The sequence below is a fragment of the Pagrus pagrus genome, assembly GCF_965226575.1.
Source record: "Pagrus pagrus genome assembly, chromosome: 9".
NCBI classification, from domain to species: domain Eukaryota; kingdom Metazoa; phylum Chordata; class Actinopteri; order Spariformes; family Sparidae; genus Pagrus; species Pagrus pagrus.
In genome coordinates this window covers 21,158,381-21,302,559 of record NC_140193.1, presented here as the reverse complement: position 1 = coordinate 21,302,559, position 144,179 = coordinate 21,158,381, and the positions used below count along the sequence as shown (strand labels likewise).

Sequence of the window (144,179 nt, the reverse complement as noted above, 5' to 3'; positions counted from 1 at the left end):
GTACAAGAGGACACAATCCTATTATATTCTTAAACAAAAGTTAAATATTTTCTAACAGAGATAGTTTGATTAATCAAACAATAATTAACATACCATCTTGTAAAAAAAAAGCATGAGACTGCCTGCAGGTTGTAGACATCTGGTTATATACCAGTGTATTTGATTTGGATCCTGACTTGTAATCATTGTGTTTGGTACTGTGTGTTACTTGTTAGTTTTGGTGGATTTTTGGGGATCTTAGCGCTCCAGAAAAACAAACATCACACCTTATTGTCATTCATCCACACACTGCTAACATGACTGCTTTCTCTCCTATTGACACACCCTACCAGTTAGGTTGTTTATTAGTTTAACTTAAATTAATGAGTTTTTGACCTATCTGTCTGTGAGGTGAAAAGCAGAATCCAAGGAGGACTCTGCCTATGGCATTGTGAAAATTTGTAGTGAAATAGTGAAAAAATGATTAATTTGTAGGCCTACACCGAATAGAGCTGATGATAAATGACAAAGTCTGATAATGGGGCGTTCGATATTGTTGATCCATATATTTCTTTAAATGTGTCCTGTTTCTCTGCAGTAAACTTAATAACTTAACTGGCTTGTCATTCAGTTTACTACTTTATTACTTTATGGGTTAAAGCTGCTGTAAGTTTCTTTTTAAAATAAGTGTTAAATATCTCTGTATTCCAACAGTAATCACTGTTGGTCAGTGGCCCATGTCTCTGTTCTGGTATCCCTGCCAACTTTATCCAGTCAGGACAGAACTCCTGTTCTGGTACCTACACCGGTAATGGAGGAACAGGGAAAGCTAACAGTTCCAGCGCTCCCAGTGACGGGTTATACTACCAAACAGGCCGAGTGATGAAGAACGCTTGAAGAGAAGAAGGAGGCAAAGAGAGTGGAGGGAGGGGAAACAGATTAAAGCAGCTTTAAGGAGGTGCCCAAACGTTTATTTTTTAACTGACTGTCCTCCTGTGCAAAGTGTCACTCTTCTCTTCATGATCATCGTATTTATAATTCTTTGAAATAATTTTTCATAATATATAATATATATATATATTACGTCTTGCTATAACAACCGGTGGGAGATATCGAACCTGATGACGGGCAGACTTCTGCCTGTGGGCCCCACTTTTGGGCACCCCTGGTCTGGACTAGAGCAAAAGCTTATTTTGGATATAATCTAAATATCATTATTATTATTATTATTGTGTGTGTGTGTGTGTGTGTGTGTGTGTGTGTGTGTGTAAAATGTAATAATAGGTCAATGCAACAAGATGTCTATGTTTGCTTGTTTTAGTCAACATGCTGTAAATATATGCGTTTTTTAAAACATCTGTATATGCAATCTTCACTAAAACCATGGCCAATCTGAAACTGGGTGATCTATAGATGGAAAAAATATATATGTATTTATTTATGTATTTACATTTATATTTTGACATCTTGGTACAAAGACCATGACATGAATAATCATTTAATGTTCCGTGTGTAATATTAAATCACTGGGAGGACAGCAGCTTGTAAATGAATGTATTTGGCGCATTGCTCCTTTAAATCAGCGACCACCTGCTCCTCTGGCGTCACCATCCTCCGCAGGCGGCACGATGGCGATCGATACGGCAGCAAAATGTTCAAAGTGGGATGTTTTGCGAAAATCTCGACATGCTCGGGAAGAAAAACGCGATCTGCGGGGCTGACTGACTCGACGGCAGACGGACATTAACACTGACATCAAGTGTGCCGTGAAGGTAGGGTTATTTCTGCTCCAACGTGTGTGGCTTTATTGGTTTAATCCCACACTCGTTGCTCAGAGGAAGAAAAAAAAAACAGTTACTCGGTCTTTGACGAGGCAGCCGAGATTTTTGCATCGACTTGTGCTGCTGTAGTGATGCAGACAGGTCGGCAGAGAGGAGCTGAGGCTGAGACAAACACAGGTGTGAGGCAGAAACACGCTCAGATGGAGACAGGGGGCTCACTGTGCAGGCTCAGCAGTGGCGGTATGTAAAAAAAAACAAAAAAACTCCTTGATATCACTGGATGTCAGCCATGGATCATCAGCAGAGGTAAACACAGCTTGTGGTGCTACATTGTAAAACACATCAGCACAGTCTGCTGAAATGAAACACATCTGGATGATGTTTCCAACCAAATCTAACACGAAGACAGAGACATGAACAAAGGACGATGATGACTGATCTGTGTCATTAGATCTGTTTTTCTGTACATGATCTCTGGCTGGAGCGTTTCTCTCTGTTTGTATCGACACACCAGCCTCTTATCACCCATTGAATCAGTGATCCAGCAGCTGGGTAAAAGCACAGAGCACAAGCAGCTGGGAGCCCCCTGCAGGAAGAGTCAGCTCACCATCCTCCTCAAGTTACCTGCACCTCATCATGTCGAATTTATTCACAAAATGTATTAAAGTTAGAAATGTAAATGTTATTTTTTGCCTTGTTTAATTTTATCCCATTATTTCTTATTTGCCACCTCATTCCTTTTGTTCTCATTTTTAATTTTTCTCCTACTAGCTGATTTATTTCTGACATTTGACTGAATAAATGCCCAACTACCTATGTGTAATTTCAGAAATAATACAAATTTGAATGTTGGTTATATGTTATAGGTGTTTAAATCATGAAAAAAAATCCTGAAAAGATGTAAACAAAACTATTGTTACAGAAAAAATGGATAGTGAAGGCTGTAGGTGTGACCTATAAGGGGATTTGTGACATAATTTAGGCTATAGGCTAATCACCAGATGTTATCAGTGGTGTGTATGTTTAGATTTTGACTGTTAAAGCAGCAATTTGTAAGATGTAGCCAGAATGTTTAACATTATCAACAGAGTGTGAAGAAACAACAGTGTTGACATCATGTATGTACTGTGTTGCAGAGATGTCTACTGAAGTTAGCATGCTAACCAGCTAGCCCCGGCTCATCCTGTCTAATGATAACACTTTGTACCACGAGAGGCAATAGTCTAGTCACTGGCTCCACAGCTAGCTGAGCCATAAGCTAATTAAGCTAGCTACGGCCAAGGATAGCTAGCAAATAGCAGCAGCTGTCTGTTGCTCTGCTGGTATGCTGCCCCCTGTGTTTTTGGAGCTGCCTTTGAATTCTGGCCATATTTTACATGTTACGCCTTAAACATTAGACATCATACAGTGACAAAGACTATCAAAGAGCAGTCATTGTGTCCACAGGCCCTTTTCACAGAAGACATTTTGACATGTCACAGAGGAAAAGCCCCGACGTAAATACATTAAAAATGGCTGAATTCCATTTAGCTGCGTCAGTATTGTTCTTGACTTACTGGGACACTTAAATAGAGCAAATCCATTGATAATGTGATGAGTAACACCTACTCCTCTGACAAGTCAAAATGTCCGCTGCACCAAAAGCCTTTTCCATCCAGGTGGTAGTTCACAGGGCATTAAACAAGCAGGTCATGACCCCTAACTGGTCTTCTTGTCTCCCAGCTCTTCGGTGCCAGTCCACCTGGGAGGACCACATCTGAGACCTGACCTCAACACATCGTTAACGCTTGCACTGTCCCACCACCTGGAGCAGGAGGTGGAAACCATAGCAACAGACGTGTCTTGTATGTGTGTGTGTGTGTGTGTGTGTCCTGAGGATGCCTCTCTGTTTTATCAAGGTTGCATCAGAGTCTGAGGCGTCAGCCGAGATTCAGCTTCTGCTAAGTCGACCGAAGACAGCAGCGGCTGTACCACGGGTAGGTACTAATACTTGTGTCAGTGTGTGTGCTTCTGTTCATGTGTGAAACATTACACATACTGTGTGTGTTGGTGGGAAGGTGGTGTGAATGTTTGTGTATGCGCCCATGTGAATCTGTGCAGCTCAGCTGTTAATCATCAACCTCATTGGAGCCGGTGAGCAGCACGTCTCTGCCCTGTTTGACAATATCTTGTAATATGGCGTGTCTGTGGGTTGATCCCACGGTTTATATAACTCTGTCAGCATCACAGGGACGTCACCTCCTCTCACTGCTTCAAATGTGAAATTATCACTGAGTAATAGATCAGGGGGCTGCTCAACTTCTCTGATTATCTAATGAGACAGTCAGCGTTTTCTGTGGGTTGCCATGTTATGAGACAAACGGCACAATAATGTATGAGCCCAATTTCCCAAAAATTAGGACACTTTATAAAACAAATAAAAACTGAATGAAATCATTTGCAAACTGTTGAGCGAGATCAGTTTAAAGAAGTGTTCCTGAGCCCAGGTAGTAATGTCCTTTATACAGGTGTTTCACAAAGTGGGGCACTTCATCTCATCCTTGCTTATGAACGACTGAGCCTTTTCGAAGACGCTCCTTTCATACTACTGATAATATCATCTGTTACAAATTCACCTATTCACCTGTGGAATGTTACAAACAGGTGTTTTTGGAGCATTACATAACTTTTTCTTTTGTTTCAGCTTGTTTGAAACATGTTGCTGCCATCAAATTCATAATGAGCAAAAGCAAAATAAGCACATTGTCTTTTTAGACTCTTGATCGCTGATGAAACACAGATACGTGATACCAAAGGCGTTATACTATTGGCTTACAGACCTTGTTTGAAGCTCGAACCAACTGTCAGACTTCTTAGACAAACATAAATTAAACAATAATTTTGGACCCAACAACAAACATTTTAAAATTGCTGCAATTGTGGATGTTCTTGTCTTTCCATCTCAGATAATGCCATGGAAGAACAACTGCTGGAAGACGACCTAAGGCGAACACCACCACAACAATCAAACTTGTACCTTCTTATGGGCTGATCTCCCCTGATAGTAGCTGCCATGGCTTTCTGTAATGAAAGCCGGCTGGAGGACTGTGACTTCATGGAGCCGGACAAAGCAGAGGAAACTTTCCCGTCGGAAGCTGCGACTCCCGTCATATCGGTAACTCTGCGCGTGACCCTGGCGGCCATAATGATCTTCATGATCACTATAGGTTTCCTCGGCAACGCTATAGTGTGTCTGATAGTTTACCAGAAACCTGCCATGCGCTCTGCTATCAATCTCCTCCTCGCCACGTTGGCCTTTTCGGACATCATGCTCTCCCTGCTCTGCATGCCCTTCACTGCCGTCACCGTGGCCACCGCTGACTGGAGCTTTGGGAGCGGCTTCTGCCGAGCATCCATCATGCTGTACTGGCTGTTCGTCCTGGAGGGGGTGTCCATACTCCTTATTATCAGCGTGGACCGGTTCCTCATCATCGTGCAGCGGCAGGACAAGTTGACCCCGCACAGAGCTAAACTGTTGATCGCAGGCTCATGGGTGCTGAGCCTGTGTGTGTCTCTGCCGTCTGTGGTCGGGTGGAGGACTGGTGCGGCAGGTATGGGAGGCGCCTGGGCGCCGCAGTGTGTGCTGGGGTACAGTGACTCTCTGGCAGACCGTGGCTACACAGTGCTGTTGGCAGTAGCAGTATTCTTTGTGCCCTTTGCTGTCATGCTGTACTCTTACATGTGCATCCTCAACACAGTGCGCCGCAACACCCTGCGCATCCACAACCACACCAGTGAGCATTCCTGCCTGCCGGCCCTCAACCAGGTCAGCAAAATGAGACTCACCGGGCTGCAGCGCCCCCCTCAGATCAAGGTGGACATGAGCTTCAAGACCAGAGCCTTCACCACCATCCTCATCCTCTTTGTCGGCTTCTCCGTGTGCTGGCTGCCGCACACGGTGGTCAGCCTGCTGGCCGTGTTCAGCCGGCAGTTCTACTACAGCTCCGTCTTCTATCCAATCAGCATAGGCGCCCTGTGGCTCAGCTACCTGAAGACGGTGTTCAACCCCGTCATCTACTGCTGGAGGATCAGGAAGTTCAGGGAAGCCTGTCAGGAGTTCATCCCCAAGAGCTGCAGGCTGTGTCCCAGAGTGCCGGGCAGGAGCCGCAGGAGAGTGAGGCCCAGCAACATCTACGTGTGCAGCGAAACTCAGTCAGCTGTGTGAAGGCGAGGACGACCGGCTTGTCAACGCACAAACGTGCAATGTTTTTAACTTGACCTTTCCTCATTTTAAGCAATCGGAGGCTACTAAGGCTAAGAATCTACAGGGTGTTGACAAAATAATCGCCACTAGGATGAACTTTTAATCTAAACTTTTATGCCAACATGGCAGAGAAGTCCTTTAAAGTGCTCAGAGAAATGGAGATATGCTGAGGAAGGGTGTGTCATACAATCAAAAGCTCCAGCGTAGCTACTGAATGGATCTTGTGGTGAGATTATTTTGTTTGCTGATTCCCAGATCAACGATGAACTTTGCAGTCTATATTGCAAGATATTTTGGTTAATTTAAAGGTCCAGTGTATAGGATGAGGGCCAGAAATGGAATTTAATATTCATAATTATGTTTTCACTAATGTATAATCACCTAAAATTAAGAATCGTTGTGTTTTAAATTAGAATGAGCCTTTTTGTATCTACAGAGGGAGCGGGTCCTCCCCATGGACCCATGTTCATGAATGTATTAAAGACATGGATATGGCCACCAAAGTCCTTATAGGCAAGTCTTGGCACTCAGCCATCTCTGCAACACCCCTGGCCAGTTGATCCAGGCTATCAAGACTAGGCTCCTATCTAAATGAATGGGCAGAGAGTCATAACTTCACTTTCAGTGGTAACCTGGACATACAAACCACATATATCACATCACTAGTCAAATATGATTAAAAAATAAATACATTTAAAAAAAGTCTTAAATACCCAAAATAAGGTTTCAAATGGCTATTTCCCAAAGGTTGTACTTCTGCTACACATGCGCACGGTTTCACGTCACCAGCTCGAGCTCATCTTACCAGAGCAATTCAACAAATGCAAGTTTAAAGTGATAGTTGGGGTCTTTTGATGTGGGGTTGTATGAGGTAATTATCCCTAGTCAGTGTATAACCTGCAGTAGATGACCGTCAGCTCTCCCCCTGTGTGAAGACATATGTTAGCCACCTTGAAGAAGGCCCACCTAAAAAAAAAAAAAATATGTTTAAATCTACGCTGTACTTTGAACATTTTTGGCACTTTACATTGCCCTCAGACGGCCCTTTCCTTTGGCACTACATCTCCTCAACCGTACATTGCTGTATTCCTACGCACAAGCACAACTGTGTCTGCCGCACACTGTATTATGCCGCAGATCAGCTGTTTGGGTCGGACTTTCAGCGGCTGGAAGTACAATGCTCTGATTCCCTGTCGGTGCTACAGACTTCTTCTCCACACAGGGGGAGAGCTGACGGTCATCTACTGCAGGTAATACACTGACTAGGGATAAGTACCTCATACAAACCAATACAACATACACATCAAAAGACCCAAACTATCCCTCTGATGTGAAATATTTGAATAACCTCACCGTTCTTGATAATCCTGTGGATTAGCGTGATATCATCCCCTGCCTCCCACGATTATTAGAAGTCTGTCCATTACAAGAGAGACATCTATAAAGCAGTTGACTGGTCACCTCAAGCTGCAAAGTAGGTCAATTATGACTCTTTCTATAAAGATTTTTGATCCATGGAGGTTTTATATGAGCAATTCTGATTGGAGTGAATAGACCCCATCTTTGCATTCGATATCTAGTTCTTATAAATCATTGGCCTTGTTGCAATGCCAAGTTTCTTCAGAAGCCCAGACCGGACAGACCAAACACGACTCTCGAGAAGACCTTTCACTTTTTTAGCAGCCACCCCAGGGGAGGCTGAGATGAGGAGCATTCAGATGGTTGTAATCTGCAACATCACCGCCAGAAGCCACCAGATCCCACACACTGGACCTTTAACTTCATGGCCATTACGATTTACAAAACTTACTGCCATTTAAACAATACCCTCCATCGTCAGTTTACATCTCTGTTTCATCATTTGTTCCTGGTGTGTTTCTTCAGTGTCATTCAGTTTTGTTCAGACTGTGGACTTTCTTTAAGTAGTAGTGGTGATAATAATTCTACTGTCAGTTATGTGAAGAGTTTCACAAAAAAAGCATTCATGGTGTTAGTGTCCAGTGGTGTTCTCAGAGGAGAGTCTGTAAGCTTTCAACTTACAAACTGACTTTAACGAACTGTTGTGCTGAAACCAGCCTTATGTGAGATGAAGCTGTTATTTCAAACCTTGACTGTGTTTACAAAGAAGCGTCTGTTATTGAGCTGTGAATGTTGGATGTACTGTTGTGTCATGAATGACCAGGTAAATAAACACTGTTTTTAAAAGAGGTTGCATCGACGGACTCGAGTGCTCGGACGAAAAGACACGTCAGCTGCTTTTATAATGTACATAAACCACGTCGGTACATAATGGGAATAGATTGCTGAGTTGCTGGGATACTAGAGACATCTATTCACTGTGAGCTGATATACATCTGCTTCACTGAGGACGACATAGACAGAGGTTTGTATTTTGAATCCAATCAGGTTACGCAATCCCACTGGAAGAGTGAGGCCCGCACAACAACTGTAACTCATTTTTCCCCAAGGAATTCTTGGAAATGCACTGGGGACCATTTGACATGTTTGGCATTTCAATATAGATAAATTATGAGGGTTGGAAGGATACAGATAGAAGTCGTATTGCTGTACAGCACAAAACAGGAAGATGGTGCTGTTCTTTCATTGCAAATTAAGTTAGCTCCATTTCGTACTGAATACTGAGCTTCATCGTCAGACTGAATTGCCATTTTGTTTTGCCTAATTCATTCATTTATTCATCAGCGATTTTGGCGAGGATCTAGTGGTCTGAAAGTAGGTTAATAAACTGTAGGGAGGATTGGAAATTTGGTCTTAATTTATGTTTGTAATGACGTCCTGTGCTAGGGATTTTTTGGATAATCAGTTTTATTTTCCCAATCAATTGTTTAAAGATGGTTTAAAAATTCCCCTCAAATTTAAAAAACAAAAGCCTAGATTGTCAGACAGACTGTCAAGACTTGAGATTTACTATTACTTAGGAAAAGTAGGTAATTCTAGAGCAATCTTGTTTTATTTTTAAAGCACTGTGGTCAGTATTGTTTCATGGTTTAGACCTGAAACTCACATGATTCAGAGAAGAGATAAATCCCTAAATCTGATTATTTTTTGTTTATAACTTCTGAACCACAGGAAGAAAACAAGTATTTGTTTATTGTCAACTATCAAAGCTGCTGTAATTCACTTTCTTACTTTCCTTTCTTCTCAATACATGTTTATTCTTTAAAGTGGAAAGGGAAAGACAAACCAGGACTGTTTTGGTGAGTTTTATTAAGCTTATGTCCAGTTTGAATGAAGTGTGTTTTATGCTGAGTTAACAAGGCAATCAAGCGAGAGAAACTTGAATTCAGGAGGTGTGTGTGACCACAAAATAGGAAGAGATTCCCTCAAGGCATTCCTGAGATATCCTAATCAAGAGAATGGGACGGACGGATTGATGGAGGGACAAACGACATAAAATGTAGAGGCCCTTCAATGTATAAACTACAGGCTTGTCTCAATCAGTCATATATCATTATTTCTCAATGATGTCCTGTTAAGTATTGAAAACAGGAACAACCCGTTCTCGTTCAGACTAGATCGGATTTCAACTGAAAAATGTCATCAATCAGGACTCCAGTCCAGTGATTAGGATTTAACTTCCTGCAGACAAGACGACTCCAAACTTTGTGTCAACCGGGGGCCCCAAAACATGGAGGCGTTGTATTGAACTGGCCCTGGCTAATAGACAGACAGAGAGGTCCCTCTTCTGCATGAGCATGCTGCTAAACAAGCTGGATCCACTTCCATCTCATTGGATGGAACTGAAAACATACTGTATTGTTTATTGAATTATTAATATCAACACGTGTTTACACCAGCAAGTTTCCAAATTCATCATTCTTTTTTCAATAACACACCCATGTTCGTGAGCTTCCTGTGGCGGCTTCAGGTCAGAACAAAAATGTTCCTTCTCCTGACGTCTTTGTGGTGTCTGGAAATGACTCGTTAGATCCAGCTCCAAGAGGTGATTAAGTTAGGACTGTAATGTGATGTTGGAGCAACCATGAGATCTAAATTAAGATAGAAAGACCCGTGCAGTGGTTGTCATGTGTTGGAACATTATTAGATGCATAGGCCTCCTTGTTTAGAAATTGAGGTGCAAAACAGTGTTGGAAAGAGGGATTGCTCTTCTATACACCTGAAGTACATTGTAAATATGTTTTGCTGATAACTTGCATCATACTGACATTAATTTGATTTGGAAATAAATCCAAACTTTCACAGAGTAAGATGTGAAAATATTCCAGCTATACATGTCGTCTTCACCCGCTGCTGTTGTCCAACTCTTTTTCACTTCTCTCCTACTGCTGTGTCTTGTCATAGTCTTGGTCAGAGCTGCTGTATCACCTCCGATGGTCCCAGTCCAGGCAGATTTAGGCCACTGATTGAGCCCTGAGCTAATCAGCTGATTAGCTCAGGGCTCAATCGGAAGATAGCTTCAGCAAAGAATAGCTAGCAAAGAGCAGCAGTTATTTGTTATTTTGGTGATATTATGCACCCAATGCTTTGGGAGCTATCTTTGAATTCTCACCATATTCTAAAAAAATATCCCATTAAGCATAAGTTTGCTGTAAGTATGACAACATTTCACACAAATGCTTAATAGGATAAAACAATGAAGTGATGATATTTTATATCCAAAAGGTCAAAGGTCAACATCACTGTTACACCATAATGTTCTGCAAAAACACATTTCTGGCCATAATTCAACACCATAACTCATAACACTAATCTTGAAACGGTGCTGATTGTATTGTGTCTTCTGTTCTGTCTGGTTGAAGAAGTGTGTGAATCAGCCACATTTCACAATTTGTAGCTTCTCTGCAGCAACATCCATAATTGAATCATTTTCTGTTGCCATGACTACAACTTTGTGTTCTATCAGAATCAGCTGACTGTTTAGTGTTACTCTCAATGAAAGACACACAGCTCTAGTCAATCACAAGCTCTGCGGTTTCGCTGCTATTGAGCTTCAGGTGATCGTCAGGCACCATGTGAAGAAGCTCCGTTTTAAAACTACACTAAGTGGAGGCGGGGTGTTTCTCATTAGACATTATTTGCTAGATTGTTGAAACATGTCAATATTGTCATAACTTCAATTTCGCCATAAATTACACTTGATTATATAATACGTTTTCCTTCCAAGCCTTCCAAAAAAAAAAAAAAAGAATAGCATGGGACTGGACAGAAATGGCTGTAAACTCCAACTTTTGCCGGCTGGCAGAGATACACAATCACGAGGCTGTAATTCTAGTTTTGGCTTGTCTAAAATCATTCGGTGCAGTTTGCTATTATAACATGGAACACAACATTTCAGAAAAAAGTGCAGAAGCATGGATCCAATAAAGACACATAAGACTTCTGTTTGTCACAATTGCAAAACATCAACCTGGAATGATATCAAAGGATAATTCTATTTTCATAGTTGTGGCTGTAATTTTTATCTGACATAAATAACAGTACTCACCAAGTATGTTGCTGAGATCTGGGAACAAGGCGCCATCTGACAGGGTGAGACACATGACCAGGCTCTCCATTTATTTTCATTTTCAGTAGCTGCATAACAGACATTTGTTTATTTTATGTTGATAGAACAATACTAACATTTTCTTATAAGCATGTTTTAACATATAGGGGGTTAAACTACACAAAGGGGATTACGTTTTCCACTGGGAACTATTGCAAAGGCTATGCTGTCTTTATATCTACACATAGTGAGCTTGTACTGTACAAACACAATGGACTGTGCAACATCACATTTACGCAAACAAAACACATTTGGCTAAACAATTATTATCTATGGACTGATTGAATAAATAAGTTTTAATTTTCTTAATGTTTAAATATAAGCTATTTAAACGTCCCTTCTTAAGGAATACCTTTAATGGACAGCTGTTCTTCAAACTGCATTATGTCCTACAGATGTGCCCAAGGAGAAGTATCCTAACCTTAGACTACAGGACCATGCTACATGTGCCCTGTGTTGATGGTAAATCTGCAGTCAGTGTAGTTACTGGAGTAATTTGAGCATTTATAAGGCTATTGTCTAATGTTTTGTGAAGTCTGCAGTTAGCTCTTTTATTCTTGATAAAAATAAAATACAATAAGAGGCTGGATGTTACTGAATGGGCATTGAAAACAAAGATTTATATTAAGATCTGTGTCCACCCTGGTTTCTGCTGTCGGCACGCCGGGTTGTTGTGACGCGGTGCATTCTGGGAGTAGGTGAGCATCAAATATGGCGACCTCCACGGGAAAAGATGGAAAGGCTGACGGTGCCTCTAATGTGGATCTTTTACTGCACCCTGAGCTGTTGTCTCAAGACTTTATGCAGCTACTCTTAAGTGAGGTAAGTTAATGTTTCTAGAGGAACGCGGAAAGTCCCATTTAATGCGGATGTTAAGGAGGGAAGCGGCCGTAATGTTAGCAGCATACCGGCTAACGTTCAGCATAGCTGTGTGTTTATATTAGCTGTTGCGTCAGCTTCATATCAGACGTTGCAAAGTGAGCTAACAGGTCTTTCTGTCTGAATCAGAAACATGTTAGTACCAAAGACTGTGAGAGTCGGGACCAGCTCACAGAGCTGTACCTCAGGCATGTCATCCCGCTGCCGCAGAGGACCCTGCCCAACAACCGCTGGGGCAAGAGGATGGAGAAGAGCCGAGGGAGACAGACACCGGCCGGTCACAGGACAGACAGGTAGCTCTACTGGAGGACATTACCTTGTTTTCATGGGCAGTAAGTTTGCCCCATTGTGCTGTCATCACTTAGTACATCACTCTGTGTTTTGGTCAGCCAGTGTACCATAACTGATGGGGAAAATACAAACTGAAGCCCAGTTCTATCTTTGTATTGCAATGTGGTCACCCCAGTCTCTCATAGGCTAGTTTAATATAACAGTGCCGTTTTAAGATTGGCAGTCCAGCAGGTTAGACCCGTCTGGTTAACAGTGGTGGTGTCTATTTTCAGACAAACCAGACACCTTCATAGTGTTTGTCCAGCCACACCCGATAATTACCTAAAGTGATAGTTGGGGTCTTTTGATGTGGGGATGTACAAGGTACTTATCCCCGGTCAGTACAGTGCTCTGCTTCCTGTCGGTGCTAGGCGCCGTGTCTCCACACAGGCGTAGAGCTGACGGTCATCTACTGCAGGTAATACACTGATAAGTAATACACTAGCGATAAGTTTCTCATACAGTCCCACATCAAAAGACCCAACTATCACTTTAAATTGAATTTCAACAGCTCACAATAATGCATTGTTTATCAGTGTATAATTATATAGTTATAGTAGATGCAAAATATTTTTTTGTCAATCAACTAATTGTTTTAGTTCTATTTGTCTTGGGTAGTTAAATTTGTAAGAAAACCTGATATTTTATAAGGTCTTCACATATTTTGAATTCACATACTTAATATGTGAAGTCAGTACTAAAACTGTCTATATATATTTGCAGAAAAGTACCATATTTCCCCCTGAAATGTGAGGGAGTAGAACTATAAAGTGGAATGAAAATACAAAAATGTAATGTGTTGATATACCAACTGGGGAAATATTGGATTCTCTATCACATCATTTTGTTCAGTGTTAACAACTGATTATTGTTGTCGTTGTTGTTTGATCATTTCCAGCTCCAGTAACGACCACCATAGGAAAAGGCCTCTGATTGTGTTTGATGGCAGTTCCTCTCACTCTGCCCCGCTAAAAGTAAAGAAACCAGAGGGATCCAACGTGCCGACAGGAATCACTGACAGGTTAAAACCTCCCCCTGTTGCAAACCTGTCCAACCCCATTCGCAAGTTGTCTGCAAACACATCTTCCACCTCTTCATCCATTAATCGCAGCAACGACACAGACACAAACCTGAAACGGGGAGCAAACAGCTCGGTAGGAACTCTTAGTTATGTCAACTCAATAATACACAAATTTACTGTGTGATTCAAGGAAAATGTGCACAATTATCAACTTTGTTCTGTGTTTCTTGTATTTAATTGTATCGTTTGCATAGTGATCGGGAGGGAAATCATGTAAGACAAACACTGAAACAGTACTTTCACAATACAGGTGATTATTTGATATCTAATATATTGAAAGAGAACCACAATCACTGTGTAAATGAAGATGAAAACAAACCCCTAAGATATCAAAGAAAAGGTGTTTTTGTGAATCAAACCAGTATTTGCAAACAAACACTTACAAATGCCAATGGATCAGCAAAAACATTGTTAAGACATCATATGTTACATTGACCACTTTTGTAATACTTGTAAATGTTCTTGTTTTCCATCTCTTCAGGAGTCAGTGAGTTCTCCAGAGGTAAAGAAAAAGATCCAGCATGTGACATGGCCCTGACCTCTGACCCCTGACAGGAACTGACGGGAGCTCAGGCTCTGAAGGACAGACCACTCCCCTCCCACAACATGTTGTTGCCCACTGCCTGTGTTCTCCCCATCATACTACATCACAAGAGGGAACAGAAAACCCTTTAACCTGTGTGTCGAGGCCACCTCACAGCTCTTGACAAGAAGGTGTGGTGCTGTGGAGGTCATCCTGCTTTTCAAGTCACAAGCTTCCATGTTGCTTCCCACAACCTCAAGTGGCCTTACCATCAGTAATCAGCAACTCCTCCGCTCCCATGGAGACCTTCTACAGGACATAACAACACAACATTTTTTTTTTTCCTGAAATACCCTCCGATCTAATTAGGGTTGTTGGTATACCTTGTCTGTGCATGAGTTGGTTTTGGTAAGATGGCCTCCAGTGCTGTGAGAGCCTGTGGACTGGATTTTGTTTAAAAGGCATCTATTTTTTTTGTTGTGGTTTTGAAGTCCTTTAACTTCCCAGTAGTGTTCCTTATCTATTCAAATCTGAACCTTCAAATTTTGGCCATAATATGTATATTTTAAAGTAGAGCTGCCTGACACGCAGTTTTTCCTACAGAATGGCTGTGTGCTTCTGGCGGGCCATCGGTATTTGACGACCTGAGAATGAGTCAATTGTTGTTCACCAGACGAGCTTTACTAGTTTGCCCACATTACATAGTGTTGCTTTAATTGTCACTGGCTTTCTCTCTCCTCTCTGTATCTCTTGTTTCTGTTTTCTCTCTACCAGCAATGTTATCTGCTTTTTTCATCAGCAGTAAATTTGTTATGAAGTCGCCCAAAAATCACACCTCGCGTTAGAATTTTTTTCACCCTTCACTCCGTTGTCATAACGGCAGGTTAGCTGCGTGTGGAGGGAGCTTGTTAATTATGTAGCTGATCAAAACCACCAAACGAAATCTCAACAACCAGGTACACTTACAAGTTTGTACAAAACAACAGCCCGACCAAGTAAAACGTGTGGGAAACACTGATATGGACACCCATAACCGATAATTACCTGCTTCTCATGGCCAATACCAATACGATAACTGAATTTCTAACCTGTAATTTATGCGGACCTGAGGGTTAGAAAGACTGAGATGTGATGAGCAAAGATGGATGATTTCATATTTCATAGCTCGAATAAGAAGTGTTGTGTTGAAGACCTGTAGACTTTTTCCCTCATTTGAACATGACCGAGGGAACTACTCACAACAGACAGGATAAAATGTGCACTTCGGCTGAATTTGCACAAAATGAGGCAATGCGGCACCTTCCCACAAGATTGTTTTTGTGCTTTGGAATGTATTGACCATGACGCAATCAGAAATTAACATTTTATTTCTCTGATTCACTGCTTTGTTCTCATTAATGTCGCTCCTTCTCTTCATTCATTCATGCTGCTCTGTGTAGTGTTTTAGTACTCGAGATTGGTCTTGGTCTCGAGACCGGTCTCAAGACCATTTTTTGAGGTTCTTGGTCTTGTCTTGGAATCGAGGGCATTTTTACTCGGCCCTGTCTCAGTCTCAGACAGGGCGGACTCTGGTGTTTTGAATGAGACCGGTCAAGACCACCGCTGATGGGCTTTTTGTCCATGCCTTACTGATAAGAGTGAAAAAGGACCCTCTCAAAAACAGCTAATAACTTCAAATCATTGGTAGTGTAAAGATTTCCCCCAGCTGCAGCTGCTACCTGCCCGGTGTCAGTGTGAGAGTGACTGACACGTCCCCCTGCACACGTAAATAAAAAGAAAACTCACATTTTGATGTTTTGTTATGATTTTCCTTTGATATATATGGTCTTGGTCTTGTCTCGGTCTCGACCTCCAAATGTCTTGGCCTTGTCTCAGTCTCGGTAATGTCTTGGTCTCGGTCGGTGCGGTCTTGACTACAACACTAGCTCTGTGTCACTCAAGCCTAGTTTATGCTTCTGCGTCGTGGTGACGGCGTAGTTACGTCGTCGACCCTACGCCGTCATTGAGCATTCGAAGTTCTGCGTCGAGGGAACGCGTTGTTCTGCAATTCACCGCCAACTGGTGTTGTTATACTGTTGACCGGAAAAGCAACTGCCGGAAATGACGTTCTGAGCGGACCAATCACTGTCCTTGCCGTTCGCGTCTCGACACGTCGACGCGTAGTCAGGATTTTTTGGAGGCGCACGTCAGGCTACGGCGCAGGGTCAGCGTAGGGGTCTGCGTCGACGACGTAGCTACGCCGCGACGCAGAAGCATAAATCAGGCTTCAGTCTCTCTCAATAAGCCAACTTTGAATACTGTTTCTACAAACGGCTACCGACAAATCCTGCATAGTATGCCTCTAAATGAAGGTTTAATAATAGTAAAATTGCATCATCTTGTACCTCTGAGCTCAAATCTTCGAACACTTTCGCCACTATATGCTTTGACTGTCAGCAAATCTCTATGTGTGGGGGTTGAGGGAGTGGAGGGCATCAGCGCTGTAACATACATTGCTTTGTTTACTAACAGCTAAGTGGGAGTGTCCATTTTAAAAACCTGGGAGCACAGATGGAGTCGCTCTTTAAGAGTTTGTAATTGGTGGTTCTGTGACTTGACTGGACAGACTGATTTTCTAGAAAGTGCCATAGACTCTCATTGAGACTGTGATTGTCAAAATGACGGACATATCTAAGAGGTATTGCAAACACGTTATGAGGCAAATAATAGTGAATATTTGATAAAATATTCAGTTTTTCTCTGGTATACCTTAAAAAAAAACAAAAAAAAACACAGATCATGTTGAACTTAATGCGGAAATTTTGAAACAGTAGTAGGTGTCGATTTGTTCTCCACTGAGTAAACCTCAGCACTGTTTTCAGATTGTTCAGGGTTTTTTAAATATTAATGTAAAATTACATGGAAATGGCCATTATACTGCTTAATAGCCATTTTGACACACAGGAAGCAAATATTTGAATATCAGCTAGACCAAGAAAAATGTCTTTTTGAAAGTATATTTATTTTGAATTGTGGCCAGTTGACTTTGCAGTTAGTTTGAAGTGGATGTAATCAGAGTTCATCAAAAACACACAGAAACAAGATTTACCAAGCATTTTGAATCCATTGTCATTTTTGTACCAACAGTTTTTAAATAAATTATGTCAATACAATGAATCAGTTTTGTCGATTTAATTACAGTAGAGAAGTCAGAAGCTTTGTGATCCATGTCTGATATCCTGGTATTGTAACATAAACGGTACCAAACACATTCTTAAACTAATATTGTTGTAAGAAATGAGGGAAATCTAAAGTCCTCTTCAGGAAACAATCTTCAGTAACTTTAATATCAAGATTGTGTGCATTTTCTCCTCCAAATTTGGCAATGGAAACATTTTTTTAGATGAAGTTCAAGTAAAGTTATCCATTATAAGAGTAAAGACGCAGTTTCAGTAAACTAATTGAATAGATTAAACTTTATTGTCCAGCTGAGGCAGGAAAATGGCCTTTGGTAAGAGCAGATCTCGTTGACAAAACCTCTACTAAAACCGCTACTCACTTCATCAAGCTAATCCATGCACACAGCAGTGATTATTATTACACTTCACGTCTATATTAATACTGTAAATTTATTTCACAATGCTTCATACAGTGTCTGTCTGAAAACATGTTGCTGTTTCATAAGCAAATCTCTTTACATTCATGCCAAAAGTTATTTTATTAGTAATTACTCTTTTCTCAGAGTGAACATTTAACTTAAATAAACTTTCTAAATTCAAATAACACTGTTATTAGTCTCTGTTTCATGGCATACAACAATGTACATTCATAGCAATGCTAGTTGTAAAGATGCTGTGCTCTGGTAGTATTTATTTATTTATTTATTTATTTCATTCCTCTGTCATTACATGGTTATCAGATCAGATGTATCTGACGCCCTCAGACGAATCAGATGTCCTTGCCGCACTCCGGGCACAGGATGTCATCACGTTCAGTCAGGAAGCCACGACCGACCAGGGACACGGAGCACTTCTTACAGTTGAAGCAGTCGTTGTGCCACTGGCGCTCCTCAAAGGAAATGTACTTGCTTCCTCCAAGACCTGGAAGAGAAGAAGAAGTACGATTCAAAATAACTATAAACAATCCTGTCGACTCATAGGAAGAATGATAATTTGATTAGTTATGATTACCACTGATGGGGGTGGTGCAGGAAGCACACTTCTTGGCATAAAGGTTGCAGAAGCAGTTGAGACAATAGGCAAAGTCATCTCTAGAGGTAAACCTCTGGCCAGTCAGCTGCTGCTTGCAGCTGGTGCACAGGAAGCAGTCCTTGTGCCAGGGCTGGTCATGATAGGTCACCCCGCCTGTGGTGATGGGCTGATAGCAGGGAGCAAGACAGCAATGACATATTGTCACACATCTTTCTTGCACATACAGGACGTGTAATCATGCTTCTCTGAGTTAAGATGGAGAAAAATACAGTTATACTTTAAAAACCAGCTACTTTTGAGAGTCGCGTCTTACCTTCTTACAGTGCACACACTGCATGGCAAACTGCTTCTCATAGCAGGGCACACAGAAGTTGTGGTTGTCCTTAGGGATGAAGCTCTTGGTGCCAATAGGCTGCTGGCATCTCTGGCAGGTGAAACAGGTCTCATGCCAGCTGTTCCCCTTGTGCTCCATCTTCCTGGAGCCTTCAGAGAAACATAAATGAAGGGAGTGAATGGAGAAAAAGTCGTGAAATATTCACGTCAAGAACTTTTGGTCCAATTTATGGAAAAACTTGAGCTTAACTTCATTGTTCCTTAATAACAGCTACAGAAATAAAAGGCTTGTCCTGGATGTTAGGACTGTTAGGCGTGTGGCTCTATGCTTCTCTGTGCACTGATGTTCTACTTTCAAAATACACATGAGCAAAGAGTACATACCCAGTACCTTCTGTGATACCTCCAGGTGAGCTGCGTTATTCTAATTACAGTATGAGGAGTTTCTAGCTTGCTCTTCATCTCCCCTTGATATTTGCTGTTACTGGTGGTAAGGCTGTTCCAAATTTAGAGGTCATGTATCTTGTGCTTTTTCCACCTGAACAATATTGTTTTAAAGAAATCACCATTAAAGGAAACTCATTATTTAATGTCAATCAGGAGATTGCATATTTACATGATGCTATAGGAGCAGATGACAAACAATCACCATTGGTCCCCTGGTTGCTGGCTGCAGGACAGGTCATTAACACCGCCTCTCACTTATAAGCAGATGGGCCAATTTGAAAAATCAACATGCATGTCAAATGAATTTGAGTTAACTTTTCTGATGAGTTTGGTTTTAATGAGTTATTTGATGCTATCTGATCACCACTGGTTTACTGTGCATACAATATATGATATATTTGCCAGCATCTAAATGTAAGATAGTTTGTGTGTTTGACTCTCACGTACTGCAATATCTTGGTTGGTGAAGCGTGGACATTTTTGTGAACAGTTGTATTAATATACATGATAATAACAGTCTAGCTCAGGGTGACGAGGATAAGGTTGAGCAGCAAGTGAGCACTTTTAAGTGTTATCGACTTTAATGTCCAACATGTAGGATCATCATAATGAAATATATTCATGACTATGTTTTCAGTATTGTATTATCAACGTAAGTAGGAATGAATGTTATTCTTAACTTCAGAATGAGCCATGTTTCTACAGCAGCCCAGAGTCAACAAACCAGACACTAGCTCCAGAGAGAGCTAGTTTTAGCAGCTATTGCTAGATGCCACTTAATCCTACACACTGGACCTTTAACTTAGACACGTCGCCCTCTACCTACCTGGCATGATGGTTTTCTTGCAGTCATGGCACTTGGAGGAGTACTCATTGGAGTAGCACTCAGTGCAGAGCAGCTGTTCATCCTTGGTGGAGAAGGGCTTGTCCACCAGTGAGCGCTTGCACTGGAAGCACTTGAAACAGTCCTCGTGCCAGTGACGGTCCTTGTAGGACAGATCCTTGAGAAGAAGAACAGCAGATTGAAAGTGATACACCGCAAATACTACAAGGCTTACCTGAGTATTGGCTTACATTTTAGTGAAAAATATCTAATTACACTTGATGTTTCACACATGTTTCACATGTTGTTGGCAGATTTTAACTTTATTATCAGCAAGAAGCAATTCTCTTTTTAAAAATGAAGTATGTCATGGATCATTTGTACATTTGTTTGTGACATCACTTACCCTGGAGTTGCAGCCAATGGGCTTCTTGCACTCCTCACAGGTGTTGGAGTACAGGCTCTCGTAGCATTTCACACAGTAGGGATTCTCCTCTCTCAGGACATACTTCTTCCCAAACAGGGACTCCTTGCAGTAGTGGCAGTCGTAGCGCTCGGTCATCTTGACCTGGAGTCACTCAGCTGAGAGAGCGAAGAGGACAAAGAGACACAGAAAGAAAGAGGAGGTGAGGTAGAATTTCACATGAATAACAGCATTCACTGGAAGATGAAAGACTATTTTCCATATTCTATCGCCTTAATGACATTAGGTTTGTTAGACAGTTAGGTCTCTTTGCTGCAGCATGTAGACATTTCTTAGAGATTGTAAATTCCCAGAAATGAATGCCTTCTAGGAAGAGTTCGATATCAAGACCCTTCACATTACAGCCTTTTTCCATGTTGCATTTCTCCACCTTCATCTCTCCCTCCCATCTCTCGGCAGTCCTTCATTTTGTTCTCGGCGTAGGAGAAGGTGACAGATGAGGAGGTTATAAATAACCCCTATCAGTCCTGCTTAGAGACAGTCAACTTTTGCCCCGGTGCATACCAACGCTCGTCATGCACACTGTACAACGACCCATCCATCACCTCACGTCCAGCTGTCAGCACCCGAGCACAGTATCCCTTGTCATCCTGTGTGTGTGTGTGCGTGTGTGTGTGTAAATGAGCGAATGTGTGTCTCAGTGTGTAAGTGGGTTTGAATGGCACTTGTAATAATGGCTGCTCACAATCTGCAGCTGTTTGTGGTGCGTCTGTTAAGCCCTCTGGTTATCCCACCTGTGCTTAAATACTCTTACTCTCTGTTGACGGAGGATAGTGTAGGCTGTATGTTTCAGTGTATGTGTGTGTCTTTGTTAGCCTTATAGAGAAGATAAGATGGTCACTCACACGCATACTCTTTTATTCTTCTTACTATATGTCCCTTTATTCCTCAGCGAAGCTTTAACCATATTAAATACTTTTCCCCTATAAATTCCCCTCTGACACTGCTTAAGTCTTTTCTGCATTTCTTAATTTCTTGCCTTCCTGTTTTTAGTTTATCCTCAATAATTCCTGTTATTTTGCTGTTTTATCAGACTGTCAGAACTTTATCTATGTATGATCACTATGTAAGCCCACCTCAGTGTTCAAACATAATCTCTGTGAGTGATTTGTGATGTTCCCCACACTCAAAAGGTTATCGTCTTTTATTTGGCTGAATGAAACTGAGACGTTTAATCTGCCTGTCCTTTCTGCTCCGAGTTATTGTCAGCCCCCTCCCACATTCCCTCATTGTCTGTCTCCCGCCATGACTCACCTAGCTTATGTAAGGATTTATCTGACTCCTAAAAATAAAAAAAGGATAATCTGAACTGCCACAAATAAAACCTTGAGCTATCCAGACATGTCAGGCAGCTGTTTCCCAGCTTCTGGGGGTCCCTTTGATGCGGCCCCATCTGGGAGTCTCACGGTGCAAATCGCTTGATGCCAAACTGAGCTACAGCCCGGTCTATCCCGAGAAAGTTCCAGTAGGTGTCACCCAGACCATCAGATATCTGGATTAAAAGTGGAGCCAGATTCTTACTCGATTTTTGGGCTGATGGCGATGCCACATTTTTTGCAATAATCCCTCAAATGTGGTTATGAAACACATGTGACCAAGACATTTAACAGAGGTATTTTACAGTTTAACAAAAGATTTTATTGTCTAAAATGACAGAAATGCACTAAAACAGTAAACTTCACGAGGAATTTAATAATTATAAATCATCCCAAGCTTATTTTTTTCATTATTATCTGAATTTAATATCAGCGTATCAAGCAACATATATGCTGAAACTGATTTATCTGTGACATGTAACATTTGGGCTTTTATTTGCTTAAATTTGCAGTTATTTCACTATTCTTCGCAAGTAAGTCTAGTTTTTTAGTCAGGCTGAACACCTAACATCTGCAACTCTTTAACGGCACTTCCAGAAAGGTTAAAAATGTTATCCTACCATCTAAACTGCAACCGCAAGCCATAAACAACTACTCTCTGACAGTGAGACCTCTACACAGCTTTTTTACATCCGTTTTCTACTCTTCCAAATCAGCTGTTTTCCGGAAATTCTTGGTCAATTCAATAAGTAAAACACAAGCAATAGCCTTGTAAGTGGATAATGGACTTAAATGTTGAATCAAATTAAGCTCTCAGTTGAGAATGCTCCTGTCAGACCCCGTCCAAACTCAAACTAAATGCAAAATTAAACGTTTTCAGTAACCCCTTTCACCAACTGTTGAATCACAAGCTACTGTACATACAGTAGATAATACTGATCTACTATTGAGAGATCTAGCAGGGACTTTTCTGCACTTTGAAAGTGTGACTACAAGATTTATACTAAACCATACTATACTGTGAAGTGGGTCAGATGCTGTAAAACCACAAAAAAAGCAAAAGAACAGACCACTTTGCCAAGTCACTACTGTGTAATAAAAAGCGAGGAGCAGACATCTCTATCAACACACACAGTTTTTTCTGGAGTGTGAGATGAGAAGTGGGGGGAAAAGAAGGGTGGAAATGAGCTCTGAGCTGACAGCTTTTTGGAGGAAAATAGAAAATAAAATGATTTAATGAAAGAAGGAAGTCAGGCACCGTCTCTGAGACAGAAAGTGCTGAGCGAGGAAGGAGGTGGTTAAGTAGTGAAGGTACTGTGCAGGTGGAAAGAGGGAGAACATGAGCAGACGGGTGGGGAGGCAGGCGCACAGTGAGCAGCTGTGCCCCGGAGGATGGAAGACACGGTGGATAAAGACCAGTGAAATGGGTGGAAAGATGGACGCGGGAATGGATGGAGAGTGGAGCAGCTGAACAGAGTCGGGTCTTACCTTCCTATCTGAGGAGTGTGTGCCTGTGCGGAGTCTGGGGCAGACTGAGAGAGGAGGCTGCGGGAGAGCTGAAGTTACTCCTGATTGCATTACTCCACCCATCAGGGGCTAATTGAAAGCAGGGGAGGGGCAACTGCAGGGGGGTAGCCAGCAAGGGGGCAGGGAGTCTTTTTTGAGATGATCTATAAATACAGCGGTGCTTCACAGAGATAACCCCAAGGCCCCCTTTCACTTGCTCATTCAGTCACCAGCAAGACCGTGAAGCCTTTTAAGGTCACTCAGTTGTTCACTCTCTCACTTACATTTCACTTCATCCTTCTAATATTTGTGTTTCTCCCCACAACAGCCTGATCATATCATCCCTCCCTATCTCACTTCCTGGAGGAAAGAAGGTCATTCTTCTCATTTACTGTGTTCATTTAATCAGAGTTATCTGCGGTTATCATTATCATAATATTACACACAAACCAGTGGTGGAAAGCACATTTAATCAAGTGTACAATTTAGAGGCACTTGTACTTTTTACTCCACTACATTCATTTGACAACTTTAGTGACTACTGTTTAATAAAAGAAAATATAATCAACTAATGAATTATCATTATAATGTGTATGTGATAGTTATTTATACACATATATACTGTTCATAAACACATTTGTGCCAGGGGTGAATGGAAACAGCAGTAACATGGTGATGATAATGTGGTTGTCATCCTCAATTAAAAGTTTGACATCTGGGAAACACCATCCATCACCTTTGACTGCGTGTGAGCACCAAGCATTGATGTAAGTCTAAAACAGTCCACCTTGTTCCACTGAACACTGAACACTGAACATGGTCCGTCCATCTCTGATTTCCAGCTGTTTGGCCACCTTTGCCAGCTTTGTCATCAAAGTTATACCTAACATTCTGCGTTAAAATGTCAGAAAACAACTATAGACATCTATATTTCGTTGAGTTGTGTACTTTTTCTTTCTAATGATGTTCAAACCCAGGAAAATCTGTAATTTTGTCTAGCAAACACGGTATATTTTATTTGGTCACCTGTCACTATAACTTTTGGGTGAGCGTTGCAAAGTCGGGGAATGTGACTAAACATAACATGAATTAACATATATTTAATTATAATCCTGTTATATAATACTACTTACTTATTCAAAATTAGCCATTCTGCACAATGAGAAGTTTTATTGTTAAGTATATTGTAATACTTAAATGCATGACATTAACTTGTAACAGAGTTCTTGCTACTTTTACTTAAATACAATCTGAGTACTTCCTCCACCTCTGACACACACACACACACACACACACACACACACACACACACACACACACACACACACACACACACAAACACACAAACACACAATGCACACTGTTACCAAAATGCCAGAATCTTCCTATAGACTGATGCATGATGGAAAGGATGCCAAGGGTCAAATGTCAAAAATTGTTGTCCTGCGAGATTTTGTCCCTATATATGTCTCATCTGTCTCTACCTCCCTGTATTTTACTCACAAGGGAATACGCATTCAAGCCCAGACCTCCAACGTGTCGGGTACAGTGTCCAGGCCCCGTAATGACAGACACCTATATCGTTTCTAAGAAAATTCTGGCACTATTTTCTGCAGCCCCACACTCTCTTGTTCACACACCACCCTCGTCCATCAACCCCACGCTCTTCCTAATTCTCTCTCTCTCTCTCTGTCTGTCTGAAGCAGGTTTTCCTGACCCGGTGCTCCCTGGACACTCTCCAGTTAGAAAATGCGTCACTAGATTCAAGGGCTCTATTTATAGACAGCCATAAAGAGAAGGGTGCATCACACAGTGTTGTGTTTGTGCTGTGTTTCCATGTGCATGCATGTATTCATGTTTGTATGAGTTGCATCATGTATAAAAAAGAGATCTTTTCAGGCAGGCACCTGTAACTCGATCCTCGATTGATACGGTGTATCATTCATTCATGAACTCTTGGTTCGCAACTTTATCGAGTGAACAGTACTAACTCTGTTATTACTGCTTAGCAGTGGCAGCTGGTGAAATTTTTTTTTTTTAGTAAAAATAATTTGAAAGATGAGCTATAACCAGTAGGATGCGCCAAAGCCCCCGACCGGTGCATCACACCTGTCTATTAAAATAAATGAAAATGAAGATACTCTGCTTGGAACAGTATTATTTGTCTGATATGGTTTTTCCACAACAAAAGGAATAATTACCACGTTAAAATGACCCCACAAGTTTTGCAAACATTCCCAGAGCCCTGCTTATCAAACCTAACACTCTTCATTTACTATCATAAATGACAAGAAGAACACCAGAAAAAAATGACATTCAAGAACCTGGAAACAGCAAATGTTTGATATTTTAGCTCAAAAAATGACTAAAATGACTTAAAACAAGTCAGCACTGATTTCTTCAAAGATGTGCTCTCTCAAAACTGAGGGTTCATTCTGTACTGTTTTAGGTGTTCCTTTAAACACAGACGCACTCTGCAGATGTTCTTGTGCTGCTGCATCTATTGATGCAGCCCAGATTTTCTGAGCGTACACTTTCATCATGGCAACGCAGGGCTAGCTCAAACGCACCTCAGAACTTTACACAGTTTAAACAAGATGCGCCTGTTTCTGTCAACCTCCTCGTTGTGTCTTCGGATCCCTATCCTGTAGCCTTCATCAAGCTGAGTAGCGAGATTTACTCTACCAAACATGCCAAGACGCATAGCATTTCCATGTGGCTCTTAGCTTGTTCATGTCTTTTCACTTTTTCGGCAAAGTGCTTTAAATTGGTCATGCCTGAGTGGATCCATGCTGGTTCGGTTCCTGCTGTTTGAAAAAGGAGGCCGGGAAAGCAAAATAAGCACTGCATGCAGTAAGCCACGACTTCTTAGCAAACCGGCTTCATGAAAAAGACAGGGTGTACTGTCTTCCTCTGCCTTGCGCTTGTTTTATAACGATGTCGGCTGGTCGGGTCTGAGCTCTTTCACTCCAAGCTTTTCCTGCAGTGTTCTCCTCTCAAACAGCGTTGTTTTCAGCGACTTAACTGAATTTTTTTTTCTTCTTTCTTTCTTTCTTTCTTTCTATCTATTCTCCACAATTCAAGGCTCCTCCAACTCTGCGGACTTCTATGTCACCTTCTCCTACGTCGATTCCTATTTGCGCTGTTTATCACGGCCTTGGGGCGGTGAAAGTCAGCGCCCAACAGGCTAATTTTTAATCTACGTTTTTGTTGCAGATTATACATGTTACTCATTAACTGTATACTATTTTGGTTGCTGTTTTTAAAATATAAAGTCTTATTCAGTGAAGGTCGATATGATTCTTCTTCATGTGGAAGTGTCGCCAATAATCGTTTCCTCAGCGACCTCACCAGTGACCTCTTCAGATTAAAAAAATGTGCTGATAGGAACATGTCAGCATGCTAACATGCTAACATGCTTAACTATGATGGTGAACATGGCATACATGCTAAACATCGGCATGTTAGTGTTGCGCATGTTTGTAGGCAATGTTAATGTTAGCATTTAGCTCATAGCACTGCAGTGTATCCTCAGAGAACCCCTAGCATGGCTGTAGATTCTTAACCTTGTTATTTGCCATGGTATGGAGATATAAGTGAAACATTGTGCTTTTCTTTTAATGCTAAAACAATGTTTTCTTTACTGCTCTTAGATGTAATGTTCTCCGAATATTAGCTGACAAATTAGATTAGCACCAGGGACTTTTTATTCCCTGTTTAGAGGCAATCCTGTGATGATTGCCACCCTAACCATGTTTTAAGAGACAACTTGGACAAAGACGAAGCTGTGTTGTTCTGTAGTAGGCATAATTGAAGTCAGATGTCAGTTTGTCAGACAGAAGAGGATGTTGTATAAGTTCCCAGGACAATACTGGAATCAGTTTTAATTTGATTACTCTGCCTAACAGACATGTGGTATCTTTTATGATTTACTAACAATAAAACACTAAAAGGATTTCAAAGATCCATGTAGAAACCACATATGTTCAACATGTTTCTCTAATAATATTTAAGTATTTGATTCAGGAAGTCATGTTTATTCACTTAACCTGAAACATGTGGTCTAATGAATGCCTCAAGGCCAAATCTTTTTTATGCCCAGAGCTACCATCTCATGCCCTCAGTCCTTGCCTCACAGCCCCAAGCCTTTGCATTTTGCCTGTGTCCAGCAGGCACACAGTTGTCCCTCCCCCGCTCTGTGGTCTGGATTGAGGCCTCCACCTCAGCTGCTTAGGCCAGGGGATAAATGTGCAGCTGTCTGGGCACTGCAAGGCTATCGTGATGCTAAAGCCTGGTGCTTACTTCTGCTGCAAATACAGCCATGTGGAAAGGTCAAGCCAGGCAGACCCCATCATCACCAGTGGACCGTTAATCATTAATGCCACAGCAACCAATTGGACTGGAATTTCTCTGGGTCATCCAAGATCCAATATGATCCTCTGGAAGAACTTCACTGCACTGCAAGCAGTCAAACAGGTTGAAATGGATCCCAGAAACTGACTTACAGGAACGTGCAGCGTCATAATGAAGGTCCCAAATGGCCAATTAGAAGTGATGAAGAAGGACAGAATCATTTTGGCCTCCCAGTGTGGGGATAGGGTATACTTGTAGCTTAGCAAGTGTACAGCAGGAATTAGTTCAGGAGTACTAGCCATGATTAGATGCTGAAGACTCAGAAGACTGGATTACCTAAACTGAAATAAATAGTTTGATACAGTATTTTAGAAAATACTCTTATTTGCTTCCTCGTTAAGAGGTAGATGAGAAGATATCCCCTTATAGTACACCATTCATTGTAAGGCTAAAGCAAACAGCCAGTTAGCTTAGCATAGCACAAATACTGGGAACTGGGGGTGCAGCCTGGCTCTGCTGTACTAAAATCCACATACCAGCACCTGTAAAACTCCCTAAATATTTATGTTATAGCTTTTCTTTAATCCATAAAAAATACAAAGTGTAAAAATGTCAAGTTGCATCTTCTAGGGGCCAAAGAGACTTCAGGTAGTCACCCCTCCAAGCCTAGAAGTAGTCCTGCACACAAGCCCTTATAAAACTGTAATGCTTCTTTTTTACTTTGGTTTTTGTACAGATTGAAAAAGCTAATTGCAAAAATGACAAGTTACAGTTTTGAGGAGGTTATAAGACTTCAGTCAGTGCTCCCAACCAAGAAATAGTCCTGCACATAAGCGCTAGTAAAACTGTAATGTGTTAACTATAGTGAGCTTTAGAGATGCTGGAAGGTGGATTTTGTTACCAGCTCGCTTGGTTGTTTTGGGACTTTATGCTAAGCTAAGCTAATTAGCTGCCAGCTGTAGCTTTATACTTAATGCACATATATTTTCATCTAACTCTGTGAAGTGAATAAGCATATTTGCCAAAATGCTAAACTATTGCTCTATATAGTCATATCCTATTATCCCATCTGAGGCAGAATCTTATCAACATCAGTGTTGAAAAAAATGTATAAAGCAACTGTACTGTATATGCACATTAGAAAAGTTGGAAGGGAAGTCATGTCCTTATTTTACATCATGCGATTCAGTTAGTGCTCTCTTACTTCTTGTAATAATGTTTATTCTGGACTGGACTAAACATGCGGCTATAACAGGGTCAATGCTTTTTTTCTTTGATTGAGTGATCCAATTCTGCTGTCAATGGGACAGTCTCATCACTGACCCGGGTCTAATGAACTGCTTGATTAAATAAGATCTGAGAAAAACATTGTTGCTTGTAAATGTCCTGAGATTGGGGCGGCAAAGTCTTAAAGGTGCCAGCCTTACAGTCCCTCCATCTAACCACGGGATTTGCTTTGTGGTTATGTAATATAAGAATTAAGCCCCAACAATTTAAAAGTTAAAACTAGCCCCACTTAGTTTTAAATTGCTGTTTCAACTTGCTCCAACAATTTAATTCAAATAATTCACTGAGGGATATTTTGGTGCAATTCGTGGAGGGGTTTTGACATCAAAATTATGCGATGAAATGATGACAGCATGTGATTCTTTCTTCCAGCAACTGAAACTTGTGGACAATAGAAGAAAAGTAGGCAGAATTAGTCTTTATAAAATAATGTTTCCTCATGTACTGTATTGTGGGGCTTCACTTGTATCACTGCAGAAGTAAGTAAAATGATGCTTTGGCTGTAAGTCCAAGGTATATCTTAGACTGTCGAAGATTCACTGCTATTTATATTTATTTATCCCACATAGATGGACTGTATATCCTGAGTCCCATCATTCATTGTGAAACCAGACAAACATGGGTTGGATTGCTTTTCATGATATGTTTAAAGGTGCAAGCATTTTAGGTCAGAATAACAATTTGATGTTGATGTTTATATTGTGTTGCAGAAATATCTCTTAAAGTTAGCATGCTAACCAGCTAGCCCCTAGCCAATTTGTACCACAAGAAGTGATAGTCAGATAGTAAACAACATCAACACTCCCCTGGTGCTCCGAGCTCCCAGTCCGGGCAGAGTCAGCTAATACGACCACTAGCTGCGTGGTTGACTGAGCTAACTAGCTAACGGCAGCTACAGTTAGCAGCGGTTAGCGGTTACTCTGGCGATATACTGCCCCCTGTTTGTTTGTATAAACTGGACAATGTCCAGTTCTTAAATAACATGGCACCTTTAAAGCTGCATGTAGAACATCATGTAACCTGATTATCTTCAAATAAACTGAAGGAAAACGAGTAATGAAGGAAAAAACGTGTTTGTTGTGTTTACTTGTCCGAAGATACAAGAGAGGAGATAGGCAGGGGAACATTCCACCAGTTTATCACAAAACCAGGAAAGACTGAAAGTTTCAAAATTAAAGGGTACTTCCATCAATTCTATGTTAAAGTGTGTTTAAAAGTCTTGGAGACTATTACTGAATATGTGAAGATAGTAGTAAACAACCTTTTGTGGCTCCAGAGGAAGATGCATGTTATCTGATAAATTGCCTCCATTGATGTCACTGAGTGGCAGTTGCATTGCGGGTAATGTATGTGCCAGGTTTTAAAAAGCAGTCCACTGCTCTAGCATTGCACTCCTATAACATTGTTGGACACAGAGTGGACAGTTTGACCAAAAGGATGACCAAAATCAATACAGCAGAACCAGAGATATCCCCTTTTTTATTCTATGCATTCTTCTTCCTTTTCAAAACCTGGAGCCTACATTATCCACAATGCAACTTAGCCACTGAGTGTCAGATTACATGCATCTAGGGTTAGTTTAGGGTTAGGTTAAAATGCTTATACTACTTTTTTCACATATGAAGTATTACTCCCCAACACTTTAATGTGTAAAATCTGGGGCGCTATCCTCTAAGTTATACGTTTTTAAACTTGAGCAAGGGCCAAAACACATTAATGGTCCTCGAAATTAAATTCAAATTTGGGAAATTATTGTATTTTTCCACACCTGTCTCCTGTGTACATTAGGTTACACAGATGATTAAAAACCTCCTGTACACATTTTCACTCACTCTGTGCCGTAGGACAAATGTGGGTCTAAAAACAGTGTATGACACAGCAGGTCCTGAGTCATTTAGCCTGGTGTTGTGTTCCCAGACTGCTAAATCCCTGCAGAGATTGGTGGGATGTTTGGGACGCTTTATTTAGATACTGAAGTTTATCTTTTCTCTTTGTTCCTTTTGCACATACAGTCACACAAAGAGTAAAACTGACACCACCACATACTGGACTACTGTGAATCTACTCCTCTTGAATCATCTGGGGTTTACTGTGACATTTGAGAGCATACAGTCGTTCACACAGGTTTTAAAGGGTTCTGTAGAGAGCAGAATGATCCTTATAACAGGATTTATCATTTTACCCGGAAAAATAAGTTCCCATCTTAGATCGGTTTGTATGTTCGTGTTAGGTTCATTGATTTAATAATAAGTGTCATTTTATTATTATTATTAGTTTTATTGTGTAGTCTCCTTGTGTATCTCTGTGGAAATATGTGGACATGTGAGGATATTGTACCTAAGTACTACATTTTAATGACTTAATAACTTGGTTGTTTCCCTCCTGTTTCTATTCACGAACAGGGTGCTGTAGTCTCATCTGACCTCACTTATCCGGACAACAACTGGGCCCCTCTCTGGCTCTGTTTATCTCACTAATTCTGTCAAAGCAGCGGCAGCTGTCATATGGCGCTCTGGCAGCTAGTACCTACCAAGCCCCATGTCCCAGAATACAGATCCACAGGATCTGGGGGCTGGTGGAAGATCGAGGCTGCTGGTGGTGCGGTGGCAGCTGGGGCCCAACGTTCCCCCTGCTTTTTATGGCTGTTAGGCTTCTAGTTATTTGGCCACTTGTAGAGCAAATGCCTGGTTTGGTGGAAGAGATGTTTTACTTTTGCCTTATCAGAAAGCACGACACCACTGTTGGACAAAGCGTTTCAGCATTTGTAAGTGATAAACCACTGGATTTTTTCTGACGAGATGTTGCGACAGTGGCCAAGACAAAGACCCCTAAAACACAATGTGTCATTTTACACTTGGGTATAAATTGAATCGAGTTGAACATTTGAAGGCACAGACGCTGCTTTAGTAAAGTAGAGTAGTTTTTTCTGAAGAAATCAACAGGCTTCCCTGTATTCAGGATGTCGCCAAATGGCGTCTTAACTTGTTCGTCTTCATAATGTGAGATGCTAATATTCTGAGACGCACAACACACTGCTGTCTCTCTTCAGTCCCCACTGTCGTACTGATGAAGCCAAGAGATATGAGAGATATGCCTGATGATCGGATAAGGTGAATGACGCTGACGCTGTGATGTGAAAGCCTATCGCCATTGACATTCACACTGACATCATGACGTGTAGTCGGCTTTTTACAAGGCGGCATCATGATGGTATTATTTCGGCGTCCTTCTGATCCATTCAGATCACAGAAAAATCTCTTCGTTTTGGGTTCATACCAATGCGGTTCGCTGTATTTTCCTCACGTTTGGTCTGAACGTGCCATTAGACTGTATTTGTTTTTTCCAGGTGTACTTAAAGGTTCAATACGTAAGAATTGGCCACCTTGAATTCATACTCCCAACAATTGGGGGGCAGCATATCACTAGAGTAACTGCTAACTGCTGCTGACATGTTTATCTTTTCATACATCCATGACTGTATCTACTGTTAGACATACTACCAGGGGAGTGTTGGCATTTACACTGCAAGCAAAGGAGCTTTGAAAAAGTTTTCAGTCCCAGGGCTAGCTGGTTAGCATGCTAACTTCAGTAGAAGTCTCTTTAACACAATACATAGGCGTCTTTGACATAATGTCAACACTGAAGGGTGGTTTGGAGATAGCATGCATGACACAGCCCCACCAAAATAAAAAATAAAAAAACACGTGTAGATATATTTCATCATACACGTCCTCTACATTTTATGTGATTCATGTTTCACTGTGTCTGGAGGCCACAGAATAACAAACATAGTACAGGAGCCACCGGCTCATCACGTACATCATCACCTCCAATCAGGTGGACTTTAAAGACGCCAAAATAAACATCTAGTTTCATCAGCGTTGTAACTATAGCTGTGCTCAGCTGCAGGGCTCTCAGCCGTCACTCAGTGGGATGATTTTGTGCGGCTGGTGAGAATATGAGGGGCGTGGATCTAAAATGGAAGACATCCTGGTTATAGCAGCAGCAGATAAAGTGTTGACAAGCCTTGATTAATAAGTCAAGCTCTCCCTGGGCTGAAGAGAGGAGGGGTATGAAAGACTATACATTGCAATAATTTTACACTTTAACAGCAGCTTTGATTGTTATTATGCAATGTTGCCTCTAAGTCCATGACCACACGCTGCCTTACACTGTTATGTTTAATGAAATTCAAAAATATAATCTAATAATACTAACTGTGTGGTAGTATAAACATCCAAATTAACTCTTTCCAGTTATGCTGGAGTCAGCTGTGATCATAACAAGTTTAACTTAAAATGTGGATCTTGAACAGGAAATCATGCACTTGCAATTATTTCTCTAATAAGCTCCTAATCAAATTGATTTGTTATGTTATATGAAAGTCGTTGTCCATGATGGATGAGTGTAGGGAGTTGGGTGTGAGTCAGTTCACTGGTAGGTTTGTTATTTTAGCATCCGTACACTTGAGTAATGCCAAGTATGTGTGACGTGCACAAATGAAGATGAAGACGTTTAGCTTTTCTGTTAGGCATGATCTGCCCCCTTGTGATGGGAAACTCTGCACCTCAAGAGCCAAATATCTGCACAGTAGACTTTGAGTGTTTGACCTTTTATTTTCAGTTTCACATCCAGAAACCTCAGATGAGACTGCACCCTTCACCTGAGAAAAACATGGGAACAGGAGCTTAATGTAGATATTGACCTATAGACCTGAAGCGTCTGTAATAGAATAAAATTTTACACGTAACTCGTACATCTCCTCCCCAGTGCCACACGTTTGATGCTGTCTCCCCTTCTCTTTGTCTTAAGTGCAAAATAGAGATATAGTCTCACCCACTGCCTGTGGTCTTGCAGGAAAATACAGAGGTTTTGTCATGTCATTGGGCAGGGAGTCAGCCATTAATCTGGAGAGTAATCTATTAATGCTGCAACTTATATCAAACAGCTTCATTACTGATAAATATAAAAGAAATATTTATAAAATGCTACAACTCTGTGCATGGAAATATATACATCAAAGTTGGATAACAGACAAAGTCTCACCTAAACCACAGTGGCATGAGGTCACACTCAAACATGCTTCTCTATATTACTTAAGATGCATGCTACAATTTAAAGATAATTTCTTTCACAGAACAATAACGCCTCAGTCTCTTTCCTGTATAGATGTCTATAGGTCTGTGAGCAGAGATTTTTTTTAATTTTGTTTGTTTGTTGTTGTTTGTTGTTGCGTTCTTGAAAATCAATGAACATGTTTAGTTGAAAAACTCAGATGAGTACAGTTCAACATCGCCTTTCAAGTGTAGGAATAAAGATCGGACATGTGGAGGCGCTGTGGAACAAGGAACAAATAAATGACTTTGCATCAGTGTACCTGTCCTGACTGAACAGTTCCGTTGATGAATATTGCACATGAGGGAAATAGTAAGTACAATGGGAAGTTGTTGGTACAAGAGCTGTGTGTTTTGTTTAGATTTGTTTAGACTCATTTCACAGGTGTGCAGTGGGTGACGAGGCAGTTACAGTAAGTAATGTAGGTCAGGTGACAAGGACATGATGCAATCCTCTGGTTTAACTTCAGGTGCACACTCAAATCTTTATTTCATGTTTTGTTTTTGCGTCATAAAAAACAGTGGGAAATGAGTCAATACATTAAGTCAAAGACATTTTTGTGAGGCTCCTTTCCACATTTTTTTAACACAACTTTCATCTTTACTGACTCGTTACTTCATGTATCTGATTTAAAAGGTTAAAAATCATGATTAAGACTAACTTGCAAAAACAGAGGTAACACTTTATAATAACCATCATTAATAAATTATGAATTTATAGTTAATTGAACTTTAGTTATTAGTTATTTGACTGTTAACAAACAAGCAAATGCTTAATAAACCACTTATTAATCAATTCTAAAGCTTTATGAACATTAGTCACAACTTTATAACTTTAATGATGTTTATAGATGAAATACATGGTATTTATTAACTATTTACAAAGGCTTACAGACATCAGTTGAAACTTTACAATAAATCATTGCTTAATATCATGGTTTATTAGCATTTTATTGTATGTTAACAGTGAAATAACTATTAACTACAGTTTAATTAACTATAGATGGACCATATGTTAATGGTGTTTATTACAAACACAAACAAAACAAATAAAATATTAAATAATTTTCAAAAATGACAATTTATTGATACAGTTATGTAATTTGAGATCACAGTTTATGACAGACTTGAAACAATAATTACATGAAAATGTAAGATATCTTTCATTTTGCACTGAAAAAAAACAACAACAAAACAAAACAGAATACAAGCTAGAAAGATCCTCCCCTCCCCCAAGTCAACATTCAATCAGCTCTGCTTTATGATTCACTTCATCTGTCAACACTCGTAATACTGAAAAAAAAAACCTGACTCATTTTTACCATGTTGTTAAATATAACCTGTTCACATGCAACCAGTGACTCACTGTCAGTGTTTATCCAACATCCATCATGCAACACTCACACATATTTTCAGGACATATAGATCTTATTAATCATACCCTGATATTGCTTGTCACTGACCAATATGGAGCAGAAGGAGGGACCCAGGCCAGACCACACTCGAGCTAAATTTCCCTCAATACTGTTTAACATAACTCCTCTCTGCTGGTTAGTTGTATTATCTTTACATAACAACACACTCAGTCTTCTTGTTTCACTTCCCTTATCTGTTCTATGCCCTTATGTTTGTACTTCATTTTGAGGTGGTGACACTTCTTTAATTTTCCTGCGTGGGAAGCTGATATTATCTTATCAGAGCATTGTCTCATGATTTCATAATGGGGGCTGGGGCATCTAGTGGACATATGATTGTTATGTGTGGGCTGATCATGCCACACGGTCACGAAGTAAGTCAGATGTCCCAAAATACTGGAAAAAGAGCAGTTAACAAAAAACAGCCACAGGGAGGTCAATTTAGATCCTGAATTATTATTAACAGAGCAAATCTTTTTTGTGCCACTGTTTGTTCAGTTGAATCTCAACATTTCTTTCTATTTTCTGCAAGTGTAGAACAAACTGCGGAGGCAGTGGCCAGTAAATGAACTTGTTGTGTCACTGTATTAAGCACTGTTGAAATCATGAATGGGTAGACGCTGCTGAGGCGGGGTGACCTTTAAGAGTTCACCAGACTCCTGATAAAAATCTCTTTCATTAAAATGAACACAGAAAGCAGCAAACATCCCATTGTCATCGGCAAGGGGCGACATAGTCCCCCAGAGTTAGTCCCTTTTCCTCTGGCGTTGTCCTACACTGGTCCCGGCACTGGTGACGTCACCAACGGGACCAGCGATCAAGCTGAGAGAAGAGAGCAGGGTTTCACCGGAAATCAGATGATGTTCCTCCACAATTAAGGTTTCTTTTCTCCTCAACTAAATTAATTCTAGAGGGGACTTAATGAGAAGGTTAAAAGGAAGAAGGTTAAAATATTGAAGGAAAATATACAATACAAAATAAATATAAATATACAATATTACAATAATAATAATTATTACAGAATAATAGAAGTTAAGTGAGAGGTTAAGACATTTACAGTCATTACAGCTTTTATGTGAAATTGAATGGTCCCATTCTTTGTGGAAAGCACAACAAAGGGCCCTTTTCATATTATATATCTGTATTGTTATGTATGTAATTGTGAGACTGATTATCTATACGTGCGTTTCTTTTTTCTAGATTCAAATATTTGTAAAAGCGCTCTTAACTAATATTTGAAATAGTCAAATTAGCTCTGAGCTGCAACAGTGAAATACTGTTTATTCTTGAATGCATCTGTAATAATACTCTAGCAATATAATAAGTAATGAAATAATTTTAAGGGGCAGCTCTTGCAGAATGAGTCATGTCTTTTACATCACAAACTAACAACCGAAAGTCTTATTTTTCTAATTCCACCATGTGTTTTATTTTTTTCAGTTTCATCATGCACTTCTTTATTTGTGTATTTGATTGTGGTTCAGATTTACTTTGAGTTTGCTTTTCCTTTGTAAAGCACTTTGTTATATTGTTGTTGTGTTTGTATTTTATCTGCATAACGTGTGGGCCTATTGTACTTACACAAGTGACACCAGTGACACCTTTTGTATAAGATAGTAAAGAGCTACAGCCTGCTGCCACCAAAAAGCCGTTTTATTTTGAAAACTGATAGCGGAAGTCGGTTGTTGAGCCGGACTAGCTAGCTTGATAGGAGTGATCGATGTGGAGTCAGTCAGCCTGCGACAGAAAAATAAAGCGAGGATAGGTCGAGCAGTACATGGTCAGCCCGTGTTTTAAAGGAAAGAAAAATAGTTAAACCCAAGGATATGTGGATTTAAGCGTCATTTTTGTCGCTTTTCCGCGGGCTTAGTTACTTACTGTTCGGTACGGGGGAGCTCTTTCTTGCGTGCTGAGTGTCGCCGCTTGCCCATTCTCACTGGAGTGAACACTAAGGTAAGCTTGGAGCCGCAAATGAACTGTGTAAGTTGGTGCAGTTTGACGGGCTACTTTGCTCCACTCAGGCGCTGTGTTGAGGTCTCTTTTTGTTTTATTTCCACGCGGAAATTTTCGGCCAAACTGTCGTAAAAGTTGGGACAAAAATTGCATCTGGCTCGTGTCACTTTGTATATTAGACGCTGGCTCTTTGTCCACTCAGCTGTGCTTTAACTAGACACTGTGCTAGAGCCTCGGTGAAGCCTCGCATTTGTCCCGGTTAGCATTAAATAAAACACTCTGTGTGGGTTCATTTTTCACCCTCACAACTAAAAAAGGGAGTTTTAATTTATCCACTTTACAATTTCGCATTATTTACACTGGGCCACTTCTTTAAAAAGGCCTGTAAGCGAAGGCTACTACAGCAGGTCTGTAGACACCTCTGCTCTCCAAAACATCTGTTCTGTTTGACTTGTTTCCTTCATCTCTCTGCTTTCTTTACTTGGTTTAAAAACACATTTAGTCATTTGTTTCATAGCAGAGTGCGTGTCCTGTGTCAGAGCTGCTGTTAAAAACCTAATAGCTTACACAATGAACCACATTTGCCAGAACACCATAGATTGGCGACTGGTGGCACATGCCGAGCTTGTCAATGTTTCTAGTGGCTCTTCATGGTAACTGCAGCGTGTATCCCTCACACCAACCCCAATAGATGGTGGGCTGCATTGTCTCTCCTTCTTGTCTGGAGAAGTTTTTGTCCATGAATTTATACTTATTTATGGAAGAGATGAGGAGAAAAGTGTTTTTTTGTGTGTGTTTTTGTCTCAGGCAATGTAGTGCTTCAGGTTACTTTAAGACGCAGGCAGCAGATGTACTTTCATGGCACACCTATTCTGCAGACACACCCTCTGTTAAGGACACAATAGTAAAACAGTGTGTAGGACAAGGTTCGCTCAGCAATGACAGGTATGTGGAAGGCAGGTGCAGTGATAGACTGCTGGGCCTGTATTACAGAAACTTCCTATCTTGCATCAACAGTGAAGAACGCGTGAGGTAAATAAAATGTGACACAGAATAGTACTGAAAACAGAGTAAAACTACTTCACTATATTTCTGAGGGGATTATTGTACTTTTACCCCTCCATGTTCATCTAAAAGCTAAACCAAAATCCTCTATCACTGTGCATATTTTTTATATTATGGTACTGTATGTATCACAATACAGTTATTGTTCAGTAAACTTAATTAAAAAATGGTTTAATTAACAAACCACACTGTACCATACATAATCCAATTTGATTATTTTTGTCCCGTACTTATACAAACACAAGCAACTGCCTCACATGAGACAACACTTGAGCTAAAAACAAATGTAAAAATTCAAACTTAAGCCTTACTGCTCTGTTTTTACAATTTGAGATTCCTCCTTGTTTTCTTGTCACTCTCATCTCTTCATTTTCGCTGGCAAAACTATGAAAATAATGATGATGTCGCATGTAATAAATTTTGCCTTAATCAAAGAAAGTGCACACTTCTGTACTTTGGATATTGCTCTTTTCCATATTTTGATTAATTGCTCAGCCCTATTTTCTGTTTACTGTCATATTGCCCAATTCCAATTTTAGGTACACGTCTGAATGCTGGACAGATTATTTTGACTCTTTTTACTGTATTGCTACTTTTGCTTAATCAAAACATATCAGTAAATTTTTCTCCCACTGTCTGATAAAGTAGATTTGATGTTGAGACCTGTTCAGTGAAACCCTCATTAGTTGGCGGGAAATTAATCAGCAACGTTTAAGACTGTCGGTTATTGTTGGTGTCATTTTTAAGCAAAAATTCAAAGCAATTATCTCGTTCCAGCTCTTAAAAATGGGAGTTTGCTGGTTTCCTTTGTCCTCTATGATAGTAAGCTGGGTATCTGTGGGTTGTTCAGTGTTAGTCAGATAAAAACACGTGCTGGCTATTTATTTATTTAGTTTTTTTACATTTTAGTAACCAAACAATTACCAGATTGATTGAGAAAGTCATCAGTAGACTAATCAGTAATAGAAATAATGGGTAAGTGCACCTCTGCTGTTGCACTGTATTTATTTAGCTTGACAATAGGGTTTCACCTTATGTAAGGTATTTGTCAAGAGGTCAAGACTCGGCACAATACGCTTCAAGTCTCATGTAAGTTGAGCTGTCATCCATTTACTAGTTAGGCTGCTGCTTGTAAATATTAAGAATCCTGGAAGCCAAATACACATGAAAGCATGAATCATTTCCTTGTTGTTGAAGTGAAATTAGACAAGTAAAAAGGATTTAGTCATTCAGGCAACACTTCTTACAAAAACAAAACTCTCTGTCAGGCTGCGTCGACTCCTAGAAGTACAGCTTATGTGAAAACCCCTCAGATGATTGAAGTTGAAAGGCACAACGAATCATTGTTTAATTGGTATCATCTACATGTTTTCCATGTATAAAAATAAATATACTCTGGTCCCAGCATTTCCACTGTAAGAATTTATTGCTTCTCGATCACTGCATGCTAAATTGAATACTTTGGTTGGACACATTAGGACATTTTAAAACATCACTTTTGGCTATAGAATTTATGATGGACATTTTAAAATTATTTTCTGATATTTTACAGACCAAACTATTACTGAGAAAGTGAATGACCGATGAATTAATAGTAAAAGTAATCTTTAGTTGCAGCACTTCAAGTTAAAGTGTAATGTGAAGGCTAGCAGGATGAACCTGTGCCCCTGGTCCAAATGAGATTGTTTAGACTCGACTGTAGAGTCCGCCTCACAGAAATGAAAGCTGTTAACCTCCAGGAAGTTGGTGTTAAATCCCAGCCATAAACACAAGCAAGTTTTATAATACCAGAGTTTAAAGTACAGCTTATGATATGTATTTGAAGACATAGTGGAAAAGTGACAAAGTGGCAAACAGCACTCTGGTCAATGGTCAATGTATTGCCATTATTTACATTGTCTACAGTTAGTGTGTGTGTGTGAGTAACTGTAACAGGGAACATGTAATGATTAACTTCATATCCAGGCTGATAAAAGAACAAACAGAGGTAGTAATGCTTGACTTCCACATCTAACTTGCAGTGGCATTCTCATTGCTCCAATTCATTTGATGTATTTATTACTTTATTGGTAGACTGATAACCACATAGAAACACATTCCATGAAAATGAAATATAGTCGTATGATACTTCCTGATTCTCCTGCATTGAATGTAGTGTCTTAGAAAGTTGATCAAGAAAACACAGGATTTCTCTGTCCTTTGTTGAGTCGTTACTCAAGGCAGCCGTGTCTACTTATTATGATGTGTTTGCGCTTAAACTACAGAAACATTTTTACCAGTTTGACTGATATATGGGAAGATGAATTAGGTGGTTTTGCAGGCCTGGTTTTACCTGACAAAGTTGAGGAAAAAAATTGAAAGGGGCATTTTTTCAAATTGAACTGCAACAGTTACTTTATTTGTTTATTAGTTCACAGCTTTTAAATTAACCACAAACTATTTGAGTAATTTTTTAAGGTGAAAAAAAAAAAATCCAAATCCTCTTATTCCAACTTCTTGAATTGAATATTTTCTGGTTTCTGGTTACTCCACCATGAGAGTAAACAGTAATCTGTGTGTTGTAGACAAAACTGACATTTCCGACCAAACAACTAATCAATTATTCAAGAAAATAATCATTATATTAATTGCCAAAGACAATAACTGGTAGTTGCAGCCCTATTTCATACACATTTCTGTTTGTTTCCCATTTGTTGAGAGGTTTGTTTTTGTTTGGGTTACATCACTTGCATTGCAAACTGAATGTTTTCTCTTTCTTAGGTTGGCTTCTTAAGTCAAATGCTTAGCACACAGACTTGTCATTTGAGCCACGCCTTCACAGACGAGATAATAAGCACCTTCCTCCTCATCCTCTATATTTGATTGCGCAGTTATGAGCTGAGACTAATTACTCTGCTCCTCTTCACACACTGTAAGTGATTAAAATCACACGGTGCCTACACAGCGTTTTGTTCCTCTACTGTTATGAGTAGGAGTTGATGGAAAGAGACCATGTTGTAACAAGGGATATGTTCCTTTTTTCTTTCAAACTATCTTGTGTAATCTGAACTTGATGGTGTATTTTTACTAGAACATGACTGGTCTTAATACTGTATTCAAAAGGTACTATGAGTCTAGTATATGTGATAATAATTATACATTTAACAGTCTTTGATAATTTAAAAAATAAAAAATTCATACTTTAATAATGTAATTGGTAATTAAATAATTTAGAATAGTAATTTCAAGACTGGGTGAAATATCTGCCTTATTAAAGTTGATTGCATCATCCTCTTACATTTAATGACCCATAATAAATGGAGTCTCTCCAGGAAAATTATTCTAATTCTAATTTATATGTCACTTTAAAACACTTAATTACAATCTGGCATTCTAGATTTAGCATAGTTTTAGTCCACTGTCGTATCGCTTCATCCTGTTTGTGCTCTCAGCTGCATATTTTTCATTGCTATCTGGACAGCCCAAACAAAATAACACAACTTTTTATTTATCTATGACAATCTGCCTCTCCTGTGTATATGATGAAATGGTTTACAGTTGAAGTTAACCTACACGTTGAGCGTCTCCATTATTGCTTCAGGAAGCCACAGTGCAGCAGGGAAAACCATGCAGGGAATACAGATCGCTGTCAAAATTGGTATTTTGGCTTTGTGGAAAGTGAAATATTTGCCTCCCTCAGGAAATCCTAATCTCTCTAGGAGAGGAGAAGGAATTAATAAGTGCAGGCACAGATGGCCGGTCAGGAGACGTGGAGCCACGCTCACAAAGAGCATCATGTTGGTAGCGAGATAAAGGTCATCCCATTGTCCTTGTAATTATCTGTAATCTGGGGAATAGGCGTCCATTAAACTCAGAGTACATACAGTTATGACAATAGACCTTCTCTCTGTGACCCATGAACTATGAAGAGAAAGAGGATTTGTGCTATTGAGCAGAAGGCACACAGTGACCATTAAACAGTATGTGTCCTTTCAGCAAAATAGCCTAATAGTTTTTGTCATTAGTACTCTGTCTTTAGAATTTATATGCAACTTCCTGTGTTATCAATCATTTTCCTCCCCCATGTTGCTGCAGCACAACAATAATGTGTCTTAATTGCTATGATTATAAACAACGTGAGGCTCCATGGGTGGATTGCTGTGAAATTTTGTACAGAGATTCATGTCCCCAGTAGATGAATACTGTTGAATCTGGTGATCCCCTGACTTTTCCTCTAACACCATCGTGAGGTTGACATCTGTTTGATAGATTACCATAACATTTGGAACAGATATTCATTGTGCCCAAGGGTGAATTCTAATGATTATGGTGATCCCCATTACTTTTCTTGTAACACCACCAGCAGTATTCTGCAAAGTATCTTAACATCTACGTGGTGGATAGGCCCCAAAAACAATCCTTTGGCTTTTCTTTGAGTGCCATCATAAGGTTAAATCATCGACTGGCATTTATTCTAATGCCGTCATTGGGTCAAATTTTTTACTTGCCCAATACTTTGAAAAAATTACGACATTTCCATCAGCCTCCGCTACACTTTGTGCTTGTGTTCCATGCTAACATGGTAAAGTAAAGATGGTGACCACCTGCGTTCATGTCTAGAGGTAGGGATAGAAGTGTAGAGTGAATTGTTGGTGCTGCATGGCCCTCTAAATGGTGCATTTTCAGAGGCATGCCTAAAATCGAGGTTATGAGAACTCTGTTGTTTCATTGTGATAGTCTTTTTCAACAAGCATTAAACAATCACTTCTAGTTTACTGATGTCTCTGTAGACAACTAGCTAGCTAGCCACTCTTACATTGTTCTTGCTGATTTGTGCATGACAGTCCTGCATTTTGACGTATTTCAATGTTGTATTCCTCCCCTTGATGGCATATGATGCCTAAAATTTAGCTCAAAAAGTGAGGTTGCCACACTTTGTACTGCTCCTCTAGTATCAGTGCAGACTGTTAAGGGCAGGAGCACGGGTTGCTAATGTTAGCCTATAAAGCACCACTAGTGGTCAGGTAATGAAGCAGTGTTTCTTTTTTATTTGATGACTTGCTTGATTGCATGAAGTTATGATTGAATTACAAGCTATTATGCTTTTCTATCTTGAAACTGTAAAACGAGGGTTAGGGGCAAAAATTGGAAATGGTATCGGGCCATAGTCTACTCAGTGATATAGCATCTGTCTCTTTTGTCTGTAATTTACACCTGAGTTTAGTCACAACTATATTTTCTGCTTCTTATCAGCAGTTTAGAGTTTCAGCTGTCTCCCCTGAACGTTCCTCTTTTGTTCCTTTAGTTTGTCCATTCTCTCCTCCTTGTCCTTCATCTCTGTCATCACGTCCCTCCTCCACCACCCGGCTTGAGTTCCTAATTCATGCCCAACAACTGAACTAACAGCCTGTTGGCTCCAGTGTCCTTGTGTCACCACTGGGCATCGGGCCTAATCCTGCTCTGGGACACTGGGGGGGAAAGCATGAAGGAGTAGGAGTTCGGGAGGACACTCGGAGTGAGTAAAGCTGGTTATAATGCGGTGGTACAATATCTTAGCCTCACACTCACTTGGTCCATAAACCACACCCGAGGACTTTGTAATCTGTGGATGGTGCATGATGATGTCAGGCCTGTGATGGCATTGAAGGTAATCATAGAGGTGAAGGAGTCCAAGAACTTGAAACATGATGATTAAGGAAACATAATAATGTGGAATATTATTATAAAAGCAGAAAGAAAGGGCAACAGATCTCTGCAGAGAGCTATGTTTTCAGTGCATCTCCATTGCTGGTAGTGTTTCTTATTTAATGGAGTGATGCAAAAGAGATTTAAGGGTGCGGGGGACTGTAAACCTCCTGAGGTCTTCAGGGAGATCACTGTGGAGATTAGATTAGTAAATTTGACTCCTCCTACCTCAACAGACAAATGTGACCATAAACTCACAAACAGACCGAGAACTGCTCGTTAAATCTTAATCAAGGGTCAGCGACTCCCCCACGCTTTCCTTCAGTGTGTATGTGGTTCATGTTACATAGCAGAAAATTGGCACTTAAGGCCATGAAGAGAGACCGAGCGAGGAATGAAACTCAACACTTCTTAGCAGGAGAGTGTAAACTTTGGACAAAAGTTCAGGACCTTATGTGCCTCTACATGCCAATGCAGGCACAGACACACACACTTGTAAAATATTAGAGTTGAAATGATTAACTCACTGATTGAGGAAAATTAGAAATCAGGAGAAGATCAATTGATCAACAGTTTAGACTGTCGATTCATTTTACAAGCAAAAACAGCAAATATTTGAAAGAAGTTTCCAACTTCTTAGACGGAAAGATTTGCAAGCAGTTTCAACGTGACAGACTATGTTCTTAGAGATGGTTATTGGCTAAAAAATCCCCAAACAAATTTATCAACAAAATAATAAGAATGCACCGATTGAACTATTTCTCCTAAGATACAGATTCTGATACACAGCACTGGCACCTGCTAACACTGAGTACTCATGACAGTGCTCCAGCTTTGTTTTGTTTGTAATACAATATGTAACATCAGGCCTTGTTTCCTGAGCCGCTCTCCTTTATAAAGCTTTGTTAAACTCTTGATAAAATGGATTCCAGATATTTGGACCAAAGGTGCAGCAAATGTCTAAATCCATTGTCAAAAAACATACAGAGCAAATCCTGAGTAATATTGGTTAACTGCAGAAATTATTGTCTAAACTTCTGCCGCCAGTTACTTCACATTACAATGCATTTAATGTGAAACACATGCAGAATGTGGTGAATTATTGATAACTTTATTGATATTATTATATCACTGTAAACGATTTGGGTGGACAAGAAAACTATTTGATGAAAATTGATGATGACCTGTTTGTTAAGATTGTTAAGGTGCACCCCTAGATAAATCAGATATTGTCAGATAAAAAAAAATGAAAATAATAATTAGTTGTACCCCCTCCAAAATATTAGAAAAAACAGATGAAGACATAACCTGTACCCCTGATGTACCTGCCCAGCAAGTCTTTATTTACCTGATTTATTTACAATCAAATGATCTTCTGTAGATGGCTTGCACTGTCTAACAATGCATTGAAGTTGAAATAAAGAGGATGCTCATGCATCTTTGCAGTTTCTGTGACTCGTGAAAAGAGTTAAGCTATCGTTTGAGTTTATTTCATCATGTTGTTTTCAGTGGAGGCTTCAACAGGCCCTTCATGCTCTAATTGATTTAATTAAGTGGACGTTCTCCCCTCTGGCGGTCCTGATTCACAAACCAGCAGTATGCAGACAAACACTGAGTTATCTCACCCGGAGCACAAGGGTTTTGCTTATCTGTATTTCACAGAATGATCCACGTTCCAAGTTCCCCACAGAGCATCACAGCCTACGTTACGCAGATCCCTGTGAGGTTCAGACTCATTAACAACCTCTCACCATTCCTGTGGATGCTCCGAAAGGCATCAACACTCTAGTAAACACTATGACTCACATTTGTTCAGGGACTGCCCTCATCAGCGATGAAGAATTGTTCCACACACTGTGATAGGCAGACATACACATACACATTTATCCTTATCTCGATTTCTACAACAGCCTTGTTGCTTTAGCCAAATTCTACTCTGCTTGATTTTAATGAAGTCTAATTATTTTTACTTACCCTTGTTTACTCCCAATTTGGAATACCTAATTACCCATGCGCGATTAACTTTGATGTGGTCCTCAGTGACTCGTGTTTCCAGCTGTGCTTCTCGCCCCCCAGCAATGATCTTCACCAATAAGGAATAGCAAGTAGGTGCTTCAAGCTATGACCCCAGTTCCACCCCCAGTGTGCGGGAGCCCTTGCCATCCAGTACGATTTGTTAGTGCAGTGGCTGTTTCTAAAATTACATGGCACTCCCTTTCACAAAATGAAATGACTTAATATCTGGCAGCAAGTTATATCAGCTGCATCTTATAAACGTTAATTCCGAAAATAACTTGATTATAAGCCAAAATTAAAACTTTGAGTGTTATCTGATGAATATAGTTGAAGTTGGTGTACTTGTCCAATACAGTTTGTGAGTAAAAAGAAACATTGCTCAGCAGCACCACTCTACAGCCATAAGTGCACCATCTGTTTTTGCAGTCAACAGCTCTATCAAGGTTGCATCAGCTTCAGGAGTTAGAATTCCCGAATTCAACTTTCATTCATATTTCAGTATTTTAATTTAACTGTACTATTTCTGAATCAGTGTCTCCAGTCTAAGGGGCTTATAGTATTGAAAAGTACTTTATACAAAGTAAGTGAGCTACATGTGTTATTTCAATTTGTTACATGTTTACATATTTAATTAAAATTTGTAAATCCTCTGCTGCTCATTTCAGTTTCAGATTGTAGTCCCAGGTTTTGATCGTTATTCTCCAAACTCAAAAGTACTATTGAACCCAAACCCTCCACATGCTCCCTTTTAAAAAATCTTGTTTCAAATAACTGAACAGTGGTAAGTCCTTGTTGTGGTCAGGTGACCAGACTAATGACACTAAACATATACCACTAATGTTGTGCTACATGGTCAACACAGCTGTAGGGATGGGAATAGATAAGATTGTATTGATAGCAGTAGGATATACACAGGATTTCAGCATCAACACAACTCTTTTATTATCAGTACAAAAACGGCATGCATGAGATCACAGTATCGTTTTGCAGACATTACAGCTACCTCTGTTGTCGTCTTTCTTGTGAAATGAAGACATGCTTTGGACCGTTTCTTCCTCTCCGCTATTACATTTCCTTGTTGCAAGTTTCCAGAAGTGTAGCTACAAATTCGACACCATAGTTTTGCGTTGTGAAACTGCCAAAAAAGCATGCTGGCTTCAATTAAAGGAATTAATAAGCTTGGAGCAATGAGATTCTGATGGATCGGATGATTTGGAATCAGTTCTCAACTTGAACCAGTTCTCAATTTTCATCCCGACACAGCAGGATGGTGTTACAGCAATAGGGTATCGTTAAAACCGATACCGATACCTTGACTTCGACACCGGTTCCTGAATGACACTTTTTCGATACCCATTTCATCTGTTTTTAAAAAAGATTATTACACGTACATGGTGATCCCTGTATCTGGGTGTAACCTAGTGTTTTTCCTTTATGCCTCAAGACAGCCAATCACAAGCACTGTTGGATCTTGGCACAGCAGGCATGCTGCATGCCTATTGGCTCACTGATACTGTTGAGATTAACTCCTTAATCAAAGATTGATACCCAGCCCTAAACACCCATCTTAAGAATTCAGCAGATGTGTAGCATCTTAAGCATAAAGCATCTTAAGAATAAAACTCTGAGGAGGTTTTATGACTTGATGAGTTTAAGTGATCTGAAATTGGATCTATGACTGTGCAGTCACTGGTGGCGAGGGCTCTGCAGTTTTTCACAGCTGCTGATTTCCTGATTAGCACACCTTCAACCAGATATGGATTGGAGTGAAATAAGCTTGTTTTGCAATTTGTTGGATTTAAAATAATGCACACTCTCAGATCTCTGGTGTGTTTTTACCTCTGGGCTACAGGATCTGTAAGCATGCACCGGACGCCCATTTTCTTATCTTAAATTAAAAGTTGTATTTTTTTTAATCATTATTACACTCCCCCTGAGAGCAAACACCTTGATCACTCATCTGACTTAAGGCCGCAGAGAGGATTAGGAAACGTAATTTCTCGCAAGATGATTGAGAAATCTCTGTTATTAAGGGAAAGTGCCCACACTACACACAAAGAAAAAGAAAGTAGGAGCTTCTCAAGGCGTATCAATAGTGTTGCTGGGACATGCATTATGGGAGGGATTATATGGATGGAATTCAACTCTAGTGAAGACCTGCCACCAGCTCAGCTGCTTCTACAATGGGGGAGCTGAACAATGTTGTCAGAATTACACAATGAGCAAGACAAGACACAACCCAGAACAGCCAAGTTAATAGCTACATATCTGACAACTGTAGTGTGCAGAGGGCTCTGAACTGCCAGGCCTTCTGTCACATATTGTTAGATGAGGCCACACAGCGGGAGTGTTAATGCAGGGCCAGGGTCCGTATTTCTACTGTTTACCTTACCGTGGTTGCTACGAAAGCTAAAATAATTGTTGCAGTGATAACTTTTCAGAGTTGTTAAATTGCTGTCTCGTACTATTATAAATTGATGGGCTGTGTGTTGCTGCCTCATAAGCCTTCAAACTCATGGACCTATTACTACAACTGGACTTCCTGGATCGTATTCTATGTTCTCACCAGTACCTGAAGCAACACGCCCCCCTCATTGCAACCATATTTTGTACGCAGGGCTGTTTTCTAACTGAACACCCCCTAAAGGAGGAGTAGCATTTTTTGTCTCTTATCTGCATCTGTTGTACATTTACACAGATGTCCCCCAGATGAATGGCTGTTAAAAATTTGATGACTCTCACCTGTCGTGTCCCACATTTGGGGTCCACAGAATGAAGGAGGGTTTTTTTCCATCACAATTCACTTGAATTGTTCTTTTAATCTTCCCTTGTGCCCTGATTTCCTGCCACGTTGCTGTAATGTTTTGATTCTCAGTTGGCTTGTCACATATTTCTATACCACGCTAATTGTGTTGCATGTCCTTGACCTGTGAAATAATTAGGTTACAACTGTGTTGTAGTAGCTGGATGACAGTGATTCTTGATACTTTTATCCTAAATGTCTTTGTGGCGTATAAAAGAACTGTAGTGACTTGAGCATATAGAGATTATACAGAGATATAAAGAACAACAAGCTTGTCATGTAACAGCAGTTTAGGTAATCAAGGCCATAATTCAGGCTCATGAAATCTGTATGAGGTCAGATTAATGTTTTGGAAACAAGAGGTCAATTTTGATATTTCTGCTCCAAATATCCTTAAATATTTCATGGCAGATTCAACTGGAACCACTAGTTCATGTAATTTTAAACATATAGGCTACAAAGATTGTATGTCTTCATTTATTTGTCCTGAAATGTGCTGCTGCGTGCTACGGAATTGATTCAGTTGCTGAATGGAGCAATATGATAGGCCTCCTGTAATCCATTTGTGCCTCTCTCTCTCTTATTTTCACACACGCACACGCACACACACACACACACACGCTCCCATGGCTGCAGCTGAAGGAAATCCTGCTTTATTTATGAGATGTATAGCTCAGAGAGCCACAGGGTTCTCCTGAGAATTCAAGACTGCACACACACAGCATTTCGCCTGTGGAGTCTCTCCTTTTTTTTCTGCTCTCTCTCACACACACACAGTCACATGCATATGCTGCAGGGCATCTATTTACGCTATCTGCTGTTTTGGCTGGGCAGAACCACAGTTGTTTGAGCGTGACCTCGGTCTTCCTCAGGAGCAGGCAGAGCGCTGCAGGCAGATGCCTGCTGAATGTGGTGCTTTAGTGTTTTTTGTGGCAGCGGTTCAGTGGAAGGAGTGATATCATCTGCATGTCAGGGAAGAAGAAATGCCATCCTATGCTCAGGCCACACTAAATCACTGTAGTTGCATTTGGGTTCATTTAAAATGTCAAGCAACTATAATAGGACCAATAGAGCTAAGAGGGAGAGAAGAAGTATTTAAATGTTTAAATGATCAGTCGAAGCACTGAACAGTGATTAACATGATGGCATGGAGATAACATCATGTTTTTGGCCCTCAGCTGAAGTGCAAAAATGAAACCTTAGTAGTTGAAATGATTTAGTGTCAGGAAAAATTCTTGTCCATATAGCAGGGAGCACTTAGCCAGGTGTTACATTCTTTGTTTTGTACTCACTGTTTGAATTTTGGCATTTAACACTAGAGGCTAAACTGCTGACAAATATTCAACATTTTTTAGTGAAACCGAAGAAAAACAAAGGTCTTAAAATATGCTACAAGTGGGACCTTAAAGCAGCTATAATCAATACTTTATTTAATAACAATGCATCAAATGACAATGTGAAAACAATGTGATGGTTTCAAAGGGATCATTTGTAGTGATGTACCTACAGAGTATTACCAGCCGAATCTGTAGCTTCCATCATCTCTACAGAGCTATAGCAAGTTTTAGCTCATTGTTAGCTGTCAGGCCCACAACTGAACTGTTTTTGGTTAAATCTTAATGCTCCCATAGTGTTGTTTTTATTTCTAGTTGCAGTTGTTATCACTGTAAAAATTTCAAAAAGTAAAAACCCACAGTATACAATGTCGTTTTTTAAAACCAAAACAGGAAATCAGTGTTTATTGTAATAATTTAAAAACAAGAGAGAATCGGAGCAAAAACAAAATACAGGTTAAGATGTGACTTTAGAAATACAATTTGCAGCACAGACGCTCAGTACTATAGTTTCAATTTAAAGTTAGACATTGTGGGAAATCTCTTGCTGATAGTGGGATGAGAAGATCCCTGAGTCCTGTCATCACTGTGAGGTTGCCAGGAAATTAGAGAAGCAACCAGTGAAAGCTCCAGGATGTGATTGTGCCCATTTAAAACTTTGTCTGATACATCACACATAAGACAATAACTTGTCGTAACTTTTTTTTTTTTAAGGATTAGCCAGAGATATAACAAGATATAACATGTTTAATGTTGAGCCTTACAGGAACTAGGGAACATATTTAGTTAGCTATGCACAGAGGTTTCCAGTCTTTATGCTAAGCTAAGCTGCTTTCTTCTGACTGTAGCTTCATATTCACGCACAAACACGAGTGATTTAGATCATCTCATCTAATTCTCAACAAAAAAAGCCTATAATGATACTTCCCAAAAAGTTGAACTATTCCTTTAACCACCTTTTGGTTCTTTTCTTACTGAAAAAAAAATCATACAGGATACCTAACTCTACATGCAGACATTGTTGGCTGAAATGATTCATTTGTCAATGATGACTATATTTCTGTCTATCAACTTTCAAACTAGTCAAACATTCCTGAAATATGCTTCCAGTAATGGTGGAGAGGGCAGTATAGAAATGAAAGAATAACAACTTCCCTTCATTCTTGTTAAGTAGTTGCTTCCTGTACTTATTCCCATAACTGTCTTCCTACTGGCTGAATGTCGTTACAGAGGTCAATGTCTCTCTGGAGATTTGGCAAAGCCGGTTTTGATGCTGTGAAAGAGTTGATGCATACAGAGATCTCATTCCCTGTCTTGCTCAGCTGATGTTGAAACATGGCTTCAAGAACTGACATGTATGTGGTCCATGTATACACAGAAGAGACATGTAGATTTTACATATGTCGTTTCTGTTTTCTGCATACTCTTCTGGTCTCCACATGTGACTCTGACATCCACACAAGGTTATGTAACATAGACAAACAAACATTCACAAGAAAGACAAGCAGGATACCAACGACTCTCTGCTCGTGCTCCTCAGAAAGAGTTCCCATGTGTCCTGGAAGACCTGGATAAATTTAGACCGTTTTCCATCAGTCATGGAAAATGACAGTCACTCATGGAAAATAAACAGCAAGGTAAAATGTACCAGAAAGTGTTTGTCTTTCCTGAAAATATCCGACAAATTCTCACCTTCTCTATTTGCTGGAAAACAAGACTGTCGGATCTCTTTTGCAACAGTTGCTGAAGCTGTGTTACACTAATTGGCTCAAATTTAGACTTCTGTCAAATAAAAAAAATCTGAAGAATTAATGACAATGAAACGAACGAGCAAACGGCTGCACTCTTTGCAAGCTTTTCATTCTATACCCTGCCATTAATCTACTGATTTCTTGGACTGTTGATCAGAAAAACAAGCAAAATTCCCTTTTTAGTTTTTCATTTCTCCACTCCAATAGGACAAGAGTTATGTAATTTACCAAGCATATGTGATTTCCTTCAGTAAACAATATGCATTTTATTCACAAGTTAAGTCTTTTGTTTCCATTTATCCTCCCCAACTCTTCACCTACCATCGACACTAATTGGATTGATGGTGTTCAGACGGTTTTGCAAGACAGGTTTTCTATAAGCTCTCCAGAAGATAGAGATAGAAACTAAAAAAGGATAAATATAATGAGTGTCTGCCCTCAGAGTCTTGATAAAGATATGTGACTGGCATATCTGGATTGTTATCACCTTCAGTAGGAACCGATTTTCACAATTTAGTTTGTATAATCCGCTTTAAGACTTTTCTTGTTTGTGACACAGACTATAGAAATATTCACTGCGACTGTCCACTCCACAGTTGTCTAACAGTAAATCGCCCGAGTAAATGATTCACGTCTGTACTGGGCCGATGGCGGTTTAAGTCGTCCAACAAGTCTGCATTGCGTTGCACCAGCCTTTCTGCATTGCTCTCGCTACATCAGTCTGTTCTCTCTTGGGAGCCTCAAGGTAGCATCTGATCAAAGAGAATAATTCAGGTCCATAGCTGAGGGAGGAGCAGAGAGAAGACCGATGGAGCAGAAGGTACAAAGAGAAGGTAAAGCTCAAGCTGGGATAAAGTCAACGGTGGTTTGTGTTACACAGGGAAGAAAAAAAGGTGCTAAGAGACTATTTCTGCACCGTGTTTCCACATGAGCTAACCTCATTTTACAACATATTCTCTTACAACTTAAGGTAGTTTGAAATTGAAGTTGGCATTCCATGAGTGATTACGAGTTTATTTCGCACAGCACAGGGTCGTCAGTGGTTGTACTGCTTGCATACTTATCACAAATGAAGCACACAGTGAATTAACTCGCAGATGCAAATTGTGCCCACAACAGAATCGCACACAGTCTACACAGCTTGTTTAGTTTCCCTCCCATGTTACCTCATTAAGAGAAATCTCTTCCTACCATTTGTTGCTTACAGGCATCCTCACAGATGCACGGTAATGTACTGTATAGGATTACCTGCATGAGTGTAGAGTTGGATGATTGAGAGCAAAACCCCCTTAATCCATTCCTCAAGGAAGGTTTTTTTTCTCCCTCTAATGCTTTGTTTTTCCTAGTTCAGTCCTCTTTTTTTTAATCCTTGCATATACTTGTTCCCGAAAAAAGATCCACACCGAGGTCTGGGGATTATCCAAACTAACTGGGGCATTGTTTCTGGAAAGAGACACTGCTGAATGTAATTTTTCACTACTGTGAGCACCGCTAATAAAATTGTGTTCCATTACCTACATTGTGCTCTGGTGGTGACAGAAATTTCCAAACCTGAAGAAATGGAGCCAAAACTTTCTGCATGGCTACATGCCAAAAGGCAAAGTCAGGAAAATGTTTTTTTGTGGTTTAAGTTAACTGACCCTTAAATATAATCGGGCTTCTTCTTTTTTTTTTATGCGCGGTCAATGTGCTTTCCTCTAAAATGCAGGATCCATCATTTAGTAAAAAAAGTAGCTGTCAGGGCTGTGAAGAGAACAGTAATGGGAGGCTCGTAGGAGTACAAGGCAATTTAAAAGTAAAGACACACCAACGCTGCTGCTGCTTCTTGCATCCCTAGATGGGAGTTGTAAACAGCACAACATTTCAGGAGCAGAAGCAAAACAACATTAACTGGCTCACAGATCACCCCTGTGTTTTCATGTGTTGAATATTGTTTGTGTATGTGGCCTAGATTGTTTTGCATGGAATCCACACTCCCAAATGTTAAGAAGTTATGTGCACTCCTTCAGTAAAGTGTTGCCTCTCTAGTTCAAACTTTGACGAACACAGGGTTAACCACAGGGTTAAGTGCTTCCCTGCAGTGGACCGGAGACTAGAGCTGCGTTCCAAATGGCATGCTTTTTCTTTTAATTTTAGTACGTACATCAGGTGCCTCTTACAAGTATGCATACATACTGCCTAATCATAAAATTGCACCTTGAACTTTGACCCTCTTGATCATACATCTGTTCCAGTCCTTAGTGTCTGTAGTACATAATGAGTTGTCATCCGTATGTACTCTTTGGCAGCTTAATTGATGTGACATGTTGTTGTGTAGAGGATTGTGGGTCAGAATAGCCACAATAGCCTGCTGGTTTGCACACTGCAAAATGCCACCGGATGCTGTAGAGCGGGACATACTAAATCTTTTTCCAGGCATAATAAGATAGATGGCAGGAAACTAGTCATCAGATGCTCTCAGTCCAGCATGTAGGAGTGTATTAGAAAGTGTTTCTTTGTTGAATCTGACCCTGTGGCCATGTAGTTGCTTTCTTTCTCTAATAAAAAGCCCTGTAACTTGCTTAATGATACCAAAGATAGTTTTTGCTTGTGATTTGTTGTTTGTATAAGGGATGAGCAGGTTCACCAATATCTGTATTTGTATCTATATTTGTATACCAACTAAATTATCTGTATCTGAATCTGTACTCTGAATGCGTGGGGCCTGAGCCTAAAGTGGGTGGTGTTCAAGACAAGAGTGGGCAGGACTAACAGGAAGGTATTGATTAAAACCTGAAATTGATATGGGTTGTTCGGAAGTGGCTATATTTTTTTATTTAGCTATTAACAGAACAGCCTCAGAACTAACTTCAATGAGGATTTTCCTTCATTGAGTATGTATATTGACACATTTTACTCAGATGATCGTACACGTAAAAACTTAATACATTATCTGTATTATCTGCCCTTCTGTATATCAGACTTCATACAAACTTTCAGAATACTTTCAGAGAACTCCAGACTCAAAGTATGTGTTGCAACCACACAACTCTGAATGAACACATGATCTTTTTCTACTTTTGCGTGGTGTGTGAGTTTGTTGCAAACTAGAGTTGCGCCAATTCCAATACCAGTATAGGAAATGCTGCCAATACTGCCGGTAAAAATGCAGCGAGTATGTGAGTCTATGCACTGATCTGATACCACGTAATTTAGAAACGGGAACCTGCGACTTCCCAGTTAGCTCCGTTAGCCAACACATGAAGTTGTACTGTGCTGCGCTTGGCAACTACTGTTTTTAGAGTGGTGAAGAAGAAGTTGATTTCACGAGTCAGACCGAGTTAGCAACATGTCAGTTTTTTGGGCAATATTTTACTGTGTATAACCCCACCAGTACCGCGGTGACATGTTCAGTATGTAACATATATGTAATTGCTACCAAAAATGAACTCTTTACAGTCGGATGTGGTCACACATCTGAGAGCAGTTTGCAGGAAGTTTTTCAAGCCCACCAGGTCTTCATCAGAAATGATGGTTTTTAGGGGGATGGCTCCATTCCTAAATTTAGACAACTTTAAAGATTATAAAGATTACATCAACCTGAGTTTTAGTACCAATATAAAGCCCCTTTTTCCTATTTAATAACATAAGTCAAACTTCTTAAGTGCATTTTTTAATCGTGTCTTAATATTCAGAAGCCAAAAACTATCCTTGCCAAATAAAATATCGCCTAATTCGGCACCCCAGCCCCATTTTTGCCTCGTCCCAGGATTTTCACTGTGGTGTAGCTGACTGAGCAACATGGGTCTCATTGCCAAGATGCATAATTAGCACATTGTTTATTTATATTGTAACTAATTATCTGTTGCTAATTTCATGTGACCACTTCATGATCTCGTCTCCTCTGGAAAAACAAACAAAAGGAAGAAGAAATGATACTGACATTAATTACCTTATTTACATATTACATTTTCCTGACAGCTGCAGCTGTTGTCACATTCAACCAGAAGTGGTTTGGACAGCTGTGGAGATTTTTGCATCTTGTTAAAAATTGTATCCAAACCAAAAAAAGAAAACTCTGTGGAAATCATGATAGCAGTGCTTTATCTTCATTCATAACCCTGCTTGCAGATGTAAAATGGGTGTAGTGTCAGTATGCCTCACTTGCCTGAATCATTCATTCATTCATTCATGAAGAGCATACAGCATCTGGATGTTTATAATATCTGATCACTCCTTACACTTCGACAGCAAGTGTATCCTCTTACTGCTGAGTGCTCCTGTTAGATTGTCTCTGGTTAGCTAATTGACTTTATTGACTATATGGGTGTAAGGAAAGCTGAAATGCAGGGCTTGACTTGCTCAGGGCATTTTGTCTATTTGATTTTCTGCTGCTCATATTTAACAAAGTAAAGTTTCCAAGTAAATAAGACACTGCAGTGTGGAATGGTTTCTTGCCTCCAGTCTCAAAATGTTCGATATGGCACAGAGCATCTCTTGTTCTCTGAACGTCCTGCAGCCTTTTTTTTTTTTTTTCACGTTGTTGTTGTTCAACTCAGCCCTGCTTCAGGTGAGTGTTGAAGTAAAAAAACTAACTGTGTTGTTGGTGAGAGAGAAAACACCCAGCTGGGTTGATTTTCAAAATGCAGTTTACGACCAAAAAATATTTTGAGGTTGATTTTAACGCTTGTTTTCTGACCACATTTAAACAGTTTAAACAATAGAAACTGTCTAAATCTGTGCACTGATTGCAGTTATCTGACCCTGTCTAAGAACTATAATTAACAGCAAACACAAACATTTTTTAAGAAAATTCAATTGTATGATCAGGGGGAAAGGCAGGTTGTCATCGCCTGCACGTGTTTCAAGTTTTTCTGCTCTGTGCGACAACTAGTTTAGTCTTTACATACTCGGGGAGAAGGTCCTTGGTGGCGTGCTGTATGATGAGGGGTTAGAAAAATAGATACAAATTTACAGAGTGTGTAGTACGGTTCATTTGACAACAATAGCTTATAGCGAGGGCAACATCTTTGTTGTTTGACCTAGATGTGACCTGTGTTTCACAGATACTTTATTTCTCTCTTTATCTCTCTCTCTGTCAGACACAAACACACCATCACCTCAGGGTTTTCTCCATCTGCTCCCGTCGGAGGAAAACGGTCGGCATTGTACATCAAAGCCGTGTTCACTACATTTGCCCCGCTGTTCTTTACAGTGCTTGTCTTTTGTTGTTCTGCCAGAGGACATGGATACCAGACTGTCACATACAGAGTTAAAAATAGAGACACTCCTTCCCGCTTTATGAACCAAAGCTGCAAGGAAAACGATAAAAAGGACACGAGAAAACCTATGCTGATAGATGATGGCTTGCAGCACAGAGAGGTTCTGTACAGAGGAGTGTGTTACAGACCTTACAGAGAACAAGCTGCTCAGAAGAGGCGACTCATCATGTGTTTGGAGTGCAGGGAGCTATGCAAAGTGAACAAGCGCTGCACTGTTATGGAAAGAGGTAAAGTGGGCATCAAGGAGTAGAGAAAACAACCCAAGTTTGAAGGCAGCTATTTATGGCTGAGGAGAAAAAAGAAATCAATGCAGTAGGGATTCAACGTTGTTTATCATCTTTCAGTGAAATCATTATGATGGAATAATATTAAAGTTAACTTGATGCAGTACTCTGTGCCTTAACTAAACAGATACTAATTAAAACAGCAATTCACATAATGTGATATCTGACAAATTATGGACTGAAGGTTGATGCTTTGGTAGAAAATAATCAATACCTCCCATCTGTCTGCACAGAATGTGTAATACAGGGATTAAATAACAGTGGTGATGCACAATTATACCCTAATGTAATGCCATCATTCTGCTGTCAAAATATGTTGTTAATACATATTCCCATGTCATTTCTGGGGACACTCCTGGAGATGTTCTGCTCTCTTTCCTCTTTAATCCTCTGCTTTTCTCTCTGACTTTAATGGGGGAAAGGAAGACCTTTGTTGAAACCACCACGCTGTGGGTGCAGAACCTACATGCACCTTTGTGTATAATGAGCGCTGATCCTTTGTAAAGAAATATCGAAAATCTAAGAGTGAAGGGCTCAATGTTGGATTCTTTGGGGCACGCCCATGTCAGTTAAAATGGGACCACCCATCGACTGTTGTCATGGAGACTCACTCAACAATGTTGTCCCTTCTGAGGAGAGGCAATGACAGAAAAAGAAAGTGACATGTGAAAAATTGCTTGTAAAGAGAGGCTGGGGGAAGGACGGTCTGGTTAAAGAAAGAAGGGAATTCCACCTTGCTGTCATCATCCATTGAGGCAAGTTAAGATTTAAGGGATTTTTCCCTGGAAGTGTGTGAAAATGCAACATTTCTGCTTCAGGCCAACATGACTCAACCTGTAACACTTAATTTGTTTAGAATCGTTATTATATATTCATTAGATGAGCAAAAACTAAAGATAAATATAGGTAGCCGCAGTTTACAATTAATTTCTTTATATTTCTAACAATTTTCCTTATAAATTATTTGGTCTTGATAGAAGTCCATTGCAGTTTTGTAAAGTACAAGGTAAGGTCTTCAAATTGCTTTTTTTGTCAATAAATTGCTTGTCAAAATTTTGAAAATCATGCACATTTGGGTTTGCTGCTAGGCACTAAGGACTGGTATTGTTTGAGATCGCCACTGAGTTGTGGCAGCAATACCACGACAGCACTTTTTACAATGACTTGCTTTGAGAAACATTTTGAGAGACTTTTTTTTTTACAGAAGAGGAGCAAAACTTCCCAACTGTTAGAGCCCAGATACACCAAACAGTCATAGCCACTTCTAATCAAGGATACTTTATGTCTGATAAAAAGTTTAAATTTTAAATAAAATTTGAAAAAATGCACTAAATGGATGAAATTATGGACACTATAAGGAAAGGTTCAAACTCTTCTTTTTCTTTGCTCTTCTTGTCCTGAACAGCCAATCATAGTGATTTCCCTCAGTAACGGCCCCTGCTGCAGATTCAACCTGCTCTGTTGGTTGAAATGTTGCCGACAAGGGCCGTCTAATGCTAATACAAGACATTCAGTGAAAGCTTTCAGCACTGCTATGTTAGTCTGTGCAGTAGACACATTTTGATCCTGAAAACCTTTTCCGGTATTGGGTTTAGATATCCAGCCCTACTTGTAATGCTTCTGTATAATAGCCTTTAGATCACTTTAGTCAAAGCAGTCATCACACTGACTAATACCCACACTTTAAGCTTGTATTATGAGTAAACATGCTGGATTTTATCTGGCGCTTTTGAGAAGTGCTGTCCTCTGTGAAGTCTGTGCCATCTGTGGTTCAGCTCATGACACTCATGGGAACAATCAGGTGTTTTTGTGCTTAAAGCTGCAAGAATTGAACCGAGGCTAAAATAAAATAACAGAAAAATTCTCTGGGTAGAGATGGCTTTGTGCAAGCTAGATGGTAGCATGTGCACACAACATCAATTTAATTTGCACAGGATAATAAACCTGCATGCACAACATAATCAGTGCAAACGTGTTGTTCATAGTGATGAACCTACATTGAATTATCACCTGATTCTGCAGCTCCCCTTGGCTTGATGAAGCTTTACAGAGCGTAAAGAGAGTGATTATTGGGCTTACATTCATCAGGTGGACACATACAAAACTCCAAATGAATGGTTATTTTGCTCTGTAACTGGAAATAAAATGTTTGCTATAAAGTTTGCCATATCAACTAAAAAGGTGATGACATGTCGGTGTTGTTGCTGCTGCCATTGGTCCATGAAATCAGTTATTACAACTTTAAAGCGGTTTATCATAATAAAGAGCTGAATTTACAAAGGATTTTATTTCTGTCCTTGGTTTTATTTGTCACCTGGTTTAGATTGAGACATTTACCACAGTTCAGAATGGGTTGATAAAGACGCCACTTCTGTCGTCAAATGTGCAGTCATATGGTGTGCTGATATCAGCCCTTGCTCTGTTTGTGTGGTCTGAGTGTGCCTTTCTTCTCGGTCCTATTTTGAGCCGACCACGAGAAACCCTCTCGTGTTGTATTTGAGACGTCCTTGCATGGTTTGAGTTTTGGTCATTTTGATGGTATCCACATGTACAGCACCCATTTTCTCCCCTGAAACTTAGGAAGAGCAACCACTAAACCTCATCACAGAGAGGCAGATGAGCTTATGTCATATACCACACCCTCAGATTTAGGGCCTGCGAGTGTGTGAAAATGTCCTGTATGTGTGTGAGTGACAGACTGAGAGCTTGTTGGGGTTGCCTGTTTCACAATATAGCTGTCACTTTGCAGCTGTGCATGTGGAAAACATTGTTAACACTGACTGCATGTGAAAGGCATCTAATTATGCGCTGTGGCCTGGTTTTGTTGTTAGAGACGAGTTATTCTGTGAAGAAGATCATTAGATCCACAGTGGCAGTTACAGTGAGTCTGGCGTCCTCACGTTTCAGTCTGTTCACTTCACTCCTAATGCTTCAGACACTGCCAGTAAAGCAGTGGTCCACCACTACTGCAAACAGTGTGGAGTGGAGGGGGAGGGGGAGGGTGTTGGAAATGTCTCCCATTGGCTGAATCCTGCCTGTCTTTGACCTGAATGCCAAACAGAGAGCTCCGCCAGACGTTTTTTTTCTTTAAAACATCCCCTCTTTTTTATAATCCTCTTTTACTTTCCCTTTCTCTTTGTGTGGTGTTGAAAGAGCCTGTGAGCATTCCCCCCCTTAGTGAATCGAGTTGTGAAGTGCTGGTGAAGCCCAGCTCAGCAGTCTGTCGCTCATCTTTCCTCTTTAACTCTCTCGGCAGAGGAATGAGGGGTCAGGAAGAGCTTGAGCTCTCAGGCTTTTCTCTTTTTAAACGCGTTCTCTCTCAAATCTGTTTGTTTTCTTTTGTGAGTATTTGTGTGCTCTCCCTCACAGGAAAAAGCGTCTTTATTTGTTCAACCATCTGTCTGTGAACCATATCAAGGAAAGTGAGTAAGTGGCTCTGATTAAATGGCGAGTGTAACATAACATTTTCTGTTAAGTGGCTTCAGTTTCCACGCACAGTTGACTGAAGCGCAAATGGTTTTAAACCAGACTGCAGATTGATTTCTGTATAAGCTGCCCTCATGGATTTCATTGGTACGTTAACTGTCATGGCATGTGAGCGGGCATCAGAATGAGCAATGGTATGCAGTACTGTAGCTGCCTGTCTGACATGGTTGCCCATAGAGGAGGATGGAGTTGATTTGGAGTGGCACTCCCATCACTCAGCCTAATGAGCAAGGTTGTCAAGGAGACAGAGAAATTTGTATCATGGATGAGGGGAAGAACTCAAGCTAGGATGGGAGAGTATCACATGTTATTCTGCCAGTTTCCACAAAGCCACAAGTGGAAAGAAATGACACGAGCTAGAACGGTTGTGAAACTGTTTTGTTGTGTACGAGAACGCTTCATAAGGTGCTTTCACACCTAACCTGTTTGGTTTGGTTTAACTCTGGTGTGTTTGCCCATTTGGTTCACTTTGTTTTGGCTGGTGCAAATGCTGTCCTGTGCGAACCATACCACAGGGTCATCTTCAGCACAGTTCACCTTTGCTGTAAAAGTAAAACAGACAAAGGAGACGTGATGCAAATTTTTTTGGGCGCACTCACACATGGCCCAGTTGCTCTGTACAGTGCCGAAGCAAGATTGTCCCTCTTCCCCATTCCCTCGCTGGCCTGCACTCACATTGCTCCGGCCGCACAAAGTCATGGAAATAAAGGCAGGACCACTGACTGGGCATTTCAGGAGCAGTGTTTTCTGTGGGAGAGAGGAGCTTCTGTTCGTGCGGACTTTGACCTTTTTTTATCTTTCAAGATACTTTACATGCACATGAACCCATGTAAAACATTGAAGGAAAGGAAAAAACGAAAAACCGTAACACTGTAGGTCTTCTTGTAAACGTCAGTTCAGTAGGTCAAAAGCTAAATTACCAAACTAAGTCCATTTTCTGGCCATGAATTGCCAAGAAATCAATATTCACACAAAATTTACAATTTACAAATTTTACACAAAATATGGATTAGATAAGATTTTTTTGTGACTAATACACACACTGAGCACAGACTTTTACAGTACTTTACTGTATTAACTCAGAAAAGTTTCTAAATGATCTCAATCCTAGTTTGACATTTCTCTTCTTGTTAATTATCAACATATACATTGGTGAAATCAGCCGATACATCTTTTTTGTCCTTTTTCTGCCTGGTTGCCACTGTCCATTTAAATTTTAAGTTGTTGCCAGAACTAATAATGCTCAGTATTTCTTTGTAAGCTCTTTGTGAACAACTATGTGGGCTCTTGTGTGTAGCTCTGGTGATGTAGGAAGACCTCACTAAAACTGTCCGATGGATGGGTTGAAAATGAATAATTGTGCTCCATCACAAGTGAGCAATACAGACAATAGTCAACAATTGTGTAACAAGCCAGCCACTTGACTGACTTCCTTCCTCACTGTGTAACGAATCATCTGGTGTTTTCCCTAGAAATCATAGCAAATAGAGGGAGTAGAGGGGATGTGATATTGACAGACGACCAAAAAAAAGACACTGTCTAGTCATTTGTAGACATTTAAATGCAGAAATGTTACTTGTCATTTCTTTGAAACGTAATCTGGACTGACCTTATGAGTCCATGTCTCCATGACAGCAAGAATCTTTAAATCTTTGCTCAGAGCTAGAAATTAATACCACTGAACCCTTATTTGATCTACTTTGTATTTCAATATCTCAAATGTTGCGAAAGTAATACCATGGAGCAAATTCAACAGATATAATCAGGTTTTTTCATCCATCCATCCACGCCAGGAGGAACGAATTCAATAAAATGAAAGGAAAGTGGCAGCCTGGGCCTGAGGCGGATAGAGGCCACAGCACGTTCACATACCTCCCGTCTCCTGGAAGAGTTGACGTCACCGTCCCTCATCTTGTCATAAATCTGCCCTTCCACTTTTATTTCCTGTGCTCTCAAAAGAATCACAGCTGCTGTGTTTTTGTCTCGTCCTTTGTATCGACCTGATTCTTCCACCATCTTCCTTCTGCTGCCTTTGTTGCCACAGTAAATGTTGTCACATCCTGGGAAGTTGCAAACCTAATTTATGGTGAACTTGACATAAATTCTACCAGTGGTGTGTTGCACAACCCCACCACCCCCACCCCCTCCTCTCTCCTCCTCTGTTGTCCCTGTCCCGGCCTGTGAAGAAATCCAGTTTGACAGCTTTAGTGATGGCAAGCAGAGGCACATTCACAAGTGCAATGCTCTACTGTACAAACTGTTGCACTTTTCACTGCTTGTTGTAGAGATAGAGGAGAAGCTATTTGACACGTGTCACACAGTGACACACAAGCCTGCTTTTGGCTGTGGCTGTAACTGTAAGAATGTATTCAGTCATGGCTGCACTGTCTGTGGTTGTGGCCTAATTGAAGTGGAATTGAATATCTTTGGATGAAAAAACAGCCAGCTCCCATTTGCATTTCATAAAATGTAGCCTCCACAGAAGATATCAATCTTTCCACCAGTAATGGAATCTTTTTATATGCTCTAATTTGTGCAGCTACATTTCTCATGAGTCACAATTCTCTTTTGTGGTTACGCTTTATCTGTGCTCTGCCCTCTCATTAAAGAATGAGATGTAAATGACAATACGAGTTAAGGAAAATACAGCCCCCCCCCCCGCTTCTTTAATGTGCGCCAGTGGAAAATTGTGCATTGTTGTGCACGTATACTTAATATGCATGAATGTACTCACCCACATGCTTCCTTGCAATCACATTTATCAGAACTGATCTTTCCATTAAATAGTTTGACTCAGTTTGGTAATTTATAAGCTCTGTAATAAGTATATATTATGTGTAATTGTGTAGTAGAGGATATTTAACTGTCACTGTGTCACTGCCATAAATCATAGTGTCCCGCAATAGCTACTGATAACCTCACACGAGATTAGATATGAAGTAGACAGTTTTATATCATTATTCAGGCTGAACAATTGCAGACACTAAAGTTTTACAGCATCACTATTCATTCTGTATCTTTAAATTCACTGTTATCTTCAAAGAGCTTCTTTACATCTGAACCATTTTTTTTCTTCCTTTATTTATTCCAGCGATGTTGTTTCCAGCCGCAGACTCATAACTCGGCGGTGAGTTAAATATAAACCGGATTGCTCGGATAGTTCTCATACCGTGAGAAGCCTTCCATCACCAAAAAAGAAAAAAAGTTTTTGCAGAACAAACTTTACTGATCTTTTCCTGCATATTCCGAAAAACAGGCAATCTCTTTCCTGTTTGCCTGTCTGATGAGCAGATGCATGTAATTCCTCAGCAGCTAAGGTGGTCCAGCAAGCCCATGTCAAATCACTTCACCTAAGGCCTGGTGAAATAGAGCATGTAATCGCTCACTGTCTGTCTCAAAAACTAATAGGCAAGGCTTTGCGTGTGTGTGTTTGTGTGCGTGTGAGCATGCAGAATGAGCACATAAATTGATTTTGTGTGTTCGTGCTGCTTTCTACCAAAGAAACCTTTTCAGAGGTGCTTTTTTTGGGTCTGAATGTTGCAGTGTAGAGGGACTGTTGTCTTGAGACCTGTGAGCCTAGTCATGTTTTCAACTGTTGAAAATGATTATGTACACACTCTATTTTTCTTTCACATACAGGTCGGACCAAGAAGGACAATTGTACGTGATAATTGCACCCTTATGAATAAATAGGATAAATATCTGAGATAGGTAGTGCAAAGTAGCTCTAATGTTGGCTTATGGTGTTTGATCTATGAAATATGTGAAAAATGATAAGTGTTCCCTAAAGATGGTATCCTCAAATGTCTTGTTTTGTCCTTCAAGCAGGGTTGATTTGCTTTTAACAATGCATTCGCATGCACTTGATTACTCCGTTGCATATCCTGTGTCCGTTTGGAGCATCAAGTGTGCATGTCATTAGAAATAATTATAAATCACCCCAAGCATAGCTTTCTGCAATGTGTTCTTTAAAACTGAAAAGTTTTAATATCGGCCGGTATGGACAACTTGATACCGGTATATCTGTGATAGGCCATCGGCTGATAATATCAGCCAACCGATATATCGGTCGGCCTTCCTTTGCGAACGTGTGGTTAAAAAGCAAGTATGTCTCCAGCCTTACTGTCAAAGAGGAGTCAAAATAACGAATAATAATACCATTTAAAAATATGGAATCAGAAGTTGTTTCTCCTTAAAAAAAATTATAAAAAACAATTAATCAATTCTCAAAATAAAACTGGTTGACCGTGGAGCTTTACTTCACACTTTAGGGGTGTGTTATGGGTGTGACTGCTCTCTATTTTATGGGGACTGGTGATCGCAAAGTAAGCAATTTGAGATTTTGCCATAATCTCATTCAAGGAATTATCAGTTCGACTGCCAGTTTAAGCTCTGGATATTACCACGAACTTTAAACTCATATTTAGTTTGGTTATGTAATTAAGCCTGGTGATGAACTGGCAACCTGTCCATGGTGTATCCTGTCTAATGCCCAATGTGAGCTGGGATAAGCGGTTTAAAATTGTGTGCATGGATGGATATGGATTATTTTGTAATGACTTGTCACTTGTCACAGCAAAACCTCACAGCCTCACACACACAAACACACACACCTTAAAATAAGACCCTTTGATAGATGTATTAGCACATTCACACACTTAGGAGTGGGTATATTATGCAGTCTTTTTTCAGTCAGGAATTTAGTCAGTAACTCATTCACTCACAGTATTTCTTATAATGAATCTATCAGTTCATTCAAGTAGTCATGATCAACCTATCTGCCCCCTAGTGGTTGCTTGAAGGTGTTGCAATATTTACCAAATGGTCATTTGAACCAGTATATACCACTAGTTTTTTTGTCATCGTTACCCTGTGACAAATTGTTCCTATGCTAATAGTAACACTGAAGCTGCCGTAAACTTCATTGTGGTACTTTTTGAGGCCTCTTACTCTTGGCTCACCCCAGTCCTCGTCTTCTCCACAGGAGGACTCCATGAAAGATGACAGAGGAGGTGATTGTTGTAGCCAAGTGGGACTACACGGCCCAACAGGACCAGGAACTTGACATCCGTAAAAACGAGCGTCTCTTCCTCCTGGACGACTCAAAGACCTGGTGGCGTGTCCGCAACGCCTCCAACCAAACTGGGTACGTGCCATCGAACTATGTCGAGCGCAAGAACAGTCTGAAGAAAGGCTCGCTGGTGAAGAACATCAAAGACACGCTGGGTAAGAACAATTTAGTTGCACTCTGCTTGAAAGTTAAAGGTTGCTTGTGTGTGCACAAATGGAGTCAATGTCAGAAGATTATTTTCAAAAAAAATTGGAAAGTCTCTGCACTTCCTGTCCATTGCTCTGTGTTGGAGGAGATGAGGTGTGATCATTAACACTGGTCAGTATGTGTGGATGCATGTGTTAGCCTGAATCCTCCCGAAGTAAAATGATTCCCTCACTGTGTCTCCGTCTCAGCTGGGAGCTGTCACTGCGTACTCCAGGGATCCTGTTGAGTTGGCCGTTGCTCTCAGCTGTCAGCACACTGTCTCTCAGTCCCCCAGTCACGACTTGAATACATTGGACTGTCCATGTAACCATAGCTGCCAACCTTTTAAGAGGGACTGCGGTGCATATAGTATCAGTGGATTTGTCTGGAATTGAGAAGGGGAACCAAAGATAAACAGGCGATTAATAAGCTACTCAAAAGTAAATGGGCTCTTAGCTCCTTCATAGCCTGCTATAAAAATAAAAAGGACCTAAAAAAATGAAATAAATCAAAGAAATGGCTTTTATACATATAAGCCAAGGTCGTTTATGAAGGTCCCTCCTGAAACAGTGAAACAGGATCAACGTGTCATTTCAGGCCTAGGCCCCACATACAGATATTTTTGTAAATGGGGTTTTGGCAAAAAAAGAGTCTCCATCCAGACGTTTGTTAAGCACTGTTTCAGTGATAATCTCCATCCACTGGGCACACGTGTGCTGTAGTAAACAGGAAGCAGATTGTATACTCGGTCGGTTGCTTAGTTTCAGAATCTACTATGAATGAAGCAGTGAAACGTGACTGCTCGTCACAGAATCTGCTTGGATAACTTGTCAACAAAACATTCTAAGCACCCATTTTTGTCTCTCTTTTTCAGCATTGTATTATCAGCGTCCATTTGTGTCCTTGTAAATTTAACTTTAAACAATATATCATCCATTCCTTCTCTATACAAACTAAAATACTCCAATATCATGACACATACTCCAAGTTTACATTAGTCAATATATGGGTGTCCAAAAATGTCAGTTTCTGCCTGCACAGATGTAAACACTGAAAACAGCATTTCTGATTATCTTCACCCTGGAAGGAGTTTACCAAAAGCTCAATTGTTTGACCTAAACCGGCGTTTATTTGTGTACAAGAGGCCAAGACACAGAAAAAAAGCTTTGTTTTGAGCAATACCTTTGTTTGTGAGGACAGGTCCTCAGAAAACACAGAATACACATTTAATGTACATTTAAAATTGGCTGCCTTGTTCAAAATAAATAAATAAAAACAAAGACCCCAGAGCTGGATATCCCAATACTTTTGAGTGTCCATAGCGTTATAGTAAAGCATTGAGCTGTCAAAAATAGAACTGAAAACCAGATAGTTACTTGACATCAAACAGTTGATTTGATTAAGAGTGTGACTTTCTTAACAGTTGATCATATTTTCTCACCCTATTTTTTTTTTTCAATCCACGGGTGATCTGAACATGTGCACTCACTCTCTAATTGGCCACGCTTTGAACCAATCAATTGGTGGTCCCAGCTTTTTAAAATATGGAGAAAAGCTCTGAGAAATTGTTACAAGCATTTTTCAATATTTGCTGATGGACCAAAAAAATCAATTGAATACCTGAGAGAATAGCCATGTGGTTCTTTGTTTTGAGCATGAATAACATGACCTGTTTATTAATACACACATTTCTTTATTCCAAGGATGATGTGAACATGTATTTATGCACATCAGGCAAGCATAAAACTAAAGTTTGAAGTGCTGCAGTGTGATGTGTGTGACACACATAACTCGCCCACATGTCTGTGAGCAGTGGTTTTAACCTTTTCCTGACACAATTATCTTGTGCGTTGGTATTTTGATATTTGCCAGTGAGCTCTTTGTACAGCTGTCGACTCTGAGCCTTCAGCTTCAAAACATCTGTAAGTCACTGAGCCATCATGAAATTGGTTTAATTTATTATGACTGATAGTGAGACAAATGATCTCATAACCAGTTGTAATACATATCAGGCTTCCCAACAGACAATCTCATTTATTTTAAGGATTTTGAATTTGGAGTTAGGGACAAAATATAATTGGGGGGGCTACTGAAGCTCCCAATCAGATACGGAGTACAGATGCCACAGATGTGACAGCCAGACGGCAGCCTTGACAGAGTAAGATGGCCTCTGTTATAGATGCGTTCTAAACTGGGCTGTGTTGGTATGTAGTTCAAGTCGAGAATGAAAGAATTAGGCGAAGAATCATGAGCTTGCTCTACTTTCTTGAAGTGGAGAAAGCGCATGATGGGGCATGGCACGGAAATCCGTCTGTTTTGACAGTTTTCGCATCAGTTACCACTTCTTGCCAGGGTGGGAGACAGAGATGGGGCGAAAATAGAAACATGTGGGTAGAAAATTCTAACCAGACAGAATGATCAGGAAGTTTGTTGTAAAAATAGTTACTGTGTGGCCCTGACAGGCAGCCATATTTAGAGTTGAGGGGGTGAGGAGAATAGAAATGGATGAAGGCAGTCTGGTCTAATGCGCTGATTCCTCTCAGCTCTGTGGATACCAGCCCTCGGGGAAAACTCTGCAGCTTTATGTGGGCCAGCGTGGCACAGCCTGCCACTGTCACCCACACCCAGGGTCTATTGTGCGCAGAGACAACATGTACGCACCCCACCCCCCCACCCCCCTTCCACTTCAATACAGTTAACATCAGCCCCTTTCTCTGTCACTGTAGGTCGCTGCTTTTCTATGATCAGTAGATTGATTGGTGGTGAAATCGGCAGCCTAATGGTTGTGCTGGAATGATGGATTACCTCTCTGTCCCCGACTGTTACATTTCAGCTACAACATTATGGCCTCATTCCATTTCAGTCTAAGTAGTTTGCTTCCAGCCTGGTAGCCCTTTAGTGTTAAAAGCCCGAGCAAATCCGATGGGCGAGAACATTTTCATGATGAGGTGATGAGCAATAGGTGAGGTCAGGGACTAATGGAACTTACTCACACACTTGAAAAGAGAATCTGACTGGCTGAGAGCGCGATTACTTCATCCCGGCTCTTTTTCTCTCTTTTTCAGCTCTTCAGTAAGTCTACGTTTTGATTATGGACCTTGCAGGTAGTCTGTGATTGCTGTTATCTCCAGCTTTCCCCCCTCATTTACTTTGCTTTAATGTGGTTGTATCATCGACAATCCATACAGACAGAATTGAATTGTAAATGGCTTCATGCTGCTTTGTGCCCCAGTTTCCTCTCACAGGAAATAAAAACAGTAATGGGTGAAAGAATTCAGCAATAATATTACTCATTGCTGAAACTGGGCCATTACTCACCAGCAGAACCAACTGCAAGTAAGATTTCAGAGTTTTTACCTTGCACCTCCTGCGGCCATCAGTTAGTGTGTGGGTGAGGTGTTTTAAAAGTACTTTGGCTTGTCCGCAGGTCAAAAAGCATTACACATCTGCACTCCATTCTACTCTGTACTTTCTAATGAACATAGTTATTGTAAGCACTGAGCGGAAAAGGCCCCATTTTCTGCTCAAACAAGCTCAAAAGTGGGCAGAAAATGTGCAGGTGTGTTAAACACAATATGTGGTCTACAGTAGTTCATTCAGAAAGCTCTTGGATATCTGCTACAGCCTCCACAGATCCCCTTTCTGTAGACGTTTTTTCCAGAGCCTGGCAGGCATCAGGGGTACATTTTCTGGTCACCTGCACACATAAATTAAAGATTTGTTGGGTCTTCTGGTGGCCTATTGGTCTAAGACTAATACAGGCTATAAAACTGCATGTCCCCATTCCCAAGTCCAATGTTTTAGTCATGCTGTTCACGGGTTTCCAGTGGAGGTCACCTGGGAAATGATTATGGGTGATACTTCTGGTGCTCGGTGAAACTCATGTAACCAAGGTCCTCATGAATGTTAAACTGTACCAATTGCTTTAAGAAAGACAATTTGTGTCCTTTTACTATGGAAAACGCTGGCTCCGGTTCAGGGACAGGATGCGCCAGAAGTCACCACCATAATTTGTGAAAGGTATCATGGAGGTGAGGAATAAGGTAGAAAGAAATGGCAAGAGATTTTGAGGTTTTGTGTCAGTCAGTCCACCACTTTGGTCCAAAGTGAAAAACTATTGGACAGATTGCTATAACATGTAGCAGATGTTCATATCCCCCTCAGGATGAATTGCTTTCAAGTCAAAATGCAAATGTTGTTTGTGACCAAATACCTTCTAAGTTAATGACATTCTCTTCAGGCTTAGCTGAACTTCATGCTTTGTACTAATTATCAAATATTAATTGTTCAATAATAAGCAAATAATTACCTAAACATCAGCATGTTAGTAAATCACTGTGAGTATACTAAAGTTTGCATTTAGTTTAAAGCACAACTGTGCCGTTGCATCCCTAGTTTCCAAGTACAGCCCAGCAGAACCGAGAGTCACCCGATCTCCTCTGCGGGTATGTGCACTCTCTACAACAATGAATGTGTACATACGAACGCAAGTCTCGCCCTTGTCATTGCAGGAGCTGCCATTGCTTTCCAATTCTGTAGTGGCCACTGTGGATAAATGTGCAGCAGCACATGGGAAGGCTGCTCTAGAAGTAAAAATCAGGAAAGGCTGAACTAATTATCTTGACTTTCAGCCTTTATTTGATAGGATAGCTTAGAGAGTGACAAGAAACAAGAGTAGGGTTAGACACCAGCCAAGGACCACAGGGTGAAAATGAACCCCGACCACTGCTGAGGACTCGGGTCCAAGTGGACCAGACGAGCCTTAAGGGAAAGAACGTGATGTATTTTTGGTTAACATTTAACAAGCCAATTCAACCATTTAATAAAGGCAAAATGCCAAAACCTTACTTTTAAAGTAAGTAGTAATTTAAACCTTTCAGCGACTCATTCTTGCACATAATTCATGGTGCATTTAGAGGCATGAATAATGTGCAAGAAGAGTGGGTGATGTGCAGGCTGCTGCCAGTTAAAGCTTTCCAATTTATTTTCATTTGTCTCTTTGAGCCCTCGTGCAGGTATTATTGGTTTCACACACAGTAATGCATTAAGACCCTGTGGCACTTATGGAATATTGAGAACAGAGCAACACTGCGAGAGTTATTAAAGGGCTGCGTGGCTCATCTGTGATCCACTTGCAATACCCTTTAAAATCAGAGCACTCGCTGACACTGTGCTAATGCTTCATGTAGGGGCCAGGTTGTGCTTTTTCTTTACTACACACACTCGGCTTGTGAGTGGCTTGGTATTGTGCACACTCATTTATTACAGTGACTTCCACACTGCCCTCTACTGTAAGTGACAGAGTGAAGCAATATGCTGCAACATGCAGTCATGGAGGCTTTCATCAACTCAGCTCCCTCTGAGTTGGAGTCCTCTGGGCTTGAATATCTTGTCTCCTTCCACAAGATGAAGAGGTAGGTGAAGGTTTGCAGTGAATGTGTGGGAGGAGGGAATATCGCCTGCTGCTGCTCTAACCAGCAGGCCAGTGCCTTGAAGTGGAAATGACTGAAGTAGAAAGGTGTGTGTGTGCATCTGTGTGTGCATTAAAGTGCCTTCGCTTGGCTCATGGGAGTGTGTTCTTCTTGTGTGCGTCTCTTCTGTAACTCGTGGCAGTGACAGCCCATTTTATTTTTCCTAACGGAGCACCTAAAGTAGGCCCAGGACTCAGCCTTTGTCTTTGGTTTACAGTCAAGAGATGGAGAATCCTCTCACACACGCACACCGCTATCAGATATGTAGGATACACACCACTATCCATAAACATGATCTGCTTGTTATTCCTGTCTCATCCTTCTTCTTTGCGTTTTTGTCAGCTGTGGCCTCTGATGTGCTCGGTACTGTCTGTGTGAGAAACAGCTGCCAAGGGACCCCTCGCCTTTTTTCCACAGCTCTCTTCCTCTTCTTCCTCTTCTCACTGCCAACAAGTTTCATGCTACTCTCTGTGAACCCAGCAATTTTCCAAACAATGCAAATGTTCCATTCACCACTGACATTTCTGTGGCATTTCAGCAGGCTCTGTGGGGGGAAAAAAAGCTGGGTGATTAGCTGTCAGGAAACTCACTTCAGTCATTAGCAGCACACACCAGCGTATGCTGACACCAGCCTCAACTGTCAAGTGAGCAGTTTAAAACGTTGTCAGCCACATGGTGTATCATTATTATTTTAACGTGAATTTGAAAAGGGGACCTCCTCTATGTTCAGCTGGGCGTCTTTGGAAACTTTAAGTTCTGACGTGTGCAAACACACATTTAAAGACGTCTTTGAAAGTACCTGAATGGGGAAAGTCAGAGACAGGTAAGACAGGGGCTGACTTTGTTCCTGGATATGTCTGTCATTATCAAGCCCATGGTGCCTGCTCCACTTTTCATTCCCTGTCTACACCACCTATTTTCAGCCCTTTGATTAGTATAGATGTGTATACGATGTGTAGATTGTGTCGACAGAATACCAAGTAGATAATGAGCTTTCATTCCAGTGGGCATGAGTAAAAGGACGTGGTTCACTTAGTGCGCAGCTCTGTGTTAATTCTATTATCAGGCGTATCGATCTGTCCTTCACCGCTGAGGTTCCTCATAGGATATCCTGTATCCTCTATTTTCTGATGTAGTTTTAGTGCTTCTGAAGGCCCTTGAGTGCAACTTGCAGCCTCAATTAGCTTCCTGCTGACCTAAACTGCCTCCTCTCCCGGTGGACCTTTCTCTTCTTTCTAAAACCTTCTCTCAGTCTTAACAGCTATAAAGCCGCTATAATCAATATTTTTAACAACAATGGATCAAATGACTACTTATGAAAAAAGGGATGCTAGTAGTGACAAACCAACCAAGAATTATCACCTGACTCTGCGGCTGCCCTCAGCTCTACAGAGAATGTTAGCGTCTTTCAGCGCAATGTTTTGATTTAATACGTCAAAACGTAGCGTTTCAGTTCATTCTCACCGTTTTCATCAGCGTTATTTCCCACACATAAACTTTACTTTACTAAGTATATTTAGCAACCAATTTTAGCATTTTTTACTTTTTTTTTTATCCATCTGAGAAAACGATGCCATCGATGATCGATTAAATAGTGGACAATTTCCCCTTGTGCTGCACCGCCTATCTACTGACAAGTCAACATGCTCTGCAGAGAGACAGGGGATGTTCTCTGGCATTAGGCCCTCCCCTGTAAACACACTGATTTTTCATGTAACACTGTTTATGCTGTTGTTTTGTAAAAGCTTGTTGGTGCACCTGGTTCAGTACCTCGTTGGTTTGGATAGTCAAGATTGGCTGCATTCTTGACAGCAAACCTCCACAACATGCACTCACCTTCTGTTGTGAAAACAGAATCAAAGGCGAAAAAATCCAAAACACAAGGTGTATTTTCTGGGCAACTTTGTAAAATGTACTGCTTGCGAAGAGAGTCAACAGAGCAGACACATACTGGGAGACTGAGGCAGAAAGGTGAGGCAAGCCAGTGTGTGTGTGCAATAAGGTGGATATTAAAACAACACTAAGTAGACAAAATTAGTGAGCCAATATTGGACTTGCATTCATTAACTAAACTCAAACATGATTCGAAATGTTGCTCCATGTCTGCTGGATGTGTCAACAAGCAACTGTTTGCTAACATCTTTGCCATGTGAACTTTCTGAGGGGATAATAATTCAATCTTGGCAACCACCAATGTTTCGGGTTTCACAATGTAACCAGTGAATATCTGGATAACGGATATCGAGGCCAAAACTTCCTGTTTGTGTGATGATCATTCTCTACAGTTGAATTGGCAACGTGAGACGACATTTTTAGCTAATCTCTATGAACCGATATCTGTGCAGAATTTTTGTAGACGGCTAAGTCATTGTTGGGTTCTGAGATTACTTTCAGTCAATATGTTTCACCTTTCACTTCCTACATGCACTGTTCACCTGCATGCAACCAAAGCTGATTGGTCAGTACTCCTCAGACTAACATCGGAAACCAGAACGCTTCCGATCCCTTGTCTACTGATTCTGCAATCATGTGCAGATATCTTGTTTGTTTTGTCGATTTGTTTCATCACATGTAGGTTTAGAGTCAATTTAAAGCAAATGGGAGGAGAAAAACAATCTGGTTCTGGTTTCTGTGTAACATTTTTCTCTTGTTTTCGGTTTATTGTGCAGGTTTGGGAAAAACTAAGAGGAAGACAAGCGCCCGTGATGCTTCCCCAACGCCAAGCTCAGACACAGAGTACCCGTCCAATGGCAGCGGGGGCGGAGGGGGTGGAGGAGGAGCAGCTGAAAGAATCTATGACCTCAACGTCCCCGCTGTGGTCAAGTTTGCGTACACAGCAGAGCGAGAAGACGAGCTGACCCTGGTCAAGGGCTCCAGGGTCATCGTGATGGAGAAGTGTAGTGACGGCTGGTGGCGGGGCAGTCAGACAGGCCGTGTGGGCTGGTTTCCCTCCAATTATGTCCAGGAGGAGGTCGGAGGGGCCGATGACAGAGGGGAGGGAGATTCCTCGAGGGTCTACCACGGAGGCTCTCAAGGGACTTTGTTGGCCAACGGGCGTGCAGGTGGCCGTGTCGAAGTGCTCCATTTGGTCCAAACACTCTACCCTTTCAGCTCTGTGACGGAAGAGGAGCTGAACTTTGAGAAGGGCGAGGTCATGGAGGTGGTGGAGAAGCCCGAGAACGACCCAGAATGGTGGAGGTGTAAGAACTCACGTGGCATAGTGGGCCTGGTACCTAAAAACTATGTGATGGTGCTGGACGAGCGGCCCGACCTGCCTACGTCGAGCTCCCCGCAGAACCGCTTTGTGGCACCGGCGCGCTCAGGGAAGTTCGCTGGGAGGGATTGGTACTACGGCAACATCACCAGACACCAGGCCGAGAATATACTTAACGAGAGAGGAGAGGAGGGTGACTTCCTCGTACGAGACAGCGAGTCATCGGTGAGTGTGTGGGGTGAGGTCATAGCAGAAGTGTATTAGTAAGGCTGGGAGAAACTCAAATGAGGAAGAGACGATTTGATCAATTTTAACAGGAGGAAGAGCAGAGTTTAGAAATATAGCTCCAAAGTAAAAATAAATATGAACCAGATCCTGTATGACGTGTTCTGGGTCTATATTTAAGAGCCAGGTGTAAAAACTTTGAATAAGTGCCAAAGGAACCTTTTAAGAGCAGCTTTTAACTGATTACACGGTTATACATATTAATGCTCAGCCCAGAAAGAGCCAATCAGACACAAGATTTAAACCTACATCTGCCCTTTTGATCATGATTTAAAAAAAAAACATAAAACATTTCCTCAGTCTTGTGAAGGAATTCGCGAGAACTGCTCAACTTGTTCGTGAAGAACGTTCAGGAGACTCGGGAGCTTTTATTGAAGCTCAGTCAAGGAGAATAGCCACAAGAAATACAAGTGAGAACACTGTTTAGTGCCAGACCAGTCTAGTTCCTGCAAAAATGAATGTTTTTCAATATTTTTTTGCGATGATATTTGCGTCAAACCTTAATTTCACATGTGAAATAAACAATAAATGAAATAAACCTTTACAGATCCCCTCTACACATGTATAAAGGCACACATAAACATCTGTAATGTATGACTTACATGTTTTTTGTGGGGGGAAAAAAAGTATATCCCCGTTAAAACCCTTAAAATGGCACTTACTCCTTCTCCCCCATTAAAAATACCAGAATATATAAATATGTAAATAAAAAAGTTTAAGTGCTGGACACAAGACGCCTCCTTCTGCACTGTGAAGTTCAGTCTCTGTGCATGTGCACCGGAAGCTTCAAGTTTCCACATCACCTTCTTGTGTACTTGATAATGGACCACTTTCAGTGAGCACAGAGAACATTTACACTTTGAGCAATGAAAGTGAGAACAGCCTGCCAGTGTCAAACTGTGCACATCCATCATTGTACATGGTGAAGCTCAAACATTCAACTGTAGGAATAAGAAGGAAAGGATACTTAAGACAGGGGCGACTTTTATATCAACACTAGCAATTAACATGAAAAAATAAATCTTATAAGGAGCTGTTTCGTTTTGAAGTAGTGGAAGTTTCTTTTATTTCTATCTTTAAGGACCAACATTTCTCATGTAGCAGTTTGATAAACGTGGGTTCAGATCTTTAAACGTGAGAGTACACTGCCACCTGCTGGAGTAGAGCAGTCTGTCTTTAAATTTCATTGCATGTGTCTTTCTGTCATATTTCTAACTCCATCAATGACTGTCTCCTCTGTGTATTTTCAGCCCAACGACTTCTCTGTGTCCCTGAAGGCGGCCGGTAAGAATAAGCACTTTAAAGTGCAGCAGTCGGACGGAGCGTATTGTATCGGCCAGCGCAGGTTTGCCTCCATGGACGAACTAGTGGAGCACTACAAGAAGGCCCCCATCTTCACCAGCGAACATGGAGAGAAGCTGTACCTGGTCAAAGCGCTGCTGTGATTCACACATCCTCACACCTACACTGGATCTCACACACACGCAAACACAAACGCTTCATACACACTAAACACACTTAATACTAATGCCACTCCCTAACCGTCTTAACTCAAGCCTTAGCTCTGGACCCTCTCGCTGTGGCATCTGTACCACATCCAGATCGCAGTCACTCCTCTGAGGCTTCAAGTCTGTCGCCCTCTGGTGGCGATCAGGTGAAGCTCTTTCTAGCTGTTCAACCAAGCAGTAAAACCCCAAGACAGCGAGCACTGTGTAAGCCAATACCCATCCGCTTCCTCCACGTACAGCACAGTGCAGAATAAGCCTCTGTCTCCTGGATGTGCTGTGGCCACATCCGTCGCTAACAGAACGCCTGAGGCCTTGTTGGGCGTCGAGCTCTCCTTCTGATGTCATACATAATGTCCATTTACTATCACGCACATTGTAGGTTACACCATTGCTCTTAATCCACACAGGAGGACAGACAATTAACAGTTCGAAAAAGACTCGAGCCTCTGAGGGACCTTAATCTGGTGTTGTCCTGTCAACTTGCTGGCCATTGTTTTATTTTGTTTGTTTATTTTTAAGGAAATGCTTGTTCCTGAGTTAACTTTTTTTTTTTTTTAAAGCTAATTTAAATTCTTCTCGGGATGTTTGAATCATTGCTCTTTCATACAATGACTTCACAAAGTGACCAGAATCACTCTCTTGCCTTTTTTCTCCTAATTTTCATCATTCCTCTACATGATTTCGCTCCCCGCTTGAACTCGTGTCTTCTGTCACTTTCTCAGAATCCTCCACAGACCTGGTCATTAGTAGTGATGTTACTGAGAAACTGAACACAAGACTTTCTCTAGTACTTTTAAGGGGCAGTGTGTGGAGCATTAATGCAATAGGGGAGACCTCTGATTTCCTGTAGAGTCTGAATGTTTTTCAATGTAACCAAATGTGCCACCCTGTACCCATACTACTGGCTCCAGGTCTGCACTGCACTCACCACACTTGGCATTCATTCATAGCTCTATGCTCATGCTTTATATTGTGTCACATTAAACATGTTCCTGCTCTGTTCTCCAGTATGTGTCTGTAGCTACATGAGGATACTGACTGAAGAATAATTAAAAAAACAAAGCTTCTCTTGGTAACACTTTGGAGTAACTTCACTTGCTCTGTTCCAGCTCTTGTGAACGGATGCGGTTATGAAAGAGTTCCTCTTCTGATGGAGCATTTGTCAAAGATCAGTGCGTCTTTGCAAATCTTGTGATTACACAGAAGAGAACTTAACAGGAAAAGTGTTAATTGTTTCCAATTAACTGAACAATTCAGTGATTGACTGAGACCCCAATTATAGAGTAACTAAGAAGGGGCAGCCCTAAGCTCTCCACTAATGAATCACAAATTATCACTCATTAGATCAATAAAGGATTTTGAAATGCACAATTAATGAGATCACTGCAGCAACAGACTGCAAGGGAACAGCTAATGACCGCTCGCTAAGTCCCTCCCCAGAGCAGTGATTGTCCAATCATAGTGTAGCAAACACAGAAATGCAAGGCAGGTCTGTCTACAAGGAAGTCAACAGAGAGGGTTTGGAGAGAGAGGGTCATTCCCAAGCCTTTCCAAAACCAAAAGCTTGACTGAAAGTACAAGAAAAGGATAAAATGATGTGATTATCTGCTCTAACATAATTGTTCGTATGCCTGGCTAACTAGCATTCTTCATAACCCAATCGCCAGAATAAATGCGCGCATTGTACGTTTCTGAAGATATTAGATCTGGCACAAAAGTGCTTGGTTAGGGGTTTGGTTTGGTCTCCAACAGTTGTTTCTTGCTTGGCAGCCGTCTTGGCAAGGTCTCATGCCACCAAAGCTCCTCCTTCACCTCCTGAGAAGATAGTCAGCTCAAACACATCGTCTTAACATAATAGGTGATGCATATTGTGGAAATGTTGATATGATGCATATAAATGATACACATTTACCCCAATCGTGCTTTGTAGAAATGAACAATGACAACATTTCATCTGGCAGCTGGCTTGTACCACCTGTAGCAGTAATGAGACGTCACCATTATTAGCCAGTTAGCTACAGCAAATAAAATCTGTCAGCGGTAGTTGTCATTTACGATGGCAACATCTATGAGAAGCCAGCCTGATGTCTGCCTCTGAAATCAAGTACAAATGTTGAGTGGTGAAAGTGTCATCGTTTGCATTTTAATCTGAAGCTGATGCTGTGCAAGAATGAAACACTGGGCAGGTGTAACAACAGTAGCCAAGGGCGGCGGGACTTAACGAACAACCGATTTCCCTCATCTTGTCCTGTCAACAAACCAAATATACCGTCATCTGGTCTATAATGAAAAAGTACTAGTCCTACCAAACGTTTTCAGTGTTTCTCTTCTTTTGCTATGTGCATTTGTTTACCAATGGAAGTGTTGTTGATCACGGGGTCCTCAGCTTTTATATGATATATCTGAATGTTATTGAGCATTGTTATTTAATTCTTGTCTCCACTGTATGTATATATTCAAAATAAGATGAGGTGCATATATGAATCGTTAAGATCAAACTATGGTACTGTATCACCGACAACGTGATGAGAATTGAAATACTTTTGTTCAATAAAATTTTTTGAAGAATACTAAAATCAAATGTGTTGTAACGTGTGATTGGTTGTCATCGTCACAATCCTGCTGGTTATTGTTTAATGAGGCTACTTAAAAAGGCCTCTACTCATCATGAGCACTTGTTCCTGAGCTGAGCCTGTAAAGCTATGTCTGTCTGTAAAGCCACTCGCCCACTACACCCTTAAATAAGAAAGCTCAGTAAGCCAAAGCCACAGTGTATATATTCATTTGGAAGCTGCAACACATCAGGAACAATTTGGGATTCAGTGTCTCTCTCAAGGACACCTTGACGGGTGGACAGGAGGAGCCACAGATTGAACAATCAACCCTGCGCTTAATGGCCGACACACACCGCCACCTGAGCCTCAGCTGCCCAATCTGTCTTCCAAACGTGTTCCACAGGTACAAAAAGGGTTACACAACATTACAAACAGGACTGGAGCTGAAGGTGAAAATGGGTGACAAGTAAAAGGAAAACCCAAGACATCATCTTGTGCGATTGTACAAGAGTCTGCAACCCTATTAGAAGGGTGGCGCACCATTCTGTGGAGTGCTGTCTAACACGTCCCAGATGTTTTCAACTGGCCTAAGATACCTTTTTTTTTTTTAGGTACCATTAGGCTTTGAAACCATTCAGTGAGCCCCCGCGTCCTGTGGATTGGGGCATTGTCATCTCTGAAAAGGCCACTCCCATCAGGATAGAAATGTTTCATCCTCAGATAAACTGATCACTCAGAACAGTTTTATTGATTTGTGGCAATCCTTGTCTCTATGGGAACAAGTGAACAAGAAATGATGTGCTCCCCACATCATAACAGAGCCACCGTTTGTTTCTCCACTCATTTATTCACATTTTCCTTAGATTTTTCACACGTCTGCACGATATCATGCACTATGAACATTTGTAATTTTGTTTTAAAAAAGGCTTACACTTGTAAACCATAGCTTGTAGATAATGAGCCTTAAGGATAAGTTCAGCCAGGAATGAGAATCCAGTTATTATCTGCTCATGCTGATGGAAAGTCAGGTGAAGTTTCATAGTCCACAAAACATTTTTGGAGTTTCACAGCGAAACAGCGTTGCAGCATTCTCTTAAACAACTGGGGACTTGTTTTAACAAGTAAAAAGAACAAACGGAAATTTTAAAAAAAATACCCATAAAGCTCGCTAAAGCCTTGAAAATTTCAGCCGACTTCCCATCGCCTTGGGGGCGAGTAGATAATGATAATTTTCATTTTTGGGTAAAGTTATCAAATAATTCGGGTCTGAAGTACTAAATCATTCACAATAATTCGATACTTAGAGTAGAGTAGGCCTAATTTACAAACAGGTTATTCAAGTAGTGTGCAGGTTTGATTAGGTGTTTGTATTTTGTTCTCTAAATGTATAACAAATGGCTCATAAATGATTAGTTATTTTGCAGAATGTGGTTTTAAATGAAAAAAAGAAACAGCTGCACACATAACAAAACTAAGACTGCAAACTATAACTACAAACTCTAATGTTGTTGTCTTAATATGGCCTGAACAAGCTAAAAACTCAAAATGTGCACACTATTCTATGAAATACTTTTTTTTTCAGTAGCCTTAATCTTACATCAGATCACTGCTGTGTTTCTACGTCCTGAGAGTTTGTCCTGTATATAAACTCTGTCAGCCGTCAACAATCCCTTCAGGCCCATCAAGTCCTGTCTTCAAACACCTCTGTCCCTCACACTGTACTTTATCTGTCAGCTGGTGCTCCCACAGTCTGCCTAATCTTCAAGGTCACCTGAGAGTGTTTTGCATCTGCATCAGTCACGATTAGACTACCATCTGCCTCAGCTTTGATGGCAGAGAGCTGCCAACAGTTGGGACTACACATTTCTATGGGAGACTGATGACTGCAACACCTCAGCAGACCTCCTCACAGTGCTGTGGTTTATTTTCTATACCTGAGAGCACATTACCTTTTGGAGGGATGTTTGCTTTTCACAGGAACATTAACACAGGACAGCATTATTTGTTCTGGTTAATGGAAAAAGGATGGAGGAGGAAATATTTTGTGAGCCAAGTGTGAATAAGTGTGAGCTGCAGTACCAGTAAATTACCACATGATGGCAGTATCGGGCTTCTTGGGTTGTCATTTTTCAACATCCACATAACAATGAAAGCACAGCATCGGTTTGATTGCTTACCAGTTAATTCAATTTCCTGTAGTGACACTGGGATTATGCACGTGAATTCGAATGACTTTTGTTTCCTGTGTGACTTCCTGCTGTTTGAGCAGAACCGTTCACAGTGAGCTCAGTGCAGAAACAACCAAACAGCTACTTAATGAAGCAGACCACGCGGGCAGCTCAGCCTGTCGGTCGTGTCTCTCTTGTAAACGTGATTTGAATGAAGGAATGAAAGTTTTGATTACTATCAGAATCTTTCAAAGTTAAATTCTGTGTTGCATTAAGGGCTTCAAATTCAATTCTGAAAAGTAAGTAGTAGGGACGACCACACGTGAGCTGTACCTTAGAGAGAAAATGAACTAAAAGCACGACAAGTGGGAGCAAGCCTGAAGGAGTGGAGGCCAGGGTAAAGAGCTAAATGCTACCAGCTTAAAGGCCCAGTGTGTAGGATTTAGAGGGATCTATTGGTCATTTATATATACAGAGAGAGCAGGCCCTCCTACATGGCGTCCACCATGTTGCACCGCTATGTTTCTACAGACGCATGATGGGAGGGCCAGATGGGAGTTATTTAGCTGGTTTCAATCTGCAACCTCTTCTCTAAAGGCCACTCAATCCTACACACTGGATCTTTAACCTGTTTAGAACTAGTCTCTATTTTGTGTCTCAGCTCGATAATCAACAGAGTGTATATCTGCAACTACAATGTCTATTTGAAATATCAAGGTATAAATAAGGGAACACTTGAAATATTTGTTCAGATGTGTAGGTATAAGTATATATGTCACTGGGTCTGAGTAAATTAAGTTGGCACACAGCATAAATGAGAGATTCTTGTTTTTTTTAAATTACAATTTTAGAATGAATCTCGCTGAGGAATGACGCAGCCGCAGCTCCAAATGTCTAGCGTAGCAAAACGTCTGAACATTACCTCTGCCAACTTTTATGCTAATCAAGTGAATCAGAACAAAATTAGAGAGGTTTTAGTACAGAGCACTCAGGCAGAATCTCCATCTGTGCCATTTAAAATTCCTCAGGTTAAAGAGTAACTCAACATTTTAATCTACCTTTTTGTCAGTGTATATCTTATTATGCTATCAATCGATTACACATTGCCAGCCAAACAGACATCTTAATATAAAAGAACTAACCAAACATCAATCATACTGTAACTCAGCACACATTGAAACAAACAGGACAAAGGGCTAGAAAACTACTCTTTCCACCCAAAATGTTAAATTATATTATTAATAATAATAATAATAATAATGATAATTATATGTTTTACTTTTAAATTATGATTTAGTATTTAATATTACTAAACCTCACTTCTACTTTTAGGTCTGACAGCCGCCAAAAAGTGGCAAGTGTTGAAGTGGGAAGCCTCCTCATAAACACCAGATTTCCACCAGTCTTTTTTTTTTTTTTTTCTTGATGTATTTGTATATATTATTATTATTTCAGGGGTTGTCTGTCCATGTGCCATTTAGGGCAGGGGAAGTAAAGAGGGGAAATTAACTGGTGGGGCAGTTAAGAGTGTTTTTGTCAGGTAGTTGATGATTATATGATTATATTATGATTATAAATGGATAAACAAGAGTATCAAGCTTGTAAGGTTTAAATGATCACTGTCAAGTGTTATAAATAATTGTGAAAGCTAATGATCTGCAGTCATAATCAACCTAACCTCCAGTACTGGAAAGAAAAAAAAAAAAGATCACAAAAGATGTAATACAAGCTTTACAACTGCACAAACTAGCCAGGCCAAATTACCATTAACATTACCGTTTATGGAGTTGCTGAAATGTATATGTACAATAAATAACTCAGAAGTGTAGGTGCAAGTTTAATGGATGCGTGGTTCCAGGCTGTACTTGTAAAGATTAGAGGCTTGGATTTGAGACTGAAATCTGTTGTTTAGATAAAATAGAGTACTTCCACAAAGAAGTATGTGGGAGAAGCAAAGGTAGGTAGAGTTTATAAAGTGCAGATGAGTGAAGGTACGTTGAGAATGATTGCTTTGCAGTGTGACAACATAAAAGATGTACTTTGAGGAGGATTCCTCGAGTCAAAAGAGAACCAAAGACAGAAATGACAGACAGATTAAAGTAAGTGGAGTATTTTGGAGGGCGGAATATATAAAGCCTTATCTATGCAGCAGCCTGGTTGTTAGGAAGCATTAATGTAGACAGGATAATGATTCCTCCATCTTGCTCTTTACATTTCTTCTCCTCCAACCTCTCTCAGCATTATTCAGCCCCTATTGCCGTCTCATCTTACAGGACCTGCAGCCCACATTCACATTGATTTGCTCCTCCATACGTTTTGCACTAATGGAAATGCTTTTATCCAGATCTCATTTTCACACGCTTCATGTCCTTTCAACATTTGGTGGCTTCTTTCTTCAAGGATAAGGCTGGAGATGTTCTGTACTGCTCTTACTGTCAAATCTTGTGAAAAGATCAAAAGCATCAAGTGCTCAGTGAGAGGGTAGGATCACAGTGTTACTTACATGTTTACTTCAACATACAAGTTTCCAACACATAACATTGTTATAATGTAATGAGTTTTGTTTGTAGTTAACATGTACATTATGTCTGACAAACTGTTACAGACCTGGGATTTGTATTTACCACAGTGGTGTTGCGCTTAGAAACTGTAGGGGGCGCCAAATCACACAAAATGCCAATTTCTACATAATGTTGCTTTAAAACATTAATTACCCATCAAAACAGTTATATTTTTGTCACCTGAAATTGTGTTTATCTAGTCAGATTTTTTTATTAATCTAAGTTGGTTTTTTTCTGTCGAATATTTGATACTTTTACGGCTTGAGCCCTTGAAAAAACATTCAAATGAAACAACCTGAGAGAGAAAAAAAAAACCCAAACGGCGGTAATAACCTGTAACAAGTCTGGACAAGTAGACCTTGACTTGTTTTTAGGTGTTTCAAGTTAAGTAAGTCAGATGCCATTGAATTCTATTACTGTCAAGAACGATTACAATTACATTAATGGGCCACACTGGATGACATGTTTCCTCATTACTGTGAAAATGTATTGCACACACACACACACACACACACACACACACACACACACACACACACACACACACACACACACACACACACAGCATGCGGCTGCCTTAAACAAACCAGAGCATCAAAGTGTGCCTGATGCAGGTGCCCACACACAGCTCTCTCACAGCTTCAACTTGCTTTTGCATTTAAACATGTTCACCGGCTTCCTTGATCACTCTCTGACATATCTTCTGCGAAATTCAACACACCCTTACCTTAAATACAATTATGGATTCCTTTGGTTTGAACATTTTTGAAAACATTTACACAACTCAACAAAATATGTACCAAAGGTCTAGTTGTTTTTGGACATTTCAATGCAGAAATGGTACATTATATCTTTAAACTTAGGCTTGTGATAAAGCTGTGGATGAAATTCAGTTTTTACTCTGGAAGACGTGCTTCTCCTTGTCAGATAAAAAGAGGCTTATCTCAGCCAGTTTATTTGCCTTTGCCTGACACACAGGAGTGCACTCTACATTCATTCCTCTTTTCGTTTTATCAACAGTAAATTGACACAGCACTGTACACTGGGGTTGGCGGGCACACTTATCTGTAAAGCTGTTACAACCATCTTAAGTATGTGAACAGCTAGGTCCATAAATCGTAAAATGTGGTTCCTCTCTGGGACTTCAAGTCACTTCTGTCAGGCGAGTTATCTCCCTATCGTGCGTGTTATCTATCATGTAATGTGTCTGGAATTTACTTAATTCTGCTTATCTGATGTGGCCAGGACACACTAATTCATAAAGGCTTTCCTAGTTGAATAAACGCAAAACTGTATGGTAAAAATGTATTTTGCCTTTTTAGGAAAAGAAGCAAGTGTGTGAGCTAGTTTTACCACTTTTGGTTGGCCACCCGATGATTTTCAGTGGCCCCTTCTGGCCCCCCTACAAATAATTTCTGGGAGCGGCCCTGGATTCAGAGATTAAAGTGTCAGAAATCAAATTGTTATTCTAAGCAAAGATGTTTTTTCTAAGAGGGCAGTGCATGTAACTGTAAAACACTCTCCAGAAACTGGATCAAATGTATCCAAATTACGATCAGGCAGACACACCCTATCCATACCATCAGAACGTTGACACATCAAGCTTAGTTCCTTGAGAGATAGAAAAGCAACTTGATCCCAGATACAGAATTTGATAAACAATGAACGCAAGACTCCGATGTGTAGCAGTTTCTGAAGCCAGTGCTCAGAATAGAAACTAAGCCTCACTTTGAAACTTGCATAATTTCCAAGTTTAAGGCTAAATCATACATTCATGTGCTTGAGATCTCATTGGCTACATGAGGCATCAATTATCCAGAGGCTGGTGTGTAAGTGGCTCAGGAGAGAGGTGGAACAAGGAGTGGGTCTCTATCTCCGTCTATGAAATCACTTGTTGGCTGTTGCAGGACGCAGGGCGGGCATAGAAGATCCTAACTGGTCCAGTGAGGTGTCAGTCAATAGGTCGGCAGCTACCCCAGGTAACTCTGTGTTGTAGCTTTATGGAGATTTGCTTTCGATTAGTGGAGTTCTTTGACAAATAAAAGCCTAAAAAACTGTCACAATTGGAGTTTGTTGCTATTTAAGTATGGAAAGCTGTATGTTTGACTAAATATTTGACTGAAATTGATCTACTGGACATTTGGGAATAAGAGTAGATGACTTTTGTTGGATTTTGAAAACACAAAATCAATCAATACATTTGAAATGCAAAATAGAAATATCTTGACTCAGACTTTTGGACGCTTCGGTGGAAAAACACCAACTTCTCCCATCAAACGTTCACTGGCAGCAATCATCTTCACTTTGTGAAATAGCTGACAGTAACCAAGTCTGTGAGGTTCGTCCTCTGTCACAGCACTGTGACTCGTCCTCTGGCCAACAACAGAAAGACACAGCATGAATTCTGCTGATGTCCTCAGAGGAAAAAAAACATTGGCAGACCAGATAAATGGATGGAAATTAGAAAAAAACCACTAACTTACACCCCGTGGCTGAATGGTGGGACAGTCTGTCTGGACACCAGGTGTGAAAACTGTCTGGTACATACCAGGTGTGAAAACTGTCTGATACATCCATGCATGCTTTATCTGCTTCCGTTTTCACTCTCCCCTTTTAACCTTAGAGATCCAAATTAGTCCCGCAGCTCAAGGCTAAAAATCTCCCACTGAGCTCTTGATGGTTGTGACAACAACAGTTAAATATATATTGTAGAAAAAATAATTTGTCTGTTGATATGAGAGGAGGGCCAGCGGCTGGATCCAGATGTGACCTCTCCTTTGTTTTACCTCACCTTGCCTAAAAACATAAGATTTTAACAACACATGGGGGATTTTTACACCATAAAAAGCTAGATTGTGTTCCTTTGAACAGACACGAGATTTGTGAAAGAAGCTCTGTGATGTGCCTTGTGGACAGACAGGCAGGTGTAAAGAGGCGAGATGTGAAAAACAAACATGTACGCCTACCTGTCTACTCCTAATCAAGATGCAGTCTTCATCCTGGGATCAGTCTGAGAGCGAGAGGATGAGTGAGAGGAGCACGAGCATAATCTCCTGCAGCTCAGGTGAGACGAGACAGAGGAGGATATTTGATGAATATTTTTGAAATTCTTTAGAGATACATGTAGCAATGCTGCAGCCTGATCTCCTGGAATATAACATTTCAGCACCATGTTTTTTAAATTCTGATGGAGGTGCTCTATATGCACATGCATTCACACACACACACATTTCTCCAGGATTACTTTAATTCATCTCGAGCCTTTTGACTTTCAGTTCCTGGAAGCATGCGAGCTCTGTATGTGTCAGTGCTGCTCGTTTCCCTTCTGCTCGGCTTCCTGCCGCCTATAGGTACATCAGCGGCTCACACAGAGCATTACACATGAGCGGACTTGACAGTGTAATATACAGTAATTCTGACATGATGGACAAAGTGTGAAATAATGTTCACACCTCTTTCTGTCTTTGTCTCCTTTGACAGGAGCAGAGGAGAGCGTCGCCGGCGGGAGGAGGGAGGACAGGCAGAAACGAAGCCCGCCCTACTGGGGCCTGTGGTCGTCAGACTTTTTCGGGTGGTTGGAGGAGCTGCGAGCTCAGGCAGCTCACGAGGGGATGCAGGACCTGGCTCGCACCTTCTGGGCTCACTTCCCCATCAGCAACGAGCTGGGCTACGATAGTCCCGAGTCTGACCCTCAACCTGAGGAGTGAGGAGGAAGAGAGACAGGGTGCAGATTTAAGTGTGAGGGTGGGTAGAAGCCTCCTTCAACATGTGTTTACATGTTCACAGCATGGGGACGTTGATGTCTGTATGTATAAAAATATACAATTGTGTAATATGTCTTCCCTATTGTTTTTCCTTTTAAAAAGTATTGAAGTGATAACTCTTTCCTTTGCCACAAACTAGGTTTGCACATTTTGATGACACTATAGAAATCATTGTTTTTAAACTTGTAAAGTATAGAAAATATGCAATGCTTCATGTCTCATGCAACACTTATATATTACATTTGTTTGCAAACCACCCAATCGCCACAATAAATGTTGACAATGTATATTTCTGCAAATTACAGATATGTTCAAGCATTTCTTTGCGTTGCTCTTGTGATTCTTTAGGTACTATTTTCCATTATATCTTGTGACAATGCTGTGCTTATAGTACCACTTGGTAGGGGTTAGGGAGGGAAAATACGATGTTTTGGCTTAAAATACTTGTTTTGTCCACCACAAACTGCCTCGAGAAGTTAAAAGTTTCAATTTTGGTAACTACAAACACAGCTGGAAATGCCCGTGTCAAAAATGAGTGGTTTAGATATAGCAGGAAATTTTCCCGAGGTCTCCTTAAAAATATCCAGTGGTGTCCCGCGTACAAATGTCGAAACGCAGTCTTGAACTGTGGTCACTGGCTTGGCCTTCTCAACTTAACTCCACCACCATCCCCTCTAGCTTCGGATACAACAGTCAGGTAATAAACATGTAATCTGAACGTGATATGTTAGTTTTGTAGAAATGTCAACGTAGCCTGTGACACAAATGTGAAGGTGACCTCGCTTTGTAGAACGATTACTGCCAACATCTTATGGTGACTGAGCTTTTGCCAAATAATAAGACAAATGAATTTACATTATGTTTTTTCCTACACAGTGACTTTATGTTTAATACAACATTTGTGCAAAAATCCTCTCTTCACGTACATTTGAATGTTCTTTTCATACTTTCTGACCCTCATGATTTTCATTGTCTCCTCCTGGTGTCACACTTCCCCTTTTTTTGCTCCTGAAATATGACAATTTTTCAAACTTTTTTCCCTTCTAGTAATCATAACCTGTTTCTGGCACTGTACAGCGTGTACTCTTGCTGTGCTGTGACGCCTCATAATCCTCAGTGAGTGAGAGATGGACAGAGAAATGGAGAGGAGAAAGGATATTTACAAAAATTTCAGACGCCCTGGGGAGAAGAATTCCCATTTCTTTCTTGTAGTTTTAAAGGAAAGGGGCCATAATAATCTGCCGTGCCGATTTTTCTGTCAATCACCATGAAGAGGCTGCAGGGCTGATGGATGTCAGTCTGCAGGACTTTTTTCTATTAAGTATTCTAACATTGCTGTGCACTTTTACTGGAGTTAAGGATTGGAGTACATCCTCCGCCGCTGGGCATCTCAGAGACTCCAAACTGACATAAAACATCATTTTCTGCAGCAGACTTCGACTTAAACATGTAAACAGTTCAAAATCCTCTTTGCAAGCATTCTCATGAAAGTGTAAATAACATGACCCTCAGGGTTTCTTTCATCTTTTAGCTAGTAGAATGCACATTTTGACCTTGAGATTTGTCTTTTGAGTGAAGAGTGTTGGTGTGAGCTTTCAGGGGCGTCTGAGATGTCCGTGTGCAAAAGTGTCAGACGGACACTAAAGTGAATCTGACCCGGGTCACAATGCTCAGTCAAGTCAAGTGTGAGGAGAGGGGGGAAGGGAAGATGGAGTCAAAGACATTCCATATATTTACATCTGATAGGTTTACCCTTTTTTGCTTTGATGATAATTTCATGCTTTTGCGGGCAAATAAAAATAAAGCTTTGTACATGAGTGGTCGTGTCCAGGGATGCTGGAAGGCAGTCACAGCTGGGGGTGCTGAGAAGTCGGTCTGTATTTTGATGTATTAGTAAATGTATAATTTAACTTATATCTAACAAAAATTTGTAACAATTTGAAAACTGAAGACAGCGTATGTGAAAACCAACTACGGGTTAAGGACCACAACCCCTGCAGTCGACAACAGCAAGGAGATGAAGAGGGAGAGGAATTCCCCAGACTCCCTTAGAAAATCTCTGAATTTTGTGTATGGTTGAGTTGAGAGAAACTTTATAAACTTTGTACAATGCTTTCCATGATAAATTCCTAATCATTTGGTCCTTCTTGTAAATTCGGCAAGTATTATACATGAATATAGACATCTCATAGTAGAGAGGAGCATTTCTGACGTGGATCTGCCTGCTTGTGACAGTTAACAGAGACTCCAGTCTGCAGTGAAGTTCACACACTTTGGCAGATTAACCAGAGAACTGTCAAGTAACATTGTTTTCATGATGGAAGGAAGTTTTTATATCATGTGGAAGATCAATTAAAGGGATTTGTAAAATCTCTTAGGGGGAGCTGCAGCCCCCTCGGCATCCCTACTTCCTGTGTCCATTGTCGTGTCCACATATCCCAACGCTCAGTGTGGTGTACATGTGATGTGAGTGAAGATCGAACCAGATGTCAGATGAAGGTTTCACAATCATTGGATATTTCTTCCTGTCAGAAAAGCCATGTTCTCTCTGCGCCACATGTCTTTCATCCCCTCGTTCTCATCCTCCTCTCTTGTTCCAATCTGCTCCGTGGTGGCTGAAGGATTACAAATGGACCCCGAGGGACACATGACTGATCAGTGTGTGCGTGTCTGTTTCCACTATGTGTTTTGGGGGTTTCAGGCAGAGATCTATGAATTTCACGCTCAGGAAATCTGTATTCCTATCTCATAAATCCACAGACATCTGTTTTCCCTTTAGTATTTTTGTTTTTCATCCACAATGAGAATGTGCGCCGGAGGACACTAAGCCATTCATGAGACCCACTGTAGCCAGGGATGCAGCCTGCCCCTTCTCAGAGGTATCTGATGAATAAAAACGCAGGGGAAATCATGTCTATAGGCAGCCGGAGGTTAGAGCTTTTCAGCAATACACCATCCGTGACTCACACTGTTCAGTTCAGTTCAGTGCACGATGAACTGAACCTCTGTTTCGTTCCAGTATCCATGTGTGAGTGTGCAGCTAAAGTGTTTGTGAGTGAGCGAGCACACAGGCAAAATGCACGTTTTTTTATAAAGAAGACACTGATTCAGCTTGAACGATGAATTAAGGCAAGCAGGAGTGCATGAATATTCATCCTCACTCTATTTGCTTCAACTTTCCAGCCTTTTGTTTTGTTGCTCACTTCAACACCTCCCAAAATCCAGCATGAAAGTGCTGCAGTCGTCTGCCAGCTTCTGGGTTTCCTGCATTCCATCTCCACCTGAGAGAAACAGAGGCAGACTCTTTTTAGATCCAAACCAAACACACACACACACACGCACACACGCACACACACACACACACACACACACACACACACACACACACACACACACACACACACACACAGAGTGAAAGTGAGAATTTGTCAATGAAACCTCTATAAAGTAAAAGTTTCTCATTTAATCTGGAAGCAAAAAGGCTGTGATGACTGTGTGTACAGTGGTTTTGTGTTGAATTTATGACTGAGTTACAATCACCGCAGTCAGCGGTCATAAAAGTGAAACTAACAATGAACAGTGCGACACAACCTTCCTTAACGAATGAAAAGTCAAATTTAAAAGAAATAAAAAACACACTCTGCCAGTTTTATGCACTTGTTACTTGGTCTTTCAGGACCGGTAACCTGTGGTGGCTAATGTGAGCAAACCTTAACTTGAGCTTGAGCATGGATGTTATAAGTGAGCTGGATACAGCGTTGCGTCAAAGCAATTTGTCCCCGTGGCCACTTGCGGTACTGCAATGAAAAAAACTGCACACATTTTCCCATTGAGTCTCATCATAACCGAGATATATATAAAGATTCAAGACTGGATCTTGCTTGGTTGTGACAACATCACTGTGACAAAAATCTGTCCATGGGAAGCTGAGGACAACACCTGACACAGTGCTCAATCTGCTGCTCATTACCAGCTGTGGCAGCGTTGGCTGGTAATGTTTTCACTGTGAGAGTCTGTGTGTCTCATTATGGCAAACGCTGGATAGCATCATGACCGTGCAAGATGCAGCCATTAAACTTCAGGTGTGCAAGCTGAGAATAACCAAGAGTGTAGAGAGCTACTCTGATGTTTGTGCCGTCATCCAAAAGCAGTCCGAGTGGGCCAGCGAAAGAAACCCTGATGTACATGTGCAGTGAGCCACACAACTCAAAAACAATCCTGGAAGGTAGAAAACTTATTTGCCTAACGTGGGAAATTTTCATTTAATTGAAAGGGCGCTATCTTTGCTGGAAAACTAGAGAACGGAAAATGGCACTCAGTAGAGCGCAGCTCCGCCAAGGCCCAAACATCTGCTTTTGTAGTCACTCATCGACACCAGCCACCAATGCACTATTCTCTAACAAAATGTTGTAAAAAAAAAAAAAGACAGTGAGGAAATATTCCTGGATCCACAACAAACGTTAATCAGTCTCCTCTGGGCTGAGAGCCATCTTCCATCCAAGTTTAGTGGAAATCCATTCAGCAGTTTTTGTGTAATTCTGCTGACAAACCAGCCCACATCCCCTCCTTGGCTGACGTAAAAATGTGAGAAATGTTTTACAAAACGCCAGTTCTGATAATGATCACAAGATCAAGACATGATACACAGCATGTACATTGATTTAGCACTGTGGGATCTAATGGGGCTTAAGGTTTTAAATTAATAACCCACAGTTGTATCTTGTTAAAGCAGTTCATGCAATTAGACTGAAGATATTATAAATTCATGCTGCATTCAGCTAATTTCATGTGCAGCCTCACGCTTTATTCTCACTGCAGTAATTAGGCCTTTTCTATATTCCTGGCTGAAGAGACAGCCGCTCCCTCAACAGACCCTCTCTGCCTCTCATACTGTCAGCACAGAGGTCCTCAGGCATCTCCCCGTAGTCACTGGCTTCCTGTTGAAACTAATCACTTGTAACTGTTGCCACAGCTCAGAGTTTTACCTCTTTCATTTATTTTAAGTGTCAGACGAATATTACAGAAACACATTCAAAAAGTTTAATTGAGTGTGCATGATCAACATTTGTTTTATTGAAATTCCTCGCAGGCAGTGCAATCATTTTCTTGTTAAACGAAAACAGATCAATTTATGACGTATGTGTCCTGCTATAGAAATGCCTTCTCACAGAGTCAAGCTGCATGAAAAAACGGATTCAGTTACATATGTTTTCTTCCGTCTCGCTGCTGCTCATGTGCTGTAAGCATGGGAGATGGAAAAGTACCTGGGACACACATGAAAATCCATTTAAGAGTGGAAAAGCTCCCAGCTGCAGCCTTGTGTCTGTAGGCAGGAGGTAAAAGACATTCCACCTCCATAGGCCAGTTTCCACTTGGAAAGTTTGGGTGTCCGCCCACTCTTCCTTATGCTTGTGCAGCAGCTCATGCACAGTTGTTGCCTCTAAGCAGCCCTGTAAAGACTGAGAGGGGACAAGATGGCATCCCAGCAGTTCTACATGAGGTTAATGGGGCTGGCTGTGTTGCTGACACTGTTGGCTCTTAGGGGTGAGCTCAATCCTCTTCTTTCTCTGGCTTTTAGTCTGCTTTACTAACAATTTGCTTTTAAAATGTCACATTCATCCACGTTAGTCCGTTCTTCATCATCTGCCTCTGTACTTATGTCTACCTTTCTGTGGTTTCTAAGGTTTCTGACAGCACTGTCAGGTAGAGAGATGAATTACTGCATGTCAAAGTGTGTGGGATGTTATTTAAGAGAGGTCATTCTTGGAAAACATGACAGGAAAAAGCAACATTTCTACAGGATTTTGAAGCCTAATGATTTCTGTGTCACTGTCTTCTTATCTCCTTGAGACTCTGAGTAACTTTGATAAGGAAGATGAAAATTCAGTTTGGAGAAAATGGATTCAATGGAAGACGAGAGAGCAGATTTATAAGGTTATACAAATGATTTTATCCATTCAGTAATAATCTACATTTCCGCCGCACACTTTCCAAAAATCTGCCTGAATATATTTCATCAATCTTTGACACAGACTTTCCATTTTACTCATTATAGTTTGGTGTTAAACTCAAACAAAGACTTTAAAACTTGCTTGAGATAGAGGAAGAAAAACAAGACTTTATTAATCCCTTTTCGGAGAAATTCAGGGTTTTTCTTTCTTTTGTTTTCAGAGAATAGGAAATCCATTATGGTGATACCACATCTGCTCCCCTCATGGTCTAAGTTTAACCGTTGGGCGCAACTGTATCTGAGGGGGTGTACATAAGACTGAAAAGACTGTTGTAATTAAGTGTCATTCAGTTTTATTCAGTTTTATTCAGTCAATTACGTCATTTTTAAGGTGTCATGTCCGTCTGCACACCCTTCAAACAAAGTGTTGTCCACTGTTGTTATCTGCAAAAGACAAATATGCCATTCTCAAGAAAGTAGCTGGTAGTCATTTAAAGTACATCGGGTTAAAAAAGGAGAAGACAATAACACTGGATTGGACCTTCACTGAGAAATTTCTCACTATTATTTTATTGTTATTGGACAGGCTTTTATCCAGTCTACTCTTTAGACAGCTAAGGCTGTAATCCCTCCTTTCAAACCTTCATTTCAAACTTCTCATTCTGTAGTAAACGCAAAGTCTGTTATGCAGTGTGAATCGTGTAGTTGCTACAGCTGCAGAGCTGCAATGCACTCTGTTGTTTGAGGATGTAACTCGCAAATTGATTTTCCTATCTGGTCCTGTATTAAATCATTCATATCTGCAGCTGCAGTGGTGAGCCACAGGGCTCTACTTTAGGACCACTGATTTTTAACCTGTAGGCTAACCCGTGGTCCATACTGCCTGAGCTGCTGCTGCTCATTCTTTGATAATTATCAATAAATATGATGATGTGATTTTCCTTTACCCTCATTAAAAGAGCGAGAAAGCAAAGTGCACAGGGAAAAAAAAACTGCCCTTCACCTGCTGTGTGTATTCTCTTCATTTTTGTGACGTATTCTACAGATACAGGCATTAAAACTAGTGAAACGCTGGTATGAAGTCGATATGACTGTCAGACTACAGGTTGTATTCAGGTCTATTTTTGCAGAGATCTGTGCGTGTTTCCGGTAAAAATAGGCAAGACTCTGAATCTTTAATCTGTTAACATAGACACCGAAATGAAAGGCGGTGTGTTCAGCCTCTAAGACTTGGCACTGTCGATACAGTTACATAGTGTAGATCTCCATGGTCACCAATGTCAATGAGCAACTAATTCTGTTAGTAGAAAGAGGCCTTGAAATGTACCAAATGTCAAACAGAACAGAAAAAAAGCCAGGCATACGCACATTTTAAGAAGACTCAGTCATGCTCGCAGCTGTGTGAGGCCATACCTCAGCCCTGTTTATCGTGCTGAGCATCTTAGTTCAACATGTTAGCATGCAAACATTTACTAATTAGCACTGAACTCAGAGTTCTGGACGACCTAATCCTCTGACCTGATGATGGCGGTCGATAAAAACTTAAGGGATCACCAAAGTTATTCAGTGTTACACATTTGCATAATTTATGCCTATATTCACAGCTGAAGTGAAGCTAACTGGAAGCCAAAAACACAACGGCGCTGACTGAAGACATGGTGAGTGGTGCCATCTCAGGCGTGTGTGAGCCGACCAATCAGAGTAGACCTATGAACCTGAAAATAAGCCTAATTTGTCCCCTTTAAATGCAAATTTAAATAAGTTCATGTTCCTTAAGATTTCAGTGTTGTTCTGCCTCTGACTTTTGTTTGATTAACATCTTGAGAAGTGCCATTTAATCCTTTGACGGTTATTATATAGTGACTGTACTGCAGCCATTCAAATGCACTGAAGATCTGATAACTGCACTATTACAGAAGTATTATTCAAGAAGGTCGCTACTGTACTTTCTAACACTGGCTGTGGATTCAACAACAGTGCAATCAAAAGCTCTGGAAAGAATGACTCATAGTGTACAGTACACATCATGGACAGACTGCAGTAGTGTTGAGAAAAGGTCTGCAGGAATGTATTGTTCATAGTTCAGGCAACACAAACTGGAGAAAAAAAACGTGCACAATTTTCTCTAACTGCTACTTGACATTTAACGGCACAGTGCAAATGTTTAGTGCGTAAGCAAGATTCAATCTTAAGATTGTGGACTGGATTTCTGTTCATATTCTTAAGTACATGGTATTTGGAGGTAGGTTTAGCAGTTTTCCAGCTTTTTAGATAAACTCTCTGAGGACCAAATGTAGGGAGGGGCGGTGTTTGGATGTTTGGATATGTGTTGCCAACTTTTCCTTCTTCTCCTTAAATCACACTCAATGCTCCACTTTGACGTTTGCACCTATAATATATACTGAGAACAAACTCGTCTATGAAGCTGGTTTAGTTAAAGGATAAGTTCAACCAAAATTGAGAATTCAGTCATTACCTACTCACCCTGATGCCGATGAGAAGCTTGGGTAAGTTTCAGAGTCAACAAAACATTTCTGGAGCTTCACAGTAAAATAGCATTGCAGCATTTTTGGGTGAACTGTTCCTTTAACTGAAATGGTGAAAGTGGCATCAAAACACCATTTTGATGAAGCTTTGACAAGAAAATGAAGCTAGAAGGTCTGATGAACCATCTCTGTATGAGCAGCCGTAAACACGTACACAAGTAGAAAGTTGGTTTGTCTATTTAAAAAAAATTAACTTCACCCATTTTCTGCCTGCCACAACTGGCAAAAGCCTATGATTTACTCCAAACATCCATTGTGTGCGATTAAAAATTAAAACACAACCTAAACAACTGTTGATTAAATCAACAGTGTAACTTACCTAGCTTGAAGTATGGTGTTTCATACTGCCACTCATTAGCTCTCTCCTGACTCTCCTGAACAGATGTGTCCAGTGACAGCAGCTTGCACAAGATCTTGAGAAAAAGAGACGGTAACATTTAACTCATCACTATTTTCATACTGCTGATACAAATACCAACCCAAGTGAAAGGTGTATTACCCATGCCTTTCATTCTGCTGCTTCCATCCAGTGGCAGGAGCAGGTACTGCCCCCTCAAAGTCCTCTGTAGCCGTCCCCTCTTCCAAGGCTCTGGAGTTCCTGTCAAAACTGAGCAGAACCAAGAGGAACGTCTGGGATCGCAGCAGGCCGGACGTACAGCAGTGGATTATGCAGTTTATGTACATGGGATTTGATGAGCAGGTGGGTTGTGTGTTTTTCCAGGAGAGTTCAGGTTTTCTCTGAACTCCTGGAGTCTTTCAACACAAGGATCAATATCCAGTGGGGCCGCCAACAGGTCGGGTATTCTTCAAAACAACAGTGATCCACATAACAAAAACAGCAGATAGATTTACCACCTTTTGAGAAATTACTTTTCACATACGAACAAAAGAACACAGACACCAGAAACACAATACGTCTCTCACCAGTCTGTCTCTTACAAAGAGTCCATTTGACCAGAAATTCTTTCATACGTTTCTGATATTTTTGTAGAAATGAGTTTCCAGGTCCTCATGTGACAGGGTCCACTTGTATCTTACCTTAAAGGACTGCTCCAGGCATTAAGTGTTGAATTTATGTAAAGTTGAGGAACTTTGGACAGACAGATTTAAAATCAACAGTTAAAACTGAAGCAGCAGAAGCGGAGATTTTCAGACTTTTTGCCCGTAGTATGGGTCAAGCACCAAATAAGCTGGATCCTAGGCTTCCCACGATCCACCTTGGGTCTTTTGTTGGCCAATTCCCCCAGATTGTAAAGCATCCGTCTGTCTATTTTGTAGTTTTTGAGCCAAAGCAGAGATTACCCTGATGATGTCACAAAGTCATACTTATCAATTAGTCTGTAGAGATTAGTGAAAACAATCTTCTAGAAACCAAAATTATATCATCAAATAGTTTGTTTGGTCCAACCAGCGGCCCAGAACCCAAAGAGGGATCATTTTCTATCATACTTGAAAATGTAAATGTTTCTTCACAAATGACAGAAACAACTAATTGATTATCAAAATGGCTGGCAATCAATTCTTTTTCAATCAACTAATTGACTAATTGTTGTAGCTCTAGTGAATTTGGACATAAAAATCAGCGGCAGTACCCTTATAGTAATGCAAGTGCAATCTTGTGTATAGTTTTTAACCCATGTAGTGAGGTGAAGTCCCGCCCCTTCCAGTGGGCCCCATAGGACCCGGTTTCAGAAAAAAACATTTCTGGTGGTTAATGGCGAGAGACATAGACATGTTTTGATCCCGTTTGAACTGTGCCTTGTGTTACACATGGGATGTTTGCCAATTTAAAAGATAATTTTGCAAGTCAGTAACGTTATGGGACTTTCCCTCTAAATTTCCCTCGGGATCTATAAAGTATCCATCCATTTATTAAAGTTTCATTTAGTTTTGTGTCCAAACTATATCATTTTGCACAATATACATCACCAACACCAAAATGGCCGTCACCTTGCAAAAGTATGAAAAAAGGTGAAAATCACAACAAGCCGTATTAACAGTTACATGTACTGGCTCGATAAGGTTTTGCTTATTGGTATTGGTGAGGAAAAACGAGAAGACGACACTTATGTGACTGTTGGGTGTGTAGTCTTCATAAGTACGTACTTTCAGTCTTACTCTTGATTAGTTTTATGGCAAACTAACTTTCTGGAACATTTTTAATGCTGTAATGCTGTATATTGCAGATATTTGAAGGGATGCCATCTGGCTGAATGAATAGGTACAAACATGGAAGTGAATACATCAATTCCTTCCATCACACACAAATATAACCCCACTTGCAGAGCCCATCTAAGCTTTCCTTCAGGTCACTGACTGTCATGTACAATTCACCAGGGATGGTCAGGAATGGAGGGAACAGATCATAACAACTGATAAAAAGGGAGCAGAGTGCACAAAATAACCCTCTCTCGCCACTGTTTTTGACAGCCGACAGCCTTTTCGTTTCACCCAGCTGGATTGGGATGCCATTTGCTGTGAAAGCATTGGCCTTTTCAACATCTGCCTTTTCATGCATCTCTGCTGCTGCTGACGGTCTCAGTGGACACCTTATCAGTTGCCTCTGTGTCTATTAGCTTAAGGTTTGTCGAGTTTCCTAACGAGTCACCGCTGTGGCGGGGATTTTGTTTCCTTACCAGAGGCTGGAGGCCGACCTGTCATACTGGATGGACCACGCTCGCTCCAATGACCAAGGCCGTCAACACCACTATGATGAAAACGCCCCCATCGGCCCGCGTGACTCTGGTTCCTACAGACATGGAGCTAATGTCAATTATGACTACTATTAACTCCAGCCTGAGACGGACTCCATGCAGCTATCAACATTCAGATACTCCACAGCTGCTCTGACTTCTTTGTTTCTTTGTCACATCCACCAGTATAATCCATTCTCAACATTTTCTCTTCATCCCTATATTTTATTTCTTTTTCACTGCTCTCCAAATTTAGTTTTGAGGCAGCTGATTTGTATGAAATACTGTTCAAATTTGATGTTGTGACGTCTCCTTCTTATCGCTAGATTCTTGTAAATAAAGATGTGGCTTTGTACTGCTTAAGTCCCCTGCTTCTTAACTCTATCTCCCTCACTCTCTCCCACATACACACTCACACACACACACAGTCTTCCCTAATTATATCATACACAGAATATTCGAAATATTTTATTAAAATAACATCTTCATCTGAAATCGATAATGCACATCCTGACATGAGATTTCACAAAGTAGAACACACTGATGTTCTGATAAACACGTAGTGATGTTTAACAGTCTGTCTTGGAGATTTGCAGGGTCCTGTGGTGCGCTGCATGAACAGCCAACAGGGTGCTGGCACACCGCTGATAAGAGGACAAACCATCCAGTGGAAAAACAAAGTCAGGTAGCTCAGCTCCGGAGAAAAAACACCATAAAACTGATAAAATAAACATGAAGCACTGATGCACAGTACAAGCTGTTTGCAAGATTCTTGAGTCAGTAATTTTAAATAGCAAAAAGCACAAATTCACAAAAGAAGGCAGGCTGGGTTTCAGATTTCTTGCCTCAAATTTCTGTTTTTGATTCCTGTCCACCCAACACACAAGCTCGGGTAAGGAAGACCTTACCCCACAGTGCATCTGCAGCTCCGACACAAGGCAACACTGTCTTTTTAAAGAGACTTTTAAGAGAAAGTTGTCTCTGCATCTCAGAAAAGACACCATATCTCAGAGCTCTTCACTCAACACTGTATTTCAGAGAGGGTCAGTCTTCTGAGGGTCCTCCGAGGAGTCTGATCATCCTTCTGTGTTTCAGGAGAGTCTGTGGTGGGACACCAGACTTCAGTTGTGTCTGGGTCGTCCTTTCTTCATGCGGGCGGCTTTAGGTTTGGGGATGTACTGGTTGTTGGCCTGGTGCTCCAGTTCCCTACTGAAATACTGGATGGTTTTGTTCAAGCCTTCCTCCAGGGGCACCTGTCAAGACAACACATACGACATAAAGATACTGCCATACTACATGTTGCAGATATATAAATGTATTGATACAACAATTGGAAGTCAGATATTGGCTATAGTATATGAAATTATCAAACATTACATTTGCTGCTGAAGAACTAGTAGTTAATATTTATTTCAACCTGCTTGAGCTCATTTTTGCACAAAAACAATCGTTGTTATCTTTAATTAATATTTATCTGGATTGCCACTGAAAAGTAAAACAAAATCTGCAGATTCTGTTCTAGTCTGCTGATCACAGATACTATACTGGTATATATACTCACTGTATACGTTGGGCCGATAAGTAACAAAAATTACAGTACAGAAAAAACAAAGGTATGAGAGCTGTTTAGTTTTCTGTAAAATGTTCCATTCAGTAAATACATCGGCCACGATTCTCATGTAATCAAAATGGAGGGATGTTCAAAAATGTTAGTGTTATGCGTCAATGTTACAAGAAGAGTTGTGGGCTGATATCAAATATCGATATCAGTATTGTTGTCCTCAAAACCTTGTACATAAGGACTTCATTTTGTATAACTTCTGAAAGGAAGAGTTTAAATCCTTATTATGTGACTTTGAATACTGATATCAAGAGAATGTATTAATGATGATTTTAATATTACGGTTGTTAAGCCACTAATGTTTAAACATTTCTGTATCAGCTTGCGAGACTAATTCCACTTCTCAGAATCTCCACTGCACTTATCATGAGTCAGAAAATTCTGGCCTTTTATAAGTTCATTGTGATGATGAGACACTGACCAGCTGGTGTAACTGATCAGATCTGCAGCATTGTGACAGTAGGTTTGGAGGTGCGTGCGTGAGCATGTGAGCATTCATCTTATTAACAGTGAGTCTGTCACACGTACCACCGGCTCCCAGCCCAGCATCATCTTGGCTTTCCTGATGTCAGGTCGTCTCCTCTGTGGGTCGTCCTGGGCCTCTGGAAGGAACTGGATCTGACTTCGGCTCACTGTGTGTGTGTGTGTGTTCATGGACAAGTGCACAGAGAGAACGGTCTTGTTAGTATTCTTCTCCATACTCCTTTATTACTGCTCATGCTCACATAAACAGTTTCATTGGACAGAGAGGAATCAAGGCAGTTTGATGCGTCTGTGTCAGGATGTTGTGGTGGCTTCATGTGTAGGTGTGCTAACTCTGCCACAGGAACTGCTGGGGCTGAAGTGCAAAAACATGACCACAGGTTTCAGCTGTGGAGATACCACACTGGACCACCATAACTGTGACTGGACAGCTTAGGCAGCATATCTTTTTTACTACATGAAATCTGATGTCTGTAGAGATTAGTCATAGCAAAAAAACAAAACAAAACAAATATTTTTCAGTGGTGCAATACCAACTCATAATTAGTTATCTAACAAAGCCACTTCCAGTGCAAACTTTGTCATTGCAGTCACTGCCGCTTTCAATCACAGTGAATGGGAGAATGTAAATATGATCACTTTGTGTATACAGCACAGTAACTGTTAGATACAGTTTGATGATATGAGTCACATCCATCGTTACAACAATAAAAGGTATTTAGTCCTTTTCTGAGATCAATTTAAATTCCAGGACCACCATGACACAGAAGCATACTGTAACTCCACTTTATAAAAGAACAGGTGACACAGAACAGACAAAAGGAAAAATGATATAGGACAAGAGTTTGCACAGACACAGGATGATATCTTCATCAATCGAACACCTTACCGACGAGACTTTTGATAAGTCGAGCAAACTCCAATATGGTGTGTTCCTCTGGGTTCCCCTGCGAACAGATTTCAAAAGCCTCCATCACATCAGTGTCAACTTGAGACAAAACATTCAATTAAGATTGGTCTCCATGCGTGGAATTAACTTTCCATTTTTGATTTGACGACCACAGCCAGGTATGAACTCACCAGATTGACTGGACTGCTGATGTTACTGTTCATCAACAACACCAGGCCGTTCACTAGGTCGCTGGAAAACAAATCAGACACCGAAGCAGACACATTAAAATCTTTTTTTATTTTTTATTTGACCATACTTGGATGAGAAGTCCGAGCTGGGGAGGATATCCTGATCCGATCTGACTGAAAACTTGAGCAAATGCCGGTTGGTCACAAACTAGCCACGCCCTAAAGTGTACTCTGTTTAATCATCTTTTTTAGACTGGGACCATAATTCACAAAATGGACATCGTGCTGTATTGTAGAAGACTTGAAAATAACAATTGAGACCACAAACCCGTTAGGAAACTTTTAACTGAGGTAATAAATCAAGTAAGAAGTAGCGTCATTCTATAAGCTTACATACAATTGGACCTCTTTCTGAAACCAGTGGAGTCACCCCCTGCTGGCTATAAGATAAAATGCATGTTAATGGCACTTCCACATCGGCTTCACTTTTCAGGTCAGGAAGCTTTGTCCATATATTATACTGTCACTGGTTAGCATGTTAGCATTTGTTAATTAGCACAAGACAACTTCCAGCTGAAGCAAATGGAACTTGGTCATAAATCAAAAAAAAATGATGGCGCTAGAAAAAATAATCAAGAGATCACCAAAGTTATTACAGTTCATACTGAGTTGTCAAGACAGTCATGTCAGTTAAAGCCAAAAGTATAAACCTGATGTTTTCCCAAGAGGAAAAGTCAGACGATCACCAGCATCTGTAAGATTCATCTTCTGAGGGCCATAAGTAATAACAATAATCCTAAACTCCATGGCAATCTATCCACTCATTGACACATTTTAGTCTGGACTAAAGTGATGGACCAACTGACCAACAGACAGACACACACCCAGAGTGTGGCTGAAGATAAAGAAAACCAATTCACATCATTCTCATAATGGTGTTTTTAGACCTTCATATCAACAACAAATATCATAAATTACTGATAACAGAGAAACTGTAATTATAACCTAGTTGAAATATCAAAATAACGACTGATTAAATCTCCCATCATGCCTTGGTTTCCAGCTTTTGAATCTGATGTTGCCCACACAGATACACATATAATTCATTAGTACAATTCTGTCAATATGTATTAAACCTTGACATTAGCAGGCATGTGCAAACAGAGATAATGATAAGACGGGCTACCTCACAGGTCAGGGAATAGTGGATACATCTTTACTACAAAAATATAATCCCCAACATCGCACTGTATCCCTGTCAGTTAGTTCTACTCTCTTCCAAATGCCAAATTTGCATTCATGCATATATACATGATACACAGAGATGTATTTTGTCCTTCACATTCATATCAATGAGGCAGGATAAATAACACATACACCTCCCTGTAGAGTGCATTACAGCTCAACAGCTGCAAGGAGTACATCCTCGCAAATGACAATACATTTGAACAGATACACTCCTTGTGCATCCTTGAGATCTAACAAATGTGTCGAGTGCATTTCTTTCCTCATAAAACATTTGCAAAACCATTTTCTCCTCCCACAATGAGATTATGTTTTCACCCATTTCCATTTGTTTCGTTACTTGGTTGGTTGGTTGGTCAGTATGATTACACAGAAACTACTGAATGGATTTCCACAAAACTTGGATGGAGGATGGCTCTCGTCCCAGAACAGACGCCATTAACTTTTTAGTGCAGATCCAAATAGAGGGACAGATCCAAATACTTTTTTCTCACTTTCTTCAACATTGTGAGATGTTGTTTTTTCTATGCAATACAGTCGCCTGAGCAGATCGCGGCCGTTCTAGACAATGCTCGTGTTTCCACCGGCTGTCGGAAATATTTACAATAAACACACAAAAAAACAATTAAATAAACACAGTCCGAGCAAGTCAACAACATCAAGCAAGCATGAAGCTCCACTTCTGAAACGCACCCAGTGGGATATGAAGTTTTTTAAGTAAATGTTTCATATATTTCTAGTGAATTAATTTGCAGAGATTCGTTTTCACATTTTTTTCCATTGATCAGTCACAGAAAAATAAAAACTTTTACTGAATTTATGATTAAATAAATGAAATAATCACATAAACAATGAAAATGTCCATGTGTGATTGAATACTGTTTATAAGCAATGCTTGTTGTGTAACTGAAAGGTGGACCAATGAATAGTAAAAGACAGTGTTCGTAAGGAAGGATATCATGCAAGTTTACCAAAGTCATTTCAGGTTTTCTGAGAGTTTCACTTGAAGGACAGTTTACCAGAAGACCTTGGCTTTTCCCTGCTTACACAACACTAAGATCACACAGCAGCAGGTGAATGTTACTAAGAGATATGAGAGCTTCAAATGATCCATGTCTCTGATGTCTCTTCTTCAAACTGACCAAATTAATCTCATCATCACCTGCACACAAGTCAATAAATAATCCTTTAAATCTACAGAAATGCACATGATGGTATTTAATAATAAACATCAAGTCTAATTTCAAATACCTTTAATATACTTCAAACACTGGAAGAAAAAATCACTCCGTTTTCAGCGTGGTCTGTCTTAGTGGCCCCATATTCAATAATTAAATTACAAAAAAAGAACAACTAAGGGTAGAAAACAACAGTAAAAGTTTACGTTAGCAATCTTACCTTACATACTGAAAGGCTCTTGTTTGGGAACCAGTGCCATACACCTAGAACAACAACAGAAAACTGATCATCACTGCTGCATGATACATATGTGCATCACACTAAAAAATAAATATTTGTTACCTCAACATATTTAAAAAAAGAGCAAACTGGCAATAATCATGTTTAAGTTCATTGAATTTTGGGGGGTTTGACTTCTAAAGAAATCTAAATAAAAACTGGAAATTTGTCACGTACTTTAAATGAATTCTGGATATTCATTTAAAGTCTTACATTATTTTTCAGCTTTGTGCATCAAAATAAATTGTTTTTACAACACTGAAGTGTCTGACTTTTCAGTTACCATCATGTTCCATCAGAGGAAGAGTGCCAGTGTTTTTCCATATGCTCTTATATAATACAATCAACAGCGGTAATCAATCACCATCTCACTGAGGCTAACTAAGTAATACTGAGAAGCTTTCAGTGCGTACAGTGAGAGGTTCTCCCTGTAGAGCCTGCAGGATGAAGTTGCTGACAACACGTCCATCGTTCATGTGCATTCGAGAGCCAAACGTGTTGAAGATCCTCGCCACCCTCACCTCTACTCCTTCCTGTGAGCAAAGAAAACAAGACAGTGGATGACTCATTAGTCATTTTGAACTTGTTGTATCTTGGTCTTAATGTCTTTCTTTATTATGATTGCTTGTTTTATTATCCTACATAAAAACAAGTGTTTTAATGTATCAAATAATATCATTTTTATTTATATAGCCCAAAATCACAATCACATTGCCTCAGTGGGCTTTACAATCTGTACAGTGAACCACATCCTCTGTCCTAAGACCTTTGATTTGAGTGACAAAAAACTATTGAAAAACTTTTTATGCAAAGAACAGTGTATACCATTTTGTAAAAACTGTGTAGTTTATATATTGTATAGTTTTTGTTTTAATTTATAAGGGGACATAGAGCCTGCAGGTACTGTATAAGTCTAAGTATTTCTGCACATAAAAAAATGATAAAAATGTACATTTTTGCGCCCTTGGAATAATATGTACGCATTAATTAATGACTCATGCACACAAAAATGGCAGCTTATAGCGATATAATTCTAAATTGCTTGGCCCCAAGAAATAAGTTATTGAAAGTCAAGATAAACAAGCTACAAAGCGGACAACCTAGAGCTCCCCTCATGATCAATTATTAGCAGCACGTATGAAATTTCTGCTATTGGCCATCATGATTTATAAGACATGTAAATGTAAGCAATAAATTATCACATGCTTAGTATATCAAAGCAGCACATCAGTAATCCATCAGGATTTATTTATCAGCTACGGGGGGAATATAAAACAAGGCTATGCACACCTGTCAATCACTCATCTCTGAATCTCTGTCAATGTTTAGCATTCATCAGAAAACCAGTTATACAGTACTCCCTATAATACCCTAACCCTAACACTCAGCAGCAGATTAAGCCCTTTATCTCAAACCAGATATTTCTCCTTCACCCATTTCCGGGCAGAACCATCGCAAGATTTAAATAGCTGTTTATGTACTCTGAGCTAAAAGGTTATGTGTTCCTCTAAGAATATTTGACACTTTCCACCCATCACTTACGATATATGCCATTTATCGCCCCACAGAGGTGTCACAATTCTCCAAATCCAAGATTCGATGTGACTTGACTTTAAGTTCATGGTTTGATTCAACTTTTTGGCTATGCCATTGTTAGACCATCGCATCTGGATTTGTAAATATATGCAGTTTGTTTGTTTTATGCTCCGACAACTGTCATTTACATTTTCAAATTCTCCTTTACAAAGACATGCAGTATTTTATATGTCGATCCGGTTTGTCTGTGTCCGCATTTCAAGATGGTGTCACTTAGAAATTTGTCCATACATGTTACTCGTTGCAACAAATCGAATTTGTATTGGATTTTCTGGATCCCTTTTGACATCTGGCCTTGGAAAAGAGATCAAAATGATCCCTTTTGGCAACATTGGCCTATTATACATTTTCTCCCTTTATGATCAATACAAGTTGTCCCAACAGATATAGACCTAGTCTATAAAGTGTCAAATTTACACAGTACAGTGATAATTTGCATCGTATGCTCCCTTAGCTTTGAGCCATTCCCTACACAGATCATTAAATGAGAAATGCATTGTGAGCAGATGTATCAAAGGAAATTAAACTGACCTCTTATAGGCGAGTATGATGATAAAGTCTTACATATTTTCCAATAAAGAATTAATTCATGTGGCCAACGATATCATAGATAATCCCTCTGATCCCAAAGAGGTAGAAAACGCCTCCTTTTTAAAAGTCCATGGCCTTCATAAATCAGCCTCATTGCGTCAATAAATGTAGCTTCAGATGGGATGTAGGTCACATAACATGAATAAAAGCATGAAAATTATGTAGAATTTTCCCTTGAAAATGTCGAATAGGAAATTCTACAGACGCAACATGCAAATATATTCAGTATGGTAGAACAAGGACACAATGAGGACAACGTGATGAAAAGGTCTCGGGAGCTGTGTGTGTGTGGGCGTGTCCACTGGTATACTTATACGCCAGTGTTCATTTTGGCAGCTATTTTAGATTTAGTCATAGCCATAGTCTTTAAACAAAAATGCTTATTAGTTTTAGTCACATTTTAGTCATTTTTATCCTTCATAGTTTTAGTCCAGTTTTAGTCAATGACAACTCAAAACATTTTCAGTCCAGTTTTAGTCATTGCAATTTAAGAACAGAATGAACAATTTGTTCATTTGTTCAATTATTTTCTTGTACTCCTATTTAAACATTCTTGAATACTGAGCCAGCACAATTTTGAACAAATAATATATAAAGTATATAAAGTATAATGTGATAATAAATCAAATAAACAGTTATTTATGAACATTTTTAACATGTCTTAACAGCCATGTTCAACAATTACCCATTAGTAACTCTATAATGTTGTGATTGAAATTTTTTAAAACAAATGAAATTATTACTCACAACAAAATGAAAAAATACAGTGAGCATGCTGCAGACTGCAGACTGCAGCATGACTACAGTATATACATACAGACATGGGTAGATAAATGTTACTATTTGTCAGCTGAATATTCAGCTATGCGTTCATGAATTATGTCTGATGGTGAAAGCATCAAGCTGTTGTTCAGAAAATAGCTAAATTAGTAGCTGAATTACTGGATGTAATTATACTTGAGTCTGAAGGACAGTTTGGATGATGCTTTCACCATGACCGCTTAGCTAAAAATTCAGCTGACTAATGGTTACCAACGGCTATCAACTCATGTTTGTTTAATTGAATTAACTCTGTGTGGGCTCCTGCTAGCATAACATACCTGAGGTAGATGGGGAAACGGGAAGTTGTTTTTATTATAAAAGATCTACTTTCGCTCGTCTTGGTCTCATCTTAGTCATGGAAAAAAGGTTGCTGACCAACATTTTTCGTTTTAGTTTTAGTTAACGAAATTAACACTGTTATACACATACCTTGATGGGATGTTTCAACTTTAAAGAATATGTATAAATTATATGTAACATTTATGTTATATTTCTGAATTAAACTGTCTGTAAGACAAGAAAAGTTTAGTTTGTGTACTTACATTATACAACGTTTTCAACAATGTTATAACCCGGAGAAATTAGTAAATTTATTCCAGTTAAGGGAACTCGGCGCATGAGACTAAACACAACATGAATAAAATGTCTGTGAACATTTCTGCCCATAATGTAAATGGATTTTCTTTGGCAAAGATTTAGCAATGAAAACAACAACTCCCATGATCCCACGCTATTTATGTCTTTTGGGGGCTGCTACTATTCGACCCTCGATTCACTAATCAGAGGGTTGGTGGTTTGATCCCCTTGGTTGCACGTTAAAGTATTCTTGGGCAAGATACTGAACCTCAAATTGCTCCCGATTGGCTGTTCCATCTGTGTGTGTGTGTGAATGGTTCAGCATAGAAACATTGTTGGCCGCTTGGGTTAAGAAGCCAGTGTTTCCCACAGATAGGCTTTACTGGGAGGACTGCCCACGTACATATATTAACAGCTGCTCAAGTATATTTGGGGACGCATTTTATAATTTGACTTTTTAATTTGTCTGAATCATGGATGAAAAAAATACCCCGATGTGTGACTTCCTGGCAACTTTATAAAACGTATTACTGATGAAGAAAGAAGATAATGTTACTGGGAGAGAGAAACAGAGAAGAGAGAGAAACAGAAAGAAGAGAGAAAAGAAATGTGTGGCAACCCAGTTGGCAGGCATAAAGGAGGACAATAAAGCAACATTATGTAATGTTAATGTAGACAAACTTTTAAAGCTATTCTGAAACACGAGTGTTCATACGTATGTGTGCATCTGTATATGAATATGTATATGATTATTCAGTCAAATGGGTGTAAGCGAACATGTGTACTCGCGATATCACGTGCACAGACATATATGTACATATGCTTTTGTTTTTCTTCTTCTTTTTGTTGTTTCTTTCGTGTCTATAAGGGCACAACATGGCAAGCATTTGTATTATTTAGCCACACCATATTGTACCTATACCTACTTTTGTCCATTACACTGATGCTACCTATGTTCTGTGCAAAAAAATCAGTGAAAAATAAAGTAAAAAAAAAAAAAAAGCTATTCTGAAGAAAGATAATTAAGTGCTGTATCACTCCTGATGAGCAGGTCGGCATCTTGCATGGCAGCCTCTGCTATCAGTGTATAAATGTGCATGTGAATGGGTGAATGTGACTGTGCTTTTAAAGAAAGCGACTATTCAAAGAACCTTGAGGCAGACAAGAAAAGCGCTATTAAAATGCAAGTCCATTTACCATTTTGTTTTGGGATCCCTATCAGCAGATATGACATACTGTCCAAGGATCAGCTTAAAGCAGTTTGTCAATGACAACCGTTTGAATATAAAACTAGAATTACCGCATGTGGTTGCAAGCCTTTGCTCACCAGTCTAGTTGCTGTTCCTGACCAAAACGTTTTTTGCAGATTATGATGTCACAGTAAAGTTGACCTTTGACTTTCTGGATATAAAATGTCATCAAATCATTTTATCCTATTAGACACATGTGTAACTATCATAAGAATTGTTGAAAAATTGTCCACTGACCACCAAAATCTTATCAGATATCAGGTAGACCGATTATTGGCCTGGACGGTTATCTGGTCCGATATTCAGCTGTTTTCTGATTATCTGTATTTTTTGTGTCATATTGCCGATAAAATAAACTAATTTAAAAATGCATTACTTTGGCTCTGATGCTGCATTTTTTCTCTATCTGTAATCACCACTCTGTGGTCTCACTCAATGTCCTGCCCACAACACTATCTGATTTGTTACATGTCCAATCATTGCTTATCAGCCTCCTTGATTACTAATAAACGTATCGGTATCAGCCCTGGGAAAAAAAAAAAACATATTGTCGATCCCTAGTTCACAGTGACCTTGACCTCTAACCACCAAAATTGAATCCTTGAGCCCAAGTGGACATCTGTGTCAAATTTAAAGGAATTCCCTCAAGGCGTTCTTAAAATATCACTTTCACAAGAATGGGATGGACAGCTGGACGGTCAGAGGGACAACCTGAAAACATAATGCCTTCAGCCACGGCCATCACTGGCAAAGCAACACAAAAGATAAACATCCTCCAGTGACTGTAATCTTGTTACCTGCCACTAATTGTATTGTTTGCCACTACACAATGCGGGGTGCTGCTTGCCATATAAATCCTTTACATCTGTGTTATTGCATCCGATGATCTGTGACTGACATGCAACCACACTGCCATAGGGTTATTAAATTGTCAATGTCTCGGACACCTCCTGAGAGACCCATGTCAGAAAAGCCCATTGTAGAAACAATCTGCAAGTTATTTTCTGGTAATTTATGTGTTTCAGTACGCAATCATATTGGAGTAAACAATAAAAAAAAACATTTTCCAATGCGAGTGACTCAGAGTTCAGACAAAATACCTGGACTCTAAGCCCTGAGGTGAACAAATCTGTAAATGAATATTAATTCTGTGAATAACTTTGACGAAAAGCCAATGTGACACTTCACTGTTCTGAAGTTAATATAATCTCTACCAGTTACTATGTGATCAAAGGCTGCTCATTACAGAAATAAGACTGTATAATATGGTTGGGTAGGTTTCCGGTACGGATGCACCAATAAATCGGCCTATTATCTATATTGGGCGATATGCAGTGGTTGACTGACATCGGTTTATCGGCAAATAAGATGACATTCAGCTATGTCTGTGGCGATGTTAATTTGTTGCGTCTCATTCATTTTGTGCCGGGCACACGCGCTGCCAAGCCCTGCATGCCCGCAGACCACAGCCATTACTTTTTCCAAGTCTCTGGCAACGTGCCATGTGCATGTGTTTCCCAAAAAAAGTAAAAGAAAATGTCAGCAGTGCGGGATTATTATAAACCTAGGAGAAATGTCTTGGAGAAAAATAAGCAATTTGCAGACAGAGTGAGTCTCCTCTCCACTGGAGAAGTGATCTCAATGATTGCATTGTGTCAGTTGGAGGACACAGAGTCTCCCTGTTAAAAATGTATTCTTATAATATCAATACTTTATCAGTTCAATAGGTCTGAATCAGACCTTAACCATGTGGAACATGAAGCCTGTGAAAAAAGAGCTGTGCATGTATGCTAATTGAACGGGCCTGATACATATTTAATCCACCTTCCATTTTTTATGTTGCTCATCACATTTTCAGGCTGTATCTGCAGATTGTGAACTTTGATTAACCTGTCACTGAAAACTCACTGATGTTTCTGCCTTCCCAGAAAACACATTTTAACTGAATTTTTGAGTTTCGGTTATTTATAACTTTAGTTGCTTTCAAAAGTTGAATGCTAAACCTAAATTGACTCGGTAAGGGATTTGAATGGATTTGATCAAATGTTATCAAATGCCAGCCCTATTTGCCTAAACGGAAGAAATATTAAATCAGAAGAGAAAGATCTTTTTATGCCTAAACAAAGTAAGTAAACAAACTCTCTCCATGTTCATGACTGAATAAACAAACTGACCTTAGAGGACAACACAATTTCATACGGTTTTACTTTGTTTATAGTTGGCGGACCCTGCCATCTTTCTAGCTTCAAACAGTGTTCTGGGGACCTTTTTCCTCTGAGAACAGCTGGTTTATTCACTAATGGAAAAATAAATATTACTGAGTTTGTATTGTTACCTCACTGGTATTCTAAATATTAAAATTCTGAGTTTGAATTTTCTTCTCCGAAACTACATAGTGCTCCTTTAAAACAAGTGAAAACAAATGCATTTGTATACACTGCACCCTTATCCTTTATCCCCAAATTACTAAACAGTTCTAAAAAGTAATATTAAAGTCAGTTTGCCCCTGTGTTATATGGACACTGAATATTTACTGTTGAAAAAAGGCATTAATGTGACAGTATTTTATTAAAACGTGATCTTTTCTAACTCATTTGCACAATTGCCCCTTAAAAAAAGATGTTGAGTATAGAGCAGAATAGTCTGCAATTGTGACACACCATCAAAGTGTCTTACAACACTTGCTGCATTCACCCATTCACATACACATTCATATACTGATAGCACAGGCTGCCATTCAAGGTGCTGATCAACATCAGGAGCGATACAGCGCTTCCTAACCAAAGTGCCCCACTATTTTTCTATGCTCAGCTGCTCAAAGATTCACTTACATTGATGGAATAGCCAAAGGGAGCAATTTGGGGTTCAGTATCTTGCCTGAGGAAACTTGCACTTGCAGCTGGAGCCGGTGATCAAACCACCGACCTTCAGATAAGTGGACAACCCGCTCTACCTCCTACAGCAGCTGCAACAGATTTCCCAGGATACTTCCCAGTTCACTTGCTACACACTATATTTATGAGAGATGTTTTAAAATGCATGGAAGAGCAGCCTGACTCGTTTGACACAGTGAATGAAAATGTATGAGAGTAACAGTTGTTGTGCCTAACAGGAGAGACACGGGAAAACTAATGAGATATGTGCAGCCTGTCAATTTCCCCTGGCTTGTTGTCAGATGTTGGAAATCAGGTCTGATATCATAAATAGAATTATGTTTCAGAAAGCAACACCACCAGCATCAGTTCAAACACCAATGCTAACGTTTGCTACTGTAGCGCCAGCTCACTGTGTTTGCCCAGTGGTATTCTTGTTGTCAAATGAAACAACTCTCTGCTCTTTAATTCATGCCATGCCCATTAATGCTTCATTATGCTTAATTTAATATGATGTGTTCCATGTCTTTTAACTCCCATTTGGAAAACAGGGTTTTTTGTTATTCCGGTATGTCTGCCACGTGTTACCTACAGTAGACAGCCGTTCACAAGACTTTTCTGTCTGAGATCAAAATAATACAGAAAATAAAAATGCCAAGATCGGCATTGATAAACTCTCATCCATACACACTGAACTTCCATTTTAGTAAAACCGAGTAAGAGGCACCTCAATTAGAGATGCGCAATGTACATTGACCCATAAATCAAAAAGAGAACATTTATATTATCAGCTATTTAATGGTATCAGTGAAGGTGTAGCTGATACATATCGCTGATAATATGCAGCCAAATGCTTTCACGGACTTAACAAGCATGTCATCTACATACTCTGATACAGTAGGTGGCTGTATGCAAAGAAGAAGGAGAAGGAGAAGGAGAAGGAGAAGAAGAGAATATTAAATCACACATCTTTTGCTCACTACAGATAAGCCTTTCGTACCCGCAGATGTGCATAAACTACAGGTGATGAAGTACTTAATTATAAAATAAAACAATGTGCAATTATTGGTTATCTTATCTGTTTGGGCCATTAGAAGCATGTAATTATTGGTTATGTATCAGCTGAAAAAAGATCATATTGTGCATCCCTAACCATCCCGTAACCTTAAAAGGTGCACTAAATATAGCCGTGTATCTTTCCCCTTTACATGATAAAATGTTTAAATATATCAGCAATTTGCAGTTGGAAAACAACCAATATACAATATTCCATTTTATAATATTAGCCTTCTATCTGAGGAGGAGGTAAGACATTTTCACCCAGTGCATAAGCTAAACTCATTGGTTTTTAAATGTTAATGAATTTTGATTACATGACCGGGCAGTAGATGTACTGTGTGATATTCTCGTCTCTGCAAAAACAACTGACAGTCGAGTGCTGAATGCCGACCATTTCCAAGAATTCTCGCTGTGGGTGTGAAAAAAATTAATGAGCAGCTGAGGAGGAGGAGGAGACAAGGCAGATAAATAAATATCACCTGCCTGGAGGAAAGGCAAGAGAAGTCAATCATATCTGATCATCAAAGGCTGGTGTCAATCAAGTCATAGCAGCAGAAAAAAAACAAAAAGTCTCAAGAACATTTGGATGTTTAAGGAAAAATGCAGAAAATTATGAAGAGCTTATTACTGATATCACGCTTGAAGTATGTTGCAAATTTTTCTTAATGACAAAGTTCTGGGTTGAGTTTAATTAACACAAGATTTGTGTATTTTTCTTTACAGATACCAAACTATCATCTTCACAACTGCCTTTTCCACAGATTAGGAACGATTTTATATGACTGTTGATATAAGGGACAGATTTTCTAATTGATAATATTGTACAATTCATAATGACGTCTCTCAAGCCAGTTTTTTTTTCAAATGCATACTGTTGCATTAAAGTGATGATACCTGTTTCATGTATGCGTAACACATGGTCTCCGCTACACGTTTCCCCTCATCGTAGCACGCTCGAGGACCGATTGGGTTCACATGCCCCCAGTACTCCTCATTTTGCGGGTGGACCTCTGGATCTGGAACACAAACATTTTAGACCCATTTTAATGTTTCAGTTTTCTGCACAGAGAATTAAACAAAGTTGATTTGGAACAGGGAATGGGAATTTGGCGGCCATTTCTGGAGGATCACCACCCATCTAGCTAGGTAGTCTCAACCCGTTCAATTGGGTCTAACTCAGTTAAACTTGAAATTTCACCATAGGCAGTCAATAACACAACCAACAAACAACTAGAAATTTTAAATTAATGTTTTTTTTACAAAAAGTAGATCATGCTGAGCCACCATGAGTGCCGGAGTAAGTGTAAGTACAGCTTTAACATATTTAAAGCTGATAGATGGGGAAAGTATATTGGGTATATAGTTAAAATGAGACATTTTACTACTACTACTACTACTACTACTACTACTACTACTACATAACATGTTTATGCTGCACAGTGAAAGGCTACATGGAATGATAGTTATTCAGGTTCTTGGTGTAACTGTATAATGAAATATAATGTCTACAAGGGTAAGAGTGCCATCCACTGGCTGTCCATTGTAGGTGTCAAAAAGAACTGCTGAACTATATAGATCTATACACTTCTGATGATGAATGATAGACAGATGACAAATGATAGGTGACAGTTCAAAATAATCACAGCTAATACACTATCGTTCAAAAATAGCTGCCCTAGAATGCCATGCAGTTCCCATTCCTTAATAGGGGTGTCACCATCTCGATTGTGAGTCGGATATCGATCGAAAAGACGTCGTGACCTTCGAAATCAAAGATGGAATCAACAATTTCACCAGGCCCCCAATATCACATCCGGCAGGCGTGCCAAGAGGGGAAAAAAAGAACACACAGCATGTTGTAGCGCAGCAAGTTAACGTTACCTTCTCTAACCTGAAGCTGCAGCCATTTAAAAGACACCATGGCAACTGCTTATACAGGAGACTCATCAACTGAATTCAGACCCCTTTATAAATTTATAAGGCCTAAGTGTGGTACATTACACCATGTAGACCATCTTTTGAAATAAGAATTTTAAAAATGTATCATGTCATAAAACCAATGATCCTAGACTAGACTAGTCTAAAATGGCATAGCCATCTGTCCTAAAAGAAAAAACAAACAAACAAAAAAGATCGAGAATCAAATCGAATCGTGACCTTAAAAATCGAAAATCAAATTGAATCGAGGATTTTGAGAATCATGACACCCCTATTCCTTATAGCATGGTTCCCATTTTGCAGATTGACACACACACGTATGAAATATTCAATGCACATTTGCCCAAAAAAGTCTGCTTTGCTTTATTGCTCAACAGATCAGAGGAGACATCTCAGCTGGAACAATTCATCATGGATCAGTGAGCTGCCAAACTAGGTTCAATGACAGGCTCTGATTAGTTTCTAGGATAAACTCTCTTCAGTTATTTCTCACTCTCTGTAATTACTTAGAACAACCATTTCAGTTTGTCTTGTCAGACAAGTGGGAGAATAGATACTGACTTATCAGAAATGATAAGCAGGTGATAAGCATAAAACAAAGCTAACAACCATTGTTACGCAGCTGAATTGAGATGCTGGAACAAATGATCCCATTATACTTGTGCAGCTGTTAATACAAAAACACAAAAAAGTAACCACAAAGAGCCAGATGAGGCACACAGTTAGCCCAAATGTATTTCGAATCATATGCTAATGTTGGCTGTGTTCAAGCTTTAGCTAACAAAAAAAGAAAATTGTATGTGGAGACAAAAAAATCCATCCAAAAAAATATATTGGGATGTTGTTGCTGCAGCAGTCTAAAGTGCATTTTACTGTGGGTTGCTGGATGGTTCACAGAAATAAAACTGTCTTCACCAGGGGTGTCACGGTTTCGATTCTAAATTGAAATTCAAGACTGATAACACCTGTAGTTTGTACATAGACATTCATCAAGTATCCAGTACACATAATCCATTAAGTTAACCATTTGCTCATGAGAGTTATTGGAAAGCAGAACCATTCGATATGGTTTTGTGAAAAAAAAGTAAAGATGAGTGGGAGACATTTCTCTTACCTCCATAAACCTCAGAAGTAGAAGCCAGAAGAAGTCTGGCGCCCACACGTTTGGCCAGACCTTAGAACAAACAACACAGTGAAAACAGTCCTCATTGGAAATTTTGACATCAAACCTGTCCCTAAACCTGAGTAAATACACTGACTGAAAGTAAGACGGCATGTGCTCTACCACAGCCAACTACAATTTGGTATTTTTAATATATACATAGTAACTGATATTTTTTTCTTTCATTACAATGAAAGAAAAATGTCATCTGAATGTAATTTAAGTAAATGTTAATAATCATACATTCAGATAAAGCCATTAAATTCGGGTTAATAGATTACAGATTTCATTTTTCATTACGTAATTTGTAATTCACAGGAGATGCTCCATTGTGAGAGAGAGAAGCTGGTCTCCGCTTCTCACAATAAATCTTCTCATCAGTTTATTTATTTATTTAGTAAATAAAGGATTCTGCACAGCACGCAGACAATATAACATTAAATAAGCTTTTGACTCGCATTGAATGTATTACATGATTTGATGGATGTTTAGATTGTAAGCAGCTGGCGTGGATAAAAGCTGAATATGTAATGAGGGAAAAAAATGGCCTGGCACCAGATTTCTTTTTTCTACCTTTTTTTTGTCTCACACTTCAAGGGGAGAAAAATAATTAATGAAAACACATTTTTTTTGACTGAATCTCAAAGAATCTCATCAATAACATGAAAATAGCTAATTCACTGTGTTTTGTTGTTAGCCCCTTAGTTTTTTTCTTCTTTTTTTAGAGAATTTCAATTTCTGACCACAGTTAAACCTATAAAACCTTTCATAATTTGAAAGTGCACTTGGCTTGGGCTTGAAAATATGGGTCAGGCAAATGAACAATGTGCTACAACAAGGTATTTCTGCCTTGTACGAGTTCAACTGTCTGACTCATTCTACAGCACTACTAATCTTCTATTCCCTTCTTTTCTTTTCAAAGTAAATATTATCACATATTGAAGGTTTGACCTCATGATGAAGGACTCAAACCATTTTCACTTTCATAGCTTGTTCCATTTTCTCTCTCAAAGTTTGTCTATTGTAATACTTCATTTCCTCCTTAAAATAGAGAGACACTGGTGTCAGATTTTCATGCAATGGCCAGCAGCAGGAAGTCTCCCAGCGTCTTATTGAGTTTCAATTTTACCATACTCAAGTTGTTAATTCTTGTATCTACGAAATGCAAGGATATAACGCTGTTGTGGTCAAGACTCACAGACTTTTACAGCTTATTGCTTGTTAAACGCTCACGATTAGTTTTTAACTACGGCGGGCTGATGATGGTTTTTGTGATGGGGATAGGGACAAAGCTGAAGTTGTAATGATAAATGACAAGTGTATGACAGTCTTCTTAAGTGTATCAAGACACACAATTAATAAAAAAAAAATGTTAATGTGATGGGATTCATTTCAGACTTGGAAGACCAAATGTGCCTAGAGAAAGACTTCACATAAAGCCTTGTTTTGAAGACCTATCCTACTCTTATATGAACTCAGACAGCAGCTTGCACTTAATGTACTTACCAAGCATGTTAAGAGTGCCAATAGTGTTGGTCTTCAGTGTTTTGATGGGATTGTACATGTAGTTGGGAGGAGATGCAGGAGATGCCAGGTGATAGATCTGGTCCACTGTAAAGAGCAACATAAATCATTTCAACTCCAGACGTACATTTGTTTCAGCAAAATACAATGACAGTGTGACTGAATTATTTCCTTTGTTTTGGTTTTGTAAATGGTGAAGCTTTTTGGACTGATTAAAAGCTGGATGAATAGATTTAAGAAGGGGAGATTGAGTCAGACAAAAAATGTCTCCATTGCGTCCATGACTGAGGGAAGCAAATCATATCCATTCTGTGATGTAGCTCTGAACACAGACATTCAGCTGCTACACATAGCGACTATCAGAGAAAATGTGTGCAAGGTGTCATACTTTATCAGCCTGTTCTCACCTGAATATTGGCAACACACATCACATGTGGGAGCAAGGAGCTTATTACAACTAATATCTACCTTTATTGTTAGGTGGCAACCTCTAGGGCCGAAGTAATTAAGACGGCAGCAAAGGATTACGTCAGGTGACGTAGTATGAAGAAAACAAAGTCCACATAGGGAACAGACTGAGCACAGAGCTCTTTTCTTCACCCCAAAGCTTAACTAAGCTAATGCTGCAGTGTGTGTGGTCAGCTGGTCGCTTTTTTTTTACTGCCACACGCTTGCTCTCATTATTTACCTATATACCATGCTAGTATTGTAATTATGAGCTTTGAGCCTGCACTCATCACAGCCGCATTTCCCGCATTCTTCATCAGCCTTTTACCTCTTTCTTAATGCAGCTGACGCAAGACTCACTCCTTTGAATACTGATTTGGAGGTTGATTATCATGGCAACGGTAAAACCTACAAAGCATTTGGGTCAATCGACCTATTCATTAAGGTATCAGGACATGATGCACTTTAGTCATTATGCAAATTCTATTTTTGACCAGTTTAACAACTTGAAAAAAGTATAAATGCACAAAAAAGGGCTTTAGCGTCTATAATGCCTCATCTCGGATCCATTTTCTAGCTCTCTTTATCAACTCATTCCATTTTCTAAACCACTTCATTCCTTTCTCCTCATTCCAGGCTTTGTGTCCTACCTATTGAAGGCTTGACCTTGTTATTCATGATCCAAAACATTTTCACTTTCAAAGCTTGTTCTATCTCCTCTGTCTTTTCATTGTAATACCTAATTTCCTGCCTAAAATACAGAGACACTGATTAGTTTCTGATTTTCATGCAATAGAATAGAATAGAAAGTCCCCCAGTGTCTGCTGCTTGTTTTCTAAAGATATTTACATTTTCTAGCTTTAATTTACTTTATTTCTACTATGTATGTATATAACTCTGTGGACAGTCATGGTACATTAACACTGAGTTGGCAAGACTCCTTCCAAACCCCACAAAAATCATATCCTCCCCTGCTTTAACATTTATACAATAGCATAAGAGACTGCTGAAAAGCACTCAAAGTTGAGAGAATGTATTAAATAAACAGGAAGGAAATATAATCTTTTTATTGCAACACATGTTCAATACACCCTTTTTCAGTTGCTTGGTGTTATCCCCTCAATCCACAGTTGTTGTTTTTTTGCTCTGCTATGCCTGTGCATGCTTGTGATCTGCAAAAAAATTGCTGTTATCACTTGCTGCCATTGCTGTTCATACAGCATTTCAAAATCCCTACCCCCACCTGTAGTCTCCGAGTCTAACAGAGCTCAACAGGGTGCTACTGGCAGCTGGTATACAGAAGGCAAGCAAACAAAAGATCAGAAATGGATCAGGCTTTATGTACAAAATACATATTGATCCAAAAACACTATGATTTGCCAAGGATGTTCCAAGCAGAGGTGCTGGTACCTATAGGCAATTGTGAGCATCCACCAGGAGATTATATTGTGATGTGACCATTACTAAAGAATAGGCTGTTGTCCACTGGAGATGAATAGAGAAATGAAAAGCTGGCAAAACAGTTTCTAGCTGTGAGCTAAATCTTGGTCCATTTCTATATTTAACTTTGTGGGCGTCCTGACAGCCTCCTGTAGATTTGGACCACCCTGAGGACTCATACAGTGGTACAAAGGGGGTCATTTTGCATCACTAGGTGAATTAATGCTGTCTGAACAAAATGACAAGCCGTGGAAGCAAGGCTATAACTAACAGCATACCATTTCTCATCATATAAAAAAACACATACCTTTTTAATACCTGCACCTCCACAGGTCACTGAGCTATATTCATATTGTTGAAAGATTGTTTTTCTGTCATGTGACAGTCCATGTGTGGTCCTTGTCATGTGTGACACGTCTTTCTTTTTAAAATCATAACAAGTAGCCTGAGCTTTCCTTTTGGTTTGTTATAATAAATAAATATAAAGTATTTTGTCCATTTTGATCTGTTGTGTTCATTTCAAATGCAGTTTTCAACGAGCAGCAGCACTTCAGGAGCGTGGCAGAGTCATTAGTGTAGACGTGAAGAGTGTTCATTCTGATCACCACAGTTCTTAATGATGCTGTAATAGTCTTTGGGGGGTTCAGGGTTGGAGTTGGGTGAGCACTCTCTACTCACAATTCATTCCTGGAAAACATTCAGGCAACCCGTACTCTGACCCTGCACTATGTTCATATGAACGTTTTGTGTTGCTCATCTCCATTATGGCAATAAGCTACAAATTTCATGTGGAGTGTACTGTAGCCACACTGAAAAGAAAAAACAAGCCATAATCATATGTAACCTTATCAAAAAGAGATGGGTTTGCCAATAAGCACCATCAGTTACATTAGATACAGCTGTTGTATGCAGAGAGCACTTTGCACAACTGAATGAATTGTAATGACTGCTTTGGCAAACACTTTCCAGAAACAGAGACCTGACATTTGCTTATCTAAGAGGTGCTATTCATCATAGTCACTAAAGGATGATTATTTTCTCAGCTGAAATAGAATGATGAATAAATATTGTGAAATCAATGGAAAGATAATCAAGGCAAATGAAGATAAAGGCATTGTGGGGTAGCCTCAAGGTAAATTTTGATTATTATTATTAGACTGTTGGGTCCATATAGCATTTCATTATCTGTGCGGTGATGCAGGACTTGTCCCCCGCAACTCTGGTAACCATGAAAATAGAGGAGAAGCTTGTTCAGGTTATGCCGGTGTGTCCTGAGCTGATCAGGTAGAAATCACTGACTTTGTTATCCAATAATTTTTTTCTTAATTTCACAACAGCTCCTAGTAAAACCTTCAAAGGCCGACTGCTGTCTTCAACCTTTATTGGAAGTGTGTTCAGCTCGCTGCAAAGATGTGCACCTACATGCATAGTTAAGGCATAAGATAAAGATTGATTATTTGCCATGAAAAAGTATCAATACAAAAATTAATTTTGAGTCCTACCTGGCTCACCCATAATTTGAGTGTTTTTGGTTAACTCTGGCAAAGCTGGTCCTTCTGTGAGCCCCATCACTAAGTAAACATAGAGTCATTACCTCCCACAATTACTCTCTCACTCACCCTCAATATAGAGAGGCTCCACCACATCATGATTGATTAGCTCGAAGTTTTCGTGGCCAATCCAGTGCTCCACATTCCTTTTCCTTCCTGTGAAGAAGTTGTCCACCACAGTCACCTCATGGCCATCCATCATCAGCTTATCAGTCAGGTGAGAACCCACAAAACCAGCCCCGCCAGTAATCTGGTAGAAGAAGACGCATGTATGATAACATAAGTAAATTATATTTAAACAGAAACTCCTGTCCTTTTGAGGGTTGATTTCTTAAAAGAGCAATGAAACACCACCTTTCAGCATGTACCTAACAAAATGTGGTGGTTGCTTTATGTTCAGTAACTCCGTCAATAGACACACAATACTTATACAAATAAAGTGTAGATTTCTTTGAACAGGAATTTCTGGGTCTTATCCATTTATTGATATTTGGCCATCATTCAAGCATTCACACAAGAACTTTGGCAAAATTAAAAGTTAAACCTTATAAAGTACAAGTGAGGCTGGGCTGGGAATGTCAATAGTTTTTCAAGTATTTGGTCATAAACCAAATGACCAAATACTTGCTTGATGGAAAGTCAGGGGATCACCAAAGTAGTACCATGAATGTCTGTGCAAACTCAGCCTGGACCAAAGTGACGGACAGACAGACCTGCATTGCCATTATTCCTTTTAAATTGTGTGAAATAGCTTCAAGTGTGGTTAGGGTTATGGAGGGGGGATTTAATACAGCCCATGACAAAGTGATGCCAAAGTGTCTCAATATAATGGTTATGGCCTCGGTATAATAGTTCTTGTGAATGTGATTGGTGGAAATATGTTTGTCGTATACCAAAATTCTCTTCCGATCCTTTTCTGAGAGAAATTTCACAGGCGGGTATTTCTGAGAAAAACTGGGGGAGAGAGAAGACAAAGTATGTAGTGAGAAACATCTCAAAGAAAAACACCAATAGAAGGAAGCAAAATAGGAACAAATAGAGTTAACTGTAAATCCAATTCTTCAATAATAAATAAATAAATAAATGGCATTTTACTGCATTTGTATGAAAACACTCTCACAACACACCATAAGTGAACTGCTTTCCTTGAGAAACTATTCTTTTCTGGTTAGCAGGCACTGAAGCAATTACTCCATCTTCTTTTAACCTTGAGATACAGATTTGCTGAAGGAAATGTGGGCAGGTGATTTTTTTTAATCTACAACACTTTACACTGTACTTAAAGATTCCCTTTGATTTAACTACAGTCAAAAAATTAGATTAATCATTTGGATTGACGGATGATTGAGAAATTTAATTCCAACTTGTAGTTAACCTGACTTGTCCACTAAATCACCAAAAATATGTACTGTATGCAGTGCATTCAGAAAGTATTAAGACTCCTTCATTTTTTCACACATTGTTCTGCTGCAGCCTTGTGCTAAAATCGTTCAAAGTATTTTTTCTCTGATAAGCATTGTCAGCTGTAAGGTCTTATATAAACAGGTGTGTGCCTTTCCAAATCATGTCCAATCAATTGAATTTACCACTGATGGACTGATGGGAGCTAAATTTTAAGTGTCATAGCAAAGGGTCTGAATACTTATGTCAATGTGATATTTCAGTTTTGCCTTTTTAATACATTTGCAAAAAATTCTAAATTTCTGTTTCTGCTTTGTCATATGCTGTTTTGAGTGTAGATAATACAGTTTAAGGCTGCAACATAACAAAATGTGAAAAAAGTGAAGGGGTCTGAATACTTTCTGAATGCACTGTATATGGGTATATGTCTCATCTGCATTCAAGGCATAACACATGCCTTGAATAACATCAAATATCCTCCAGTTGCAACATAACAGACCTTTACCATACATTCACAGATAAGCCTGTGCATGCACAATGGTGCACTGCACAGTGTATTTTTCAGGAGAATTAAGTGAATATACAGTACCATTCATTTTAAGGGTCTTGAAATCCAGTGGCACATTGCAGGGTTATGAAAAAAAGCATGCACATGGATGCAACTGTCTAAACATGTGGCTTTATAGCCACGTATAGCCTCATTAACATTCAAGGCATCACAGGTGACAGAAAATTAACCTCTAAAAGCACAATTTATCTGCCAACAGCATGGGGAACAAAACAATCAGTGATGGTTTTTAACGGGAATCCTGCTATACATAAGTCTCGTACCATGTGTCTTCTAATGTTGCAATATGTTTGGCTGTAGTGCTTTTCCGACATCTGGTAACTAGGGAGAAAACATGACACTGATTCATGTTTAAAGGCTCATTTCAATTGATTTAGATGCAGTCACACACTCGGTGGTCTAGTTTTGCTGGTCTTAATTCTATGAAATAGTCCATTAACCTTTACCGAGTATCGAGTTGGTATTTCATAAAATATACTTATAATGAGAGCGAGAGGAGGTGTCAATTGTCAGGATTCACAAGTTTACAGTCACACACTTTTCTCTTACTAATTCCGAGCATGTGTGTGTGTGTACATGTTTGTGCACAAAAAAGGGATACACACCTTTGCTCCAGATCACGAATCTTCTCTCTGAGAGGAGCCACAGCCTAAAGTGAGGTGAGAGCACAAGTTGTTGTGGGTTCATTGTAGGTGTACAATGTCTCCTGACAGCTCGCAAATAAATACAAAAATATTTTCTAACTTACTTTACTGCCTATGGCATGCAAGAGAAAATATGAAAGCAATTATTTATTATTATTAGTCAGTGATGATTTATCTTTCTTCCTTTAGAATTATGTAGAGGAACAGAGATGCAAAACCTGACATTCTCAGTCATTTCCTCAGTAAATAAATAAACAGGTCCCTTTGCCAACAATATTTCTTCTTATTTCTATGATATAGAATCCTCATTATAGAAACTGGAAGCTGGTTTATTATTTACAGAATAATAAAACATGTGAATAAGACTTCAGCTATATATTCTTTAACCAGTGGAAGAGTGTACAATTGAAAAACATTTTTTTCCCATGTTAATACCATTAATCCTGCATGAGAAATTGTGTGCGTGACATGTATTAGACAAGACGGATGTGGCAAGTCAGATGTGAGGGGATTGAGAGTGCCTGCACTTGGCTCAGAATATGGTAAAAATGATCTGATGTTGTACTGAAGTTCACAGTGAGCTCTGTTTACTTGAAGCAACTCACTCTTCTTTTCTGTTATTATCAAATGTCCAAGTGATGCATGTATGTAGGGTTTTATTACAGTATTTAAGAGCATATTTGAATACAATACAAAATAACAACATGATACAAAATATCGAGTAATATGCATCAAGTCAGTTGGCAGTTCGGGGTTGTCAATCAACATGTATATTAACCAAGTCAATTCAACATCATTCACTGGTTTTGTGATCCCAGTACAAAAAATAAAAAATGAAAGCTGAGAGATTTAATCCTGTAACTTATCTACAGCCATCTGCTGTGCACACATGCTTCAACTGTGGGGGATCTGTATGTCAATAAACACATCCAGTGTTCTTGGAAACAAAAACACTCGCATTTCCACATTTTTCCCACATTTTCTCAGGACTATTATGGACAACAGTCAGTTCATCTAAATGTGTTATTAGCCTAAATAGACAACTGCTTAACTCTTAAGTTTGGGGTAATGGCAGAATTAATTTAACATAAAAAAGGGATTAATTGTAACCTCCATCAGTGCAGCTTGACCAAAACTCAATTTTTCAGGGCAATGCCAATATTAGGTGTAATAAATTCCAATATGAATATGAATGGCTTATTTACACACATTTTTGCAACAATCAGTCAAATCCGATTATCAAACACTTGTGACAAATAAATAACGGAGGTAGGATATTTCACAGTTTAACAATAAATCAGTGCACTGAAGCACTACACACTAGGAACTGAATAATCATAAATCACAGCATGAATTTTATGCTGCATTACAATCACAAAAAAATTGTCATATTGGTGCTAACATCATTAACACCTATACAATATATCTATGATAGCCAGCCGATAATATTGTTATAAATCAGTCCGGCTCTACCCATCAGTTATGTAGCATTTAAATTTCAGGGATAATTCACATAAAAATACATACCTGAAGAGTTGTACTTACAGGTAATAAAGAAATCTGCCTTTTGTGTGTTTTTTTCTGTACAGATAAGATAATAGACACATTTTACTTCTGACTTTTAATTTAGCTGCTGTGTAGTGTTAGTCAATGTGTTGAAAGACATCTCTGTTAATGTGAAGCATTTTCTTTTCAGTGTAAATGTGTTCAAAAAATCCAGATTATCCCCAGCAGCACTTACTTTGCTCTTACAAATGGGTAAAGTTTAAGATTTATAAAGAACAACTTTGACATTGCTTTTGACAGTTAACTGATATGTACTTTGTTAAATGTGTGTAAGTAGTGCGCGAATCAAAAAGTATAAAAATATGTTAAATTGAATTTTAAATTAAAAGTATTTGACAAGGCCATATTAAAAATTCACCTTTTTTAACGCGATTCAGGGCATCAAATTTCATGGGCCCAATCAAAACTCCAGGGTTGGCTAAGGCATGTGGAGGTCGTGAATTAATGTAAATCAATAGATAGACTTACATGTCTGTCTTTACAAGAGTGCATTCTAGTAAATGTGGAATAAAATGTTAATAAGGGAAAGAAATACTAGCTGATAACATAAAGAAGAGCTCCTTGGAGCTGTAAAAGACAACATGTTCAGAAGGTGAAAACTGGTTGTGTGAAACTCACGTCATCAATTCTCTGTTCAATCCTAATATCTCCGTGTTCTTGTATCGATCTGTGATGATAGAAAGGCAAAGACAAGGAGAGTGGGTTGAAATGATAGCAGCCATAATCACAAGGCCACAGAAAATAGCCTTTGACTTGAGGAGCACTGTTACGGTACGTAGCAACGCACGACTCAATGCCCACACCCATACATTCACAAATGGCTATATGAATGAAATCCCCTCATCGCATATATAACTTTACCTCACAATATACTGTATATATGAATTGATACTGTTGATTTTCTGTCTAAGGTTTCATCAGAAATTTGTGTCCTTGGCTAATTTGGCAAATTAAATTAATACCCATCAAATGTAGTAATTAACTTATCACAATAATGTTAAAATCACATTGTCCTGCTCATTGTTTGTGACACTTTATAACAGCTTAAACATTGTCATCATACACCTATGCAGCACAGTCAATGCATGAATTCCCACTGTCAAAGCAAAAAGAGAGATGAATCTGTGATATTTGGCCACAAAACATGACTCATTAGTTTAATTTTATAAAATAATCGGATGTCTTTGTATACACATCTGGTTTTGACATGGCATTGACGCCTCACATTTAGAGAGAAAAACAACCCATTAGTCCCAGCGCTAGTCCTTTAAACAGCACCATCTCGACCACACTGTGGATAAGACAGCTCAGCTTTATGTTTTGCCATGTAATTTATATGCATGTTATGCGACAGTGCAGTCTGACAGTTTGTAATTAACACAGTGCCACATCACTGAGACTGGGCAAGTCCACTATGAGGATCAAGCGCTCATGACAGGATGGGTTGGGTCAAACTATAAAATGACAGGTATTCAATAACTGAGTGTCAAATTTCTTAATAACATCTAATGTTTTATGAAAAGAGAATATCCACTACTGTAAAGTCCTGATTTTGCTTGATGGGAACCATCATGATGACAAAAAATGACTAGTGGTTTTCATCAATCCTGAGTGGCTCATGCTGATAAAATCACACTTTCAGTTAATAACCTCACTAGACTACCCACCAATCCCACAAATATGACTTCAGAGTTAAGTAATCTGGGTGCCACTGCTTAGGGACACCTCTGATTCTGATTAGTGAGTTTTGTGCATTTAACCAGTCAGAAGAGGATGAATATAAAAGAGTATTATGTTTTCCACCCTTATTTGACACCATGAATGAGCAGAAGAAGATAGTATTTTAGTACATTACTTAACCTAGTGGTGCTAATTGTCTTTTTAAAGAATATACTGATCTATTAAAGAGCCTACTCCATTAATTTGACATTGTGAAAAATTTTGTCCAGAACCATGAGTTTGGTTACCACCATATTTAAAAGCAGTTAGGTTATAGAGAAATGAATTACTGTACCTCATGTTCGTAAATGTTCCCCAGACGGCTGGAAAAAAGAAAAAAAACTTGTCACAAATATGTCACAACAACACATGTTAGTGTCACATTCAGCAATATACCAGTGTGTCTAGACAAAGACAAGCAGCCACACAGCTTAAGACAGCAAAGTGCGGAAAAGATGCTCCAGCTGTTATCATTTCTCCTTATTACTTGTACAACTGTAATGTTTGACAAGCAGAATGTAAATCATTAAAATGTTCATACTGATCCATTAAAGAAAGTCTAACTATATTTAAATGGATTAGTATGAAAATGTCTCTCAAATCTGGGCATTTCCTATTTATTTCCAGGTCTGAATGAGGACTTTGATATCTGTGTATTGTCAATATGATGGGGGTGTTTTTGTAAGGCAACACAAGAGACTAGATGTGCTGTATGTGATCTTTAGGATGATGTTTGACACTATGGACTTGACTAGATTATTATGGGAATGTGGGTGGATTTTGACGTTTTCTTGTATTGTTTTGGTCTGGTCTGTGTAGTTTATATTGTGGCCTTTGTCTGTCCTTGAAATTGTTGGCATCAGCTGTACCTTAGTATACTTTGTTGACTCCAGTGTAGGGGTATTGCAGATAACCGTTATTGACAATAACTGATATTCAAAAAATTAAATATCTATGTTGTGTTAATAACAGACATATGATAATGTTGTGTAAATAATCCAGCGCCTCTTAAATAATTTCTGTTTCTTTCTGTTTGTTATAGTAGGTGGCAGTAATGAGCCTTTACTACGGCGGCCAACTGTCATACAACAGAAAAAGAAAAAATAGCTGCAGTAACAGTTAGGCTGCATCCAAATGTCCAGACTTCACTGCACTTGTAGACTTGCAGACTTTTTGGGCACGTTCACGGGAAGCCCATGAGTCTTGATGGCTGTCCATGTTGCCTTGCAGTCTTGCACACTCACAGACTTGATGTGATGACAGTGAACACGTCATAGTATGTACCACTGAAGTCCGCTATGGCTCAGTCTGCAAGTCCAGAGGGACATTTGGATGCAGCCTTAATTGTGAGCATGTGTGTGGCATGAATCTGCTGTGTGACTCATTGATTTACTACTGCTGTGCAAAATGATGTCGAAACAAGTGACATTTATGGTTACTCTCTCCACCTCCCCACACTCATTACCAGTGTTATTACGAGTGTTATCCCTTTGACAAAAAACAGACAAAACACACAATAAACAAAGTGAAGATTAATTTGACTGAGAGCATTTTTTCGTGACAGGCCTAATCCAGTGGTGTGTAAGATGATCCTGTCCTTCTTAAATATTAGTGGGTTGGATACTGTTAATTTAGAGACGCCTCTACTAAAATATAGCCAGACTGAAGTTATGATGGCTACTGGCCTGATGCTATTCTTCTGTGTTGAAAGGAGCTGATCTAGATTCTTGTATTTTATGTTTTTATAAACTGTAATTGCATGTTGTATCAGTGGTTGGTTTATATGGATTGTGTGTTTTACTAGTATCATCATGTGACCATCTTGTGACCATCTCTTGTCACATACAGGAGTGTGGTGGTGTCTTTGTGTGTCAGCTAAGTCCAAGGAAAAGCATTAGCTCCAAACATCACTTGTCGACGTGCTAATAAATTGCACTCAAGGGGAGCTACAGTGTGCAGATCTTTCTTCATATGTTATTCCTCTAAGCTTCCTAGTTTTTTTTTTTAATCTTCACATCAACCATCAGATCATATACCAGACTGCCACAGTTAAAATGTCAGTTCAACCGTACAAAGCATTACTAGATAAAACTAGAAGGCCACTCGGGGAGCGCAAACCACCGCCAAGGTTAACAGTCCACCCTTCAACCATATGCAAATCTGCAAACACAACCACCATATACTGATATATCTCCAAAACTACTGGATTTATATCAGAAAATGTTTGGGCCTAGCTGAAGCCTTGCCATCTTAGCCGTGTATCTATTATGTACATCTAAAGTGGAAATAATTCACAATCTTCCTTGGAAACTAGAAAACACTTCATTATTATGTACAAACTGTACGTAGAAATATCAGATTGAAGACTGAAATAACACCATGAACATGACAGCTTTATTAAAAAAAAGTGACAGAAACCTGTTAACAAGAAAGCAATTTTGACTAGAGTCAAATTTAAATTTGCATTTTACAGAGAAAGATTTGTTACAATTGTACCAGTTCTCCTATGAGATCTCTGCCCCTGAGAGCTCCATAATGACAGACTTCTGTATGAAGTTTGAGAAACTACATGTTTAGGCTACCCTCCAGGGCTGGGCTATAATATCACAATATTTTTAGGCTATATCGTGGTACTCGCCATCTATTCGATATTATCGGGCGGCTGTAGCTCAGGAGGCAGAGCGGGTCGTCTAGTAATCGGAAGGTTGCTGGTTCGAATCCCAACTCCCCCCAGCTGCATGTCGAAGTGTCCTTGAGCAAGATACTGAACCCCAAATTGCTCCTGATGAGCAGTTGGCACCTTGCATGGCAGCCTCTACCATCAGTGTATGAATGTGTGTGTGTGTGAATGGGTGAATGTGACAAGTGTTGTAAAGCGCTTTGAGCGCTCAGTAGACTGGAAAAGCGCTATAGAAATGCAAGTCCATTTACCAAAATGCGCCAATATTATTTGGATTAACACAATGAGATTATTTAACCTAAAGAATTATCAGTAATGTGTCAAGTAAATCGGTAATCACTTTACCGTAATGCAGCCTTTCAAACCAGGAAAAGAAAAATACTTATACGATATCATGGTTAATGATATACAAAATCTAAGATAAACGGTCTCATATCATGATATAGAAGTATATTGCCTAGATCATTTATCTCAAAACTAAATGCCATATGCCATTGCTTTAACTTCCTGGAAACTGATTTTAATTACTGCCTTCAGCAAATAGAGAGATTTCAAACACTACATCACATAAATCTGTCTCTCTCCTGAATGGAAATAGCCCCTTGAAGAGGAAATAAATGACATGAACCAAAAACACAGCCCGTAGCCATCCTGACATATGTGTACATCAGTGATGTCCAGCCAGTCTTCCAAGTTTAGTGTACACTGTGGTGACAACTAATCATGCGAGTTTACAGTTTGGATGTAACAGGTGTAGGTGAGATACATTCAATTACACAAACGTGTGTACTTACAGGCAATGTAGGCGATCAAAGCGAGGGCAAAAAGCAGCTTCATCATTCTTCTGTTTGGCGTTAATCCTGATATCAGCCAGATGACCCGCTTCATCATCCGCTCAATGCAACAGGACCAGGAAACCAACGAGCCACACGTTTAAGTCCAGCTATAGCATTTTGAGTCACAATTGTTCATGTCTACGGCGGAGTTCGGTCTTCAGGGTGTCTTAGTCTTATTCGACAGTCCGTCAGTGACTTGGTACACCTAATTCCCATGCAAAATAACCAGCTTGACAGGACTGGCAAGCTAGCTGCTCCTGCTACGTCAACACCAAGCAGGAGCAGTTTACGTGGCTAGCAGGGTACAAACAGGTAGCTATCAGGTGGGCAGCTACACTGCGGAGTGTCAACATTCACAACTACATATAAACTTATTTATCAGCGCCATTCAACCCCGACAAGGCAAACAACTGTATCCGCCGCAGCACATGGTTGCTCCTTTCAAAAACGGATAACTTAAAAGATACGTTTATAAACTGCGACAACGCCTCAATAACACATAACACAGCGAACCCAAATGGTTAGCCGTTAGCACCACATTAGCTATTAGCTACAGCTAGCTAGCAAGCGAGCTACTAAACTGGCCGCGTATTCTTACTTCCGTTGATTGCTGCCGCTAAAAAAACAACAACAGACGCGAATCCTCCCTCACATGTACGTTCAGCTAAGTGCCGGGAAACCAAAACAGCTGCTCATTTTAGCGGCGCACAAATGCACACATGTTGGAGTTTGCTCCGCTCAATTGGGCCGAGGAATAGATGAGCGATTAGTCACTGCTCGATTTAGCAGCCTGACTTCTCCTGCAGGGGCCGTGTGACGTTCATCGGATCTGGCGAGCATCTGATGACAACAATACTCGTTTTGTTCCAACACTTTACATTTTTACCAAGAATGTTGACATTTGTAGATTTATAGAAAGCTATAGTACCGTGATACAATCTGTATCCATCTTTATGAAGGCGTATCATTAATGTTGCAGAATAATTTACCTCCAGCACTCTGACACAATGGCTCATTCATTCACCACACGAAACTTTCCACAGTGCAGTACTAACCTAACCCTTCAACACCTTGTTGATTTTTCTATGCCAGCCGCTGTAACCTGTTGGGCTCTCTAAGCTTTTTGAGTGGTGTGGTGTCTTTGCATTGCTAAACGTGTACTGTAGTTTGGTGTTATTTAAAATAAGACAACCAGAGAAACCTAGACGTTGCTCCAGGCTCCAGAGCATGTAAGAAAATCTAAGGCTTCAATAAAGTAGGACTAAACATTCATTACAGAAACAAACAAACAAAGAAAAGGCTCTTGGTGTCCATTTCATGTCACATCACACATCTTTGCAAATGTTTTTAGGTGTTAAAGCTATTTGTTGTTAGTTTTTAGTCATTATTTTTGCAAATAACTTTTATTTTTTGTTTGAATATTCTAGATGTTTATGTTATTTGGATTAGAGTTTATTAGTTTTATTAGATTAGTTATAATATTTTTTTATTTAAGATGATAAGATAATGAGAAATGAGAAATTCACAGGTAACACAGCAGTACAGAGGGAAATAAGTAGCAGCACGAGAGTAAGTCTCAAAAAATAGAGACAATAATAAAGAGATATTGGAAAGAATAAAATAACAATTTGAATAAAAACATAATAAAAACTATTAGAATAAAGATAAACATACTATATACAGTAACTGTCCTTGTGTACATGACGTGTGCAATATATAATAAATGTGCCTGTGCAAATGTGCAATGATAATAAATAACAACAGCACAAAAAACAATCAGTCTTTAAGTGACAGTGAAGTGTATGGTTTTGGTAAATAATATGGGTAACACTGTGGGCACCCTAGGTAATATAGGTAGAAGGATAGGTGTAGGACCACAATGACCGTGGGTGGGGTTGTTCACCAGAGCAGGAGAGGCATGCAGGATACCTTTGTTCTTTGTGTGCTTGTTGCTTTTTGGAAAAATATACCATGAAAACCAAAGGAGCTTTGAATGGACATTGAGTTTATGTTGCCTGCATACAATACAAGCCCATGGTGCAGCACATGCTCTTTGATTTGCATTTTGAAGTTTGATTTAGATTTTACATTATGTACATTTGTGGACCAAGCTTTTATCATGTATACATGGATAAGCCACAACACTGAAGGGGATTACATTGATAATCTCGATACAATGCAATGTTCTGCTGGGAATCCTTCAGTCCTGGCATTCATGTGTACGCCACTTGACACACACAGCCCAAGCAAAGGCCCTTACAGACCAAGTACACCCCCTGTTAGTTGTTTTTTTATGTTAAATTAATGGCTGATCAGTTTATATTGTTGCTGTTGTTTCAAGCCTCAGCTGACTGCTCTTTCAGTCAGTGCCCTGGTGAAGCAGAAAATGAGAAAATGACTGAAGTCACTTAACTCATTGATTTATTTGGTTTCATCCGTCATTAAGAGCAGCTGATGAGTAGGAGCACATTGAATCACAACAACCTTAACCACTGAGATCTGAAAATAAAAGGCAGCAGTTTTCTGCAGTAGAGCTGTAAGAAGTACTTTATATTCTCATATTAAACAAAGTGAAGATATCAAGACATCATAAATACATCACAGAGGGCTGCAACTAATGATCATTTTCATTGTCGATTAATTGGTCAACTGTAAGTTTTTTGGTCCAGAAAATGTCATAACATGGTGAAAAATGTTGATCGGTGTCTTCCAAAGCCCAGGATGAAATCTTCCAATGTCTTTTTCCATGTACAACCCAAATATTTCTGTTTTCTGTCATACAGGAGTAAAGACACCAGAAAATATTCACATTTAAGAAGCTGGAATCAGAGATTTTTGATTGTTTTTGTATCTAAAAAATTACTCATACAGATTAATCCATTATCAAAATAGTTACTGATCAATTTAATAGTTGACTAATCAATTAATCATTGCAGCTTTAACATTTTTTAAAATAAAAATAAAGGTTGGTTCATATACAGCAGGTGTGCAGCTGGTCCAGGTGTTGTCTTCAGAGCTGTAAGTGCTGGTTATTAGTATTCAAACCAGTGGTGGACTCAGGTTGTCTGAAGGGTGGAGGTAAAGGGAAAAAGGCACCAGCTGCATGCAGTGGGGGACTTGTGTGCAGAAAGTGGTGATGCAATTGTGTGTGCTCTGCATAATTTTTTTTTCAACTGGAGAAGGCTCTATCATGTTTACTTCCACACTGAGGCCCCATATAGGGCACTTTGTCATGTTTTATCTACCAAGGGGACATCCAAGAGGGCTCTTGTGCTCTGTTTTTTTCCAACATGAGTACTCTATCAGTGCTCTGAATATGCAGTGTATATAAATCAAAACAGAGCTTATGAAAAACACTTACACACACCACGTCTGAATGAAAAATAAACGAGGATGGGATCGTCCAACTATTTGGCTTTAAATACGAGAGGTGACTGATGAGTTCATGGCCTAAGGTAGAGGGAGTCAATTTCAGAACATTTACTTTTCAACATAGTCCGCTCCTACATTTACACACTCAGTCCAGTGGTCATGGAGCATATAGATGCCTTCAAGTCGGCATCCTGGACCTCCAGAATGTGGCCCACAGCAGCAGTAACATCGTCACCACAGCTCCTTCCTCATCGTGGTTAAGAGGTAGTAGTCTGAGAGTGTCAAATCAGGTGAATAGGGCGGACGTGTTCAAATCTGCATTCTCTGGATGGCAGCCGCCCACTGAGGACTTGTAATGTTCTCAGACAGTGCTGACTTGCCCTATTCAACTCTCTGAATCATAAGCACCACAGAACTTATTAACTTCAAACTTTCAGCATAATCACAAGAGTTGAACTGCCACATGGAGAGCTGTGTAACTCATCTCTTTCTACCTGAGGCCATGAACTTATTAATCACCCCTCGTAGATGACACCCTCTGTTAATTGCAGTGATTAACCACATCATGAGCTATACTAATAATCTATTCGCAAGCGAAGGGTAGATTTCACTTTAAATTACCTTCTCCAACGGTGGTGTCAATTTTGTCAGTTGTGAAATGTTTGTGTTGAGCTGCGGGCCTCTGAGGCTTCCCATTTGACTGCTTTAACAGCATTGCATTGAAATAATGGGCTCGAATGAAAAATAGCCATAGACGTCCTTCAAGGACTGTGTGGAGTTTGGAAGTATTTTCCTGGATGTCAGGCACAACATTAATGCTCCTCGCCTGTTACGTGTGCATTCATAATATCTAAAGCAGGAAAGCAAAATGATAAATAAATAAATGGAAGGACGTGAACATACTGCGTAAACATTCTTCCAGTTTACCGCCCATCTGAGTTAAAATGCATCAGTTGGTGACTTGGCTAACACAAACAAATGTACAGGCCCTGAGATTTACTGTACTAGACACTGGCATGATGTCCAAACATTGCTATAATCCACCGTGCCCACCTAAACCAACAGAGTAAATAAACAGATCATTTCATCACTTCCCTCTCTTCAGATTTATAACACTAAAGAATAGGTGAGAATAGATTTTTAAACCTAATCAAATGTGCCTTAAATGTATGCTGTGCAGCGATTTTGGCGTAGTGACCAGTTGCAGGCCACACGATGTGCTCGTAACGGAAATTACAGTGTCAGAAACATTCACAAAGCAAGCCAGTAAGAACAATACGCATTTTTACAGTTATGGTTAAACCATGTTTGCCACACTAAGTGGATAACAATGTTTCTGATCCGGTTACTTTACATCTAGCGCCACCAGCAGGGTCAAAATTTTCACTTATCCTGTAAAATATTTCAACATCTTCTGGATGCGCGGGCACAAAAGTTTGTATATGAACACACTACAGTATCTATTCTTTTAATATATACACACATTTTACTATGGATATTTCATGTTATTAACTTATGTCTTTACAGATGTGAATTACATATATATTGTTAACATATATGGGCATAACTTATATTACCATATACAAACTGAACCTATGTTCATATACAATTTATACTATAGGTATTTCATATATGTTATAAACCTATATCTCCATATAACCAAAGGATGTATGTATGCGATAATCACATATTGCCTTATAGGTAATGTACCGTATATGGCAGCCTCACTCTTGATGTAGGGCCATATATGTCATTTATTACATTTCCGTATGGCCGTCCTTTATTTAACTCAGAAGTCATTTTGAAATTAAAAATCTCTTTTATAAGTGAGATCCAGCCAAGACAGGGTCAAACAGCAGTGTCAAGGACATGACAAGACAACGAGATCTAATCAAAACACAGTAGCAGCAGTAAGAACAAACATATATTTCATTATACAGAGTCGGCTGGGATCAGCTCCAGCCCCACTGTGGCCCTGCAAAGGATAAGCAGTTGCAGACAATGGATCGGGATGGATAGATACTCAGTCCTTAGACAAGGCAACAATATTTAGACATGTGTGAAGCAACTGCAGCCGGCAGTGACCACTTCCACTATTCTGCATTTAAATTCATTTATAGATAAAAAGATCAAGGACCACAGTTGACCTGCGATTATGACTGTATTGCTAAAAAAAACAAAAAACGTTGCCTTATGTACCGTAAAGATGTACCGGTGTATGTTGGAATTAGATTTTAGCTAAAGGCACTTTGCTTACATACAGCCCTTCCCCTCACCTTCACCTCTGTTTCATATTTCATGTTACTAACCATGCATGTAAACACATTTTGTAAGAAGGACAGTAAAAGCTAACAACTCATCAGTTCTCTCAGAAGTCAGTTTTTTCTGTTTGGTAGGTAAAACACACTGTCATCCCACCTGCCTGCTGCTGAGCTTAGTATGCAGTACATTAATGATTTGCAGGCAGTTGTAGATCCACACACAGAGGCTTCATGCGTCTGAAGGGCATTTTCATAAATATGGCCTAAGGACCTTCATAATGCAACCAACTCAACTAATTTCCTGGCTGCCGCTGTCCACTTTGAGTCGCACTAGAGGAAGAAAGCCCAGTTGTCTCGGCAAACAACTATGTGGTGAAACACATCCTTCCTGTCCACTGTCTTATTTCATTGCCATTAAAAGTTTTGTTTGCTAAAAAGCCAACCACTGTCTGACAAAAGTAAAGTGAACTGACCGCATCTCATAATTGCAAGATAATTGCTTACAACTTGCTTGGAAGTGATAAAGGCAAATTAAATGTCAGAGAAAAGGGAGACATGTTTTTTTCATTATTTACCAAATATAATTATGAGAAAGCATTACACCACATCTGCTTTTCGTCTGCCTGTTTTGATGTGGTTATATCATTTGCAGATAAAATCCCTCAGAGATAATTTTCAGAACAACCAATATGTCAGGGGAGGTGTTTGGTAATAGACCATCTGACAGCTGCTAAGAGTGGGGATTAACATGAAAACAGCCACAGAGATTCTGTCTCATTATTTGTGGCCCTGCTGCGCCATCAAAAGCAAAAAAATTACATAAGTAATTAACAAAACTGCAGGGAACAATGGAAAGAGAGCATACAGTTATGATTAAATGGAATCTACCACTTAGCAACAGTTGGATCTTTGTGTTTATGTGAGGAAACAAGTGAATTTTAATTAAGTTGATTCACGCCCACAGGTTTTGTTGCTAAGTAAGTAAAACAGGGTCAATTGTGAACAAAATCGATTCTGTATAGACAAAGAAAAAATCTCAACAACTACTGAATTAATTGTCATGAAATTCTGCACAAACATTTATGGTCCACAGAGGATGAATGCTGCTAACTTCATTGAGGTTCACATTTGTGGCTTTAAGTGAAATGTCTCTGCTTTTAAACTATCTGATGGATTGACATGAAAGTTTTGCTGTTGTTGCTCACTCACCAAGATGTTGACCACTGTAAATTGTGTAGTTACTGAACTTCAGCATGTAAGTGAGTAATCTCACTGTGAACATGTTAGCATGCTGATGTTATCGTTCAGCTCAAACCGCAGATGTGTCTGGCAGCGGCGCTTCACAGTCTGAAAAGTGAAGCCACTGCAGAAGTGCCTTAAACCTGCATTTTATTAATGCTCAGGAGTGGGCAACTTAACTGGTATCAAAAACAAGTCTACTGAGTGTAAGCTTATGAGAAAATTACACTACTTCCCACTTGATTTTTTAACTCAATAAACAGTTTATAGTCTAAATCGCTAGTTTCAAGTCTTCTTTAATTCAGCATAGTGTTCATTTTTTCAAAATGATGATACCATTTAGAGTAGATTAGAGGATAAAGTAGGGAATGCTTTAGGCCATGGCTGATTGACAAGTTGCTACCACATCGTTTCCTCAAGCTGTAAGTCACATCCAATCAGGATGTCCTCCCCATCTCCAACCTCTCGTCCAAATGACTCAAAGAAAACAACACGGTGATGGGCATTAAATCAAACTTGAGGCTTTGAAATGGCTTCAAAAACAAAAATGTAAATAATTTAACAAGAAAAGAAAATGCATCTAGTTTACGGCGTATTTAACAGTCCACAGAGCCATGTGTTAAGGGTCTGCTTCTGTTAATAGATCACAGTGTAGCTCTGTGGTGTGCTTTATTAACTCAATGTTTTGCTATTCTATTTACAAGGCCTTTGATAACATTGTTTTGGCCTGACGAAGTTACCAGATGAAAGCTGGGTATGTTGATTGTGATTTTTGCTTTTGATCTGGATGGCATAATGGAATTCAGGTAATGTACACAACAGTCATATCAAAAGCATCTTGAAAATGCCCAGTATATCAGTAGCACTACTTTTCATTTATATATCTACTTTATATGTTCAAATTTACCAAGCACATTGCCTTCACCAAAGGAAAATAATAGACATACGTATATATAATTTAATATTATTTATAATTATCTTGTTATTCTAAAATAAGGAAACTCTGGGAGGGTCAGAATAACTACACTTTAATTTCTCCTTCAAAAAATGAAAAAACAATGTGTTAAAATAAATGTATCATCAAACGCATACACACCAAACCAAGCCAAAATATGGCTTCACGCTTTCATCAACGGGTCATTTTCACAGAGGACATTGTGACGTGTCACAGTGGGAATGGGTGTGGATAATAAAATAATATGAATGATGGCTGCAGTTGGTTGAGCTGTGTGCAGAGAAAAAGGGCATATTTTAAAACATCATCGTTAGTTCACATATTACAGTCCCTGCTCGTTAGAGGTGTTGGGAGAAGTACGCAATGACTAGCAATAGAGCATCCTCTGAAATTCAGATGCTGTGACAGTGCAGACTGTCTAGTCTGGAATGACTAAAGGTTAAATGTTTTCATCTCTCTGAAAAAAAATCATTGAGGGCATTTCTTCACATCTACATTCATACCATAGACTGTAGCCTATAAAAACATGCACGTAGCCCCCGTGAGGTCATCTGTCAGGTCTGTGAAGCTCAGTGTGGTGGCTCCAGCTGTTGCCATCTTGGCACTGCCTGACTCCCCTTAACTCCTGGCTAATCCAAAAAAAGGGCAAAGACATGGAGTGGTGGAGCTGAGGCAGCCAAATGAAGCCTGACAGCTAGCTAGACAGCAAGCCGTCACTCAAAGCTAGCATACACTTAAAGGTGCACTTTGTAGTTTTGGGAAAGAATTTTTAATTACTGACTGTTATTTTATGCCGAAAACAAACTAAATAATACAACTCTCCTTGTTTTCATGACTGAATAAACTGAATAAGAACTGACCTTAAATGACAAAACAGCTTCATACTGTTTTACTTTGTGTTTTGACTTGCTAGCTTCAAACAGTGTTCTGGGGAGCTTATTTCCCTCTGTGAACAGCTTCTTTATTCAGTTCTGGAAAAAAATTTATATTTCTGAGTTTGTTTTATTACCTCATTAATATTTTAAATATCACAATTCTGAGTTTGGATTTCGTCTCCAAAACTATATTGTGCCCCTTTGATCAAGTTTTATCATAATCTAAGTGAGCAATTTGTATAAAAATTCTGCCCCCAGTTGTCATGAACTGGGATATTAGCTATACACAGCTTATGTGATTAGCCACCGGATCGTGACGTCGGGCTGCGTTTCTCCAAAAGTTGAGTGGACTAGCCAAAATGGACTACCTTCATAACAATGAATGGGAAAACCTACGTTTTTGCTGCAACGCCAGATCCAATGTGAATTCAGCTTAATTTTTCAGCACAGAAGGTTGCTCTTTGACACTTACCTTTTGAGCGCCTTTTCAATGATTTTTTTTACTATGAATCCTTTGTATCCCATTAGTGAGCAGAGTGCATTTGATTCAGATTTTTGTCCGTGAGTTTCAAACTGTGAGGTAGAAAAGCTGGCTTTAAAATGATTGTATGATATCAATATAAGCTAATTAATGATCTGCTGAGTGTGTTGTTAATCTCAAGTAGACAACATCAGCAACCGTGTGCACTTTCACAGGACTGTCACATTATAAAAACATCCTAGCAGTGATATTAAGAAACAACAGCATACATACAGGCATAAAAGCACCATTATACTACCGTAGTGTGATGTTAGCACATGCACAGATTGCCTGCAAGAACAACAGAAATGACTGCTTCAGTGACTTAAGAGAGAAGCAACTATCAAGATTCTATTTTGTTCAGTTTTACAAATAAACATTACATTATGCCAGATACATCTCAGAATATACAGAAATATAACATTCCTCCAGTGTGCTTGGCTCAGCCAAGCACTACTGCTCATCTGGTGCTGTATGAGAGGATTAGGTCAGTCATCTGGAACAACTTCTCACCAAAATGCACCAGAACGTGTTTTAAAATTGAAAGTAAAAATAGGAACTTCTTAACTAAGTAATGTATCAGACAGCACGTAGGAGCCAGACATCATATTCATTTTTATATGCCTCAGGCTCAGTGATTGCAGCAGGTTATGTTTCATTGCTGTGCCATTATATTCTGCTTGGCCTGCACTTTTCATTGCAACATATTCAAATAGCGCATTTAAAGCCCTTTAAAATGCAATCAGAAGATGCTGACTGTTAAGGAATGTGGCGGTCACAGTTAAGGCATCTTTTGAATAGCGTCCTGCTTTAAATTGCCTTTCATCATCGCCTTGAATTATTTCCTTCAAAGAAAAAATAGTCAGCAAACGTATTTCAGTCCTTATCAGGAAGCAGGACTTTACATAAACAGTTATCAGCAGCCCACACATTTCTTAACACAATTTCTTTAATACACTTCCTGTTATTACAGCATTCATAGCACAGTGATCTATCATTTAATATGGTGAGAACATGTGAAAGTGCCCACTGGCTCTCTGTGCCATTCAGAAGTGAATGAAGGAACATATGACTGAGCTGATCAGAAGACTACGTGGAGTGAATTTTGAAGTGCTCTTAGTAATACACAATTATTAGAATGGGAACACGATGTCTGTCTTTTAAAGCAACATTATCTAACTTTTTCCCCTTAAACTAACAGCTTCAAAATCATGTTGATGGTTCAGTGTCTTGTAACAGGGTGAATGGTGTCTCTGTCACTTGTTTCTGCACTATGTTTTTCAGAGAGAGGGTAGGATCACAGCGTTACATACATGTTTTCTTCATGATACAAGTTTTCAACACACAACATTGTAATGACGTAGTGAATTTTGTTTGTAGTTAGCACCTACATTACGTCTGACAAATGGTCACAGACCTGGGATTTGTATTTACCACAGTGTACATAACATAACATAATGTTGCTTTAAGTTTTTATGCCTACTGACTAAAGTTATAGTGCTCAGACATGATATCAGCCTGATAATAGCCGGACCAGACAGATGGTAATAAACATGGGCGTCAGTCGGAACAAATAAACATTTTATTTTGTGAATAGTGTGTAATAAAGGGTGACAAACAACGCCGCCTCTGGGACGCCTGAGATAAATTCCACCACATATTCTGTGGCGTTGACCATCGGGAGCACAGAGTGCTCTCTGTGCACAACTATAAACATGTTGAAGTGAAATGATGTTGTTGGGTCCACGAGGTGGATCTGTAAAACAGAGAAAAGGGTCACAGTTGTTTTGGGGGGGCTTTCCTAACACAAGACAGTCAGAATCATACACACCACTTCATGCGGTTGTGTGTTCTTGTTCCCAGCAGTCAGTCCCTTACCCTCCTTCCAAGTGACATTTTTACATTTTTGTTAATCTTTAATGGAATTATTAATGGATCATTATTTAAAAAAAATCAGCCATATTTAGGTGGCGAGTTTCTATGAGTGAGTACAAAAGACGACTGTTGGGCCTTGGCAGAAGTATGTGCTCGACTGAGTGCCATTGTATTTTCTAAATGCTGCACGTGTTGTCACGTTGTTGAAGATGTTTTCTTAATTTGCTTGTATTTGACCTATTTGCATGTCCTTGCTTTAGTTGCAGCGTGTTGATCATAGGACTGCTTATAGTGTAGTATATTAAATCATTGCAGGAAACATTATTCAGTGTAGCAATGTCAGAGGAGCAGGAGCATAATTGATCACCGCGTCACATATCTTTTCAATCAAGGATGCGAGCAGATGCAGTTACAAATCGAGAGGTCATGGCGAAGCTAAGCGCGGCGAAAGCTGCAGAAGAGATGGATGAATAAAGACGGCAAATACGGGCTCTCACACCATCCCAGTTAATAACCAAATCACTGAAATAATCTCTATCGATTGGACCACCTTGTGACCTTGTGACATGCCAGGCAACAAGTCGAGACTGTTGTTCACTCATTACGGACTGATATGGACACATGTGCAGACACACACGTAGTCTGTTTGACTGTCTAGAGCTGGAATGCAGCTCTGATTGCTACCTGCTGCTGAAACATGTTATGTCAAAATGTCAAAAGAAAAATAGTATGATGAAAATAATGCATTCTGTGGGTAACGGGGGCGGGACTAGATAAGCTTTTGCTTCTCCCGCTTTCCCTTTCGGCCATGTGTACTGTATGATTTTAACCAAGATGATGTGTGATGATGATTGTCTAACTGACATGCCCGAAATAAATAAATAAATAAATAAATCAAGGCCTGACACAGGCTGAAATAGCATTATGCCTTGCTATTACAGATAATATACACATTAGTGTATATTAGCGTAATCTAAAAAGACGGTTAGCAAGGCTTCAGCTATATCAGCGGCGCAATCTAAGTGAGCCTGATGTCGCCGTTAACTACATAGCTGACCAGCTACGACGTCCTGGGCGTCTCCATCATCTCAGGCCTATCATATCACAGTCATTTTCTCGAGATCTCGAATTAATTATAACGTTATCTCGGGAAAACAAAGTTTCGTTATCTCGAGATCTTGAGAAAATTATCTTGTTATCTCGGGAAAACGGCAGTTGTTATTTCGAGATAATAACTCGAGATCTCGAGAAAACAAATGAAATTAACTCGTTATCACAGGAAAACAGAGGAAATAAAATGTATGAATGCATGGCCCTTTAGGGCTTCCGTAGATAATCAACCCGTTATCACAAGAAAATAAAAGCTTGTTTCCTCTTAGCACTTGAAATGTTTATCAGAGATCAGGAGTGTCGTGCCAGAATGCACATACTGTGTCTTGACAACTGCAGCAACTAATTTAAGATGAAAATGTCAGTTATTCATCATTGATCAATGCATCAGATTGTTCTTCAGTCTTACCTATTTTATACATATTTTATCATACAATTCAAACATCCCCCGATGTGGCCAGTTTCTTTTCAAGACTGGAGAATTCTTTCGGATGAAGCCCACTGGACAGTGAAATATCTGCTTTAGCTTGATCACTTTACGTAAAGCTATCCCTCACAGTTATTAGCCATACACAGTTGCATCATATCAAATCACCAGGTACAACATTTTTACAACAAATGTTTGTCATGGTCAGAAATGATC

General features: G+C 39.8%; 7 protein-coding genes and 1 long non-coding RNA gene across 13 annotated transcripts; 5 read left to right on the top strand and 3 right to left on the bottom strand.

Annotated features, from left to right (window-relative positions):
• The first annotated feature begins 1,606 nt into the window (after positions 1 to 1,606).
• Positions 1,607 to 8,211, top strand: gpr45 (G protein-coupled receptor 45). Of its 3 annotated transcripts, XM_084362522.1 has the most exons (4): positions 1,607 to 1,751; positions 3,483 to 3,576; positions 3,659 to 3,736; positions 4,706 to 8,211. In XM_084362522.1, exon 4 carries the CDS (start codon positions 4,813 to 4,815, stop codon positions 5,962 to 5,964), a length of 1,152 nt encoding a protein of 383 aa, XP_084218648.1. In that variant the 5' UTR covers positions 1,607 to 1,751; positions 3,483 to 3,576; positions 3,659 to 3,736; positions 4,706 to 4,812; the 3' UTR covers positions 5,965 to 8,211. The 3 variants fall into 3 exon arrangements, with proteins under 3 accessions (XP_084218648.1, XP_084218646.1, XP_084218647.1); XM_084362520.1 differs by lacking the exon at positions 1,607 to 1,751 and adding an exon at positions 1,830 to 2,000 and having other exon boundaries at positions 3,483 to 3,736; XM_084362521.1 differs by lacking the exon at positions 1,607 to 1,751 and adding an exon at positions 2,852 to 2,878 and having other exon boundaries at positions 3,483 to 3,736.
• Positions 8,212 to 12,241: 4,030 nt separating this feature from the next.
• Positions 12,242 to 18,044, top strand: cUnh2orf49 (chromosome Un C2orf49 homolog; the record flags this gene model as incomplete). The annotated part of the gene is made up of 4 exons (XM_084362586.1): positions 12,242 to 12,352; positions 12,539 to 12,702; positions 13,638 to 13,893; positions 14,302 to 18,044. The coding sequence occupies 4 exons, from the start codon at positions 12,242 to 12,244 to the stop codon at positions 14,356 to 14,358; spliced, it is 588 nt and encodes a 195-aa protein (XP_084218712.1). The 3' UTR covers positions 14,359 to 18,044.
• Positions 18,045 to 18,185: 141 nt separating this feature from the next.
• Positions 18,186 to 23,485, bottom strand: LOC311262836 (four and a half LIM domains protein 2). 2 transcript variants are annotated; one of them, XM_084362584.1, is made up of 6 exons: positions 23,425 to 23,485; positions 20,543 to 20,718; positions 20,140 to 20,314; positions 18,847 to 19,016; positions 18,513 to 18,699; positions 18,186 to 18,422 (listed from the first exon to the last, which is right to left on the bottom strand). In XM_084362584.1, the coding sequence occupies exons 2-6, from the start codon at positions 20,696 to 20,698 to the stop codon at positions 18,271 to 18,273; spliced, it is 840 nt and encodes a 279-aa protein (XP_084218710.1). In that variant the 5' UTR covers positions 20,699 to 20,718; positions 23,425 to 23,485; the 3' UTR covers positions 18,186 to 18,270. The 2 variants fall into 2 exon arrangements, with proteins under 2 accessions (XP_084218710.1, XP_084218711.1); XM_084362585.1 differs by lacking the exon at positions 23,425 to 23,485 and adding an exon at positions 20,991 to 21,045.
• A 13,848-nt stretch (positions 23,486 to 37,333) lies between these two features.
• Positions 37,334 to 77,965, top strand: LOC311262599 (cytoplasmic protein NCK2-like). 2 transcript variants are annotated; one of them, XM_084362127.1, is made up of 4 exons: positions 37,334 to 37,564; positions 66,213 to 66,454; positions 74,626 to 75,395; positions 76,706 to 77,965. In XM_084362127.1, the coding sequence occupies exons 2-4, from the start codon at positions 66,229 to 66,231 to the stop codon at positions 76,898 to 76,900; spliced, it is 1,191 nt and encodes a 396-aa protein (XP_084218253.1). In that variant the 5' UTR covers positions 37,334 to 37,564; positions 66,213 to 66,228; the 3' UTR covers positions 76,901 to 77,965. The 2 variants fall into 2 exon arrangements, with proteins under 2 accessions (XP_084218253.1, XP_084218254.1); XM_084362128.1 differs by lacking the exon at positions 37,334 to 37,564 and adding an exon at positions 58,401 to 58,497.
• A 9,298-nt stretch (positions 77,966 to 87,263) lies between these two features.
• Positions 87,264 to 87,954, top strand: otos2 (otospiralin 2; the record flags this gene model as incomplete). The annotated part of the gene is made up of 3 exons (XM_084362292.1): positions 87,264 to 87,311; positions 87,523 to 87,597; positions 87,728 to 87,954. Exons 1-3 carry the CDS (start codon positions 87,272 to 87,274, stop codon positions 87,952 to 87,954), a joined length of 342 nt encoding a protein of 113 aa, XP_084218418.1. The 5' UTR covers positions 87,264 to 87,271.
• LOC311262695 lies at positions 87,863 to 96,910 on the bottom strand. The gene is made up of 3 exons (XR_014623294.1): positions 96,827 to 96,910; positions 91,173 to 91,292; positions 87,863 to 87,943 (listed from the first exon to the last, which is right to left on the bottom strand). It is a non-coding gene; the product is annotated as an uncharacterized lncRNA (long non-coding RNA).
• Positions 93,409 to 99,555, top strand: ecrg4a (ECRG4 augurin precursor a). The gene is made up of 4 exons (XM_084362291.1): positions 93,409 to 93,555; positions 96,890 to 96,937; positions 97,038 to 97,207; positions 99,147 to 99,555. Exons 1-4 carry the CDS (start codon positions 93,486 to 93,488, stop codon positions 99,294 to 99,296), a joined length of 438 nt encoding a protein of 145 aa, XP_084218417.1. The 5' UTR covers positions 93,409 to 93,485; the 3' UTR covers positions 99,297 to 99,555.
• A 100-nt stretch (positions 99,556 to 99,655) lies between these two features.
• On the bottom strand, positions 99,656 to 132,154 carry uxs1 (UDP-glucuronate decarboxylase 1). 2 transcript variants are annotated; one of them, XM_084362280.1, is made up of 16 exons: positions 131,288 to 132,154; positions 128,109 to 128,136; positions 126,713 to 126,761; positions 126,074 to 126,109; positions 124,490 to 124,533; positions 122,809 to 122,869; positions 121,985 to 122,165; positions 118,461 to 118,565; positions 116,907 to 116,966; positions 114,749 to 114,870; positions 105,501 to 105,620; positions 105,028 to 105,071; positions 102,385 to 102,445; positions 102,194 to 102,251; positions 101,350 to 101,453; positions 99,656 to 100,453 (listed from the first exon to the last, which is right to left on the bottom strand). In XM_084362280.1, the coding sequence occupies exons 1-16, from the start codon at positions 131,382 to 131,384 to the stop codon at positions 100,322 to 100,324; spliced, it is 1,302 nt and encodes a 433-aa protein (XP_084218406.1). In that variant the 5' UTR covers positions 131,385 to 132,154; the 3' UTR covers positions 99,656 to 100,321. The 2 variants fall into 2 exon arrangements, with proteins under 2 accessions (XP_084218406.1, XP_084218407.1); XM_084362281.1 differs by lacking the exon at positions 126,074 to 126,109 and having other exon boundaries at positions 131,288 to 132,152.
• Between the last annotated feature and the right edge of the window lie 12,025 nt (positions 132,155 to 144,179).

Excerpts from the sequence above, each read along its gene's own strand:
- LOC311262836 (XM_084362584.1), bottom strand. The coding sequence starts at position 20,698 with ATGACCGAGCGCTACGACTGCCACTACTGCAAGGAGTCCCTGTTTGGG. Across the intron at positions 19,017-20,139 it reads CAAGAAAACCATCATGCCAG|GCTCCAGGAAGATGGAGCAC; the intron begins GTAGGTAGAGGG and ends GTTTCTCTGAAG. Across the intron at positions 18,700-18,846 it reads AGTGTGTGCACTGTAAGAAG|CCCATCACCACAGGCGGGGT; the intron begins GTAAGACGCGAC and ends CCCTGCTATCAG.
- ecrg4a (XM_084362291.1), top strand. The coding sequence starts at position 93,486 with ATGGCATCCCAGCAGTTCTACATGAGGTTAATGGGGCTGGCTGTGTTG. Across the intron at positions 96,938-97,037 it reads GATCTTGAGAAAAAGAGACG|TGGCAGGAGCAGGTACTGCC; the intron begins GTAACATTTAAC and ends GCTTCCATCCAG. Across the intron at positions 97,208-99,146 it reads ACATGGGATTTGATGAGCAG|AGGCTGGAGGCCGACCTGTC; the intron begins GTGGGTTGTGTG and ends TTTCCTTACCAG.
- LOC311262599 (XM_084362127.1), top strand. The coding sequence starts at position 66,229 with ATGACAGAGGAGGTGATTGTTGTAGCCAAGTGGGACTACACGGCCCAA. Across the intron at positions 66,455-74,625 it reads GAACATCAAAGACACGCTGG|GTTTGGGAAAAACTAAGAGG; the intron begins GTAAGAACAATT and ends TTTATTGTGCAG. Across the intron at positions 75,396-76,705 it reads TACGAGACAGCGAGTCATCG|CCCAACGACTTCTCTGTGTC; the intron begins GTGAGTGTGTGG and ends GTGTATTTTCAG.
- uxs1 (XM_084362280.1), bottom strand. The coding sequence starts at position 131,384 with ATGATGAAGCGGGTCATCTGGCTGATATCAGGATTAACGCCAAACAGA. Across the intron at positions 128,137-131,287 it reads TTTGATCGCCTACATTGCCT|CCGTCTGGGGAACATTTACG; the intron begins GTAAGTACACAC and ends TCTTTTTTCCAG. Across the intron at positions 102,252-102,384 it reads TCAGCAGTCCAGTCAATCTG|GGGAACCCAGAGGAACACAC; the intron begins GTGAGTTCATAC and ends ATCTGTTCGCAG.
- gpr45 (XM_084362522.1), top strand. The coding sequence starts at position 4,813 with ATGGCTTTCTGTAATGAAAGCCGGCTGGAGGACTGTGACTTCATGGAG.